Source organism: Nycticebus coucang, chromosome 4, assembly GCF_027406575.1.
Source record: "Nycticebus coucang isolate mNycCou1 chromosome 4, mNycCou1.pri, whole genome shotgun sequence".
In the NCBI taxonomy this organism is placed as follows: Eukaryota; Metazoa; Chordata; class Mammalia; order Primates; family Lorisidae; genus Nycticebus; species Nycticebus coucang.
Window position 1 is genome coordinate 72,335,167 of NC_069783.1, and position 144,179 is coordinate 72,479,345.

Here is a 144,179-nt window from a genome sequence, read left to right on the forward strand (position 1 = left end):
CAGTAGTCAGGAAATTATACACAGGCTGTTCAAGATGCAAGGAACTTAATATACATGTAAATAGTAAAAATTTAAGAAATGACCTTTACTGAGGACCTATATTATGGAATATGTCACTAAACATTTTACCTGTGTTATTTTCTTGAATCCTGAAAACTACCCTATGACATTGGTACTATTTGTATGTGATAAATGAAGAAGCCAATGCAAAGAATGTTTGAATTCAAATCCCAGCTCATTGCTTATCAACAGACATTTGCCATTTTGTTAGAGCCACATCACAACTTTCCTATTTCCTAGGCAGGGCCTAACACTTCTGCCCCTATTCATTGTTAAGTTATGGTTGGTCATGTCTGACTTGGACACATTTTTACCTGACGATGACAAGATTTTAGTCTGACCTATAACATCACAAAAACTTAACTTAACATATTCTAAGTAGCTCATTATTCTCACACTTTGTACCTACCTCTGGTGGATTTATCAATGAACTCTTGATGGTGGCTTCCATGTCCTTTTTCCTCTAGTCTCTTACATTGTTTCCCTTTTTAAATAATACAATAGAAGCATTCTGAAGCACCCAGCCTTCAGAAAACAGGTCCAGCTGATGTGGTAACTGCATTTTATAGATAAGCAGGATTCTATTACACAAAACCAAAAGGATGAATATATTTCTTTTGTTTAAAAGTTAACATAATTTATTTCTTAACATTCTTGCTAACAAATAAATGAAAATAACTGTAATAGGATGACACAACTGTTAAACTAGAGAAACACACCCCAAAGACCCATTTGGCATCCTCCTGAGATGCCGTCTTTCTAATCTTGCTGTTTCTAATCCCTTTATCACTCCTAGGGAAAGTCAAGGGAGCTACTGGTCCCCTGTTTGCTCATATGGATCAGGCTCAGATGCATGGCGGAGGGGCTGCTTCCCCTCCAAACATTAGGAGCAGAATGCCAGGAGTTGGGGAGACCACAAGTTACGTATGATATTAATAAAATCTCACTCCAGCCTAGCCTTTTTAACTTTCTGATCTCACCTTTTTATTTAAATATTAGGGAAGAAAATACAAAATTTGAAAGAATAAAGACTTGATCGAAAAATATTCATTTCACATATAGAAATTAAGCAGAATGTATAATTATTAAATAACCAATAATATTGGCCCTTCCTTAGAAATAAGCTTAACAAGGAAAAGGCAGGGATATGTAAAGATATAAAAGCAATATAGAAGACAACTTGCATAACTATGAGGGCAGGTATTGGTGGCTCTCACCTGTAATCCTAGCACTTTGGGAGAGACAGGCAGAATTGCTTGAGGACTGGAGGTCAAGACCAGACAGGGCAACATAGTAAGACCCTGACTCTACAAAAAAATTTAAGAAATTTTTTTCCTGTAGTCCTACCTACTCAGGAGGCTGAGGCAAGAAATACAGGGGGTTTTTTATACATAGAGACAAAGTCTCGCTCTGTCCCTCAGGCTATAGCACAGTAGCATCATCATAGCTCACTGTAACCTCTAATCCAGTGGTGCTCAACCTTCCAAATGCTGCAGCCCTTTAATATAGTTCCTGTGGGTCACTGCTTTAATCCCTGGACTCGAGCCATCCTCCTGCCTCAGCCTCCTAAGTAGCTGGGACTACAGGCAAATGCTACCACACATAGCTACTTACTTATTTCTATAAAGATGAATCCTTGCTTTGTTGTACAGAAGGAGTGTGTAACACACTGCCTATAGACCACATGTGGCCCACCACAAAGTCGTAAACTCACCTAAAATATTCTGAGATTTTTTTTTTTTTTTTTTGTAATTTTTGGTGAAACTCAAATTCCACAGTTCTTGAGTGTGAACTTTGTTGTGAAAGACAACATTGTCTGGCAATGTCATGTAAAATAAAAATACATGCACTCTTGCTATTTATATGCATGTGTGGCTTCAGTTTTACAGTGGTGTGTAGCTTCCAGTATGTTATTTTCCTAGCGCAGACGATCAAATTGGTATCGTCAGATGTTACATGTGCTCGTGGTGACTTGGCAAGGCAGCAATTATTAATAATATTTCAACCTACTATGGCAATGGTATTATTTAGAAGTCAGATGAGCATTCTTATTTGATGATAAGGGTACTTCCACACCTCACACACCACCCACTGCCATTTATAACTGCATCCTGCATTAGCAGCTGAGATGTGGGCAGGCCCCAACTTTGCTCTTCATTTTCCTGTCAATTAATTTTCATAACAAAAGTAAATATTGTCCTTTGTCTATTACTATTTGTTAATCCCAGCATGGCTATCACAACATCTCAAAAGAAAACAACCCCCAAAAAGAAAAATTATGGATGACAGAAGATTGTTCAAATGAAAAGTGGACAGATGACTACTTTTTGTTGAGGAAATTAGTAAAGCACCCTGCTTAATTTGTAAGGAGGTTGTGCAAGTTTTCCAAGACTTCAATTGAAAAAGGCTTTATATGCAAAGCATGCTGCCAAATTCAATGCATATGAAGGATTGTGTTATAAGGACAAAAATAGTGGAACTGAAAAAAGTCTGACTTCTCAAAAAATGTTTTTAAAAGTTACAACTCAAATGGATTTCATCATTGTAAAAGATACTTATGTGGTAGCATATTTGATAGCAAAATATCAAAACCATTTACCAATGGTGTGTTTCCATACATTGTGTTAAGCAATGTATGGAAAGCATGGCATATGTAATTTGCCCTGAAATAAAGGAAGATATTTCTAAAATCATTTTGTTTCATCAGACTATAGCCAGGCAAACTGAAGAAACTGGAAATCTGTCAAAAGAAGTTTGGAAAGTAAAGTTGCTAATTTTTAATTTTATGCTTTGGTGATGGATGATAGCACTGATGGTACACATACAGCTCAACTTGCCATTTTTATTAGAGGTATTAATGATAAATATAGTGTCACTGAAAAAATGGCTTCTTTAGTGCCATTGAAAGACACAACTGAATCAAGAGATTTATACTAAGCATTAAAAAATACTTTAAAGTGACTTTCTTTGTCCACTGTCAGCATGGCTGGTAGAGTTACTGATGGTGTCCTGGTGATGATAGGTAAAAGAGTGGGGCTTATAAAATTAATAGAAGTACTTGATGTACTATGCGATTGCCACCCAAAACTCAGATTTGATGAAGCATCATGGCATAGTACATCAAGAAAATTTATGTGCAAAAGCTTTTAAAATGGATAATGTCGTGCAAATCATCAAGTCTGTGAATTTCATAAGGGCCGAGGAATTGGATCACTGCCAATTCCAAGAATTCCTTTAAAATATTGATGTTGACTATGATGACATTATTTACTTTTTGGAAGCAAGATAACGGAGTCGAGGCCCAATGTTGAAATGATTTTCTGATTTTCCGTTATGTTACCAAGTCATTTATGGTATCAGTAACCAAATTTGTGCCAGAATTTGACAATGAAAAATGGCTTATAAATTTAGCATTTTTAGTGGATTTAACTGCTTATTTATATGAATTAACATGCATCTTCAAGGTGAAAACCAACTTACCAATACAATGTTTCAAACTATTAACAGTGTTCCAAATGAAACTGAAATTATAGCAAGCTCAAATTAAGGCCAACAATTCTATGCATTTGGACATGTTGGCTAAACACAGTCCTGTGAACAGCAAAAAATATGCTGCATTGCTTTTCAATCTGATACAAAAATTTGAAAACAGATTTCAAGATTTCTGGGAAAATAATATTTCAGTGTATTTGCAACTCCATTTTCAGTTAACATAAATACATTACCTGCCAATTTTCAGCTGGAATGCATAGAGCTGCACTCTGACATTGAACTTAAAGAAAAATTTGATCATGTCTCATTACTGGACTTTTCCATAGGTTATATCTTCTCAGAGATAAAGATGCCCCACTTCACAATCAGGCCTTATTCATGCCACTGCTTTTTGGCATCACGAACGTGACAGGCAACCATTTACAAGAATGAAGCACATTAAAAGTAAAATTAGAATCAAAATACTGGATCAGCACCTTGAGAACTCACTGAGAATTGCAGCTACTTCCATCAAACTGTATGTTGATGCATTAGTTTCTCAAATACAATGTCAAACATCCCACTAGTTTTATGTTGCCCATTTTTCTTTTACTTTTATAATAAAAAAGACTTTTTATTACTTATATATGTACATTTTCTATGTTAGTGATCGCAAACTTAGGTCCTGCTCAACAATTTTAAAACATTTTCCAAAAGGGCCACTGCATAGTTAAGATTATTATATGAGGGCTTTTTTGCTTATCTGTGCCTTTGGATATTATGAAAATTATGCACAGACTTTTTTTTGCTCTTCAGTGTTTGTATTTAATGTGTGGCCCAAGACAACTCTTCTTCTTCCAATGTGTCCCAGAGGAACCAAAAGTTTGGACACCCCTGTTGTACAGACAGGATGGTCTGTATCTCCTGGCTTCAAGTGATCCTCCTGCCTCTGTATAAGCCACCGTGCCCAACCATCTGGGAGGGATTTCCAATCTAGGTCTCTTGAGTTATCCACGCAGATTTCTTGGCAAAGCCAGTTTTGAAGGGCATAGAAAATCCATTGAAGACCATCAAGCAGACATCTTCAAAGAGAGATGCCTCTTTAGCATAAGAAGTTGACCTTCTATATGAGGCGATCCCATCTGCATAGCAACGAAAATACACTAAAATAAAAATAATATTCAAATTAAGAATAGGCCTGGCACAGTGGCTCACACCTATAATCCTAGCAGTCTGGGAGGTAGAGACAAGTGGATTGCTTGAGCTCAAGACTTTGAGATCAGCCTAAAGAAGAGCCAGACCTCCCTCTCTACTAAAATTAGAAAAACTAGCCAGGCAAGGTGGTGGTGCCAGCTACTCCAAAGGCTGAGGCAAGAGGATTGCTTCAACCCAGGACTTTGAGGTTGCTGTGAGCTATGATACCACAGCACTATAGCTTGGGGTAACAGAGTGAGACTCTGTCTCAAAAAAAAAAAGAAAAGAAAAATTAAGAATGTAAATAAAATACATAAAAAAAAACAATGAGAAAAGGTAATTTGAAAGACAGTAATAAGAAGGGGAGATAAGAATTCAAGCAACACAAAAGGATAAATATTGCATGATGCTTTTATATGAGGTGCCCACAATGGGCGCATTCATAGAGAAAGTAGGTTAGTGATTGTCAGGGTTAGATGTAGCCAAGGGACATTAAAAGCTGCCATAACTTTGCTCTTGATTGAAACTGTCTCAAGGTCTGCAGGAAGGGATATCCTTTGAAGACCCTCCGGAAAGATTAGAAAACTAATCTAGAGAGATTAAAGATGGCGGCCAAGTAACAGCTTCCCTGCAACTGGGAACAGCGAGTCTGGGGAGACAAGACTCCAGGAATCTCTGGCCGGTGGGATCTGCCTATAATCATCCCTTTGAGGATACAGGGAGCCAGCCAGGGACTTCTGGACCCCAAGAGGAGGACAAAAACAGTGGAAAACTGGCAAGTGGTTGCGTGTGTTCGATCGACCTAATCACACCGGCAACCATAAGTACAAGCAGCAGTGAGACTGCAAACCAGAAAGGCCTTACCTATGAACTGTTTCAGTGTTCTTGGACTTGGCACTCAGTTGAACTGCCTTGGGGAGAGCTTGAGCAAGAGTGTGAAGAACTTTGGGCATTGTCTGGGGCCCCAGACTGAGCCACTGAGCTGGGTGCAGGAAGCCATTGTGAAAGAACTGCCCCGGCAAGTTCCACCCTCAGGGTCTCAGAGCAAGGATTGGGCGGGTCAAAGTAACCTACTGACTGAGCGGCCTAAAGGCGGAGACTGAGCTGCCTTACAGCCTTAATCCTTAGGGGCAGAGTGAGATGGTTTTGGCACACTGGAGCCTTGGGCTGTTGTCCTGGGTAGAGTGCCATGACGTCACAGCTCATAGCAACCTCAAACTCCTGGGCTTGGCCCCACCCAGACCTCCATAAGAGCTGTGCAGCGACCCCCGACCAGTGACCCACATCCACCGGGCCTCCACATTCCCTAACAAGGAACTGCAGGAGCCGCACAACCCTGCATCCTCCCTCCTGTGTCCTCCCAGCTTCCACACTAGCCCGTTCATCTGGATAGGGACTCAGGTAGCTGCGTGCCCTTTGGAGCCCTCCCTGCCTCTGCGCAGATCTCTTTTCCTGGCCAGAGACTGTTGGAGCCTTGGGCTCTCTATGCCAAAGTCACTGGGTGCCTGGCACTCCCAGAACAGTGCGCACCACCCCCAGCACTGTTGCTGGATCTGGGTGTGTCACAAACCGGAGCTGCTTCCACAACCAGAACTCCCTAGCTGGAGCAGCCCCAGAGGAACTACACAGGGTCACTCCCTACAAAGATCCAGCAACAATAGAGTGATCCCGCTGGGGTCTAATCTTGGAGAGACACCTCCCCAACTCTGAGGACAGCCAGAGGCAATGGTGAAAAACAATCATGAAGCGAAATCAACAGAAAAACTCTGGCAATATAAATAATCAGAGTAGATCAACTCCCCCAAGCATCAATGGTACAGAAACAGCACAAGACCCCATGCACAAACAAATAGCTGAGATGTCAGAAATTGAATTCAGGATCTGGATAGCAAATAAGATCGAATTAGAATTCCAAAAGTTATCTCAAGAATTCAATGGATTCAAAGACCAAATGACCAAAGATTTCGACACATTGAGAGAAGAAGTTGCATCCCTCAAAGATCTGAGAAACACAGTAGAATCCCTCAGTAACAGAATGGAGCAAGCAGAAGAAAGGATTTCTGACATTGAAGACAAAGCTTTCGAACGCTCCCAAACCCTCAAAGAAGAAGAGAAATGGAGAGCAAAAACAGACCACTCTCGGATAATTTGAAGAATTAAATTATCAAATTTAATAATAATTAAATTAAATTATTCTCTCAGATAATTTGAAGAAAACCAATATTCGTCTTATAGGGATCCCCGAAAGTGACGAAGTGGCTTCACAAGGCACAGAGTCTCTTCTCCATGAGATTATGAAGGAGAACTTTCCAGACATGCCAAGAGATTCCAAAATTCAGATAGCAGACAGTTTCAGAACTCTAGCACGACTCAACCCAAATAAGACATCCCCCAGACACATCATAATCAATTTCACTAAAGTTAATATGAAGGAGAAAATTCTGAAAGCTGCCAGACGAAAGAAAACCATTACCTACAAGGGGAAGAATATCAGAATAATTGCAGATCTCTCTGTTGAAACCTTTCAAGCTAGAAGAGGATGGTCATCAACTTTTAATCTCCTAAAACAAAATAACTTTCAACCCAGGATCCTGTACCCAGCTAAACTGAGCTTCATTTATGACGGAGAAATTAAATACTTCAATGACATTCACATGTTGAAGAAATTTGCTCTCCAGGACATTCTTAGACCTATCCTCCATAAAGACCAGCATAATTCTCCACCACAAAAGTAAACCCACCCCAAAAATTTTTGATCAAATTCCAACTTCCACAGTCGCAAAAGGATTAAAAATGTCCACCAGTCTCTCGAAAGGCTTATCAATACTCTCAATTAATGTGAATGGTTTAAATTGTCCTCTAAAGAGGCATAGGTTGGCGGACTGGATACAAAAACTCAAGCCAGATATCTGCTGCATCCAAGAATCACATCTTACATTAAAAGACAGATATAGACTCAAGGTGAAGGGATGGTCATCTATATTCCAGGCAAATGAAAAGCAGAAAAAAGCAGGCATTGCAGTCCTGTTCGCAGATGCAATAGGCTTTAAACCAACCAAAATAATTAAGGATAAGGATGGACACTTCATATTTGTTAAAGGTAATACTCAATATGATGAGATCTCAATTATTAATATTTATGCACCCAACCACAACGCACATCAATTTATAAGAGAAACTATAACAGACATGAGCAACTCGATTTCCTCCACTTCCATAGTACTTGGAGATTTTAACACCCCTCTAGAAGTGCTGGATAGATCCTCCAAAAAGAAGCTAAGCAAAGAAATTTTAGATTTAAACTCAACCGTTCAACATCTGGACTTAACAGACATCTACAGAACATTTCATCCCAAAAAAACTGAATACACATTCTTCTCATCAGCCCACGGAAAATACTCCAAAATCGACCACATCTTAGGCCACAAATCTAACCTCAGCAAATTTTAAGAAATAGAAATTATTCCTTGCATCTTCTCAGACCATCATGGAATAAAAGTTGAACTAAATAACAACAGGAACCTGCATACCCATACAAAAACATGGAAGCTAAACAACCTTATGCTGAAGAATACATGGGTTATAGATGAGATTAAGAAGGAAATCACCATATTTTTGGAACAAAACAACAATCAAGACACGAATTACCAGAACCTCTGGGATACTGCAAAGGCAGTCCTAAGAGGGAAATTTATAGCACTGCAAGCCTTCCTCAAGAAAACGGAAAGAGAGGAAGTCAATAACTTAATGGAACATCTCAAGCAACTGGAGAAAGAAGAACACTTCAACCCCAAATGCAGCAGAAGAAAAGAAATAACCAAAATCAGAGCAGAATTAAATGAAATTGAAAACAAAAGAATTATACAACAGATCAATAAATCCAAAAGCTGGTTTTTTGAAAAGATCAATAAAATAGATAAACCCTTGGCCAACCTAACCAGGAAAAAAAGAGTAAAATCTCTAATTTCATCAATCAGAAATGGTAATGATGAAATAACAACAGACCCCTCAGAAATTCAAAAAATCCTTAACGAATGCAAGAAACTCTACTCTCACAAATATGAAAATCTGAAAGAAATCGACCAATACCTGGAAGCACACCACCTACCAAGACTTAGGCAGAACGAAGTGGAAATGTTGAACAGGCCTATATCAAGTTCTGAAATAGCATCAGCTATACAAACTCTCCCTAAAAAGAAAAGCCCAGGACCAGATGGCTTTACGTCAGAATTCTACCAAACATTTAAAGAAGAACTAGTGCCTATACTACTAAACCTCTTCCAAAATATAGAAAAAGAAGGAATATTACCCAGCACATTCTATGAAGCAAACATCACCTTGATCCCCAAACCAGGGAAGGACCCAATAAGAAAAGAAAATTATAGACCAATATCACTAATGAATATGATGCTAAAATACTCAATAAGATCCTAACAAACAGAATCCAACAACACATCAAAAAAATTATACACCATGACCAAGTCGGATTTATCCCAGGGTCTCAAGGCTGGTTCAATATATGTAAATCTATAAATGTAATTCAACACATAAACAAACTTAAAAATAAAGACCACATGATTCTTTCAATTGATGCAGAAAAAGCTTTTGATAATATCCAGCATCCCTTCATGATCAGAGCACTTAAGAAAATTGGTATAGAAGGGACATTTCTTAAACTAATAGAGGCCATCTACAGCAAACCCACAGCCAATATCATATTGAAGGGAGTTAAATTGAAATCATTTCCACTTAGATCAGTTACCAGGCAAGGTTGCCCATTGTCTCCATTGCTCTTTAACATTGTAATGGAAGTTTTAGCCATTGCAATTAGGGAATAAAAGGCGATCAAGGATATCCAAATAGGGTCAGAAGAGATCAAACTTTCACTCTTTGCAGATGATATGATCGTATATATGGAAAACACTAGGGATTCTACTACAAAACTTTTAGAAGTGATCAAGGAATATAGCAATATCTCAGGCTACAAAATCAACACCCATAAATCTGTAGCCTTTATATATACCAACAATAACCAAGCCAAACAAACAGTCAAGGACTCTATTCCTTTCACAGTAGTGCCAAAGAAGATGAAATATTTGGGAGTATATATACCTAACAAAGGACGTGAAAGATCTCTACAAAGAGAACTATGAAACTCTAAGAAAAGAAATAGCCGAAGATGTTAACAGATGGAAAAACATACCATGCTCATGGCTGGGAAGAATCAACATTGTTAAAATGTCCATACTGCCCAAAGCAATATATAATTTTAATGCAATTCCTATTAAAGCTCCATTGTCATATTTTAAAGATCTTGAAAAAATAATACTTCGTTTTATATGGAATCAGAAAAAACCTCGAATAGCCAAAACATTACTGAGCAATAAAAACAAAGCAGGAGGAATCATGCTACCAGACCTGAGACTGTACTATAAATCCATAGTGATCAAAACAGCATGGTACTGGCACAAAAGCAGAGAAGTAGATGTCTGGAACCGAATAGAGAACCAAGAGATGGATCCAGCTACTTACCGTTATTTGATCTTTGCCAAGCCAATTAAAAACATTCAGTCCCCACTAAAGATTCCCTATTTAACAAATGGTGCTGGGTGAACTGGCTGGCAACCTGTAGAAGATTGAAACTGGACCCACACCTTTCACCATTAACTAAGATAGACTCTCACTGGATAAAAGATTTAAATTTAAGACATGAAACTATAAAAATACTTGAAGAAAGTGCAGGGAAAACTCTTGAAGGAATCGGCCTGGGTGAATATTTTATGAGGAGGACTCCCCAGGCAATTGAAGCAGTATCAAAAATACCCTACTGGGACTTGATCAAACTAAAAAGCTTCTGCACAGCCAAGAACATAGTGAGTAAAGCAAGCAGACAGCCCTCAGAATGGGAGAAAATATTTGCAGGTTATACCTCCGATAAAGGTCTAATAACCAGAATCCACAGAGAACTCAAACGTATTAACAAGAAAAGAACATGTGGGCAGCACCTGTGGCTCAAGGAGTAGGGTGCTGGTCCCATATGCCGGAGGTGGCGACTTCAAACCCAGCCCTGGGAAAAAAAAAAAAAAAGAAAGGAAAGAACACGTGACCCCATCTCAGGGTGGGCAAAGGACTTGAAGAGAAACTTCTCTAAAGAAGACTGATGCACAATCTACAAACACATGAGAAAAAGCTCATCATCCTTAATTATCAGAGAAATGCAAATCAAAACTATTCTGAGATATCACCTAACCCCAGTAAGAGTAGCCCACATAACAAAATTCCAAAACCAGAAATGTTGGCATGGATGTGGAGGAAAGGACACACTTCTACACTGCTGGTGGGAATGCCCACTAATACGTTCCTTCTGGAAGGATGTTTGGAGAATACTTAGAGACCTAAAAATAGACCTGCCATTCGATCCTATAATTCCTTTACTAGGTTTATACCCAGAAGACCAAAAGTCACAATGTAACAAAGACATCTGTACCAGAATGTTTAGTGCAGCCCAATTCATAATTGCTAAGTCATGGAAGAAGCCCAAGTGCCCATCGACCCACAAATGGTCTAGCAAATTGTGGTACATGTATACCATGGAATACTATGCAGCCTTAAAGAAAGATGGAGACTTTACCTCTTTCATGTTTACATGGATGGAGCTGGAACATATTCTTCTTAGCAAAGTATCTCAGGAATGGAAGAAAAAGTATCCAATGTACTCAGCCCTACTATGAAGCTAAATTATAGCTTTCACATGAAGGCTATAACCCAACTATAGCACAAGACTATGGGGAAAGGGCCAAGGAAGGGGAAGGGAGGGGGGAGGTTTTGGTGGAGGGAGGGTAATGGGTGGGGCCACATCTATGGTGCATCTTAGAATGCGTACAGGCAATTGCACTAATGTACACAGCTATGATTTAACAATAAAAAAAAAAAAAGAAAGCAAACTAATCTAGTGGGAGGCAGGCACTGAAAACAGCATGCTGTAGTCAGGAATTTCCTGGAAGAGACCTGAGGAGTGGTAAACCAAGATAAGGTTAATATGCAGCTAAGTTAAAGATTACATCTGTTCTTTACAGATGAATGCTTTAATTTTTGAAGCAAAAAGAGATAAATAAGGCTCGTGACTTTTTTGTGACTTTATTGTATTGTAATTTTAAGGATTGTCTGGACCAATTGACGCCAGCTGATCTAAAGCTAGATTATGAATGTGTAGGTGATATGTGTGTACGTGCAGGATGCCTTATTGTTAGCGGATATAAGTGAGTAAGAAATAAACTGGGGTCACTGTTTGCCTGAGAGAGCTGCAGCCCTCTGCTCCTTTGTCCATTCTGACTGCTGGTCTTATCTCTGTGACTCCAGCCCGAGCTCATCCCGCAACAGTTAGAGGGCGTGGGGCATGGGGAATCAGTTTTCAATGGGTGCATGTTCCTGTCTGGAATGATGAAAATATTCTTGATGGAGGTGGTGACACTGTTTACACAACATTGTGGACATGCTCTAAATTGTATATTCACATGCCACTGAATTATATAATTTTTTTAATGGTCAAAATTGTAAATGTTATGTATATTTTCCACAACAAAAAGTAATATAATGAAAGGAATTATTATTGTAGGAAATTACAATAAAAAATTATTGTAAGAAATAACAATCAAAAATATAAAGAAATGTATAAAATTATAGCTTGGCATTAAAAGCTCTAAATTAAGACATCTAAATGCCAACAGAAGAGAGATTTTAAAGTTTGAAAGGTGTGATTTTTAAAAATTAGTAACAGAATTTTTTAAATCTATGATGTCACTAGGAGTTTATAAATTAAGTCAGTGTACATGTAACAAACTTGTTTAAAAGGAGAATAAAAATACAAGGTCAGGAAGCCTAAGGGAAGGTATGTTAAGCCAAAACAGTTCAAAAGGACAAATTACATGTTGTCCATGGTGAGGAAAAGCTAAACTTCAAATTGTCTAAAGGGAAAACAGTATAGTTGGAGGGTGTGCAAGGAGAGGAAGATGAAGAGCGCCCTGCGTGGGAGCCACAGGGGAGAGGGCCTGGCCGTGTGTCTTTCCCCACACGAGCCTGAGTGGGCAGTGCGGATTGCTTGCAGCCTGGAGCCCCGTGGCACCTTTGTCCTGCTCTTCCTCCTGCATGGCTCTCACAGGCCAGCAGGGGCCGCAGCTTCGGTTTCCCCTGCCCTCTCGGGAGTGCCCTCTACCCAAGTTCAAATTCCATGATGCCCAGATTACTCAAGGTCTTCCACCGCCTCTCAGTGCTTCCAAGGAGAAGCCACTCAGAGGTTAGGGGAAGGGGACCCCATGCTGCACCTAGCAGACCTTTCAGCCCCCACACCACCACCTTCTTATTAGAGAACCCCAAAACCGTCCAGCCTCAGTCCCTAGCTTCCCTCACAAAAAAACAATTATTAAGACAAGACTGTCAAGGGGAAAGGGAGTTTTATAATAGGAAAGATTTCTGTCCAGAGAACAGGGGAGTCAGCCTCAACTCAGTCTCCCTAACCAATGGAAGATAGGCTTGTTAATGAGGGCCTGTGAGCATCTGGGCGGATTGTGCTGAAATGAACAAGGGGCTACTGTGCACTGGGGCAGGTTGTGGGGCCTGAGGGGGTCTTAGTGTCAAGAAGTGTTTTGGGTGTTCAAATCTCAACTCCTTTGTCTTACTCCACCATTTCTGAGAAACAACTCTAAAAGCCAAGTAATTAGTTAAGGAGGAAGATTTCTAGATCTACAGCCGTGGGGTGCCTGCTTCTTCCTGTGGGGGTTTCTCTACCTCACTGGGCTGCTGCTTCAAGTAGCAACGGGTCCCCCTCTCCCATGGTTCAGGTGAGCCCTGGGCTGGAGGGAAGAGCACCGAGGTTGTGCTCTCTCTCCCCTAGGGCCCTTCTCTGCCCAGAGGTTTTAGGCCATTGCACCCCAAAGTCCCCACTGAATTTCCTCTAATGCACAAAGCCAGTGACTCCCCTCATCATTTGTCCAGTTACCTGTGCGTACTAAAACCCCAGACTGCCACCCGGTCACAAGTCTGTATTTCCTGCATTGTTGCTTCTAAAATAAACTTCTGATAACAAGCCCATGTTTGTAAAATTTAAATTAGGTTGTCCCCAATACACCAATCTAAGCACTTTGATATCGATGTTCTGAAGGTAATACATGCAAAAAGTATTCATGAACACTCCCCCATGGTGACTCCCCAATTTAAAATTCACTGTTTCCCCACTTTAGCTTAATTTTTTTTTCTAGATAGTTTTTTAAACAAATTAACTCTCATTAAAAGGTAGAAAGAACCCCACTGTCTGCCAACAAACGAATGGATAAATAAAAGGTGGCACATCCATACAATGGAATATTATTTAGTCTTCAAAGGAATGAGATTCTGATACACACTACAACATGAACCTTAAAAAAAGTCTTCTGAGTCTGATTCCTTGAGCAAAGAGTAATTTGATCATATTTGTCTTATTTTTAGTGCTCTAAATATCCCCAAAAAAATCTTGTTTGTGTTTGTCAGATGCTATCTTTGTTCTGCTGCAGGGCAAAGTGACAAATTCAAAGACCAAACAGAGGAGTCTTAGGTAGAATAGAAGTTTTGAGACTCAAGAAACCTTTGCCAATGACCTTGTCAGAGGAATGTGCCTCCATTTTTTCACCTGGAATAAAACTGTAAGGTTGGCTCCTTATCTGATTCAGGTTGAAGTTTGGAAGAAGAGTAAAATGTGCATGTCATGAAGTTTAAAATTCTTCCAAAATAAATAATAAATATTTAATAAATCTTATATGTAATCATCTGAAATAAAAATAGAGTTTTGAATGTCTTGAAAATAAATGAGAACAAAGATTATAAAAATTATGATACTGTCTTCAAAAAAAAAAAAAAAGTCTGCTGAATGAATAAGTCAGACACAATAGGACAGGTATTGTATGATTCCACTTATGTGAGGTAGTTAGAATAGGCAAGTTCCTGGAGACAGAAGGTACAATAGAGGTAACCAGGGCCAGTGAGGAGAGGAAGATGAGGGTTTTTTTGCCTAAATGAGGACAGAGTTTGTGTTTCCAGTGATGAAGAAGTTCTGGAAGTAGATTGTGGTGATACTTACACAACATTATACATATAGTTAATACCACTGAACTGTACTCTTCAAAAATGGTTAATTGTATACTATGTATACTTTGCCATAGTAAAAAAAAAAATTAAAAATTAAGAGGAGGTTGAGAGAGCTCAGCCTGGCAGACTTCTCCTGCAGGTACCTGCTTCTCCATGTGCACACACGTGTGATAGGCAGACGCATGTGGCATGGGAGCCAAAAACAAAAGTGAAAAATAAAGTAATTCTAGTTTAACCAGGCCAGCAGGGGCCAGCAGAACAGTATTACATAAAAGGAAATATTAATGTCACTAAAATTTTATCATATTTAGAATAAACTGTCCTTTAAATTGAACAGATTCTTTTTTTTTTTTTTTGTAGAGACAGAATCTCACTTTATCACCCTCAGTAGAGTGCCGTGGCATCACACAACTCACAGCACCCTCCAACTCCTGGGCTTAGGCGATTCTCTTGCCTCAGCCTCCCCAGCAGCTGGGACTACAGGCGCCTGCCACAATGCCCGGCTATTTTTTTGTTGCAGTTCAGCAGGGGCTGGGCTTGAACCTGCTCCCTTCGCTACATGAGGTCGGTGCCCTACCCACTGAGCAACAGGTGCAGCCCTGAACAGATTACTTCTTAGCTAAAGAAAGTGACAACAAGTTTGGGTCAGCAGTCTAGATGTTCTCACTGCTAGCTCCTGGTTACCGATTTTTAGAATTATCTTAGACAATGCCCTCCCTCCTTCCTACTTTCTGGAAAACCATTGTTCTGCTATGGTACACTGCCTGGCAATTCACAAATCTGCATTTTCCCATTCCCTGAAAGCCACTGCATCACCACTGCCAGAGGCCCACCTCTCCCTGTAACCTCCCTGTCCTTCCATTCTTTTCCCTCAGCCACTCCCCCATCCTCACCCCCATGGCTAGTAACATCCTACCTCTGCCAAAATCCCAGGTCATTAGGCACTGACTTCGACTTTTGGGATTCTCAGGCAAAAGTCACCATCAGTTAGTTGTCTTGACAAAGGAGGTAATAGAGTCACACTGACCAAGAAGTATCCTCATGGCCTCTCCTGCAGTGGGCTGGGGTTAAAGTTACTGTCTCTGTTCCCCTGGCTCTGTGAAGGCAGATAGCATAGCAGCAACTCTCCTGATAAAAATCCCTCAGCATCTTTAGCCTCTGAAATCTTTATATGCCTTGTGTGAGTTTTAAAACCATCAAAATCCTCCTTTTTTCTTAATTTACACAAATGGAATTTACATACCATAAAATTCACCATTAAAATGTACAATTCAGTGCCATTTGGTACAATTACAATGTGCCAACACTCCCTGTGTCAAATCCCAAAACATTTTCATCATCACCCCAGAAGGAAACCTCTATTTTCATCACTTGTCAACATCCCCAGCCCTCAAACCCTGGCAATCCCCAAAGCTGTTCTTAATAAGTTCCTTTGGAATTTTCTCATTTTGATCTCAGATCTCATGGCAGAATTTCTTACGTAGCTTATGGAATGCCGTGGTCTGAAATCCCAGCTTAACTTCCTGTTACCCCAGCCCACTGTCCTCAGCCTATAATACCCTCCCTACAAATTCACAGACAAATTCATTCATGCAGCTTTGAGCCTCTTGTCCAAATCCTCCAGGAAGACAGTGCTCACAACTCCATTGGCAGTGACTGTGGGTATGGGGAGGGCACCTGGCCTCCCTCTCCCTCTGGCTGTCAGCTCCTCTGCACCTCCCTCTGTGTGACCAGGCCTTGGGGAGATGTGACCAGCAGAGGGTGCACCCGGCATCCTCTACCTCATGGGATGTGGCCACCAGGCAGCATGCAGAAGGAAATGGTCCAGGATTAATACTACTGTGCTACTCTACCAATCTTGTGAGCTTATATAGGCTTTGCATCCACATTTATTTTTACCAAACTTCTGGGCAATGCTGCTGTGGCCAGTCTAGGGACCACACTTTGAGTAGCAAAAGACTAAATGACAATAACTGCCAGAATAAAAGCAGGTGAACTGTTTCCTCTCAACTCAGAAGTTATGAAACTGCTGAACAAACCAGGAGCAGGGCCAGGGAGAGAGGGGGAGGAGAACGTTCCGGGCAAAGGGAACAGCATGCCCCCAAGGCCTCAAGCAGAAAGAGCTCAGTTGTGACAAAAACTAGAAGCAGCTCTGTGTGGCTGGGGAGTGGAGCAGGGGATGGAGCTGGGAATAGCCAAGCTCCTGGCTATGAATTTCTGGGAACAGAAGCCCTGTCCCTCCAGGAAGTCATCCACCAATGAGGGTTGGGGCCCTTTTGATGTCCTTCCACACTGCCCAGTTCTCCCCTGATTACCTCATATGACATTGTATCCTTTTCATTTCTCCACTGGTCTCTCAGCCACCTCTGGTCTATAAGCCCCAGGAGAGCCTGGACCATGCTTGTCTGAGATTAGTGAAACCATTTCATGGTAAATGAGCAAAAAACCATAGGGACCACTGAGGACCTCCCTCGTCTCTGACCCGAGACTGGTCCTCCCTTGGCAACTCCTGCTGAGGGGTGCATGCCTTGTGGGGTGAGGAGAGCTGGGCAGACGCTGCACCATCTCTTCCTGCCAGGCCCCAGAGAAGCTAGGCCCCACGGTCCCACCACTCAGTAACAAGTGGGAACTACAGCTCTGGAGATAACAGAGGCTTGCTTTAAGACATCAGCAGTGGGGGGAGTTTTACAAGTGTGACAGCCTGCTGGAAAACAAGAGCTCTAACATCCTGTCATTTGAGCCAACCTCATGGATTTATAACTGGGGTTGGCTCAGCCTACTGACACCAGAGGAGCTGCCCAGCCTAGCCCAGCCAAAATTGCTGGCCCATAGGCTCATGAGTTAAAGCAATGTTTACTATTGTTTTCTGGTATTTTCCTATGCAACACTATCATGACACCAGAAAACAAAACAGAGGTGACCCAAAAAGACTGAATGAACCATTACCCCATATGGCACCTCACCCCCAGATACGTGGGACTCTGATGTGAATGACCAATGAGCTTTTATTGTGTCGGCACTGAAGGGTCAGTGTTTGCTTATTAGTACAGCACTGAGGATCATCTCTTGGCTAATAGATGAGGAAAGAGTTCACAGGACCCCGCCTGAGCAGAAGGGAGGTGGTAGATGAAATGAACTTCCTGAAGATCCAGTAGCCTAGCACTCAAGGTGGGGAATAACTGTCTTGTCTTCTGGAAGCCCACGTCCTGCAGAAAGGGTAGGGCAAACAGCATAGTGGTGGTTATAAAGGTAATTTCACTGTAGCCCTGGTCCTAGGCAAACTGGAAGAGAGTCCTGACCAGGGCTTTTGCTACCCCCTGACACCGGTGCTCAGAGTCCACATAGAGGCGAGCCATGTACAACTCCTGCTTCTCACAGGTGAAATCATGAACAGGCAGGGCTCCTATCATGCCAACCACCTTCTTTTCAGACTCAGCCACCCACAGACTGAATCCAGGTTTACTTAGGTACAATGTGGTGATGTCGACCATGTCTGTACCCAAAGCCAAGCGTTCATAATTTCTCCAGTGATGTCTGGCAAGGAACCACAGGACAAGGAGGAAGGCAAGGCAGAACATGAGAGCTGGGAGCCAGGACTCAGAGACCAGGAGTACGGCAAAGTGCCCCCCGAGTAAGAGCACCAGAGTTTGGGGAGACTTCAGCGCATGGCAGGATGTGGCGGTAATGTTCTCAGCCTTGCCCTGGGAGAGCAAGCCCACGACCCACTGGTGGTCACTCTCTTGGTATTTGCGGATGAAATAAGGAGCCATGATGAGACTTCTTCGTCTGAAATCTCAAGGTTCAGAGAAAAGAGCCAGCGGTTCCTGCACGCCTTCCCAGCAGCCCTGAGAAGACAGAGAAATCCATGTAAGTGCTCCAGGGCTTATGGCCTCATAGGAATAAGGAGACTCTGCTCAAGGGTGTGTCTTTCTGCTTTTGCTCATGAGGTAACAGTGGCGATTCATGCCACTCTGAGAGGCTGAGACAGTAGGACCACTTGAGCTCAGGAGTTCGAGATGAACCTAAGCAAGAGTGAGATCCCATTTCTATTAAATATAGAAAAATTAGCCAGTCATTGTAGCAGGTACCTGTAGTCCCAGCTACTTGAGAGCTTGAGGCAAGAGGATAACTTGAGCCCAAGAGTTTGAGGTTGCTGTGAGCTATGCGGCCATGGCACCTCTACCTGGGCAACAGAGTGAGACTCTGTCTAAAAACAGTAACTAAATTAAAAATAACAGAGGCTTCTGAAAAGAAGGACAAAGGGCCAATAAGCCTAAGAAAAAGTGCTTGATGTCACTAATCATCAGCAAAATGCAAATTAAAACCACAATGAGATTTCTCCTTACCCCAGTTTGAATAGCTTTTATTTAAAAGTTCAAAACAATAGATGTTGGCATTGATGCAGAAAGAAAGGAACACTTATACACTGTTGGTGAGACAGCAAATTAGTACAACCTCTATCAGAAACAGTGTAGGGATTCTTCAAAGAATTAAAAGTAGACCTACCATCAATCCACAATCCACCATGTGTATGTACCCACAGGACCTGCACATGAATGTATATTGAAACACATTCACACTTGCCAAGGTGTGGAATTATCCCAAGTGCCCATCAATTCATGAGTGGATTAATAAAATGGGTATATGTATGCCATTAGTATTACTCAACCACTAAAAAAGATGAGTTAATACCTTTTCCAACAGTCTGGTGGAACTGGAGACCATTGTCTAGTGAAATATCTCAATAATGGAAAAACAAACACCACATTCACTTGCCATTAAATTGGACTAACTGATGAGCATTTGTGCATAGAGAGAAGTAAAACTCAGTAGAAATCAACTAGGGGGAAAGAGGGAGGTGGGGCAAGGAATAAACGAATCTAATTAGTACTATGAACACTATTTCGGTGATGGACTCACCTACAATCAGGACTCAAGAATTACAAAAACGATTCATGTACTTTAACATTTGTAACCCCCTTAATATTTTGAAATTTAAAAACAATGAAAATGGCCTCTGTAATCCTAGCACTCTGGGAGGCTGAGAGGGGTGGATTGCTTGAGCTCAGGCATTCAAGACTGGCCCCAGCAAGAGCGAGACCTTGCCTCTACTAAAATAGAAAAAACTAGCTGGGCATCATGGCAGGCGCCTATAGTCCAAGCTACTTGGGAGGCTGAGACAAGAGGATCGCTTGAGCCCAAGAGTTGTGAGGTTGCTGGGAGCTATGACTATACCACAGCACTCTACCCAGGACAAAGAGTGAGACTATGTCTCTAAAAAAATTAAAAAGATGGGGTTGGCACCTGTAGTTCAGTGAGTAGGGCGCCAGCCACATACGCTGAGGCTGGAGAGTTCGAGCCCAGCCAGGGCCTGCTACACAACAATGACAACTGCAACCAAAAAATAGCCAGGCCTTGTGGCGGGCGCCTGTAGTTCCAGCTACTCCAGAGGCTGAGGCAAGAGAATTGCTTAAGCCCAAGAGTTTGAGGTTGCTGTGAGCTGTGACCAAGGGCAACATAGCAAGACTCTGTCTCAAAAATAAATAAATAAATATAAAAAGCATGAAGAGACTAAAAAAAGCTAAATCACTGGTTTTGGAGAGAAAGATCTGGTTGGTGGTCACATAACAAGTGATCTGAAAATGGAGACAAGAACATAGATTAGAATGAGAATAAATAAGCAGAAACATTTTCCCACACCGCATTGAATCAGCCTCCTATTCTTCATTAATCTGATGAAGAATATTTATCTTGTCTTTTAAGAGGTGTAGTTTAGTCTCTACTTGCCCTGGATGGCCTAGGCAGAAATGACATTTTTCATCAACAATTAGAGAAGCCCCTCCCTCTTTGGCTGTCAGGGCATCCAGGATGCAATGGTTTTGAGTACAACAGAGGCGGGGCTGCTGGCTTTTAACTGAAGTGCTCTAAACACCAGCACAGCAATATTGAACTCTTGTTCTGCCACCAAGGAGAGACTGCCTTTTCACACTCATTAAGTCCCAACTGATGGAAAAAAGAGTGCTGAGCACAAAAAGAACTTAGAATTGAGATATACAGAGGTTTTTTCTTATAATACCGCACTGAGTGTATTTGTGTAGCACCACTTTATGAATAAGAGTCCAAGTTCATAGTGTGGCTGACATTTAAGGTGAAGTACCTGGTAACAGAAGGTGTCTGATAAGTCCATAGCATCCTGACAATCTAGGTGGGAACCACTTGTACACTTTACTGCCACACAGAAAGCTATTTAAACACTATTTAAAAAAGACAAAACCAGCAGAGTTATTTACATATAGGATCAGATCGGAACCTGTGACCTCCCATCTCAGAGTTTGCTTTTTTCCTCATTTGCACTTTCATATCTCTGGTTTCCATGTGTTTCTATCAGCCTAGGGGAACAGAACAGGTTGAGAAATATTTGATATACAAGGTATTTTATCCACTTCAGGCAGTTATAGGGATTGGTTTTTGTCACTTCAACAAGTCCATCAAGACTTTTGGTTTATCTATATGTAATCTTTAATGTCTGGCAACTTAACAAGAAGAGAAAGTGAGCTACCCCAAGTTGCAGAGGCCTGGCTTGTTAGCTATCCATAATATCTGGTAATTTGACAAGTGTTGGTATCATAAGGGTTAATGTGAGCAGCATCTTTGATCTTTGTAAGAGGTGCAAGAATACCATCTGGAGAATAAAACCATAGAGTCCGACTACGATATCGCCCTGAGATCTGTTACCCAGATAAGACCCACAATCTTTTGGTCAGACAAGGAGGCAAGGCTTGCTGTTCGTGGAAGCCATGCTCCTTTAGCCTACAGATATGCTCCAAGCATTTTAGTGTGTTTATATAGCTTTCATAATCTATAATTGTTTATTTAAATTTCCAAAGTGTTCGGGTCGGCACCTGTGGCTCAGTGAGTAGGATGCTGGCCCCACGTACTGAGGGTGGTGGGTTTGAACACGGCCCCGGCCAAACTGCAACAAAAAAAAATAGCCAGGGATTCTGGTGGGCACCTGTAGTCTCAGCTACTCAGAGGCTGAGGCAAAAGAATCACCTAAGCCCAGGAGTTGGAGGTTGCTGTGAGCTGTGACGCCACCACACTATACTGAAGGTGATACAGTGAGACTCTGTCTCTAAAAAAATAAAAAAATAAAAAATAAATAAATAAATTTCCATAGTATTTGATCATCCCCAAAAGAGAAAATTTAGAGGTGCCAGTATGCATAGGGTGACAGAACACTATTTTAAAAAAGAAGTTAATCCGTGTCTCCTATTTGGAATATTCTAGATTGTATAAGGGCCAACAGTAATGCTTTTGGACATTTGAGTTCAGTATCTTGACACGCTTTTCCCAAAGTCCTTTTTTAGTTTTAGATTTTTATGTTCCCTTTGTCCTAGGGCTTGGGGATGCTACAGAGAATGAAATTTTAATGAGTACCACAGTGCCTTTGCAAGCAAGTGGTTTGTTTCTGCTGTAAACAGTTCCCTGATCAGACTCAATCCATAAGGATACCAAAATGAGAAATAATCTCAGTTACCAACTTTTTTAACCACTGTTGTAATGTTAGCATGGCTCGCTGAGTAGCATCCAGTCCATGCACTAAACATGTAAACAATAACCAAATTATTTCCTAGTGCACTATTTGTAAATCTTACTGATTCTCTTGAGGAAACTGACCTCCAAAGGCCCAGACTGTCCCTTTTCACCCTCCAAATTGATTTTATAGATTTACCTCTGGGTTTGGGCTTTTCTCACTGTTCGATTATTGTTTATATGATTCGCGGATAGACTGAATGCTATGGAAGACTCATACTTCTCAGATGATGCTTACACTAATGCTCAGGATGCCAGTTCTTGGCAACTCACCAGGTGTTATGGATGGCTCACAAGTCCAGCTTCTACAAAACGGGTTATCTCACTTTCTCCCCTCGCGATGTTGCCAGACATTAATGACATAAGAATAGACCAAAAGTCTTGACTTACATGGTTACTTGCCAAAAACTGAGCCTGATAACTGATAAAGCCCTACCAAAAGTGTTTTATGGCAAATATTTTATAACGTCTTCTGTTCCCACAGAATAATAAAGACACATAGAAACTGGAGATACGGAAGTGCCAGTGAGGAAGAAAAGGTGCGGCAAGCTGCAGCCAGGGAAGTCAAAGGCTCCGACCTGACAGCATCTGTAAACTACACCAGGCTTTTACTCTTGGGTGGTAATAAAGTATACAAGGAGTTCCCACTTAGATTCCTGAAGTGTTACCACAAACTAACTAAATTAATATCTTTTTTTTTTACTCTGTCGCCTTGGGTTTGAATGCCAGGGAGTCATCATAGCTCACAGCAACCTCAAACTCTTGGGCTCAAATGATCCTTCTGGTTTAGCCTCCCAGACAGCTGGGACTACATGTAGCTGCCACAGCGCCTGACTAGTTTTTCTATTTTCAGTAGAGATGGGGTCTCAGTCTTGCTTAGGCTGGTCTCAAACTCCTAAGCTGAAGCAATCTGCCTGCCTTGGCGTCCCAGAGTGCTAGGATTACAAATGCGAGCCACTCACCTGACTTTAAATGCAATATCACTTAAAAAACCCACTTGTATATCACAATTCTAAGTTCTTTATGGTTCTCAGGACTCTTTCACAGCATTTGGGACTCAAGAGATTGAAAAGGCAGTTTTGAATCTCTCCATGGTAATAGAGCAAGAGTTCTGTATCACCACTGTACAGGCATTTACAGCGCTTCAGTTAGGAGTCAACAGCCTAGCCTCTGTTGTATTTCAAACCTTCCCCTCCTGGGTGCCCTGAAGCCCAGCAGGGTGGATCTTGTTTCACCAAAGCAGTGGTTCTCAACCTTCCTAATGCCATGGCCCTTTAATACAGTTCCTGTGGATCGCAACCCACAGATTGAGAACCGCTGCGCCAAAATATGACTCCTTAATATAAAGATTATTTTGAATTAAAGACCCTAAGAGATCAACAAGTGCTTGGAAGAGGCTTTCACTCTAGCTAAAAAATCAGACATGCCCCATCAAAAGAACGATTGATTTCCCTTCCCTTTCCTCAACATGTTTCAAGAAAGACAATCAAGAAACTGGTTACAATCAGACCTGGCCCAAATCATTTTAAATATTATACCTGTCTCTCAGGTTAATCTGTTTATCCCCTACATTTATCCCCCCAGCAATCATTTATTGCCCCTACACAGAATTACTTATATTGCTCATCTTCCCTTTCCTTCTAAAAAGAAAGTATAAAATTTTCTGGACGCTGTTGGGATATTGGGTCTGTGATCTCCCCTTATGCAGAGTAAATAAGCCTCTTCCTTTTATTAATCTGCCACAATTGTGAGTTGATCTTTCAGCAAACTTTCAGGGTAAAGGGGATTTCTCCCTTCACCCCATTACACTGTATGCATTTTTTTTAATTGTCCCACATTTACATATATGTCACATCTGATGGGAGATAAGTACAAGTCAAAAAGTTAAAAGAAAAGAGGCCACAGGAAGTCTGGCCCAATATAAAGTCCAGCTCTAATTGTTTAGCACCATTTTGTACCACCAATTTTTCTTTTTCTTTTTTTTTTGGTTTGTGGAACACTGGCCTAATGATCAATGGCATTAGACAGGAATATACACAGGGCAATATACTGAGTGGGGGAAAAAAATAAAGACAGCCATTTGGGGGGCTGCATATTTAGCAGCCCTATTGTATCATTTTCTAGGGTGATCCATTTTCTTAGCATGAGGTCAGCAATGAACAATAGCAACCTCAGAAGGAAGGTGCATAGCTGTAATAGGGCAGTAATCGTAGCAACAGGAATGTCAACAAAAGTTAAGAAACCATGATATTTCCAAATTGTGCCAACTGCATGGTAAACACCAAAGGCTTATTTGGAAATCTGTGTAAATATTGGTAGTTTTACCTTTTGCCAATGTGTAAGCTTTAGTGAGGGCTGTGACACAATTGACTCAAGACATTCCAACAATGCATTCACCCAGTCTCTGATTCTTGGAAATTGGCCATTATCAATCTGAGTGAGTATATTTAACTTGTCTTTTTAGAAGTTCACATCTGTCTCCACTTGCCCTTTGTGGTTTACATAGAAACAACCATTTTTTCCCGAGAATCATAGAAGCTCTTCCCTGTTAGGCGGTCAGGGCATTCAGGATGTAACAGTGTTCAAACAAAACAGAAGCTAAGTGGTTGACTTCTACATGAACTGCTCCCAATGCTTGCATAATGATATGGAACCCTTATTCTACTACCATGGAGAGATTCAAATCTCTCTTTTCAATCTCATGAGTTCCAGGTGACTCTTGAGCACCAGAAAGAACTTAAAACTATGATATGCAAGTTGTTTTTTTATATTACATCCAGTAGTACATCTCCGTGGTACTACTTTATGAATTAAAGAGCTCAAGTTTGTATGTAGTTCCCTTGGTGTTTAAAGTAACAAACACCCAGAGAGTGTTAGACAACCAAGTCCACAGTGTTCTGACCATTTACTGGCAGGTGAGAACTACTGGTATCCTTTATAGCAACACAAGATTAAAAACAGATCGTGTGTTATTTGCAGATAGAGTCAGGTTGAAACTCTATGACCTTCCATCTCAGAGTTTGTTGTGCCTTTTCTTCCTCATCCCTTTCACATCTCCAGTTTCCATGTGTATCTGCCATCCTGGAGATATAGAGCAGGTTGTGAAATATTTAATAAAGAAAGCTGTATGTCCAGTTCTGGTAAGTATAGGGCTTGATTTTATCACCTAACCAAGTCAATACAAACTTTTAATCTATCTATAACCTTTCATGTCTGGCACCTAACAAGGGAAGCAAGTGACCTACCCCAAGCTGCAAAGGCCTGGATTGTGAGGTGTCAGTAACATCTGGTTGATTTGACAAGTTTTGACATCATGAGGGTTAGTGTCAGCATCATCTAAAAAATGTAAGCATGTTTCTGTGGAGTCAACCATAAGGTTTGATCATAGTATTACTCTATTATGTCACCCATAGAAGATAAAAATTCTTCCCAATGAGTTTCCCTGAGCAAAAGACAGTTCTTTAGCTTTCACATGGTTTTTCTGTATCCATTTTACTCACCTATAGGAGAAGCATCATGATATTTTCTTTCCTGGTTGTGGATCTTACATTTTGGCATATATGCATGATTATATATATAGTCCTTGATTTTTTTTCTGTTTATATGTGAATGTTTGTTGTGTTCTGTATGGAGAACCATCCTTGCATATCTTGGATGAAACCCACTTGATCATGGTGAATTCTTTGACATGCTGTTGATTTTGTTCTGCCAGTATTTGGTTAAGAATAGTTTTCTTCATACATTGTATCCTTTCCTGGTTTTGGTATCAAGATGATAATGGATTCGTATAGTTAGTGATTTAGGCAGGATTATCTACTTCTTAATGTTCTGAAATGATTCCTATAGGATAGGTACAAGTTCTTTTTTGTAGGTGTGAACACATCCATCTGGTCCAGGGCTTTTTTTTTTTTTATTTTTTGATTGGGTGATTTACTGCTTAAATCTTACTGCTCATTATTGGCCTATTCAGGATTTCTATTTCTTCTTGACTGAGTTTTAGGAGATTGTGTGTTTCCAGGAATTTATCCATTACCTCTGTGTATTCTAGTTTATATGTATAGAGATTTTCATAGGACTTACACATATTTTGTATTTCTGTGTGATTGGTTATAACATCTTTTTCATTTCCAATTGAGCTTATCTGTGTCCTTTCTTTTCTATTTCTGGTTTATCTAGCTAGAAGTCTATCCTTTTTTTTTTTTTTTTTTTTTCAGACAGAGTTTCACTGTGTTCACTCTGTAGAGTGCTGTTGCATCACAGCTCACAGCAATCTCAAACTCTTGGGCTTAAGCAATTCTCTTGCCTTAGCCTCCCAAGTAGCTGGGACTACAGGCACCCCCCCACAACGCCTGGCTATTTTTTTGTTGTCATTGTCATTGTTGTTTAGCAGGCCCAGGCCAGGTTCAAACCCACCACCAGCCCTGGTGCATGTAGGCGGTGCCCTAACCACTAAGCTACAGACGCTGAGTCAAAGTCTATCGATTTTATTTATCTTTTCGAAGAACTGATTTTTTGTTTTGTTGATCCACTGTATATTTTTTGTTTGTTTGTTTGTTTCCATTTTATTTAATTCTGCTCTGAGTTTTGTTATTTCTTTTCTTCTACTGGCTTTGGGTTTGGTTTGGTCTTCTTTTTCAAATTCCTTGAGATGTAGTATTAGATTGTTAATTTGTGATCTTTCTGTCTTTTTCATGTAGACATTTAATATTCCCTGTAGAACTGCATTTATTGTATCCCATAGATTTTAATAACTTATTTCCCATTTGTCATTTAGTTTGAATAATCTTTTGATTTCCATCTTAATTTCTTTTTTCTTTTTTTGCAGTTTTTGGCAGGGGCTGGGTTTGAACCTGCCACCTCTGGCACATGGGGCCTGCGCCCTACTCCTTTGAGCCACAGGCACCGCCCTTAATTTTTTTTTTCTTTCTTTCTTTTTTTTTTTTTTTTTGCAGTTTTTGGCAGGGGCTGAGTTTGAACCCGCCACCTCTGGCATATGGGGCCAGCGCCCTACTCCTTTGAGCCACAGGCGCCGCCCTTAATTTCTCCTTCCTTCCTTCCTTCCTTCCTTTCTTTCTTTTTTTGCAGTTTTTGGCCAGGGCTGGGCTTGAACCCACCACCTCCGGCATATGGGGCTGGTGCCCTACTCCATTGAGCCACGGTCACTGCCTCCATCTTAATTTCATCATTGACTCAAGGATCATTAAAAATCAGAATTCCATTTAGAATTTCCATGACTTTCTGTAGATTAGAGTGTTTCTCTTGGAATTGATTTCTCATTCTATTCCACTGTAGTCTCAGAAGACCCATAGTATGATTTCAATTTTTTTATGTGCTTCAACATTTTTTTGTAGCTTCACATATAATCAGTCCTGGAGAATGTCTCGTGCACTGATGAGAAGAAGGTATATTCAGTAGTTTGGGCATAGAATGGTCTATAAATATCTGTTAGTTCCATGTGTTCTAGAGTCTCATTTAAGTCCAGTGTCTGTTTATTGATTTTTCTCCTTTTATTATCTCTCCAGCTCAAAGGGTATTGAATTCCCTGGTAATTATAATGCTAGTGTTTATCTTTTTGCTTAGCTATAGAAGGATATTTGCTTTACGAATCTGGGAGATCTTCTGTTAGGTGCACAAATATTTAGCATTGCTATGTCTTCTTGTTGACCTGATCTTTTTACTATTATATAATGACTAACTTTGTCTTCTGGTAATGTTGTTGACTTAAAGTATATTTTATATGACTTAAAGTCTGTTTTATTGACTTAAAGTCTATGAGAAGGGCTATACCTGCTGTCTTTTGGTTTCCATTGTGTGGAATATTTTCTTTCATCTTTTCACCTTGAGTCTGTGTGGACCTGATGTATTTCCTGGAGACAGTAGATACTTTGTTTTTTTTTTTTTGTTGTTGTTGTTTTTTAATCCATTCAGCCATTCTAAGTCTTTTAAGTGGGATATTCAGTCAGTTTATATTGAGTGTTAGTATTAATATGTGAGATGCTGTATTGGTCATCATGTAAGGTGATACTTTATTGTTTTGATTTCTCTTTTGTGCTATCGTTTTATAAGAGATATGGGTTTTAATTTTAGGGTGATTTTACACTAGTAAAATGTATAGAATGTACATCTGTGTATAATGCCATTCTGAGTATTTCCTGTAAGTCAGATCCAGTAGTGACAAATTCCCTTAGCATTTGCATGTCTGGAAAATCTTTACTTCTCCATCACTTATGAAACTTGGTTTTGCAGGATATAATATTCTTGGCTGGCAGTCATTCTATTTAAGAAACTGAAATAGGGCCTTTCACTTGTGGCTTATAAGACCTCTATTGAGAAGTCTGCTGTTAACCTGATGGGCTTTCCTTTGTAGGTTAGTTGTTGCATTTGTCTTACGGTTTGTAGAATTTTCTCCTTCATTTTCACTTTGGCCAAATTGAGGTCTATAGTGATATCCTATTTGCTATGAGTTGTACTGGTGTTCAATGACCATCTTGTATCTGAATATCTGAATCTCTGGAAAGATCAGGAAAGTTTTCCTTAGTAATTTACTGAAAAAGATATTCAATGATTTTTACTTCTTTTTCTTCCTTAGAAATGCCAATAAATTGTACTTCAACTCACTTAACATAGTCCCACGGTTCTCTAAATGATTGTTCATTACACTCTATTCTCTTTTCTACATCTTTGACTGACTGGGTTAGTTCAATAGCCTAGTCGTCAATCTCTGAAATTCTTTCTTCTGTGTGGTTTATGCCATTGTCAAATCTTTCTGCTGTATTTTGCAATTTCCTAAATAACTTTTTCATTTACTTAAGTTCTACTATATCCTTTCTTTTATCATCTAGCTCTTCAGTGACTTTTTCATTTTTTCATTGATGTTCTGAAATTTTTTGCCTTCTTTTGTTGGTTTTCAATTTTCTCTTCAACTCCATAGATCATATTCACCATCCATATTCTGAATTCCATATGTGAAATTTTGATAATTTCCTTATGGCTGGGGTCCATTGCTTTAGAGCCATTGTGATCCTTGGGAGTGTCAAACTCTTTTTGTTTTGTTATGTTGTCAAACTTCTTTTTCTAGTTTCATCTAACCTGAGTCCTCATATCTCAACTCAAGGATGAAAAGTTTATAATGCACCTATTGTCCTTTGCTGGGAATTCTCCTACTTAGTGAGAAGGGAGATAAGTCCCTAGATGCTGTTTTTGTGTCCTACTCCGGAAAACTGACCTAGCAGGGGAGGAATTGGCACACTGAGAGCCTGTAATGGAGCTATAAAGTTTTTTCCATTCTCCTGTGGTTGAAACTGGTGCTGGCAACTGGCATCCAGAGCTGGCGAGTGGAGGCTGCTGAGGTTCCATATCTTTGGCATCTGATGGGACCTACTGGGTAAAGTCTCACTAGCATCAATTCTGGGTGGTAATTTCATGTGTTTTTAAAAAATTTTTCTCAGTACATTTCAAAATTTTATTGAAATAAATATTTCATGTTAAGCAAAAGTTTACCTAGAAAGCAAAAGAGAACAGAAGGCTCCCAAGTTGGGTATTCCTAATGTGAGTCCAACTAATACTAGCCAGTTTGACCACTGTTTGTTGAATGAATAAATAAATCTTTCAGATCTGACAAAGAAAACTCAGGCTTCTATCAAGTAGGCCACAAAAATGCAGAAGTAACAAGTCTCTAGTAAAGAGACTCAAGTCTCTAGAGACTTGAGTAAAGTGAAGGGGAAGGGATTTGTTGTCTGTCCCCATGCACTTTCTTCTTGTGTGCTCAGTGGTTGTTGTGGCTTCTCTAAAGCACAGCTGTCTCAGATTGTTTTACTACAGTTTACTTCAGTATTCTCATCTGTCCCAGCCTTAGTGTTACTTCTGCATTTTTGTGGCCTACTTGATAGAAGCCTGAGTTTTCTTTGTCAGATCTGAAAGATTTATTTATTCATTCAACAAACAGTGGTCAAGTGCCTGCCATGAGATGTTGAAGTCATGATCGCTACCCTCAGGAGGACAGTCCTGATGGGACTCTGGGAAGAGGGCAATAGCAAAGACTTTCTTAAGAAGCTGTACTTGATAATTAGGACTTTCATATTACAAGTACTGAAAAGCCACCTAAACTGGCTTAAGTAGTAGAAGTGCTATAATCGTTCATGAAGCAGTCAACTCCAGAAAGAGAGATAGGGGTGATCTGAAAGTGGGTTTGACTTTGTGGTTTTTCTGCTATCCTGTGTGCAGTGTCAGCTTCCTTCCATGAATGACTTACCTCTTAGGAGATAGGATGCTCTCCAGCCCTGATGGAACCTATAAGCTTCCTGGTAACCACTAGTGAAGGTATACGCTCCAGCATTTGAAATGTGAGAATGGAATAATAATTTTCACATGGGGACACACTCACATTTTCTGGGGAGTATGTTCACAACTGTACCAGCTTGGCTTTATATTAAATGATGTCTTGTCCCAAGCATACCATCACTTGGATAGAGATGGGGAACCACTTGGAGTCCTGGGGCTCAGGAGTGTGTCACAGTGAGCACTGATCATAGTGGAATAGCTCACAGACAGGAGGGGTTGGGGAATGGGTGCCGGTCAGCACCCACATAAGCACAGAGGATCTGCAAGGAAGATAAAGCCCCAGGGGGAAAATGAGACTGTTACAAAGTCTCTCTGGGAGCACTCTCCTCTCTTCTGATATGAGTTAATCTTTCCTGGTTCACAAGATTCCTCCAGAGGAACTGGCTTTAGGCACATAAGGGAACTTCAGTGAAAGCCCCTCCTGGCATTTGCTGTTCACCAGGTATCTCTACTTTAAAGTAATGAAACCACATGTGGGGGTATCAGTTTCTGAGCTCCAACCTTATCATATAGTTCAGAGCTTAAAATACTGCAAATATCCACAGTAAGATGATGTGGGGATTATTAACCTGAAAGAATTATAAGACAGAAACCACATGTAGGGGTATCATTTTCTGAGCTCCAACCTTATCTAGTTCAGAGCTTCAACTGCTGCAGATATCCACAGTAAAATGATATGGGGATTATTAACCTGTAAGAATGGTTCTCTCTGTTTATTGTTGTAGAATAGCCATAATGGAATTTACCATTATAACCACTTTTAAGTGTGCAATTCTGTGGCATTAAGTACATTCACAATGCTGTGCAGTGAGAATTTTTAAAAAATAATTTATCCTTTTTTTAACTCCTTTTAGTCTGGCCTTGACCTTCTGTGCCCCAGGGTGGGAAATTTCAGCCAAACTCCAAGAGAAACTATAGTTCATTCTAGTCTTTTGAGCATCCCAGGATCTAAATCTGGAGATAAAGAACATGTCTGGAAGAATCCTTGGCTAGCCAGCATTCTCTGCTTCCAGAGAGGAGATGAATTGTTTCTGAGCTGGAGCTGATGATGAGATGGAGGTGAAGAAAGCTGTTGGTTGCAAGGTAAGGAGGGAGCCCCATAGCACATTTGGGGATTCCCAAGCAAAGCAGGTGTGCAATGGTCCTGCAGTTGGGCCTTAGGGCAGCCTCACAACATGGTACAGGGCACTTGGCCAGATTTTCCTGAACCCTGAACTTCATGGTTGATGGTATAAGGAAGCTGTGGGCAGCCTAATTCTGGTGAGAATCCATTCCTGAGGATGAGGTTCTAGCTTGGCCTTTAGTCCTTCTCAGAATCCCACAGACCACAGTACAGGATGGTTTGGGCAGGGACAGAAGCTCCCCTCAGAGGAAGGCAAGAAACTTTCTTCTTCCAGGGAATAAACTATTCTAGAGTTTATCTACTCCTCTGCAGGGTTGATGTATAGAATTAGCAAAACAATTCAGAGCTACTCCTGGAAGCCAGATTTGAGATTAGAATTGATCTGCAGCATAGAAAACCTGAAACAAAATATCTAAAATCCATTCTTTTTTTTTTTTCTTTGAGACAGAATCTCACTTTATCGCATCACAGCTCACAGAAACCTCTAGCTCTTGGGCTTAGGCGATTCTCTTGCCTCAGCCTCCTGAATAGCTGGGACTACAGGCACCCACCACAACCCCCAGCTATTTTTTTGTTGCAGTTTGACTGGGGCCAGGTTCGAACCCGCCACCCTTGGTATACGGGGCCAGCACCCTACTCATTGAGTCACAGTTGCCACCCTAAAATCCATTCTTTTGAAAACCCTTACCAGAGTTTCCTCTATGAGAGGAGGACCTCTGGCTCCTGCCGTGGCGTGTTATTTTTCCCTCTGAAGGCACAGACCTCAGCCTGGGAACAGAGGGGCCAGCTGCAGCCTCTTCAACTAAAAAGTGAAAGGCTCATTCAGGGTTCTTAACTTGGACACCTACAGGGACTTCTTAAACTCCTTATTTGTGTGCAAAATTATGATTTAATTTTCTACATCAGATCTTCAAAGGTGTCTGTGATCCTAAAAGGTTAAAAACAATTAAACCAGATCATATCTTTTCTTTTCTTTTTTTTTTTTTTTGAGACAAGATCTCATTCTGTGCCCAGGCTAGAGTGGTATATCACTGCACCTCACACTCCTGAGCTCAAGCCATCCTTGTGCCTCAGTCTTTTGAGCAATCAGGCACACGCACCACACTAGTGTTTTTATTTATTTAAATTTATTTTTTGTAGATGCTGGATCTTACTATATCACTCTGGTTGGTTTTGCGCTCCTGGCCTCAAGCAATCCTCTGGCTTCAGCCTCCCTAAATTCTAGGTTACATATGAAAACCACCATGCCTGGCCAAACTAGGTCATTTCTGAACTATCTTCAAGAAGCTTTCCTGGAATTTGGCATTTGCTGCAGATAATGCCCCAAAAGAAAACTAAAGCTGCCGTGTCTGGCCTGTGTGTAAAAGTTTTATAATCAGGTCTTGCTTTGTGGTAATCAGTGGTTGCCAGTGAATCCTATCCAAGGGAAGAGGGCAAACAATCTAGTATCCTAAGCTATCTTAACTAAATATTATTTCAATTTCTTAGAGATAAGATTTTCTGGAAAGAAACATGCATATTAATTTTAAAAGACTCAGTTAGCTGTTTTTTGTTTGTTTGTTTTTTAATTTTAGACAGAGTCTTCCTCTGTCACCCCAGCTGTAGTGCAGGGGCATGATCATAGCTCACAGCAACCTCAGACTCCTGTGCTGAAGCAATCCTCCTTTGCAGGGGAACCAAGTAGCTGTTACTACAAGTAGGTGCAATCATGCCTGGGCAATTTTTCTTTTACTTGTAGAGGCTGGGTCTTGCTCTTGCTCAAGCTAGTATCAACTCTTGAGTTCAAGCTATCCTACCTCCAGAGCCTTCTGGAGTGCTAAGATTACAGGTGGGAGCCACCATGCCTGGCATTTTTGTTGAAGTAGTATAGGAAAAGAGACATTTCACACCACAGATTCTGTGTTAGGCTGGGAAGTACTGGTGGCATGCTGAGAAGTCATGGGGTACTGCTCTCAGAACTAGTAAAAAAAAAAAAGAAAAGAAAACTGACTGCGGTGTATCATGGCACATCACACTCCTGAGTTCAAGCCATCCTCGTGCCTCAGCCTTTTGAGCAACTAGGCATCGGCCACCACACTAGTGTATTTATTTATTTAAATTTATTTTTTGTAGATGCTGGTTCTTACTATATTACTCTGGTTGGGCTTGCGCTTGGAAATGAAGAAAGCTGCTGGTTGCAATGTAAGGATGGGGCCCCATAGCACATTTGGGAATTCCCAAGCAAGAATGGGAATGCTGAGAAGTCATGGGGCACTGCTCTCAGAACCAGTAAAAAAAAGAAAGAAAACTGGGTGCAGTGTATCGCTGTACCTCACACTCCTTACTTTTACTTTCTGTTAAAAGTAAGGGAAAGGAGGGTCCTCCTCATAAAATATTCTCCCAGGCCAATGTCTTCAAGCGTTTTCCCTGCACTCTCTTCTAGATTTTTATAGTTTCATGTCTTACGTTTAAATCGTTTATCCAGTGAGAATCAATTTTTGTTAGTGGTGAAAGGTGAGGGTCCAGTGTCAGTCTTCTACAGGTCACTAGCCAGTTCTCCCAGCACCATTAGTTAAATAGGGAATCTTTTCCCCGATGTATGTTTTTGTAGCCTTATCAAAGATCAAATGACGATACGTAGCTGGGTTGCTCTCTAGAGTCTCTATTCTGTTCCATAGATCCACATCTCTATCTTTATGCCAGTAGCATGCTGTTTTGATCACTATTGATTTATAATATAATCTAAAGTATGGTAAAGTGATGCCTCCTGGCAATTGAAGCAACACCAAAAATATATTACTGGGATCTGATCAAGCTAAAAAGCTCTGCACAGCTAAGGGCACTATAAGTAAAGCAAACAGACAGCCTTCAGAATGGGAAGAAGATGTTTGTAGGTTATGTTTCTGACAAAGGTCTGATGACTAGAATCCACGGAGAACTCAAACTAGTCAGCACAGTGGTTACGGTGCCATCCATATACACCGAGGCTGGCTGGTGTAGCCTAGGCTAGCTAAATAACAATGACAACTACATGATTGCAAGAGGGACTTTACCTAACAATTGCAATCAGTGTAACATGGCTTATTGTACCCTCAATGAATCCCCAACAATAAAAAAAATAATAATAACAATGACAACTGCAACAAAAAAATTAGTGGGGCGTTGTGGTCCCAACTACTTGGGAGTTGAGGCAAGAGAATCACTTAAGCCCAAGAGTTTGAGGTTGCTGTGAGCTGTGACACCACAGCACTCTACCAAGGGTGACACAGTAAGACTCTGCCTCAAAAAAAAAAGAAAGAAAGAAAGAAAAGAAAAGAACAAACAACCCCATTTCTTTGTGGGCAAAAGACTTGAATAGAAACTTCTCTGAAGATGACAGGCACATGGCCTACAAATATATGAAAAAATGCTCATCATCTTTAATCATCAGAGAAATGCAAATCAAAACCACTTTGTGCTATCACCTAACTCCAGTAAGATTATCCCACATCTCAAGACTGCAGATGATGTAAAGAGAACGGAACAGATGTAAAGAGAAAGTTACACTTATCACTGCTGTTGGGACTAATATACAAACTAATAAACCCTCTTTGGAAAGAAACATGGAGAATTCTCAAGGAACTAAAAGTTCACCTACCATTTGGTCCTGCAGTATCATTACTAGGTATCTCAGATGAACAAAAATCATTTTACAACAAATACATTTGCACCAGAATGTTTATTGCAGCCCAATTCATAATAGCCAAGTTGTAGAAGCAGCCTAAATGCCCATCAACCCATGAATGGATAGATAAATTGTGGTATATGTGTACCATGGAATACTATGGTAGTAAAATAGTAAAAAAGAGGGAGACTTTACATCTTTTATGTTCACCTGGATGGAGCTGGAACATAGTCTTCTTAGTAAAGTATCTCAAAAATAGAAAAAAAGTATCCAATGTACTCCATACTATATGAAACCAATATATAAACACTTACACATTTATATGAATGATAAAACACAAAGATAGTCTAGAAAGAGAGGAGATGAGGGAGAAGGGAGGGGAGGGGAGAGGGAGAGCAAGTAGAGGGAGTATATTTGGCAGAATCTCATCTTATGTATGCAACGTAAGGGTACATTTCAAAGCAACGAAGAGTATATTACGAATGTCTTACCACAAATATAAGTAAGAGAGGTGATGGTTATGTTAATTAGTTTGATTTAAACATTCCACATTATATATCAAATCATCACGTTGTACCCATAAATGTATACAGTTATTATTTAATAAAAATGAAATTAAAAAAACAAAAGTAAGGGGAAGGGCCAGCTGCAGTGGCTCCTGCCTGTAGTCCCAGCTACTAACTGATCTGATCCTTGGGTGGGAGGATCCCTCGAGCCCAGAAGTTCAAACCCAGCCTGGCAACACAGGGAGACCTAAAGAAAAGGTCTCTCCCCTTCTTTAGAACAGTGTAAATTTTTCCTCCGCCCCTATGAGATAGATAGATGTATGCCAACCCACAAAACTTTTTGACAGTTCACTAAACTTCTTGCCAGTTTTAAAACCTAGACTGACTCTTTTCCTCAAAGACATGGGGGCTCTCTCTTTGAAACATAATCATCAAGATGGATAGTGCCATGATCTCCCAGCACTTCTTTGAGTTTAAATTTACCTGCTGTTTTAAAGATATGGGTTTATTTCTTCTTTCTTCTTTCTTATTCAAGCCAGTTAGCAAACACAGATGGGCAGGTGGATCTAAAAGAGCTCTGGGATGAACAAGTGTAGCCAATGCTGCTGTGGAGCCCCCTTCCTTGAGGATAGTTCATGCCCATCTTGAGAGCAAGGAATGTATGGCATTCACTGGCTGTGTTGGTGGGTGAAATTTCTTCCTGTCCTCGTAATCCCTTTGTGAATTTCCTGTGATGTGCAGCAAACACTGATTTAATACTTCTTCAAAGACATAAGTGTTTTCTTTCTCTTCTACCTCTGTAGAGAGCATTTCTGGGATGGGAGGAAATTTTGTTTGTAATTCTATTTCTCCATCACCAGAAGTCTGGCACTGGGGGCTTGGGCAGCACAGAACACATTTAGAACCTGAGCGCAGGCCTCGTCTGCCTTCCAGGCACCTAGTTCAGCAACAACAGAACTTTTCAGATCTTCCTTAGTTTTGAAGGTGCTCAGGATATTTCACCCCAAAATATGACTCCTTGGTATAAAGATTATTTTGAATAAAGGTCCTTAGAGATCAGCAGGCCCTTGGTGGGGCTGGCCCTCTAGCTGCATAACCAGGCCCACCTATGAAAAGAACCATGAAATGGGCGGCACCTGTGGCTCAGTGAGCAGGGCGCCGGCCCCATATACCGAGGGTGGCAGGTTCAAAAGCAGCCCCGGCCAAACTGCAACAAAAAAATAGCCGGGCATTGTGGCAGGCGCCTGTAGTCCCAGCTACTCGGGAGGCTGAGGCAGGAGAATCGCCTAAGCCCGGGAGTTGGAGGTTGCTGTGAGCTGTGTGACGCCACAGCACTCTACTGAGGGCGATAAAGTGAAACTCTGTCTCTACAAAAAAAAAAAAAAAAAAGAACCATGAAGTGACTTCCCTTCCCCTCCTTGTCATCTCAAAATACTGTCTGAGAGATGAAGAACTCAACCAGACCTGACCCCCCATCTCTCAGGTTAAGTTAGAAGTCAATCTGTTTCTCCCATGCATTTTTAACCATCCTTTTTGTCACTAAACAGAATTATCTATGTTCCTCATCTCCCCTTTTCTTCTAAAAGAAGAGTATAAAAATGTCTGGACTCCACTGGGATATTGGTTAATTACTCTGTGATTCTCTGCTTGTGCAGGGTAAAGAAACTTCTTGCCCTTATTAATCTGCCTTAATTGTGAGTTTGTCTTTCAGCAACCTTTTGCGGGAAAGGGGAAAGTTCCCCTTACCTCCAGAGCTTGGTACGCCAAGCTACATTGGCAGGACCTTCATAGCCTTTCAGCTCTTCTGAAACCCACAGTGAGGAGAATGGAGAATGGCATTTCTGAGCAGCTGGCAGTGCCATGAGAGACCTGAACTTACCAGTCGGACTCCCACTTTTTCTCTCTCTGTGGTCTCCAGTTGAGCAGGTGGTGAAGGTAATCATCCTTTCCAAGTTTAAAATTAATGAGAGAAAAGGTTTTTGTAAGTGACTAGTCTTGATAAAGCAACTCTGGTATTGGTATATTTTTGGCATTTTCAATATGAATATTCATATTCTCTGATTCACTCTCAGAGAAAGCATTTTTGTTGCTGTTGTTGTTGTTACCCATTTTTGTCATGGTCTTTCTGTGACATTTTGTCAGAAGGAGGGCTGTGGTAGGGTGGAACATGAGCCTGGCACCCATACAAGCCTGCAGTTTGAGCCAGACCTGCAGGCTAGCCAGTTACGTGGTTCTGGCTAAACCAGAATCTATTAAGACAAACTGCTACAGGTCCCCACCCCAGCCCTCCACAAACAAAAGCCTAGGAGGGTCCCCTCTTGTCCTGTTATGTGTCTCTCAGCTTGTCTTGTAACTGAGTAGGAATTTTCTCCTCAGTCTCTGATATCTTGGGGGCTGTGTTTTGGGGGGAACTTCTTAAACAGCCGTTGTGAAAAAGATTCGGGGTCCAAGCCATGTATGATTCTAAGCAGCCCACTCTTTGAGCAAATACGTCAAGCTCTAGGGGAATCTTTGTCTTAAAAGGTCTCATCTTCTTTAGCTTGTCTATTTCTGAGAGTGAATTTTGGGGAATTTTGGGAACTTCCCTCTCTGTACCCTCTCCAGGCTAGACTTGAAAACTTACCACCTGGACTTTCTAGGAAGAGGAATTGGATACAGTCCCTTTTGGAATAAATATACCTTTGAGATCCTTTGAGATTTTTAATTATGGCCAAAAGATGGATCCTTTAGATTAAAAGACTTCTCAATTTTTTGAGAATAAATTTTAGAGATCTGTTATCCTAAACAATGGCCTTATTTGTATTAATATAGAAATTAGATGATTAGAAGTACAACACAATGTGGCTAGCCTTTGTTACAGTTGTCCCTTACATGGTCAACTTACAGAGGTTCTACCACAGTTAATTAAAAGATCAATAGTCTTGACCGGATGTGATGGCTCACACCTGTAATCCTAGCACTCTGGGAGGCTGAGGCAGGTGGACTGCCTGAGCTCCTGAGTTTGAGACCAGCCTGAGCCAGAGTGAGACCTCATCTTTAAAAGTAGCCAGGCGTTGTGGCGGGTGCCTGGAGTCCCAGCTACTTGGGAGGCTGAGGCAAGAGAATTGCTTGAGCCCAAGAGTTTGAGGTTGCTGTGAGCTATGACACTACAGCACTCTACTGAGGGTGACAAAGTGAGACTTTGTTTCAAAAGAAAAAAAAGACTGATAGTCTGAATAAAAGAAAATAAGAGCCAGCAAATGAAAATTCTTTATAAGAGCTATTAGATCTGCTTGTCTGTATGTCTATGTGTCTATGTGTTCATATATTTCATTACCAAAATATATAAAAGAACTCTCATTAACTAGCTTCAGAAAATAAGTACTTAAATTAAATATTTTTTCAAGAAAATAGAAACTAACACAATTTCCTGATAGAAAGTAACTCAAATGCCTTTTTGTTCTTGTGACTTTAACAATACAGTAATTAACCTCTGCTCAACTTTCTTTCCAATTCTATTATACCCTTATTCAGAATTTCTCTATACATTCACCCTCAGAGGGAGACAATTAACATGGCCTGCATCCCTCTGATACTGTGAGTCTCCTTCAATATTCTCTCAAAGTCTCAAAGTTAATTTATACTCTATAACCTTTACCTAAAATTAGGTAAAAGTTCAGTATGTGTTAATAATATTGATGACATTTTGCACTATTACAAGCTATTCACCTCTCTTAAAGTCATCTTTTAAAGACTCTAGCTGAGTGAGACCATAAAATTCTGGGTCTAGAAGGTACAGACAACTGTTACACAGGACATTAAATATCTTAGGGCACTGAAAAGCTCACACCAAAAGTTTGGCATGGCTCTCACTAGAGTTTGCACACCAGCAAAAGGAAAAGCTGCAACTATTTACACAGACCCCAAATATGCCTTCAGAGTCTCACATGGAATGGTACAATTTGGAAATCTTGTGGCTTCTTAGTTTCTGCCAGCACACCTTCTGCCAATGGGCCTATAATTGCTGCACTATTACAAGCTATTCACCTTGCTTCTGAGATTGCTATTGTTCGTTGCCCAGCTCACAATAATGAAATGGACCTTATATTTCTAGAAAAGAATAGAATAGACAGGACTGCTAAATTTATAGCCAAAATGGCCCTCCTTATCCTATCTCTGCTTGATTAATCAACCCTGTCCTTATCCCTGTCTTCTGTTATTGATAATCAGGCTAATGCCCACAAATCCAGAAAGGATAGATGGGAAAACGGTGCTAAACAATTATCATATGGATTGTATATTGTGCCAAATGGACTTCTTGTGGCCCCTTTATTTTAACTTTCTGGCTGACACTTATCTCTCGTCAGATGAGACTTGTGCAAATGGGAGATACTTAAAAATATATGAATATATATTTCCCAGTGCACTATTTGTAAATCTTACCAAATCTCTGGAGGAAACTCACACTCTAAACTTTCCATTCCTTGGCTGGTTGAACACTATAAGAAACTAAGTGAAAGGTTCAAGACTAACTGCCTACTGGCACTAACTAATATATCCTGTTTCCCCAAAAATAAGACATCCTCCGAAAATAAGACCTACTTACGGGAACGATAAGACGTCCCCTGAAAATAAGACCTAGGGCATCTTTGGGAGCACACCTTAAAATAAGACACTGTCTTATTTTCGGGGAAACAGGGTACTTGGAGTGTATCACCAACAGGGGAAAAAAACATGGTTTCCCTGAACTGACAAGGGTCGCCGTCCTTTTTAACCAGGAGATTGTGTGCACATCAAAGTTTTTAGAAAAAGACGTGTACTGCCACCTTGTCTGAAGGCCCTTATGAGGTACTGTTATCACCTACACTGCCACAAAAATAAAAGAAATATCTTCCTGGGATAATTAGAGGACCACTCCTACAGATGACCTAAAGGGAAGGATTTCCAGGGCCAGTTCCTAGGCCCCTAAGCAGACATCTTCATTTTTTCTTAAGATCATGGAGCAAGAAACCTAGTTTGTCATGTAAAAACTTTTTTATTCTATTAAACACTCACAAAGGGTTCATTAAAAACACTTCTTCTTTAAAACCTCCCCCTTTGAGGATTGCACATTGAAAGCTGATTGGAGATAGCCTAAACCTACCTCCTTTTCCCATTTAATCTTCCACTATGCCTCTTCTTTCAAACCAAGCCTGGCTCTTACTAACCCCTTACTGTTTTTCCAGCAGATCAGGCACAGACCTGGCATCTCTCTCTCTCCTTTTTTTTTTTGCAGTTTTTGGCCAGGCCTGGGTTTGAACTTGCCACCTCTGGCATATGGGGCTGGCGCCCTACTCCTTTGAGCCACAGGAACCACCCAAGACCTGGCATCTCTTTGCACCAGTCTTTCAAACCCTGGCCACACTAACAAATCAGTCTAGGTGCTGATTATGCTAATATCTAAGATCATGTAAAGAAACCTGAACTCACTTTTGTTCCTGCCAATGTGTCTGGTCACCCAGTCCAGGGACTGGGTGTGAGATGTGGCATCCACACCCAGATAAAAAAACATTATGCTACTTCGCCTATTGGTGAGAAAAACCTCTGTCGAAGCTCAAGAACTGTATTTAGCTCATGTAAAGTTATGAGAAAGAAGTTTTATCTTTTCTGGATGAAACGCTAGGATGATGTTACAACCAGCTACTATGGTTTGATTCCACAGAAGACATTCTTGCACCTCTTTATGTACATGATATTGACACTAACCCTGATGATGTCATGCTTGTTAAATCACCAGTGTTATGTATGGTTCACAAGCTGGACCCAAAAACTTGGGGTGGCAAACTTGCCTTGTTAAGTTGCCAAACACTAAAGATTACATATAGACAAACCAAAAGTCTTGACTGACTTTGTTGACTGATGAAACCTAGCTCTATAACTGCCAGAACCAGACCAAAGGCCTTTTATTACTTTTTATTTTTTTATAGCTTAATGTATTTGAATAGCAAACTTATAGGAAAAGCACAGAAGATTAAGATTAAATTAAGAACATGTGCTTGCACATAGGGCAACTCAGAAAAGCATAATGAATGGATGGAATAGACCATATGATAAAGATGTTACAAATGCCACTTAGTTGCTATCAGTAAGAAATTTACTTGTTTTTAAAAAAACCCAACTGCTTCCATTGTCCAGAGAAATTTAACACGTTTATTTATAATTGTTACAAAGTTGAACTACTGAAACTTGTTTACTGAAACATTTTGACTTGCATTAATCCTGCATATAATTAATATTATAATGTGAATTAAAAATAAATAATTCCTATACATATTAAAAATTCAAACCATTTCATTTTCCAAATGAAAATGGAAAAACTTCCAATACCTGATTTCTGTCTTCTATTTTCCACTTGCAATTCTATCCTTAGGTATGTCTTGACCCCATGGGAAATAAAAGTAGCTAACATTCAGAACTACTCATAACAGGAAGAAGGGAATTATTTTTTTGAAAATGAAATGCTTTTCCATCTCAGGGGATTTTTTTTTTTCTTTTTTTGAGACAGAGCCTCAAGCTGTTGCCTAGGGTAGAGTGCTGTGGCATCACAGCTCACAGCAACTGCCAACTCCTGGGCTTAAGCGATTCTCCTGCCTCAGCCTCCCAAGTAGCTGGGACCAAAGGCGCCCACCACAACGCCTGGCTATTTTTTGGTTGTAGTTGTCATTGTTGTTTCGGGCTGGATTCGAACCAGCCAGCTCTGTTGTGTGTGGCTGGTGCCTTAGCCCTTGAGCTACAGGCCCCCAGCCTGTCACAGAGGATTCTTAAGCACATTCTCCATACATGGGGCATGCTAGCTGGATGTCTTTTGGCATAATTTTTACGTTTGGCATTTTGGCACACAGGTTGGTGCCTTCAAAAAAGCCAACCAGATAGGCCTCGCTTGCCTCCTGCAAAGCACCAATAGCTGCACTATGGAAGCACAGATCTGTCTCCAAGTCCCAGCGATTTCTCCCACCAGAGGCTGGAAAGGAAGTTTGCAAATCAATTCAGGGGACTTCTGACAATGTCTAATTTCACCGAGTGCCAGGCTACGAGGCCTGTAGCAATGCGGTTTCTTCACCCCTCCAGTAGAGGGGGCACTCCTGAGAGAAGCTTTTGTAGCCAGTTGCTTTCTGGGTGGTTTATCACCGGTGGATTTGCAGGGAGGTGGCTTATTTACTACCCTCTTCTCCTTTGGCTGGAGCTCAGTGAGCTAGAGGTGGCACTGGCTTTAAAGAGCAACCTGAAGGCCTTTTATACCAAATATTTTACAATCTGTTCTGTTCTCCCAGGTTGACAGGAACACTTGGAAACTAGAGATAGATGCAAAAATGTCAGGGAAGAACAGACACAGCAAACTCGATGAGATGGGAGGTCACAAGTTCCAACCTGACACCACCTGTAAATAAAATTCATCTGTTTATAGTAAACAAGTTCCTAGATGGTCAGAACTTTTTGGACTTGGTTATTTGACATCCTCTGTTTCCACGTACGCCACTTTAAATGCCAGTCAATCTGAAAACTTTTCATTTGCAAAGTGGTACCACACAAATGTGCTAGACATGATATTATAAATATCAAAAGTGTAAGTCATTTGGTGCTCAGGACTCTTTTCCAGGCATTTGAAATTCATGAGAGTAAAAAGATAGTTTTGAATCTCTCCGTGTTAGCAGAACAAGAGTTCAACATCCCTTTGTAAGCATAGGGAACACTTCATTTAGAAGTCAACAGCCTACCCTCCCTTGTATTTTAAAACAGCTGCCTCCTTGACAGATACCTTGACAGCCCAAGAGGGAGGAGCTTGTGTGCTTATTGGTGAGAAATACCTGTTTCTATTGAAACCACTTGGGAAAAGTAGAGAATTGATATGTACCTCTAGAAAGACAAGGTAAATATTCGCCATCAGATTAAGGATGACCAGTTCCCAAGAGTGAGAGACTGGTTTAATTGGGTGTGAGGAAATGTATGTAGATCTGTTCTTTTCTGCTTATTTATTCTCATTCTGATCTATGTTTTTGTCTCTCTATTCATATCTTGTCTTACTTCACTACTAACCAGATCTTTCTCTCTACAGCCATTGACTCAGCTTTTAATGTGTGGAAACTCCTAGCGATGTTCAAAAGAAGGAACTCAGGAAATTTCACCCCAAAATATGACTCCTTGGTATAAAGCAGCGGTTCTCAGCATGTGTGTCACGACCTCTTTGGGGGTCAAACAACCCTTTCAGAGGGGTTGCCTAAATACACCCTGCATATCAGATATTTACATTACGATTCATAACAGTAGCAAAATTACAGTTATGAAGTAGCAACAAAATAATTTTGTGGTTGGGGGTCACCACAACATGAGGAACTGTATTCAAGGGTCGTGGCATTAGGAAGGTTGAGGACCACTGGAAAGGCTATTTTGAATTAAAGGTCCTTAGAGATAACAAACCCTTGGAAGGAACTTTCCCTCTGGGTTCTGCAAAACCAAAACAGACCCATCAAAGTAAGAGCTGACCTTCATTCCCTTCCCTGTCATCTCAAATATATTACAGGAAAGAAGATCAATAACACAACCAAATCTGGTCCAAGTCATTTTAAACATGATAACCTGCGTCTCAGGTTAATTTAATTTTCAAAGAGAATCATTTATAAGGCGATAATTTCCTACATCCATTTATCCTCCCTAGCAAACATTTATTGCCCCTAAACAGAATTACCTATATTCTTTATCCCTCCCTCTCCTCTAAAGGAGGACATAAAAATTTCTGGACTCCGTTGAGATAACAAGTAATCATTCTGATTCGCCCCAGGCTCATGGTAAACTTCTTCCTCTTATTAATCTGCCATAATTGTTGGAAGGTTCTGCTCACTCCCTCCTCCGACACACACACATACAAGGTGGACATAAAGTTTGTGTGCAATGTACTGTACATATTTCTTAATTATCCCACATTTGCACATACGTCCCATCTGATGGGAGATAAGTTTAGGTCAAAAAGTTGAAAGAAAATGGTGCACAGAAAGTCTGTTTGGCCCAATGTACAATCCACCTGATAAATGTTTAACACCATCCTGTACCCACCAATCCTTTTTGGATTTGGGGACATTAACTTGATCATCAATAATATTAGAGAGGGGCTCAGCTGCGGTAGAACAGTGTTTATGGCACCAGCCACATACACCAAGGCTGGCGGGTTCAAAACCGGTCCGGGCCAGCTAAACAACAATGACAACAACAACAAAAAACAGCATTTTGGCAGGTGCCTATAATCCCAGCTACTTTGGAGGCTGAGGCAAGATAATCGCTTAAGCCCAAGAGTTTGAGGTTGCTGTGAGCTGTGACACCACAGCACTCTACTGAGGGCAACATAGTGAGACTCTGCCTCAAAAAAAAAAAATAATATTAGAGAGCAATATAGACAAGGTAATAAATAGAGTGGGAAAAGGAGGTTCATTTGGAGACCCATACTTAGCAACTCTGTCTGTTCTATCATTTTCTAGGGGTATGTTATTCATTTCTTTAGTGTGAGCTATATATTGTCCATGAGCAATAGCAATCTTAGAAGCGAGGTGAATAGCTCGTAATAGAGTAACAATTATAGGGGGCAATAGGAATGTCAACAGAAGTTAAGAAACCATTAGAGTTGCAAATTGTGCCAACTGCATGGTAAACTCCAATGGGATATTTGTAGTTTACGTAGATAGTGGCAGTTTTTTCTTTTGCAGTTATGTAAGCTCTAGTAAGGGCTGTGACTAAGTTGACTCAAGGTGTTTTGGAGTGAGATTTTGAGTGCCTTAAGATACCTTAGGTCCTAAGTAAATAACAATTGTCTGTACCTACTGGAGTCCAGATGTAGAGGCTTTATGGCCCCACTCAGCTAGAGTCTTTAAAGGAGTGAGAGAGTCTAAGAGAGCCCCCTGTTTACAGAGCATAAGATCGTCAATATACTAAACAAGTACCGAACAAAGTAAGTCTGGGTAAAGGCTATAGAGTCTAAATCAGCTTTGAAAATTTCAGAGAATATTGAAGGAGACTCACAGCATCTGACGTATTTAGGTCCATGTCAATTGTTTCCCTCTGAAGGTGAACGTGAAGAGAAATTGTAAATCAGGGTGTAATAGAATTGAAAAGATATTTCAGCAGAAGTCAGTTGCTGTATTATTAAAGTCGTGCTAATTAAAAGGAAGGAATTAGTTTCTATCTTTGTGATAGAAAATTTTACTTAAGTTGTTATTTTTATTTTTAAGCTAATTTATGAGGGCTCTTTTGTATATTTTGGTAGTGAAATAACACATACACACAAAATCATGGGGCACCATACTCTGGTTTTATAGACCATTTGACATATTTTCATCACACTGGTTAACATAGCCTTCCTGGCATTTTCTTACTTATTGTGTTAAGACTTTTACATTCTACATTTACTAAGTTTCACATGTACCCTTGTAAGATGCACCGCAGGTGTAATCCCACCAATCACCCTCCCTCTGTTCATACTCCCTCCTCCCCTCCCTCTCCCTCTTCCCCATATTCTTAGGTTATAACTGGGTTATAGCTTTCATATGAAAGCCATAAATTAATTTCATAGTAGAGCTGAGCACATTGGATACTTTTTCTTCCATTCTTGAGATACTTTACTAAGAAGAATATGTTCCAGCTCCATCCATGTAAACATGAAAGAGGTAAAGTCTCCATCTTTCTTTAAGGCTGCATAATATTCCATGGTGTACATATACCACAATTTATTAATCCATTCGTGGATGGATGGGCACTTGGGCTTTTTCCAGATGTTATAATGTGATTTTTGGTCTTCTGGGTATATACCTAGTAGAGGAATTATAAGATTGAATGGCAGGTCCATTTTTAGATCTCTAAGTGTTCTCCAAACATCTTTCCAAAAGGAATGTATTAATTTGCATTCCCACCAGCAGTGCAGAAGTGCTCCCTTTTCTCCACATCCATGCCAACATCTCTGGTCTTGGGATTTTGTTATGTGGGCTACTCTTACTGGGTTTAGATGGTATCTCAAGGTAGTTTTGATTTGCATTTCTCTGATGATTAAAGATGAGCATTTCTTCATATGTCTGTAGGCCGTACGCCTGTCTTCTTCAGAGAAGTTTCTCTTCAAGTCCCTTGCCCAGCCTGCGATGGGATCACTTGTTCTTCTCTTGCTTATACGTTTGAGTTCTCTGTGGATTCTGGTTATTAAACCTTTGTCGGAGATATAACCTGCAAATATCTTCTCCCATTCTGATGGCTGTCTGCTTGCTATACTTATTATGTTCTTGGCTGTGCAGAAGCTTTTTAGTTTGATCAGGTCCCAGTGGTGTATTTTTGAAGCTGGTTCAATGCCTGGCAGGGGTCCACCTCATAAAATACTCACCCAGACCGATTTCTTCAAGGGTTTTCCCTGCACTCTCTTGTAGTATTTTTATAATATCATGTCTTAATTTTAAATCTTTAATCCAGTGAGAGTCTATCTTAGTTAATGGTGAAAGGTGTGGGTCCAGTTTCAGTCTTCTACAGGTCACCAGCCAGTTCACCCAGCACCATTTGTTAAATAGGGAATCTTTTCCCCACTGAATGTTTTTAATTGGCTTGTCAAAGATCAAAAAATGGTAAGTAGCTGGGTTCGTCTCTTGGTTCTCTGTTCTGTTCCATACATCTACCTCTCTGTTTTTGTGCCAATACCATGCTGTTTTGATCACTATCGATTTATAGTACAGTCTGAGGTCCGGTAGCGTGATTCCTCCTCCTTTGTTTTTATTTCTGAGTAATGTCTCGGCTATTCGAGGTTTTTTTCTGATTCCATATAAAACAAAGTATTGTTTTTTCCAGATCTTTAAAGTATGACAGTGGAGCTTTAATAGGGATCGCATTGAAATTATATATTGCTTTGGGTAGTATAGACATTTTAACTATGTTGATTCCTCCCAGCCATGAACATGGTATGTTTTTCCATTTGTTAACATTTTCAGCTATTTCCTTTCTTAGAGTTTCATAGTTCTCTTTATAGAGACTTTCACGTCCTTTGTTAGATAAACTCCAAAATATTCATCTTCTTTGGCACTACTGTGAATAGAATAGAGTCCTTAACTTTTTTTCAGCTTGACTATTTTTGGTATATATAAAAGCTACTGATTTGTGAATGTTGATTTCGTAACCTGAGATGCTGCTGTATGCCTTGATCACTTCTAAGAGTTTTATAGTAGAATCCCTGGTGTTTTCCAGATATACAATCATATCATCTGTGAAGAGCAAAAGTTTGATCTCTTCTGAACCTATATGGATACCCTTGATCGCCTTTTCTTCCCTAATTGTGATGGCTAAAACTTGCATTACAATGTTAAAGAGCAGTGGAGACAATGGGCAGCCTAGTCTGGTTCCTGATCTGAGTGGAAATGATTTCAATTTAACTCCATTCAATACGATATTGGCCATGGGTTTGCTGTAGATGGCCTCTATCAGTTTAAGAAATGTCCCTTCTATACCAATTTTCTTAAGTGTTCTGATCATGAAGGGATGCTGGATATTATCAAAAGCTTTTTCTAGAGAACGGAAAGAGAGGAAGTTAACAACTTAATGGGACATCTCAAGCAACTGGAAAAGGAAGAACATTCCAACCCCAAACCCAGTAGAAGAATTGCATTACAATGTTAATGCAATTGAGAGAATCATCAATTGAGAGAATCATATGGTCTTTGGTTTTTAATTTGTTTATATGCTGAATTATATTTACAGATTTACATATATTGAACCAGCCTCGAGACCCTGGGATAAAACTGACTTGGTCATGATGTATAATTTGTTTGATGTGTTGTTAGATTCTGTTTGTTAGGATCTTGTTGAATATTTTTACATCAATAATCATTAGTGATATTGGTCTATAATTTTCTTTTCTTGTTGGGTCTTTTCCTGGTTTGGGGATTAGGGTGATGTTTGCTTCAAAGAATGTGTTGGGTAGTCTTCCTTCTTTTTATATATTTTGGAACAGGTTGAGTAATATAGATACTAGTTCCTCTTTAAAGGTTTGGTAGAATTCTGATGTGAAGCCATCTGGTCCCAGGCTTTTCTTTTTAGGGAGATTTTGTATGGCTGATGCTATTTCAGAAGTTGATATAGGCCTGTTCAACATTTCCACTTGATTCTGGTTAAGTATTGGAAGGTAATGTGCTTCCAAGTATTGGTCAATTTCCTTCAGATTTTCATATTTCTGAGAATAAAGTTTCTTGTAATATTCATTAAGGATTTTTTTTTAAATTGGGGATTCAATGAGGGTACAATAAACCAGGTTACACTGATGATTTTTTGAATTTCTGAGGAATCTGTTGTTATTTTGTCTTTGTCATTTCCGATTGATGAGATTAGAGATTTTACTCCGTTTTTCCTGGTTAGGTTAGCTAGAGGTTTATCTATTTTATTGACCTTTCCAAAAAACCAACTTTTTGATTTATTGATCTGTTGTATAATTCTTTTGTTTTCAATTTCATTTAATTCTGCTCTAATTTTGGTTATTTCTCTTCTTCTACTGGGTTTGGGGTTGGAATGTTCTTCCTTTTCCAGTTGCTTGAGATGTCCCATTAAGTTGTTAACTTCCTCTCTTTCCGTTCTCTTGAAGAAGGCTTGCAGTGCTATGAATTCCCCTCTTAGGACTGCCTTTACGGTATCCCAGAGCTTCTGATAATTCATTTCTTCATTGTCATTTTGTTCCAAAATTTGGCAATTTCCTTCTTAATCTCATCTCTGACCCAGCTATCATATAGCAGAAGGTTATTTTACTTCCATGTTTTTGTATTATGAGTATGCAGATTCCTGTTGTTACTGAGTTCAACTTTTATTCCATGGTGGTTCGAGAAGATGCAAGGAATAATTTCTATTCCTTTAAATTTACTGAGGTTAGACTTGTAACCTAAGATGTGATCGATTTTGGAGTATGTTCCGTGGGCTGATGAGAAGTATGTGTATTTAGTTTTGTTGGGATGAAATGTTCTGTAGATGTCTGTTAAATCCAAATGTTGGATCGTTAGGTTTAAATCTAAAATTTCTTTGCTCATCTTCTTCTTGGAGGATCTATCCAACACTGCCAAAGGAGTGTTGCAATCTCCGATTATTATGGAGCTGGAGGAAATCATGTTGCTCATGTCTATCAGAGTTTCTTTTATAAATTGAGGTGCATTCTGGTTGGGTGCATAAATATTAATAATTGAAATCTCATCATATTGAGTATTACCCTTAACAAATATGAAGTGAACATTCTTATCCTTCCTTACTTTTGTTGGTTTAAAGCCTATTGTGTCTGTAAATAGAATTGCAACACCTGCCTTTTTCTGATTACCATTTGCCTGAAATATGGACAGCCATTCTTTCACCCTGAGTCTATATTTATCTTTTAAGGTAAGATGTGATTCTTGTATGCAGCAAATATCTGGCCTGAGTTTTTGCATCAAGTCAACCAACCTGTGCTGCTTTAGAGGACAGTTTAGGCTGTTCACATTAATGGAGAATATTGATAAGGCTGGTAAAATTTTGGGTATCGAGTTTTTTGAAAGTCCAGTGGACATTTTTAATCCTTTCACCACTGTGGAAGTTGGAGTTTGATCAAAAGTTTCTGAGTGAGTTTACTTTTGTGGTAGAGGATTGGGCTGGTCATTATGGAGGATAGGTCTGAGAATATCCTGAAGAGCTGGTTTGGTTATGGCAAATTTCTTCAACATGTGAATGTCATTAAAGTATTTAATTTCTCCATCATAAATGAAACTCAGTTTAGCTGGATACAGGATCCAGAGTTGAAAGTTATTTTGTTTTATTTTTTTATTTTTATTTTATTTTATTTTTTTGTAGAGACAGAGTCTCACTTTATGGCCCTGGGTAGAGTGCCATGGCCTCACACAGCTCACAGCAACCTCCAACTCTTGGGCTTAAGCGATTCTCTTGCCTCAGCCTCCCGAGTAGCTGGGACTACAGGCGCCCGCCACAACGCCCGGCTATTTTTTGGTTGCAGTTTGGCTGGGGCCGGGTTTGAACACGCCACCCTCGGTATATGGGGCCAGCGCCTTACGGACTGAGCCACAGGCGCCGCCCAAAAGTTATTTTGTTTTAGAAGATTAAAAGTTGATGACCACCCTCTTCTGGCTTGAAAAGTTTCAGCAGAGAGATCCGCAGTCATTCTAATATTCTTCCCTTTGTAGGTAATGGTTTTCTTATGTCTGGCTGCTTTCAGAATTTTCTCCTTCATATTAACTTTAGTGAAGTTAATTATGATGTGCCTGGGGGTGTCTTATTCAGGTTGAATCATGCTGGGTTTCTGAAACTGTCTGCTATCTGAGTTTTAGAATCTTTTGGTATGTCTGGAAAATTCTCTTTCAGAATTTCATGGAGAAGGGCCTCTGTGCCTTTTGAAGCCACTTCATCGCTTTCAGGGATTCCAATGAGATGGATATTAGCCTTCTTTGAATTATCCTGTCTGAGAGAATGATCCGTTTTTGCTCTCCATTTCTCTTCCTCTTTGAGAGTTTGGGAGCATTCAGAAGCTTTGTCTTCAATGTCAGAAATTCTTTCTTCTGCTTGCTCCACTCTGTTACTGAGGGATTCTACTGTATTTTTCAGATCTTTGAGGACTGCAAATCCTGCTTCAATGTGTCAAAATCTTTGCTGGTTTTGTCTTTAAATTCATTGAATTCTTGAGACAACTTTTGAATTTCTCCTCAAATTTCTAATTCTGACTTTTGAATTGCTCCTCGAATTTCTAATTCCAAATTTTCCTCCATTCTATTAATCTTGTTTGCAATCCAAATTCTGAATTTGATTTCTGACATCTCGACCATCTGTTTATGAATGGGATCTTCAGTTACGTCTGCCATATCTTTCCTTGGGGCCGGGGGTTTAATCTACTATGGTTATTCATGTTACCATAGTTTTTCCACTGATTATTTTGCACCATTTGACTTTTCCCCTGGAGCTTTGCCGAGGAACCGTACAGTGCTATGGCCTGAGAAACTGGGGCCCTGTTTGGTGTGGTGGGGCTAAGTGGCTGTCTTGTTTTCAGCTGATCTCTGTCCGACCCTAGTGCCACAGTTACTCTGGGTTGAAGTCTCAGCTGTGGAGAAATACCAGCAGTTAAGTCACCCTGGCCCCGTCACAGACAACAATTGGAAAAGGAAAATCAAACCTACCTACAACCACATACCCAGGGCACCACTTGGATAGTCCTTGGCTAAGTTCAAAAGGTCCAAATCAATTGTCTCAGTCAGCACCTGTCTCAGGTGGAAGAATTTAAAAGGTCTCTGGCAACAGATCACAGGGTTCTGCTGACAACTCAAATATGACTTGCTCTGGTGCTCCGTGAAGTCAGGAGGACCCACTCTGCAAATAGGTTAGTCTGGGAAGGTTGAGGTCTCCTTCCCCACCTTGTACCTCTGTCACACCCAGTCACTAATAACCCTGCAGGGCTGTGACCCAGTTGCCTCCAATGAACAGATACTCCAGGGGTTTGTACCTGCTGAATCACAAAGAAATCTATGTCTCCTCAGCCAGGCTGCTGCTCTCTGCCTCTATCTGGCAGGAGGAGGTGAAGCCTGACAAGCTCGGTCACTTGATGGAGGCTGGGGGTGATCACTCAATTCCAGTCTGGCCCATGATTGATGTTACTGACAGAACAGAACAACTTTGTGGAATTTGTTTCTGTCCCAGCTAAATTCCCCTGCAGAAGAGAAGCTGTGTTGAGTTCACAGAACCTGCACCTCAGGCCCTGTCTTTGCTGCTGCAGGTTTGTATTCACAGCATGGTTAGCTGTCAGTTCTAGCCTCCTGCCCTCCTTTGTCTAGACGATGATCCCCTGACCGCCAGGTGCATCTTAGGCTCAGTAAAGCGGTCCTCTGGGTCAGCCCCACCCTGGGAGTCAGCCAGCACTGCACATGCATTTTCTAGTCCCTGTGCTCCACCCAGGCCGGTACTGCCTCAAGCAAACCGTTTACTCATGGAGCCTGTGTTTCCATCCCAGATCTGTTCCATCACCTGAGAAGACGCCCGGCCTCCTCTGGTTGCCCAGAGGGCTGAGGGTGTGACTCCAGAATATCCAGGTATGAGCCCTATTGTTGCCAAAAATGGCTGCTGCTCTGTGCCTCGGGAGCACTGCCACTCCAGAGTGGTTCCCTCTCAGCCAACCATCCTCTCCTCACTCCCATGCCACAGAATCAGCAGTGACCAGCTGCAGTCCAGGCCCTGTCCACACCCCTTGGGAAAAACCCATGAATCTGGACTCCTGGGGGACAGCCTCCAGACCTCAGAGTAAGAGTGGAGGGGACTGCTGGAAGCTCAGAATTGCAGGTAGGGAATATATACAGTTGCCTGGCAGAAGAGCGCCATGGCACCCTAGTAGGGGAAGTCGGTCCAGTTTTTAGAGGGTCTCTCCTGTGGAGTATAACAGGAGGACTTTTGAACTCTGCTCATTTGTTTATGGGGTACTCCGAGCCATTCTCATGGGGGAGGGGTCTCCCATCCACTTGGTGATGGATTTTGTACCTTTTGTTTGTATCCTTGGGGTCGCAGCTCGCCTCAGCAGGGTTGATGTGCATTCTTCAACCTTCTCTCATGGCGCAGCTCTAATCCACCAGGTTACTTGCTAAATTTCTGTCCTTTAACTCTCCTTCTGGACGGGAGCCTCTGTGGAAAGCTGGCTTCATTCAGCCATCTTGTCTCTGCCCCCTCTAAATTTTTCTTTAATTTGGAAGTCTTTTAATCTAAAGAGTCCATCTTTTGACCATTAAAAATTAGAATTCTCCGTTGTATATTTATTCTAAAAGTGACAACGTTCAATGCCTCTTCATAAAAAGCCTAGATAGTAACTTTTCAGGTTTGGCCTGGAGGGAGCATAGAGAAGGCAGTTTCCAAGGTGCCCAAGAATTCACTCTCAGAAATAGACAAATTAGGAGAGGCAGAGCAAGATGGCAGCCGAGAAACAGCTTCCTTGCATCTGGGCACCGTGAGTCTGGGGAGATAGGACTCCAGGCATCTCTGGCTGGTGGGATCTGCCTATCATCACCCCTGAGAGGATACAGGGAGTCAGCGAGAGACTTCTGGACCCCAAGAGGAGGACTAAAACAGTGGAAAACAGGCAAGTGGTCGCGTGTGTTCAATCCGTCTAAACCCGCCCACAACAGTAAGTTCAGTAGCAGCGAGACTGCAAACCAGAAAGGCCTTACCTGTGAACTGTTTTGGTGTCTTTGGACTTGGCACTCAGCTGAACTGCCTTGGGGAGAGCCTAAGCGGGATTGCGGAGAACTTTGGCCATTGTCTACAGCCCCAGTCTGAGCCGCTGAGCCAGACGGAGCTAATAGTGTTTGGCTCTGGGTCACAGGCAGCCATTGTGAGCAATCTGCCCCGGCAAGCTCCGCCCTCAGGGTCGCAGAGCTGGAATTGGGTGGGAGCTGATAACCCAGCGACCAAGTAGCCTAAGGGCGGGATCTGAGCCGCCTTGCAGCCCTAACCCTCGGGGGCAGAGGGAGACCAGTTTTGGCACACAGGGTAAGTGGATAGCCACTTCAGCAGTGATTCCAGCGACAAGCACTTCCCTGAGAAAGCTTCTGCTCAGCAAGTGAACAAGCGCAAAGTGCCTTTTAAGTGGGCTGAAGAGAGATTTAGGGTGTCTACCTGCTGGGGTTTGAGAAACTAGCAGCCTCCAGTCCTATCAGAACTGTGATTAACATCTCATACCCCAGAAGACCACGTGTTGCCCAGACAATATTCAATAACATATACATACTGCTTTGTTTTTGGTTGTGGTTTCTTTTTTGTTTTTGTTTTTTTTTTTGGTTTGGTTGTTTTTTTTTATTTATTTTGGTGTTGTTGATTGTTGTTTTGTTTTTTAAGTTCAACCTTTTCCATACAGATCCTTTTTCTTTCTCAATTTTTCTAGTTTAATTATAATTTCCCATTGCTGCCTATTTCAATAATTAGAACTTCATTTTTGTTAGTGTTTCTACCGCTATGATTTGGTTTTTCCAGCCAATTTTATCCCGTAAAGTTTTCTGTTTGCTTCTTTTGGTTTGATTTATAGCATTTTTTTCTTTCCTCTCTACTTGGTGGAGGTGGGGTACTGTGTCTGATCAGGTTAGCAAAGAGCTGCTGACCTCAAGGGAACCACCCAACTGGGCACCCTCAGAAAGCGGTTTTTTTTTTTTTAAGGTTGTATCAAAGTACCCTACTGGACACCTATATTGCTCTGTCTCCCTCTTTCTGTGCCTCTCTTCTTTTTGTCAATATTCCTTTTACCCACCCCCTCTCCTTTCTCTATTTTTTTTTTTTCTTATCACTCGGTCCTCCTTTCTTACATCCCTTTTTTGCTCTTCAACCTTCTCACCCTTCTGGTCCTGTAACCCTTAGTCCACAGGCACGAGAACTTAAAGAGCAAGAGGAAGTGAAAGGAAAATTAGGGCAAGGAAACAGATAAAAGAAATCACTCATGAGGAACAATCAGCAGAAAACTCCAGGCAACATGAAGAACCAGTCCAGAACAACCCCGCCAAGGGACCATGAGGTAGCTACTGCAGAGGATTCCACCTATACAGAAATGTTAGGAATGACAGAAAGGGAATTTAGAATACACATGTTGAAAACAATGAAAGAAATGATGGAAACAATGAAGGAAACTGCTAATAAAGTGGAAATTAACCAAAACGAAATTCAAAAACAGAATCAAATAAGAGATGAACGATATGAAGAATATAAAAAGGATATAGCAGAGCTGAAGGAAATGAAACAGTCAATCAGGGAACTTAAAGATGCAATGGAAAGTATCAGCAACAGGTTAGACCATGCAGAAGAAAGAATTTCAGAGGTAGAAGACAAAGTTCTTGAGATAACTCAGATAGTAAAAGAAGCAGAAAAGAAGAGAGAGAAAGCAGAACGTTCACTGTCAGAATTATGGGACTTTATGAAGCGTTCCAACATACGAGTTATAGGAATCCCAGAAGGGGAAGAAGAATGCCCCAGAGGAATGGAAGCCATACTAGAGAATACTATGAAAGAAAATTTCCCAAATATCACCAAAGATTCTGACACACTGCTTTCAGAGGGATATCGGACCCCAGGTCACCTCAACTCTAACCGAGCTTCTCCAAGACACATTGTGATGAACCTGTCCAAAGTCAAGACAAAAGAAAAGATTCTGCAAGCTGCCAGGAGTAAGCACCAGTTCATCTACAGGGGCAAATCCATCAGAGTGACCGCAGACTTCTCTAATGAAACTTTCCAAGCAAGAAGACAATGGTCATCTACCTTTAATCTACTTAAACAGAACAATTTCCAGCCCAGAATTCTGTACCCTGCTAAGCTAAGCTTTAAAATTGACAGAGAAATCAAATCATTTACGGATATACAAACATTGATGAAATTCGCCACAACAAGACCAGCTCTACAGGAAATACTTCAACCTGTTCTGCACACTGACCACCACAATGGATCAGCAGCAAAGTAAGAACTCAGAAATTAAAGGACAGAACCTAACCTCCACACTGATGCAAAAGATAAAACTAAGCAATGGACTCTCACAAAATGAGACGAATAGAATACTACCACACTTATCAATTATCTCAATAAATGTTAATGGCTTGAATTCCCCACTGAAGAGACATAGATTGGTTGACTGGATTAAAAAACACAAGCCATCCATTTGCTGTCTGCAAGAAACACACCTGGCTTCAAAAGACAAATTAAAGCTCCGAGTCAAGGGTTGGAAGACAATTTTTCAGGCAAATGGAATTCAGAAGAAAAGAGGAGTTGCAATCTTATTTTCAGATACATGTGGATTTAAAGCAACTAAAGTCAAAAAAGACAAAGATGGTCACTTTATATTGGTCAAGGGAAAAAAACAACAAGAAGACATTTCAATTCTAAATATTTATGCACCCAATTTAAATGCTCCCAGATTCTTGAAACAGACCTTCCTCAGTCTGAGCAATATGATATCTGATAATACCATAATAACAGGGGACTTTAACACTCCTCTTACAGAGCTGGACAGATACTCTAAACAGAAATTAAACAAAGATATAAGAGATTTAAATAAGACCCTAGGAATACTGTGCTTGATAGACGCATATAGAACACTCCACCCCAAAGATAAAGAATATACATTCTTCTCATCACCCCATGGAACATTCTCCAAAATTGATCATATCCTGGGACACAAAACAAATATCAATAGAATCAAAAGAATTGAAATTTTACCTTGCATCTTCTCAGACCATAAGGCACTAAAGGTGGAACTCAACTCTAACAAAAATGCTCAACCCCACCCAAAGGCATGGAAATTAAACAATCTTCTGTTGAATAACAGATGGGTGCAGGAAGAAATAAAACAGGAAATCATTAACTTCCTTGAGCATAACAACAATGAAGACACAAGCTACCAAAACCTGTGGGATACTGCAAAAGCAGTTTTGAGAGGAAAATTCATTGCTTTAGATGCCTACATTCGAAAAACAGAAAGAGAGCACATCAACAATCTCACAAGAGATCTTATGGAATTGGAAAAAGAAGAACAATCTAAGCCTAAACTCAGTAGAAGAAAAGAAATATCCAAAATCAAATCAGAGATCAATGAAATTGAAAACAAAAGAATCATTCAGAAAATTAATGAAACAAGGAGTTGATTTTTTGAACAACTATAAATAAATAAATTTTATCTATAAATAAAATAGATAAACCATTGGCCAGACTAACGAGGAATAGAAAAGTAAAATCTCTAGTAACCTCAATCAGAAATGATAAAGGGGAAATAACAACTGATCCCACAGAGATACAAGAGATCATCTCTGAATACTACCAGAAACTCTATGACCAGAAATTTGACAATGTGAAAGAAATGGATCAATATTTGGAATCACACCCTCTCCCTAGACTCAGCCAGGAAGAAACAGAGCTCCTGAATGGACCAATTTCAAGCACTGAGATCAAAGAAACAATAAAAAATCTTCCAACCAAAAAATGCCCTGGTCCAGATGGCTTCACTCCAGAATTCTATCAAACCTTCAAGGAAGAGCTTATTCCTGTACTGCAGAAATTATTCCAAAAAATTGAGGAAGAAGGAATCTTCCCCAACACATTCTATGAAGCAAACATCACCCTGATACCAAAACCAGGAAAAGACCCAAACAAAAAGGAGAATTTCAGACCAATCTCACTCATGAATATAGACGCAAAAATTCTCAACAAAATCCTAGCCAATAGTTTACAGCTTATCATCAAAAAAGTCATTCATCATGATCAAGTAGGCTTCATCCCAGGGATGCAAGGCTGGTTTAACATACGCAAGTCTATAAACGTTATCCACCATATTAACAGAGGCAAAAAGAAAGATCACATGATCCTCTCAATAGATGCAGAAAAAGCATTTGATAAAATCCAGCATCCTTTTCTAATTAGAACACTGAAGAGTATAGGCATAGGTGGCACATTTCTAAAACTGATTGAAGCTATCTATGACAAACCCACAGCCAATATTTTACTGAATGGAGTAAAACTGAAAGCTTTTCCTCTTAGAACTGGAACCAGACAAGGTTGTCCTCTGTCACCTTTACTATTCAACGTAGTGCTGGAAGTTCTAGCCAATACAATTAGGCAAGACAAGGAAATAAAGGGAATCCAAATGGGAGCAGAGGAAGTCAAACTCTCCCTCTTTGCTGACGACATGATCTTATACTTAGAGAACCCCAAAGACTCAACCACAAGACTCCTAGAAGTCATCAAAAAATACAGTAATGTTTCAGGATATAAAATCAATGTCCACAAGTCAGTAGCCTTTGTGTACACCAATAACAGTCAAGATGAGAAACTAATTAAGGACACAACTCCCTTCACCATAGTTTCAAAGAAAATGAAATACCTAGGAGTATACCTAATGAAGGAGGTGAAGGACCTCTATAAAGAAAACTATGAAATCCTCAGAAAGGAAATAGCAGAGGATATTAACAAATGGAAGAACATACCATGCTTATGGATGGGAAGAATCAACATTGTTAAAATGTTTATACTTCCCAAAGCAATCTACCTATTCAATGCCATTCCTATCAAAATACCAACATTGTACTTTCAAGATTTGGAAAAAATGATTCTGCATTTTGTATGGAACCAGAAAAAACCCCATATAGCTAAGGCAGTTCTCTGTAACAAAAATAAAGCTGGGGGCATCAGCATGCCAGATTTTAGTCTGTACTACAAAGCCATAGTGCTCAAGACAGCATGGTACTGGCACAAAAACAGAGACACAGACACTTGGAATCGAATTGAAAACCAAGAAATGAAACTAACATCTTACAACCACCTAATCTTTGATAAACCGAACAAGAACATACCTTGGGGGAAAGACTCCCTATTCAATAAATGGTGTTGGGAGAACTGGATGTCTACATGTAAAAGACTGTAACTGGACCCACACCTTTCCCCACTCACAAAAATTGATTCAAGATGGATAAAGGACTTAAATTTAAGGCATGAAACAATAAAAATCCTCCAAGAAAGCATAGGACAAACACTGGAAGATATTGGCCTGGGGAAAGACTTCATGAAGAAGACTGCCATGGTAATTGCAACAACAACAAAAATAAACAAATGGGACTTAATTAAACTGAAAAGCTTCTGTACAGCTAAGGAGACAATAACCAAAGCAAAGAGACAACCTACACAATGGGAAAGGATATTTGCATATTTTCAATCAGACAAAAGCTTGATAACTAGGATCTATAGAGAACTCAAATTAATCCACATGAAAAAAGCCAACAATCCTATATATCAATGGGCAAGAGACATGAATAGAACTTTCTCTAAAGACGACAGACGAATGGCTAACAAACACATGAAAAAATGTTCATCATCTCTTTACATTAGAGAAATGCAAATCAAAACAACCCTGAGATATCATGTAACCCTAGTGAGAATGGCCCACATCACAAAATCTCAAAACTGCAGATGCTGGCGTGGATGTGGAGAGAAGGGAACACTTTTACACTGCTGGTGGGACTGCAAACTAGTACAACCTTTCTGGAAGGAAGTATGGAGAAACCTCAAAGCACTCAAGCTAGACCTCCCATTTGATCCTGCAATCCCATTACTGGGCATCTACCCAGAAGGAAAGAAATCCTTTTATCATAAGGACACTTGATATGAGGACAATTAATGAAAATTATGGTTATGGGGGGGAAACAGAATGAGGGAAGGAGGGAGGGGGTGGGGCCTTGGTGTGTGTTACACTTTATGGGGGCAAGACATGATTGCAAGAGGGACTTTACCTAACAATTGCAATCAGTGTAACCTGGCTTATTGTACCCTCAATGAATCCCCCAACAATAAAAAAAAAAGGAAGTTCCAGAAAAAAAAAATATGAAGTATTTTTTACATAGATTATCAAAGTGGTAGGGACTTGATTATCTGACACCCTTTGTTATCAGGTACTTTAAATGCCAGCCAAATTACAACTTGGACTATTTCATTCATGAGGTGGTACCACAGAAAGGTACTGTTTGTGATATTAAAAAACATCCACTTGTATATCACAATTCTAAATTCTTTTTCATGCTCGGGACTTTTTTCTTGGCATGTGAAACTCAAGAGATTTAAAAGACAGTTTTGAATCTCTCCATGCTAGTAAACAACATTATGCAAGCCTCGGGAGCACTTCAGTTAGACATCAACAGCCTAGTTGCTGGTGTATTTCAAAACCACCTGTCTTAGATGCCCTGACAGCCCATCAGGGTGGAGCTTGTATGATTATTGGCAAAAAAAAAAAAAAAGATGCTATTTCTACATAAATTGATGAGAACAACTAGAGACTGATCTATACCTCTAAGAAGACAGGAAAAATATTCTCCATCCGATTAATGAACACCAATTCCCAAGAATGGGAGCATTAATAGGGTGTTGTACAAGTGGTTCACTTCAGAAGTGCAGGAGAAAAACGTAGGCACAGAAGACAGGTATGATATGCTCTTTATTCAGCTCACGGTGGTGGTAGGGAGCCAGTGCTACAGGTCCCGCTAAGCAACAAATTCCCTTCTCCTTTATACCCAAGTGAACAAAAGTGGCAGCATGCCAAACAGCAGTTACACAAGCATCATTGTACATAGTTATGGTTATCTAAAAACACAAGGCACCTGCTAGTTTGTCCCACATGCCCACTGCGGGTATGGACAAAAGGCCCCAGACAGTTTTATTTCATCTCATGTCCAAGGCCATAGATAAGAAAGCCCAAAAACTTTTATCTGTCCCCACAGGAATGCAAAAAGGTGCTTATTTTTCAGAATAGCTGGGTGCCTTGCCCACTGCCCAGTGGAGACCTGTATACCGAGATAGCAGATGTCACAGTAGAGAAAGAGTTTTATTTCACAAGGGCCCCGGAGGAGATGGGAATAATTTCTCAAGTCCATCTCCCCAAGAATTTGGATAAAGGATTTTTAAAGATGGTTTGGTGGGTAAAAAGAGCCAGGGAATTAGGTCTACTGATTGGAGGGAGGTGAACTCATTGGGTTGGGATGCAGAAATTCTCACCTTGGTTGGAGGGTTTCCTGAGTAATGGCTTCCTGTGCTGTTGGATCTGTCCCCAGGCTGATCCAAGGATCTGATTGTCATCAGTAGGTCTCTGGGATGCAGAGTTTGAAAAACCCCTTAAATAATAGTCTTAAGATTTATACATAATAGCACTGTTAACTATGTAACAGTAAGTCCTTAGGATTTATTTATTTATTTATTTATTTTTTTATTGAGACAGAATCTCAGTTTGTCACCCTTGGTAGAGTGCTGTGCTGTCATAGCTCACAGCAACCTCAAACTCTTGGGCTCAAGCAATTCTCTTGCCTCAGCCTCCCTAGCAGCTGAGATTACAGATGCCCACCACAATGCCTGACTTTTTTTGTTTGTTTAGAAGGCCCAGGGCGGATTTGAACCCACCAGCCCTGAAGCATGTGACTGGTGCCCTAACCACTGAACCACGGGTGCCCAACCAGTCCTTGGAATTTATGACAGCAATGTTATCTCTAGGATCCCAGATCTTAGGATTTACAACAGCAATGTTATCTGTAGAAGTAGTCGGGAGGAGTCACTAAACTTGCCCCTTCTGGGGAGGATTGCATCATCAAGCAGTAATCACTTACAGCAACAAGGAAGTTAGGAAACAATGACTGGTTAACTTCTGGCTATACCCATGGTTTTATAAAAATGAGACTTTGATTACTACTTATATTTGTGTCTCGATACTATTTTAATATAGATGGTTTCATTGCCCCACTGCTTTCAATTATATCTCATCCCTGAGGTGTGGGCTAGAGGAGTAGAAAGGGAATGATTACCATTCTGGCTTCTTCCTGCTGACAAGGATTTGTTTGGAGTTGGACATGGGGTGAGGGGAATAATTCCACTTTGCAGCTATCTTTGGGTATTCACAGATGCCTGGCTGATGGCCCAAGTTGTGCATGACAAGACCTTTGTGCTCCATTTCTTTAGCACAATGCTTAAGGGAGCAGCAGATGTAAAGTAAATAAGGAACCCTAACAGAAGGGAAAAAAGGCCCAACATTGAAAGGCCTTGTAGAACTGATCTGAAATCTTGGTGGATCCAGGTGAATAGTCCTGAGAAACAGTCAATCATAGGGTCACTAGTATGAACAAATTGTAGTCTGGTAGCTTGTTAAGATCTTTTCTATTCAAGCTTCAATATCTTCTGAGGTACTTACATAGGTATAGCAGGTGGTATTTAACACTGCACAAACTCCCTCTTGTTTAGCCAACAGGAAATCCAGGGCTACCTGGTTGTTGAGAAGTACCTGTGACAAGTATTTAAGGGACTTTTGTTTGGCCCTAAAGCTTTTTGCTATCTCCTCTGCATTTAACCCCAGACTTGCAGACAAATTTCTAATTGTATCTCTATTGGTGCAAAATCTATAGTTAGGAGGCATTGTTCCAAAAGACTTTGCCACTGTGTGTCTTGATACCCTCCTGGAAACCCTCTTTTATGTCTATGGGAAGGGATTCGAGGCTCTCATCTTTTCTAACTCAATACAGAAAGATCTGATTGCATTAATGGAGATTTTCTACAGATGTAAATTTGCCCCCAACCACACACAAAAGTGAGCTTTGTAGCATTACTTCTGTGGAATCCATTGCAATAGGATCAAAAAATATGTTTGGGTTAATGTATTTCTAATTTCTTTCAGTCCCCACTTTGAAATTAAATTGTTTTATGTGTTAAGAGCCAACCTGTTATCTTTGGGCTAATGAGTGGAAAGAAACTAAATTACAGCAAATTTAAGTGTATCATCCTATATTTTTTTGAACAGATCAGTTAGTTAAACCAGCTGTATATCATTCCCTGAGTTGGCATTGCAGACAAATTTTAAAACAGAAGAAAAATAAGAGTTAATATTTAGAACAGTTCATAAGGTAGTCTTTTTAGAGTATGGATGGCATTCAGCTGAAGTGTCTTGATGTTAAACTCAAAGTATCTTTAGTTAAAGTGGAAGTAGGCAGGGGCAATGTGGCATAGTTTTACTTTTTACTTGGAGTTTGTATGTCCCAAACTATGCTTCCAGGGTCTCAGGAAAAGATAGTGGTCATTTAATTAAGTCAAAGTCAGAAAAAAATGTAAAATAATTGTAAACATTATCTGGTGACTTGTAGCCACTCAAGAATTTAGGATTCAAGGGTACATGTCTGATCTATTAAATATAGAGTATAAATGTCTCAACACAATTAAGTAAACGAGTTGAGGAATATATTAACCAGTGTGATGTAAACACACCTAATTCTATATGAAATCAGCACATTGTACCCCATAAATGCATCAGTGTATACATGACCTATGCGTTTATGATTTATATAAAAACAAGAATTTAGGATTCAGTCCAAATTATAGACAAATAACAAAACTCAAACACAATGGACAAGATTAGGATCTAATTAACAGGTGGACTATACTTTTTTCTTTCTAAACCATATTTTTTATGTCTCCTATTTTTCATTTTTATTAAAGACAATTATAGTAAAATCAATTTACTTGCAAAAAATAAACTTTAGTCTCCTTAAATTGGCCTGATTATTTCCATAAATGCAGTAAGAATAATTAATTGGCTACACAGGCTTTCTTTTCTTCTTAATTAGCTTTGCTGGAACTTTTTCATAAGGAATCTCAGGTTAGACTTGAGAGCCTGCAAGTCAAGCCAAGGATTTACCTGTGCCGTTACATACTTGTAGGCATTGGGTAAATTCTTCATTTCTTGAGGGTCTAAAGTAATATGGGGTTCTTGGCCCTGTCAGAAAGTGAGGTTCTTTACTTCCAACAGATCAGGACATAGTTTGGCCAGTTTCTCTAAAGGGCTTTTATCAGCCTTAAAGAAGTCAATGTTAGTTCCTTAAGCTAGTCTGGGCACCTCTGAAAATATGCCATTCCAGTCAAAGCCTTGGTAAAATAACCGGTGTCTTTCATTGTGTCCTGTTACAGAAAAGATTCTTATCAAACTTATGCAAATAAGTACATTGCTGTAAATTAAGGCTAATTACAAATAGTTTTCAAATTCTGGAGAAGTCAAATAGAGAAAAAAATATGTGCTTCTATTTTGGCTTACAAATATACTTTATTGTAATCTATAAACAGCTTAAAAGAGGAAAAGTGTTTTCTTGACTTCTGTAAAATAAAACACAAAAAGAATCAGCAAGCAATATTTCAAGCAAAACCTCACAAAAGATTAGTCCAGTCCCATGTAATTATTTTAATAATTTCCGTTCTGTTTAAGGTTAAGTTAGCAAGCAATAGTGTCAGTATCCACTATTTATTTATTTATTTATTTATTTAGAGAAAGAGTCTCACTATGTCACCCTAGGTAGAGTGCCGTGGCATCACACCTCACAGCAACCTCAAACTCTTGGGCTTAAGCAATTCTCTTGCCTCAACCTCTCAAGTAGCTGAGACTACAGGCACCCACCACAATGCCTGGCTATTTGTTGTTGGTGTTGTTGTTATTGCAGTTGTCATTGTTGTTTTAGCTGGCCCAGGCCTGGTTTGAACCTGCCAGCCTTGGTGTATGCTACCCACTGAGCTACGGGTGCCACCACACATCCACTTTTTAATCAAAATCCAAGAGGTTTGTTTTGTTTTTGTACAATGGTATATAATTTCCAAAATTATCAGAAACCTGTATTCAAGAGAATGTGTCAGTCTTTTCCATGACTTTCCTTGAAGAAACAAACTTTGGTCTATAGCCAGTTTAAAAATCACTTTTCATGGCTCAGTGCCTGTGGCTCAGGCAGTTAAGGAGCCAGCCACATACACCTGAGCTGGTGGGTTCGAATCCAGCCTGGGCCCACCAAACAACAATGACTGCTGGGCATTGTGGCGGGTGCCTGTAGTCCCAGCTACTTGGAAAGAGGAGGCAAGAGAATCATTTCTGTGAGGCTCTGTCTCAAAAAAAAAGGAAAAAAAATCACTTTTTGTTTCCTAGATGATACTGTGGAATAAAAAAATCAAAATAATAAAAATCACTTTTTGATAAAAACCTAAGTGAAATAATAATTGTCTGTGAATGACAGATGTCTTAGAATAGCCGTGAGAAATAATTGATAAAGAAAGTTGGTTATTTTTGTGGCATCCAACAATTAAACATAATAAATATAATTATTACTGATAACATATTCCAAGACACCAGAGTTTTAGTAATCTCATACAATATTTATTAGAACAAATATTTATACAAATATTACCCAAAGAAAGTTAAACACAATTTCATACTCGACAATGTTTTTTTTATAGTTTATCAAGTTTCTCTTGAACTTTTTTTTTTTTTTGTAGAGACAGAGTCTCACTTTACTGCCCTCGGTAGAGTGCCGTGGTGTCACACAGCTCACAGCAACCTCCAGCTCTTAGGTTTATGTGGTTCTCTTGCCTCAGCCTCCAAAGCAGCTGGGACTACAGGTGCCTGCCACAACGCCCGGCTATTTTTTTGTTGTTGCAGTTTGGCCGGGGCTGGGTTTGAACCCACCACCCTCAGCATATGGGGCCGGCACCCTACTCACTGAGCCACAGGCGCCGCCCCCTCTTGAACTTTTAGTAGTTCTATTATTAAATACTAGTTGCAGGTTAAAATAGCTGAATTTAGAATTTTTCATTGGAAAGTTTGTCAAATATGACAAGTTTAAAACTTTTGTTCAAACAGAATCACAAGCCTTTACACAATAATGGCTTTACACAATAATGGCTTTACACAATAACCAAGAGTGATAGTATCACTTTAAAGGTGATACAGGACGTTCTATGGGTATAAACCTTAATCCTTATGTAGTTTTTCTAGTTAGTCACAACCCTAATAAGGGATGATCTTGATATACCATAAAATCTTTGTTTCTTTTAGGCCAGTTACTCAAAAGATAAGGAATAGCCTTCTGCTCTGCAATTTTTTTTCTCCTCTTAAACGGTCTAAGACAAAACATTTTAACATCCGACCTTAACAACAGACTTAGAACCAGAAGGAAAAAAAAATTACAGGCGCGAATGAGAAGTTGATGGGAAAGTTACCATCACAGCCTTTTTAAAGGGAGAAAAAAAAAAAGCTGAAATCATTAAGACATAGAAGGAATTGACCTTTTAAGGATTTTTTTAGGCCAGAAGGTTCATGCCTATAATTCTAGTACTCCGGGAGGCCAAGGTGGGTGGATCACTTGAGCTCAAGAGTTTGAGACCAGCCTGAGCAAAAGGTGAGACACCCCCAGCCTCCCAGCCCCCCATCTATACTAAAAATAGAAAAGCTGGTTAGGTGCCTATAGCTCGGCAGCTAAGGCACCAGCCACATACACCAGGGCTGGTGGGTTTGAACCCGGCCCAGGCCTGCCAAACAACAATAACAACTATGAATGAGAGAGGATACCTGAGAAGGGTGAGGTCTCGGAGAACAGGTCTTCTCAAGGAGACCACAAGGCTACACCTGCGGGGTCCTCTCCATGGTGACTCAGCTCTTGGGAATTTGTAAACTTAACTTCCTGAAACTTGGAAATTTCCAAGTTCTGTGAAATCCTGTAGTTCTGTAGGGGCGGAAATAGTGTCTCCCGCTTGATTCAAACTGGCCAATGAGAAGGGTACCTGTGGGATGGAACTTTTTGACTGTCAATAAAAAGGGAAAGACCAAGGCAGTCAGGGAGCCCCGCCATTTGGAATTCTATGCCCTAAACTCCCAGCTGGTGAATAAAGCCCTTCCTCTTATAAATGTGGTCTTTGGGTGCTCTTTCTCTCCACTGGGCCTCATCTTCCTGCAACACAACAACTACAACAAAAATAGCCAGGGGTTGCGGCAGATGCCTGTAGTCCTGGCTACTTGGGAGGCTGAGGCCAGAGAATCACTTAAGCCCAAGAGTTTGAGGTTGCTGTGAGCTGTGACGCCACAGCACTGTACCAAGGGCAACATAGTGAGACTCTGTCTCAAAAAATAAATAAATAGGGTGGCTCCTGTGGCTCAAAGGGGTAGTGCGCCAGCCCCATATGCTGGAGGTGGCAGATTCAAACCCAGCCCTGGCCAAAAAAAAAAAAAAAAAACATAAAAATCAATCAATCAATCAATAAATACATACATACAATAAAAATAGAAAAACTGAGGCAGGAGGATCACGTGAGCCCAAGAGTTGGAGGTTGCTGTAAGCTATGACATCACGGCACTCTACCCAGGGTGATAGCTTGAGACTTTGCCTCAAAAAAAAATATATTTTTTAGGGCGGCGCCTGTGGCTCAGTGAGTAGGGCGCCAGCCCCATATGCTGAGGGTGGCGGGTTCAAACCCAGCCCCGGCCAAACTGCAACCAAAAAATAGCCGGGCGTTGTGGCGGGCGCCTGTAGTCCCAGCTGCTCGGGAGGCTGAGGCAAGAGAATCACGTAAGCCCAAGAGTTAAGAGGTTGCTGTGAGCCGTGTGACGCCACGGCACTCTACCTGAGGGCAGTACAGTGAGACTCTGTCTCTACAAAAAAAAAAAAAATTTTTTTAAAGGAAACAGGTTATAGCAAAGTAATAATTTAAAAAAACTTTGTTGTTACTATAACTAAAACATTTTTAAATTATAACTGGGTCACATATAAAATTCCTTCATAAATTCCCTTCTATGAACTTTACCTTGACTTGCACAGACCATCTACAAGATACTTAAGTTTTTTACTTTTTCATAAATTTCCCTTTTCCTAAATAACTAGTTATTGTATTTTAAGAAAAAAGTTTACAATGTAAGATCTTTTTAAATACAATATTATTCTCCTTTCTGTTTAACCTTTCTTACCAAAAATATGTTTCTATGTTCATAACCTTTTTTATATTTCTTCTCTTACTCACTAGTTATTTTCTATCTTGTTTTTATTTGATTTCTAAATTTTTGGATTTACCTTTAAATAACCTCTGAATTAGAGAAAATTACATATACATGTGTATATTTTTAAGATGATCACAATTCATGCCTCTTTTATAATTTTTCTTGTTAAAAACATATCTTATTCTTTGGTACCCTTTATATAAAGAATCACATGCATTGGTTTGAATTCTTATTTTTTAGTGACTTTAACATTAGTGAAAAGTTAAGAAGTAGGAAATCATGAATTTCATGAAACACTTTTTTTGCAAAACAGAATCACAGATTATCATAAAATTACAGTCATTCACTTAGCCAAACTGATAATTAAGAGTTAAAAAAGCTCTTATTCTTTGATAGAGAGGAGACTTAGTTTTTCAAATAATCATAAAACCCAATATAGATCAACTGAAAGACAAGCTGGTAAGGAAACAAACTGAATCTGTCTTAATAGTTTTAACTATATATATATTTTTTTGTTTGTTTGTTTGTTTGTTTTTGTTTTTTGTAGAGACAGAGTATCACTTTATTGCCCTGGGTAGAGTGCCGTGGCGTCACAGCTCACAGCAACCTCCAACTCCTGGGCTTCCGCGATTCTCTTGCCTCAGCCTCCCGAGTAGCTGGGACTACAGACGCCCGCCACAACACCCGGCTATTTTTTTGTTGCAGTTTGGCCGGGGCCGGGTTTGAACCCACCACCCTCATTATATGGGGCCGGCGCCCTACTCACTGAGCCACAGGTGGCGCCCCTTAACTATATATATAATCATAATGCCAACTCTCAGAAAAATCAAGAAAGTTAAAGTAACCTTGAACTGTGATAATCCCCACTTTTATTAGCACTCCTAAATAGATATTTAGTTTCTATATTATTTAGAAATAAGATGTAAAAGTATATAAACTTAAATTTATACTTAAAATTTTAGTATTTTATAAATGACTCAGATATTTTATGATTATCCTCTTTAACTTAATATAACATGACATTAAGATTTTAAATTACTATACAGAATTTAGAACCTACAACACAATCATCTCCAATGTCTTTCCCATACTCACATATAGCCAATATTGCTACAAAGAACAGGGGCTGTCCATGTCCGTAATTTACATACCAGGTGCAGAGCTGGGAGAGGACAGGATGCCCGGAGGATCTACTCCTTCACACAGTAACTACAGTCAAACCCAACAAGTATTAAAAATTTTACAGAGGCAAAGGGTTTGAACAATATAATTAAGAAAATGCCATGAAGGCTATATAAAAAAAAAAAAAAAATTTTACAGAGGCAGCATTTTTATGATCTTAAAACGTCTACACTTTAATAACAATTTTAAAAATTAGTTTTATTTGCCAAAGATTACTGAAGTCACATGATTAAAAGGTATTTGAGTTAGTTTTTAAAATTTTTCTGATAAAATATTTGTATTAGGTGATTATATATTTTCTTTTAAGCTAATAGAGCTCTTTTACATATTTTGGTAGTGAAATATCATATAAAATGTAGGTATCTAGACATACAACATACAGACAGAAGCAGATCTTATAGTTTTTATTTGCCAGCTTTTAAATTTTTTTTATTCAGACTATCAATCTTTTAATTACCTATTTTATTGCCCTAAGCAATTGTTAGCTAGATAACAATGTGCTTTAAGCAGTTTGAACAGTTGGCTGCCTTTGGCCAAAACTCAGTGATCAGCAAAGAGGATAAAAACAAAGAAAGTAAATTTTCACTAGCCATAAACCAGGTATGACCCCACCTTTCTGTCCAGCCATATTTTCTAAGGTCTCAGCTTCTCAGCTGGCTATTTATATATAAATGTCTAAAAGCCCTGCGTGTCCCCACAGAATCTAGGAAATCAAAAGCTGTACACCTAAGAAAAAAGAATCAGCAAATGGCACAAGTTACACAAAAATCAAACCAGAACAAGGTACACATCCAATGAAGTGCTACTATCCAAAATTCACTAAGAACTCACGCAAATCAGGAAGAAAAAACAAACAACCCTATGAAAAGTGGGCAAAAGACAAATAGAAGCTTCTCAAAAGAAAGACAAATGGCCAATAAACATATGAAAAAATGCTCAGTGTTACTAATCATGGGGAAATGCAAATTAAAGCCATAGTGATATATCTATCATCTTACCTCAGTTGGAATGGCTCTTATTAAAAAGTCCTAAAACAGTAGATGCTAGCATGGATGTAGAGGGAAAGGAATGCTTATGCACTGTTGGTGAGACTGCAAATTTGTACAACCTCTGTGCAAAATAGTTTGGAGATCCCTCAAAGAGCTAAAAGTAGACCAATCATTTGATTCAACAATCCCATTACTGGGTATCTACCCCAAGGAAAAGAAGAATTTTCACCAAGAAGACACCTGCACTCAAGTGTTTGTTGCAGCACAATTCACAATTGCAAAGTGCTCATCAATTTATGAATGGATTAATAAAATGTGGCGTATGTATACCATGGGGTACTACTCAGCCATAAAAAGATGAATTAATGCCTTTTGCAACAATCTGGATGGAATGGGAGACCATTCTCCTAAGTGAAGTATAATATCTCAAGAATGGAACAACAAACACCGCCTGTACTCACTATGAAACCGGAACTAACCAATGAGCACACATGGGCACGGAGGGAAGTAAAACTCGAAACTGACCAGGAGAAAAGGAGGAGGAGAGGGGCAAAAACCTACCGAATGAGTACAGTGAACACTATACATATATATATAAATCCAGGACATGAATTTTGCAAATATTGCAAAATCAACCCACGTAATCTATTTTATTTTTAAGATATTATATTTTTAAATTAATAAAAAATAGCAAAACAAGCTCATTCCTTGCTCAGGAACTGAACCTAGGGTGCTGAGGTTCAATTCATTAGGATACAAGGTAAATAGGCGTCTGCTCTTATTCCCACAGTGTTCAAAGAAAAACTAACAGTTTCTGAGTCATGGGGTAGAGGAGAAGTAACAACAACATAAAATGCCAGTTCTTCAGGAGGCACCCAGTGGGCTCTCCTGCCTTGGTCCTCTATGTCGTGGACTGGCTGTTGAACATTTGTCAACAGGTCCTGATACAAAGTCCCCAGGGCTTTGTAGGCATGCCCAATCTCAAGAATGTAACCAAATTAAATATTTAATCCTCTATGCCTGCGAAGAAGCCAAATGTGCTAGAACTGGCAGTTCTCCCAGAACAAACGAACAACCCAGAGAGGGGCCTTGCCAGGATGGGGAGCAAAAGGTTGCTCGGCTCTATGTTGCCCAGGGGAAGAATTTTAAAGAATGTGAACAAAAATCTTCACAGACCCACACTGGTCTTTCTAGCACTTTCCCTCTGCACCATTAAGGGTGTGACCAGGGCCCCAGCACCAGGAGCAAGAGCCAACCATTCCTGTGGATTAAAGTTGTCCTTTATTACAAAGATTCAGAATCCCAGGAAGACTGGGAGATTGAGTTCTCAAAGCCTGCCTTCTTTTGAGAGAACTCAGGATTCTTACATCCTCCCCCAAAGTTACTATTTTTAGCCATACATCATCCAGTCCTCTAATCTCCCGCTTCAGGACTCTTTTTTCTTTTGAGACAGAGCCTCAAGCTGTCACCCTGGGTAGAGTGCTCTGGCATCATAGCTCACAGCAACCTCTAACACCTGGGCTCAAGCGATTCTCCTGCCTCTGCCTCCCAAGTAGTTGGGATTGCAGGTGCTCTCCTCAATGCCTGGCCATTTTTTGGTTGCAGCCGTCATTGTTGTTTGGCAGGCTGGGGCTGCATTTGAACCTGGCAGCTCATGTGTATGTGGCTGGTGTCTTAGCTGCTTGAGCCACAGGCACTGAGCCGCTGCAGGACTCTTCACTACCCTGTTTCCCCGAAAATAAGACAGTGTCTTATTTTAAGGTGTGCTCCCAAAGATGCACTAGACCTTAGCTTAGACCTGAGCAGGGCAGGAAGACAGCTATTCTGGGCTACTACAAAAGATAAGACGTCAGGGGACGTCTTATCTTTCCTGTAAGTAGGTCTTATTTTCGGAGGATGTCTTATTTTCGGGGAATCAAGGTACCTTTCTAATGTGCATGTGTTCCATCTGTTGTTCTTCAGCCTAGGGTCATGATGGCCTGCACTATGCTAGAACCAGAGGAGGACTGGCTGGCGTGACTGTTCCGATAACTAGTTAGATCTTCAAGTAATTTTTACAGCTAAGGAGAGTTGAAGTGGGAGGATACCTGGAAAGCAAATGGTTACTGCACATACAATCAGGATCAGACACAGTCATAATAGATCAGACATAAACAAACGGGCTGAAAATTAGCCTTTCAAAAAAAAATTCTAAACCAAAAATTCTCAAGAGTATTCTTCCAGACAGGCCCCCTATTCTCCATACAAATGGGAGAGACCTCTACAGACACCAAGACCCTCAAAGGGCCACAGAGCCTCTAAGAGGCTAACAGATCAGCAGAGGAGTTGGTCAGACAGAGGGGCAGCCCCCACGTGCCTATTGATCTCTAAGGATGCTAGGTGCACATAGAACACTCACCAACAGAAGCTTGCTGTTTCTTGAGGTTCCCTCCCCTTTTCCCACTCCCAGGAACGATTTCTGCCCCACAGGCCAAGCACTAAGCACCGTGGGTCAACAATATCCCACCAGCAGAGATGGCCCACTATCCACAAGGACTGTGCAGCTGTGCTGGGAGGGCACAGGCCTAAGTCAGCCCTGCTGGTGAGGACAATCAAGTGCCTAAAGAGGACAAAATTAGACAAGTCCCTGGTAGAGACAAGTAGGGAACAGAATAAGAAGGAAAAGAAAAGTTGGCAATTGCCAAGACAAAGAAAAGTTGGCAATTGCTGAGACAGAGGAAATGAAGTTCCTTAGCTTAGACCTGAGCAGGGCAGAAGACAGCTATTCTGGGCTACTACAAAAGAGAACTAGCCAAGATGGTAGTCAGAAAGTTCTGACACTCAGGGACTGCTCAACTCCTAAGACTCCCTACAAAAGGCTTGATTAATAGGAACATTTTAAAGAAGAAGGTAATCCGCATTCCATCAATGCCCTATTAAAATCTTTGAGACTTTCCAAAGGGAAGTTAGTTGGGAATACTATGGAGTAGGCTTGATCATGACCCTATGTGAAAGAAATACATAAACATGAGCTAAGAAATACATAACATTAGAAGTAGGTGGAGCAAAGCTAGGAACTGGAGGATAAATTCAAGGGGAAAAGTTTATAAGGGGTCCTTCCTCATTCGTGAGGAACAGACCTACTTGCACATCTCTTAGGTGTGTTCTATTTGCTTATAAATTTAAGTTTGTTCTACAAAAGAAAGCTGCTAATTGCCTGCCACTGCTGTATAAGTTCCTCTTTTCATGCTGGCTCTGCTGCTGCTACTGGGTTTCCTTTTTTTTCAGCTGGCTGAGTCAAAGTGCTTTTGGATTCTGGGGGCTGCTTGCTAGTGGCACCCAGAAAAAGCCCAAACATAGTCCCCTGACAGCTCCCACTTTCTATTACAGCCCAGCTGTCTTCCTTGCCCACTACCCAGTGAAGGCCAACATACTGAGATAGCAGGTGTTGCAGCAGAGATAGAGTTTTATTTCACAAGGCACCAGGCAAGGAGATGGGAGTCATTTCTCAAATCCATCTCCCTGAAAATAGGGAATAAAGGATTTTAAAAGAGGTTTGGTGGACAAAAAGGACAAGGGAATTGGGGCTGCTGATTGGAGGGGAATGAACTCATAGGGATGAGATGCAGAAATTCTCCTCTCAGCTGGGAGGTTTCCTGTTTCCAGTGCTGTTGGACCTGTTCCCATGCCTATCCATGGGTCTCGTTGTCATCAGTAGGTCTCTGAGATGCAGAGTCTGAAAAATCCTTTAAAGACTAGGCTTAAGATTTACAATAGCAATGTTAACTACGTAACCACAAGTCCTTGGGATTTATGACAGCAATGTTATCTCAACATTACTTTACAACAGTAATGTTATCTGTACAAGTAGAGGGGAGGGGTCACTAAGCTTGCACGTTTGGGGCAAATTGTGCCATCAAGCAGTAATCAGTTACAGCAGCAAGGAAACTGGTTAACTTCTGGCTATACTTATGAGTTTATAAAAATCAGACTTTAATTTCTGTTTATACCTTATGGCTCTATGTTAATTTTAATACAGATTGTTTTACTTAGTTATGTTCTTTTATGCTTATTCATTCTCATTCTAATTTATGTTCTTGTCTCTCCTTTCAGATTTCTTACTGCCAGAGTACTAATCTGATCTCTTTCTGTGCAACCAACGACTCAGATTAAGATGTGAAACTTCTCAGCTACTCAGGAGGCTGAGGCAAGAGAATCGCTTAAGCCCAGGAGTTGGAGGTTGCTGTGAGCTGTGTGAGGCCACGGCACTCTACCGAGGGCCATAAAGTGAGACTCTGTCTCTACAAAAACAAAAAAGATGTGAAACTTCTAGGGAAGTTCCAGAAGGGGTAATGAAGGAACTCAGGAAATTTCACCCTAAAATTTGACTTTTTGGTATAAAGATTATTTTGAATAAAGGTGCTTAGAGATTGGGTGGTGCCTGTGGCTCAGTGGGTAGCCCAATATACCAAGGGTGGCAGGTTCGAACCCGGCCCCCGCCAGCTAAAACAGCAATTGCAACAAAAAATAGCTGGGCACTGTGGCAGGCACCTGTAGTCCCAGCTACTCAGGAGGCTGAGGCAAGAGAATTGCTTAAGCCCAAGAGTTGGAGGTTGCTGTGAGCTGTGACACAACAGCACTCTACTGAGGGTGACCAAGTGAGACTCTGTCTCAAAAAAAAAAAAAAAGGTGCTTAGAGATCAACAGACCCTTGGAAGGGGTTATCTTTGTATCTGCATAACCAGACAGACGAATCAAAAGAACAAACGACTTCCCTACCTCCCTGTTATCTCAACATATTGCAGGAAATATGGAAGCATAGGGGAAGTGGCAAGTCTCCTGCAGTGTACAGGGGACAGCAGGGACCCCTGGGGAACAGGGGCACAGGCACCACCTGCTTTCCCTGTGCCCTGGGGGGTCGCCATGGCATGTCTCTCTTACCTTCTACCAGGCAGGTGCCCCCTGCCCCACCTCTGTAAGGAAGAAGGAACAAGGTTCTGGTTCAAGTGACCACCCACAGGTGGAGACATAAGGCTGGCCCCTGAAGACCAGCTGCCCTGGGCCTGGGCTCCTAGCCTGGGAATAACTTCCTCTCCACTTCTTATAACCTGTCATTATTTGTCAAGATAGTGTAAGGACCCCTGCTTGGACGTAACTGGCCTCTAGTCAGCAACCCCAGGGCTCCATGGCTCTTGCTTTGGCTGAGGTCAGGGCCAACGCTTGTTATTTCAGTTAGTACAATGGTTTTAAGGTTCACATTTGTCTGTGCCCGCTGCAGACAGGAGACCAGATGTCTCCAGAAGACTGCTTTTTCATGAGCTCATTGCAGTCTATATTCCTGCATTGTTGTTCCTAAAAGAAACTTCTTAACATCAGCCATCTTTGCAAAATTTAAATTAGATTGTTCCCAGTCTGAGCCCTTTCACATTGAAGTTCTGAAGGTTATACATGCAAAAAGTAACTCATGAATATTTTCCCACAACAACTCTCCAATTTAAACTTCACTATCTCCCCACTTTGGCTTAAATGTTGCTTTTTCCTGGACAGTTTTAAAAACAAAATTAAGTTATATCAGAAGGTAGAAACAACCCCACTGTGTGCTAGTAGATGAATGAATAAATAAAAGGTGGTATATCCATACAATGGAATATTCTTCAGCCTTCAAAGGAATGAGATTCTGATACACACTACAACATGAACCTTAAAACCATTGTGCTAAATGAAATAAGACAGATACAATGGGACAAATACTCATGGTTCCTCTTACATGAGGTAGTTAGTTAGAATAGGCAAGTTCATGGAGACAAAAGGTACAATGGAGGTAACGCAGGCCAGGGATTAGAGGAAGATGATATTGCCTAAATGGGGACAGAGTTTATGTTTCCAATGATTAAGAAGTTCTGAAAGTAGATTATGGTGACAGTTATACAATATTGTGAGTATAATTAATACCACTGGACCATACACTTTAAAAATAGTTAATTGGCTCAGTGAGGCACTCCTCCATTATGGCAGCTGTGGGGATGCAGGTGTGAGAAACAGATGGTTGCAGCAGTGAGGCCAAACTCTGGGGTCCCACCTGCGTCAAGCTGGGCATCCAGGCCTCGTACTTATGCTCATAAGAATGTTTCACAGGAAGCTGGGCCACTCACAAGTTACTACATAAGAAAGCAAAAGATGAAAAGGCAAAGACGTAAGTGTCTTCCCGGACTGTAGAAGGTGATACTAACACTGACCCATGGATAGGTTATCTGTATACAGGTAAACTCAGACCACATTATCCCCTGATGCCAGCAAGGCCAGTGCCAACTTACATACAAAGACCAGATTATGTTGATCACCCTTAAGAATGTCTGAAAGAATTGCCCTTTGAGCATTTTTACTTAAACCTGCTTCTAATTGCTTTTATCACTGCTTACAAACCGGCTATCAAGAGTTAGCTGCTTTTCAGGTGAACGCTGAAGGTGAGAAAGAATCCTTGAAATTTTGGCAATATATGTTACACAAGATTTTTAAAATTATTTATAGGGAGATATATATGTATGCCTTTTAAGTTCCACATACATAATTGCCAAACACGATGCGACCTGGGTTTGTGCTTGGTTCCACTCTGGCAGGGTTATGTGCTGTCGTAAATGGATCCACAGTTTTCAGTGATTTATTCCTGGCTGGGAATCGGCTTCCCCTCCCCCATGCTGACTGTCTATGCTTGTAATTGTGTGAAGGGAAGCACTCACTCAACGAAAGTTTCTCCAGTGTGCATCCACGCGTGTCAATGAATGAATTGGATACAATTCACTTTGGGAAAAGGTTATTAGGCTCTTTAGAGTCTAGTTTTTGGCAAAAACAAAACAAAACAAAAACCATACTTTAAGTGGTGGCTGGCTATTGCCGTGCATGAGAACTTTGTACTACATTGCTGTTTCAGACCTCTACTTGGTCAGAAATGGGAGGGGAAAAGCCCCCCTCTTTCCTTCTCTATTTTATTTCAAGGATTTACCTTGGTGATACTCAGAGAAGGGTGGAGGTCGCACCGTGGAGGATGACAGGGAGCAAGTTCTACCGTGTCTCCAGCTGTGAGCGCAGCATGTCAAGTGGGCTGTCAGATTGTAACCGTAGTTGACCTGAGAGTGAAGAGAAAGGAACTTCCGGGTACTGTAACCTTGCAGCAAGGATGCAGCTGTCCCTTGGTGTGCGGAAAACACAGCTCATCTTTATGTAGTCGGAAAACACAGCTCATCTTTATGTAGTCGGGAACCTCATTACACAGAAATGACCTCAGCTGCCCAATACCTGTGTTCCTTTCAATGGTTGTCCAAATAGGAGTGTATTCTATGAAAACATATCAGCCATAAAGTCACTGTCATTAGTGAGTACTTGATCACTTAAATCTGATGACTTTCTTTTTTTTTTTTATTGTTGGGGATTCATTGAGGGTACAAGAAACCAGGTTACATTGATTACATTTGTTAGGTAAAGTCCCTCTTACAATTATGCCTTGCCCCCAAAAGGTGTATCACACACCCAGACTCCACCCCCTTCCCTCCTTCCCCACCCCCCCTCTCTTCCCTCTCCCTTCCTTTCCCTCATCCCCCTTCCTCCCTCTCTCTCTGTTCTCCCCTTCCCCCACCCTCTGTGTCAATAATTGTCATTAATTGTCCACATATCAAATTGAATACATAGGATTCATGCTTTTCCATTCTTGTGATGCTTTGCTAAGAATAATGTCTTCCACTTCCATCCAGGTTAATACAAAGGCTGTAAAGTCTCCATTTTTTTAATGGCTGAATAGTATTCCATGGTGTACATATACCACAACTTTTAATCCATTCCTGGGTGGGGGGCATTTAGGCTGTTTCCACAGTTTGGCAATTGTAAATTGAGCTGCGATAAACAGTCTAGTGCAAATGTCCCTATGATAAAAGGATTTTTTTCCTTCTGGGTAGATGCCCAGTAATGGGATTGCAGGATCAAATGGGAGGTCTAGCTTGAGTGCTTTGAGAGTCCTCCATACTTCCTTCCAAAAAGGTTGTATTAGTTCGCAGTCCCACCAGCAGTGTAAAAGTGTTCCCTTCTCTCCACATCCATGCCAGCATCTGCAGTTTTGAGATTTTGTGATGTGGGTCATTCTCGCTGGGGTTAGATGGTATCTCTAATTAGATTTGCATTTCTCTAATAACTAGGGATGATGAGCATTTTTTCATATGTTTGCTAGCCATTCATCTGTCTTCTTTTTTTTTAGACAAAGCCTCAAGCTATCACCCTGGGTAGAGTGCTGTGCTGTCACAGCTCACAGCAACCTCAAACTCCTGGGCTTACCCGATTCTCTTACCTCAGCCTCCCCAATAGCTGGGACTACAGGTGCCTGCTGCAACACCCGACTATTTTTTGGTTGTAGTTATTATCGTTTGACAGGCCCGGGCCAGACTCAAACCCGTCAGTTGTGGTGAATGTGGCTGGCAGCTTAGCTGCTTGAGCTACAGGTGCCACCTGTCTGTTTTTTTAGAGAAGTTTCTGTTCATCTCTCTTCCGCATTGATATATGGGATTGTTGGCTTTTTTTCATGTGGATTAATTTGAGTTCTCTATAGATCCTAGTTATCAAGCTTTCGTCTGATTCAAAATATGCAAATATCCTTTCCCATTGTGTAGGTTGTCTATTTGCTATGGTTATTGTCTCCTTAGCTGTACAGAAATTTTTCAGTTTATTTAAGTCCCATTTGTTTATTTTTGTTGTTGTTGCAATTGCCATGGCAAATCTGATGACGTTCTTGTAATATAATTTGATACCACTGACATTAAATTTATAAGAGACCATCTTTTGGGTGGCGCCTGTGGCTCAGTGGGTAGGAACCGACCTCATATGCCGAGGGTGGCGGGTTCAAACCCGGCCCCTGCCAAACTGCAACAGAAAAGTAGCCAGGCGCTGTGGCGGGTGCCTGTAGATTCTCTTGAGGCAAGAGAATCACCTAAGCTTAGGAGTTGGAGGTGGCTGTGAACTGTGATGCCATGGCACTCTACCGAGGGCGATAAAGTGAGACTCTGTCTCTATGAGAAAAAAAAAAGGGAGAGAGAGAGAGAAAGAGGCCATCTTTCCCAGAGTGCCTCAGACCATATTGCTCTAAAATAGTTATAATAATGTTTTTCTTACTTTTATTATTTTAATGATTTAGAAAGTGACTGAATCTCGTATAAGCTTTTGGGGGTATGTGTGCATAATTTCATTCAAACTGTATTATTTGTGAATGGAATGCCTTGCAATATGAATATTGATATGATGTACAAAGGGAGATTAAAAAGTTTGAATGATTATCCTAAGAAAAGGTTAATTGTATGTATGTATACTTTGCCATATTAAAAATACAAAAACAAAGCCACAGGAGGTCCAAGAGCTCAGGCTGGCAGACCTTCCCTGCACCTACCCAGGTGCTCACGTGTGTGCTGAGGCAGGATACATGGCCAGGAAGCAAAAACAAAAATGAAAAGCAATTAATTCTGTCTCAACCAGTGACCTATTATATAAAAGGAAACCTTAATGTTACTAATGTTTACCATGTTCAGAATAAAACATCCTTCAAACTAAGCAAATTACTCATTAGCTGAAGAAAGGTATAGGAGAGTTTGGAGTCAGCAGTCTAAATTTTCTCACATCTGGGTCCAAGTCACTTATCTCTAAAATTATCTGAGACTATGCCCTACCTCCTTCCTCTTTTTTGAAAAGCCATTAGTCTCCTACTGTACATTTGCCCAACAAGTCACAAATCTGCATTTTGCCATTGTATTCCCATGGGCCCACCCCACCATGGCCATAGCCCCAGTTCATGCAAACTGGGGCTATCTCACTCTGTCCCTCCAAGTCTGTCTTCCTTCCTTCCTTCCCTCTCTACCTCCCTCCGCTCCTTCCTTCCTTGTCTCTCTCTTTCTTTCCACTCTGTCCCTCCAAATCCTTTTCCTTCCTTCCCTCCTTCCTTCCTTCCTTCCTTTTCCCTTCACCAACACCTTTCTCTTCCTCTCTCTTTCTCTTTAACAAAGACACACACTGCTGGCAACATCCTACCTCTGCCAAAGTCTCAGACCATGAGGACTAGAGTAACACAGACCAAGAAGTGTCCTCATAGCCCCTCCTGCAGTGGGCCAGAATTAAAGTTGGTACCACCCTGTGCCCCAGGGTCTATAAGGACAGACTGAGCACAGCAACTCTCCCCGTTAGAATCCCTCAGCAACTTGGGTGGCGGAGTCAATACCGACCCAGCCAAACTGCAACAACAACAAAAAATAGCTGGGCATTGTGGCAGGCGCCTGTAGTCCCAGCTACTGGGGAGGCTGAGGCAGGAGAATTGTGTAAGCCCAGAAGTTGTTCCCAGATCAACAAAGGACTTGGCTTCAGGACTGGAAGGACCCAGTGAAAGGCCGCTGACCACCCCTGGTGCACCCAGTATTAGTGATGAACTAGCTGGGAAAGGGGCTCCATGCACCAACATCCTCACAGGCCCCAGTCCTAACTTGCCACTGGATTTGAGACTCAGAGGCTGACATAGTTGCACATAAGGCACCGATGAAAATCAGGAGTCCTTGAGTTTTGGGGGACAGAGGCTGAGTCCCAAGTGTGACAGATGTGTGAAATACACAATCCCATGCCCTATTCCTGAACACTGGGGAAGCCCCTGTAACAAGCCCCCCTTCAGTCCTGCCTGCAGCTTGTGGCTAGGTAGGGGTCAAGCCCATGTCGATTCAACACTTTATCCCTGGCCATTTTCTTGCCCTGCACACACTTGTGGGCTATAGTACGACAACTATGTCACTGGCCCCAATTCTCCTCCACGGCCACGCCCACCCCTTTGCTATGTGAACTTGTAGCTCTTCTCACTACAGACCCAGGTCAGTGTTTTCCTGAGGCTGGGGTGTCAGCAGATGCAACACCTGCAGGGGTTTTCAAAACTCAGGTGCTTGCTTCTGGTTTTGCTCCTCTGCCTAAGACGACCTTCAGGAAAACAAGAGTGCTGGCACCCTGTCACTTGAGCCAACCCCATGGGTTTACAATAGGGTTGGCTCAGACATCTGAGACCAGAGGAGCTGCTCAGCCAAGCCCAAGCAAAATTGCTGGCCCATTGGCTCATGAGTTAAAGTAATGTTTACTATTGTTTTCTGGTATTTTCCTATGCAACACTATCATGACACTAGAAAACAAAACAGAGGTGACCCAAAAAGACTGAATGAACCATTACCCCACATGGCACCTCACCACCAGACACGTGGGACTGTGATGTGAATGACCAATGAGGTTTTATTGTGTCAGCACTGAAGGGTCAGTGTTTGCTTATTACTATAGCACTGAGGATCGTGTCCTGCCTAACGCGCAGGGAAAGAGATCACAAGGCCCGTGCCTGAGCAGAAGGGAGGTGGTGGATGTAATGAATTTGATGAAGATTGACTAGCCTTGCACTCCCACAGAGGAAGGACTCGTGGAACTTCTTGAAGCCCATGCGCTGGTAGAGGGCCATGGCCGACAGCTGCATGGCGCCAGTTTCCAGGACAACTGCACTGTAGCCCTGGTCCCGGGCAAACTGGAGGACAGTCCTGATCAGGGCTTTTGCTATGCCCTGTTTACGGTGCTCAGAGGCCACAACCAGGTGAAACAGCTGCAACCGCCTCTCTTGCAAGGTGGGATCATCAACGGGCAAAGCTCCCACTGTGCCCACCACCTTCGTTGCAGACTCAGCCACCCAGAAGCAGGAGCCAGGCTCCCTCAGGTAGGATTTGGTGATGTCAGCCATGTCTGTTTGCAAACTCATGTGCACAAACTGCCTGTAGGGAAGGCCGGCAAAAAACCACAGGACAGGGAGGAGGGCAAAGCTAAACATGAGAGCCAGGAGCCAGGAGCCAGAGACCTGGAGTAGGAGGAGAGGTCCCCCAACGAAGAGCGCGAGAGTCCGGGGCAGCTTCAGCACGTGGCGGAAAGTGGCAGGGATGTGCTCAGTGATCCCCTGGGAAAGCAAGTCCACCACCGTCTTGCGGTCACTCTCCTGGTATATGCGGATGAAATAAGGAGCCATGGGGAGACGTCTGTGTCTGAAATCTCAGGGTCTAGCGGAGAGTGAGGCGTCCCTGCTCACCTTCTCAGCAGCCCTGGAGAAGAGAGAGAAAGCCCTGTGAGGGCCCCACGGCTCGCAGCCCCTCAGAAACAGAACACCCTGCTCAAGGGTGTGACTTTCTGCTCTTGCTCGGGTGGAAGCAGGGCCCCTGCACTGGGAGAAAGTAGGATCCCAGAGACCAGCAGTGCCATCCTTGCCCTATGGCCTTCTAGCTGTGTGACCTTGGACATCTCACTTAACCTCTCTCAGCCTGTTTCCTCATCTGTAGAACAAGGTTAAATAAAACCTGCCGTCTGTGGTGGATCTGAGAATTTAGTCACTCCTGTAAAGCAGTGATATACAAAGTACCTTCACCTATCCCCCGTCTCCCTCCTTCTGGCTCTCTCGGCCATTGGTGCATTGATTGTGGCGGCCAGACCACGTGTCCCCTATTCCCCGGATGCTCTCTAGGGACCGTACATTGCAGAAATCCTGTGTTCCCAAGCACAAGATTTGGAAAAGGCTCTTGCCCCATTGCTTGCAAACCTTTATGCTGCTGAGGTAGCAAAAAAGGCAAGCACCAAGCATGGCCCAGCATCCAGATCCTGAGGGAGGTCCAACTCAGAGCAGGGCTTTTCCACCCGCACCCCCTCACCTGCCACACAAGAGCCTTGAGTGTCCAGCGCAGCCTCAGCCCTCAGCCTCTGCTGGCATCCAGGAGAGGTCTTATGCAAGCAATGTTGTCACCTCTGGAGACAAGCCTGGATGTTCAGTCCCCTCATTGGCCGCCTCCGGGATACTTGATAATCATAAACCACAAGGTCAAAGAGCTGGGCTATGACTCAGCAGGGAGCCCCATGGCCAGGTCCCTTTTGTGGTAACTGAGAAATGAGCCAGGAGTGGGGGACCCAGGGAACAGCACGAGGTGCTCACCCTCCTGGAAGGCCTTTGCCCTCTGTTGCTGTAGCAATTCGGGCCTGGCACATCTCCCACCTGGCACACATGGTGCTCTCTGAGATTCATCTTGGTCCCCCGCACATGGGGACCAGGAATGCTAGCACCATACACCCTGTGTTCGGTCTTCACAGACCAGAGGCTGAGTCCCCTGACTCAGCAACAGGGTCCCTCAAACAGAGACGTCTCCCTAAGGAGGTTTTACATACATAGTCCACAAAAAATTGATGGTTGGCTCCCACCTCCACTTGTTCACTTGTTTATCCACTTACAATTGTGTGTGATGCACCTCCAGTGTTCTGGATGTCAAGTTCAGCTGCACCAAGCAATGCTGTCACACAGCCAACAGGCACAGCAGTGTGCGGCTAATCAGTAATCAGTGTGTTCTGGTTGCTTGGTCAGAACCTCCTCCACAAAGGTTGTTAAATATTTCACACTGATGATGTCACCATAAAACAGGCAAAAAGCAAAAGAAACCCCCAAATGCTTTCTCCATAGACCTCCCATGCAGAGAAAGGGATGCTTCCCTTCCCAAAATTCCCTTCCCCACATGACCAGCCCTACCATCAGACCAGCTAAGGCCCTGGCTGTCTAGTCTCGGGGCTTCCTGAACCCAGGGTTGCAAGTATGGGTTTGAGGAGGCAGGGATGGAAGCAGGTACCCCATGTAGCCCCCAAGCCAGAGAAAAGCCACCTGGCTGGTGTGTACCCGGGCTCCACACATGTGTCCCCCACCCAGACAACCTTTCTCAGTTAGGTCCCCTTGCCAGCCCCTCACCTCTTCTTCCTAGAGAACAACTTACTGTCTCACTTCTCATAACACTGCCACTGGCAGTGAAGAGAGTGGCTGAAAGAACCCCAGCCTCTAGTCAGCCACCCCTGGGCTCCACAGCTCTTGCTGTGGCTGGAGGTCACGGCCAAGGTTTATTGGCACACACAGGTGTGTGCCCACTGTGGAGGGGAGACCAGACATCTCCAGCAGGCTGCTTATCCCTGGGATCGTCTTTGGCCCTGGTCCACCCAGCCATAGGTACTTTAGGCCAAACTACCATTCAGGTCCATCAGGTACCCGGTAAACACTCAGTAGGACACTCTCCCTCCAGCCAGCTCCAGAAAGGCTGGAATTTCTACCATGGCCCTTAGAGCAGGCCTTCCTTTTAGCTAGTGACAACTCGACTTTGAAAAGCAATTCTCCCCATGCCCACATGCCTGTTCCCTATCCCCTCACCTGGCTCTAAGATTTCTTGTCACCTTCTAGCCTACTCTGAATGCTATAGATAATGTATTTGTTTATTTCTGTTTAGTAATCCCCATAAAGGGGAATCTTTGCCTTTTTAGTACCTTAAGTGCCCAGAACAGGCCGGGCACACAGCAGGTGCTCAGTAGATACGTGTTGAAGAAGCAGACAAGCAGTGTGGGTGCCCCCGGTTGTGCAGGGGCAGGGTAGAGGCACATGTACTGTGATGCTCACAGAGCTCGGGCTTCAGAGTCTCTCCTTCCCCTACACTGGCCCTTCCAAAAACTCTTCTTTTGGTTTTACAATTTTACATTCGGAAAAAGGACCCTCAAAATGTACATGCCTCAGGCTTCACCCAACCTGGATCTTCCCTAAGGACAGTGATGCCTATTGAACAAAATATGGATTATATGCTAAGAGACCAGTATTGAATCCTAGCTCTGCCTCCTCTATGTATCTTCACCTCCCCAAACACCTTCCTATGAACTATGGGAATAAAACACCCATGTGTGTAAGCCTCAGCAGGGTGGGCAGGATGGGTCTGCAATAGTGGATGAACAGGGAAGGGTTTATGAAATGACAGATTGCACCTAACCTGAATATTAATATCTGTATCTCACAGATTCTTTCATATATATGCATAACAGCTTAATTTAAAAAACTGATTAAAAGATTGGTTTTGAACTTTTTAAATTATTCTTTGCGGAATAAATTTTGTGGTGCAAATATCAATAGAGTTAAAGGCTGCACGGTAAGGAAGGTGGGAGCAAGGAAGGCGGGAGCTAGTCACCTGAAGGTGACTAGGTGACCTTGACAGGAGCAGTTTGGCGAAGTGGTCCCCAAAGAGGACCTGACGGGGGTGAAGGGTTGCAAAGAGACAGGCAGTTGAGGAACTGGGGTGATGTACAAGGCACGAGTGAGCAGTTTTGCGACATTAGAACAGGGAAGTGGATGGCAGCTGCAGAGGGCAGCAGGGTCAAGAACAAGGGTTTGTTTCCTGTGAAGTGGGAAAAGCAACAGTGCGTTGGAGTCATCCACCAGGAATCCAAGAGGCGATTGTATAAGAGCTGGGGGTAACTTTGAGGGTGCTCTTGATCAGGTGGGAGGGGCAATCAGCGATGCAGATAGGGGCTGACAATGTCCGGTGAGATGGGTTTTTCAGTGGGTCTCTGCATTGTTCCCTTTGTGGCCTTTTGGCTTTTTGCAATGAACTTGCAATATCTCAGACAGTGAGGGTTGAGGAAGAGAAACTGTCATTTGCAGGGAGAGAAGGGATGAAAAGTTGTCCAGCAGTGACAGACTCTGAGAATGTGGTGGCGAGAGGGAAGAAGAAAGCTAATTAGGAGCCAGGTCTGTTCTGAAATGTGCAGACTTCCCAGACCAGGTATCACCCTGCAGCCACCGAGCTCGCTCCTTACTTATAAAATAGTGTTCCTCTATACTCCAGATAAAGTTCCCCTTGCACTCACATGCTTACAGAGGGAAGCAGCTGACAACTGCAAGGAAAGCTCACACTGGCCCTGGGCTCCACCCCAAGTGGCCTCCCAGGGGTGTGCTGTCACAGAGAGCCCACAAGAGCAGGCTGACCACCGCACTACACTGCCTCCCCTCATTTCCACTCCACACCACTGGCTCCTGGCTCCATGGATTCTCTGCACCAGTGATCTCCTAACTGTCAAATACCACCACCACTTTCAGTCCTCAAACTGACTTCACACAGGAGGAGTTCCTTTGCTGTTAAAATGGCGTACTGCACCTAGGTGCTATGGTCTTAATGTGTCCCCCCCCCCAATTTTATGTTGACATCTACCACCCATGGTGATGGTATGAAGGGATAGAGCCTTAGGGTGGTGAGATTATGAGGATGAATCCTCTACCTGGGATTGAGAGGCTGGAGGGAGCCACATGAGGATACACGGAAGTCACCATTCCTAAAGGAAGCAGCCCTGGCCAGGCCTGGAATCAGCTGAGGCCTTGATCTTGGACTTCTAAGCCTCCAGAACTTTGAGAAACAGACTTCTGAGGGCCGGGCACAGTGGCTCACACCTGTAATCCCAGCACTCTGGGAGACCGAGGCAGGAGGATTGCTTGAACTCAGGAGTTTTAGACCAGCCTGAGCAAGATCGAGACCCCATCTCTAAAAATAGCCGGGCATTGTGGCAGGCACCTGTAGTCCCAGCTACTGGGGAGGCTGAGGCAAGAGAATCACTTGAGCCTAAGAGTTTGAGGTTGCTGTTGTTGCACCCGAGAATCAGAATCCCCAATGACCATACGAGAGAGCCAGACACCGATGCAAATCACACAAGGGTGTTTATTCAGGCTCAAGCCAGGGCTGTCGGCCTTTCCCCAGACGCAGCTGGGACCGAGACCCCTGGCTCAAGCCTGAATAAAAGCCCTTGTGTGATTTGCATCGGTGTCTGGCTCTCTCGTATGGTCATTGGGGATTCCGATTCTTAGGTGCAACATTTGGTGCGTTGGCCAGGAATCCCCAAGACCCCAAGAGACCCCACCCGGAGAGCCGGTAAGTGTACGTGTCTTTGTGCCTTTGTTCTGCGCAGGTTTTGAGTTGTGGGTGGAAGACAGCCTAGGTGGACGCACTGGAGGGCCACCAACCGGAGGTAGTGGAAGATGTTCCCACCTCCCTGGGGGAAGGCTGGGACATGGAATCCCCAGCCTCCTACAGTGGGGATCACGTAGAATCGATCCCCCTAGGACTTTTGAGTAAGAGCAGGCTATGCCCATGGACGAGCGCCAGGCCATCCATTCACTTTCAGTTTTGCTTCAATTCAGCCTGCAGCCGTGTCCACCTTTGTCTCTATGTAGTCTGTGTTGTGTTGTGTGTTGGTTGGGCGACTCTGATGATGGGACAGACTCAGACGACTCCCCTTTCACTTATCCTTGACCACTTCCAGGACTTCTGGGCCCAAGCCCAGAACCTGGGTCTAGTGGTAAAGAAAACTAAACTTGAAACTTTTTGCAGGAGCGAATGGCCGACTTTCCATGCAGGATGGCCACCTGAAGGAACTTTTCACCTCCCCTTTATCCTCCAGGTTAAGGATATTGTCTACAGACCTAAGATAGGCCATCCCAATCAGGTCCCGTACATCACCACCTGGCAGGACCTGGTTGAGAACCCCACTCCCTGGCTGAAAAGTATCTTACCACCCCGGTTGGAAAAAACTGAGGCCAGTACAGCAGAGGCCAGCACAGTGTTTGCCCTGTGGGAAAAGCCTAAATCCAAAGAGACTAGACACTCTGCCTCCGCCCCCCTGTATCCTGTGTTATGGAGCGAGGCAAGCCCCGAAGAACTTTTTCCCCACCTTAACTTCCTTTGATCCAGGCACACCATAATGCTCACAGGTCCCAGGAGAGGCTGAAGCAGCAGCAGCAGCACCTGCCAGCAGTCCACTGCATACCCATAGGAGGGCCTTACTGGACGCATCTGGACGGCGTGGGCAGGCTGTAGCTGATTCTACAGCCTTACCGCTCCAGGCGGTGGGCCATCCTGAGGAGGGAACTATTGGCCCTTCGCCACAAGTGACCTATACAACTGGAAAATGCAGAACCCTAAGTTCTCAGAAAAACTCACCACCCTTATTGACTTATTAGATTCTGTCCTTTTCACTCACAGCCCACTTGGGACGACTGCCAGCAGCTGCTACAGGTCCTCTTCACTACCGAGGAGAGGGACCGAATCTTGGCAGAGGTACGGAAGTCTGTCCTAGACAACAATAGGCAGCCTACTACAAATCCAGTACTAATTGAAGCTGCATTCCCACTGACCTGGCCAGATTGGAATTTCAATATGGCAGAAGGTAAGGAGAGACTCCAGGTTTACTGTCAGACTCTAATGGGGGATCTCCATAAAGCGGCAAGGAAGCCAGCTAACTTGGCCAAGGTAGGAAATGTACAGCAAGAGAAAGATAAATCCCCTTCCGCCTTCCTAGAGCAGATGATGGAAGCGTTCGGCACTTACACGCCCATGGATCCAGAGGCGAGAGTAGTAAAGCTGTGGTTATGATGGCTTTTGTTAATCAATCAGCTCCAGACATTAAAAGAAAACTTCAGAGAATAGACAGGTTGGCAGAGAAGTCCCTGCAGGACTTGCTGGGGGCAGCTGAACGAATATACAACAACTGAGAGAGCCCAGAGGAAAGACAGATGTGCGCCAGCAACAAGCAGACCAAGGACCTCGCTGAGATCCTGCTTGCTGCCACGGTGAGCAGCTCGGAAGAGAAGGAGCGGAGGCTGTGGAAACTGGCCACGGAAAAGGTAGGGAGTCGCCCCAGGGGGATCGAGCTTGGCTACGGAGAGATAATTGTGCATACTGCAAGGAGGCTGGCCACTGGGCCAGAGAATGTCCAAAAAAATGGGATAAGGAGGATCTCCCTCGCAACCGAGCCCATTTCCTAGAACTTGAGGAACTCAGTGACTAGGGGGGACGGGGTTTGGATCCCCTCCCCGAGCCCTGGGTAACCCTCAAAGTGGAGGGGGCGCCAATAGACTTCTTAGTTGATATAGGTGCACAACACTCAGTCCTAGTCAAAAGCAGAGGCAAGCTAGCCTCCAAGAAATCCTGGGTGCAGGGTGCTACTGGGATGAAACAATACTCATGGACCACCCAGAGAACAGTGGACATAGGGGCAGGCCAAGTGTCACATGCATTCATGGTTATCCCAGACTGCTCTTACCCCTTGGTAGAGACCTCCTTAGTAAAATCGGAGCACAAATTTCTTTCAAACAAGAAACACCACAGGTTACAGAGAACAGGATGTCCCTGTTCTCACTCTACGCCTAGAGGATGAATATCGGCTCCATCAACAACCTCTGCCACCGGCCCAAGCAGATATCTCTGGGTGGCTGGACTCCTACCTGTCAGCCTGGGCTGAAACAGGGGGAGTGGGGCTGGCAAAACACCGGCCCCGGTTGTAGTTGAGCTCAAGCCTGGAGCTGAACCAGTGGGAGTAAGGCAGTACCCCATGACCCCTGAGGCCAGAAACGGAGTTCTGCCACACATTTGGCAGTTATTAGATGCCAGGATTCTAACCCCTTGCCAGTTCCCATGGAACAGCCCCTTGTTACTGGTTAAAAAAAACCCTCACTAATGATTACCAGCCAGTTCAAGACCTCCAGGAGGTTAATAAGCGGGTAATGGACATACATCCAACTGTACCAAACCCCTACAACCTCTTAAGCTCACTGACCCCATCCCGGACCTGGTATATGGTATTAGATTTAAAAGCCACTTTCTTCAGCTTTTCACTGGCACCCCAGAGCTAGGCCCTGTTCGCCTTCGAGTGGAGTGATCCAGAGAGAGGCATCAGTGGACAGCTAAGGTGGACCTGCTTGCCACAGGGGTTTAAAAACTCACCAACTATCTTTGATGAGGCCTTGCACGAAGACCTGGGTGGGTTCTGCAGGCAGCACCCCAATCTAACTCTCCTCCAGTAAGTAGATGACATCCTAGTGGTGGCCACCAAAGAACAGGACTGCCTGCAAGGCACACGAGACCTAATCGTCACATTGGGGGACCGGGGGTATTGAGCATCGGCAAAGAAGGCCCAGATCTGTCAGCAAACTGAGTTACCTGGGATACACCCTTAAAGATGGACAGAGGTGGCTCACTGAGGCCAGGAAGCAGACTGTACTTAGGATCCCGACCCCAACAAACCCCAGCCAACTGCGAGAGTTTTGGGGGTCTGCAGGGTTCTGTTGACTTTGGGTACCAGGCTTTGCTGAAATTGCAAAACCCCTCTATGAAGCCCGAGGGAGGGGCACTCCTTTGAATGGACAACAAAAAGAGAACTAGCCTTTCAGAAACTTAAGACTGCTCTGCTTTATTCCCCTTCTTTGGGACTCCCTGATATTACAAAACCATTTTATCTCTATGTAGATGAACATAAAGGGATAGCCAAGGGGGTGCTGACCCAGACTTTGTGTTCCTGGAACCGCCCAGTAGCCTACTTATCCAAAAATCTAGACCTGGTAGCGTCACGATGGTCCCCCTGCCTCCGCATTGTGGCAGCCACTGCGCTGCTAGTAAAAGATGCAGACAAACTCACCCTGAGGCAGGAACTGTTGCTGACCACGCCCCACATCATCGAGGGGGTCTTGAAACAACCCCCGGACAGTGCATGAGCAATGTGCGTCTCACACACCATCAGAGCTTGTTACTAAACCCACCACGAATCTGGTTCTTGCCTGGCATTGCCTTAAATCCTGCCACTTTCCTGCCCAACCCGGATGTGGAGACACCACTCCACAATTGGCAGGATATCCTAGCCCAAGTCCACAGCACATGCCAAGACCTGACTGACCAACCACTGCGGGACACAGAGGAAACCTGGTGCACAGATGGAAGCAGCTTCATTAAGGATGGTCAACGGTACTCGGGGGCGGCGGTGGTCTCTGAGGCAGGTACACTTTGGGTTGAGCCTCTTCCCAATGGGCCAAATTAATTGCCCTCACCAAGGCTTTAGTTCTAGGCCAAGGAAAAAAACTTAATATCTATACTGACAGTCGGTACGCGTTCACCACTGCTCACATACATGGGGCCATCTACCAGGAGAGGGGGTTGTTGACAGCAGAAGGGAGGACCGTTAAAAACAAAGAAGAAATATTAGACTTATTAGCTGCCATCTGGCTACCAAAAAAGTTAGCCATCATCCATTGTCCAGGACACCAAAAGCCCACTACTCCCGTGGCAAAGGGCAATCATCAGGCGGACAAAGCCACCAGAAGTGCAGCCCTCAGAGCCACACAGGCCTTGATGGTTAACTTACCTGACACTGGGCCTCCAGTCCTGCCAGAAGAGCCTGAATATACCCCTCAGGACTTGGCATGGATCCGCTCCATCCCTCAGGCACATAACCTCTCCCAGTATAACAGCTGGTGGCACACAGCTGACGGGAAAACTATCCTCCCTAAGCAGCTGGGACTAGACATCTTGCAGCGCATGCACCAGGCAACCCATATGGGCAGCAGGAAGTTAAGAGATCTAGTCCGACATGCACGGATTAAGATCGAGTGAATGGATACAAAAGTGGACCAGATAGTAAACGCTCGCAAAGCTTGCCAGCTCACTAATGCCTGAGCCGGGCTTAAGACTCAAGGCACCGGTATAAGAGGGACCAAGCCTGGTGCGTATTGGGAAGTGGACTTCACAGAGATTAAGCCTGGTCAGTGTGGGTACAAATATCTCTTAGTCTTTGTAGATACCTTCTTAGGGTGGGTGGAGGCCTTCCCCACCAAAGACAAAACTGCGCAAATCATGGCAAAAAAGCTGCTTGAGGACATTCTTCCCAGGTATGGACTGCCAGCTTTAATCAGCTCAGACAACTCAGGGGTAGCCTTTATTTCTCAGATAACTCTGGGGGTAGCCACTGCACTGGGAACAACCTGGAAATTACATTGTGCGTACAGGCCCCAGAGCTCAGGACAAATAGAAAGAATGAATAGAACCTTAAAAGAGACCTTAACTAAATTAATCCTGGAGTCTGGCAGAGACTGGGTGACTCTCCTTCCCTTTGCCTTATATAGGGTCAGAAATTCCCCCTATAACCTAGGTCTCTCTCCCTATGAAATTCTGTATGGGAGGCCCTTCCCCTATTATTCCAAACAACTGCATAGATCTTTTAACAGAGGCAAATGATGAAGATTTTCTCCTTTCCCTCCGCTGTTCCCAGCAGGTTCAAAAAGAGAACTGGAACCACCTGAGTGCCCCCTACACAGCAGGTCCAATTCCAGAGCCTCATGGGACTGGTTCTATGTCAAGAGACACTGGCAAGAAACTCTTGAACCCCAGTGGAAAGGGCCTTACACTGTGATTCTGACCACCCCCACCGCACTCAAGGTGGACGGCATCCCTGTGTGGGGAATCCGCCTGTATGACAGAGTTCGGACACCCTACACAGACAAAGGGAGTACGTTCACCTTAAAAGTTGTTTACTCTGCCCCCAACTCAGGCCCCTCATCAGCTGTTGGTCCTAACACGGTATTGCAACTGCGCCCACCGTCCCGGCTACTCCCCACCTCTACACCCTCTGCTCCCCTCTCTCCTAGCCCCTTTCTCAGCCCCTCACCAATCAACCTCACCATGCCCCCGATCCTATTTGGGACCTTCTCATCAGCACCTATCGGGTACTCAATCAATCGGGCCGGAGTTGACTAATGCATGCTGGCTTTGCCTTGATGTGGGACCCCCCCCCAATATGAGGGTGTAGCCCTCCAAGATAGCTTTACTCCTGGTGAGGCCGCAGCTTGCTGCTGGCATCAGCATAGTCGCCCTCTCCTTCCCCTCCAATCTGTCTCAGGGAAGGGAACTTGTGTAGGACGGGTGCCCACCTCCCACAGGCACCTATGTAATAAAATCTACCAGTGGAACAGAATTGGGTATCTACTGCCCCCCAAAGATGCCTGGTGGGCTTGCTCCATAGGCCTGGCTCCATGCATACATTCAGGAGTTTTAAATGCAACCAAAGATTACTGTGTCTTTGTGCAACTGATACGTAGATTAATTTACCATGAGCAAGAAACTGTTTTTCAGAGATTTGAAAGCACAGGCTTTCATTTCAGAAGGGAACCGGTGATGGCATTCACCATCTCTGCCCTGTTAGGACTGGGGTTGGCAGGGGCGGGCACTGGGATCTCAGCTCTAGTCCTCCAAGATAAAAACTGTGGGGCACTAAGGGCAGCCATCCATCTAGATATAGAAAGGATTGAAAAATCCATTAGTCTACTTCAGGACTTCCCTCTCCGAAGTAGTGCTCCAGAACCAGAGGGGGCGCCATTTGTTGTTTCTGCAACAAGGGGGATTATGTGCTGCTCTGGGCGAGGAATGTGTTTTTATGCTGACCATTCTGGAGTAGTCAAAGAATCCATGACCCTGGTACGGGAAGGATTACAGAAACGCAGACATGAAAGAGAGCAAGCTCAGAGTTGGTATGAGGCTATATTTAATTGGTCCCTGTGGCTCACCACCCTTATTTCTGCCATAGCTGGACCCCTAATTCTGCTCTTACTAGCCTTAACAATAGGACCATGTATAATTAACAAACTTATAAGGTTTATAAAAGAATGAGTGGGAATAGTGCAACTAATGGTTCTCAGGGCCCAGTACCAGCCATCGAGCCCCCCACCAGCCCCTGCCAGCATCTCAGACTCACCACTGAGGCCACTGAGGTCCCATGATTGGGTCCTCCTAGTAACAATGAGAAGGGGGGAATGAAGGACCCAGTGACGCCATTTTGGACGTTTCATCATTTCAGGCTTTTGTCCTCCATTTTAAAGACAACCTGAAAATCCTTTGTTTCATTTCTTAATAAACCACACCTCTCCTACTTCCCGAAGTGCACCCACCTCCCGAACGTTGAAATTGGCGGGACCCTATCAGCTTTGAATTCTAGTATAGACATAAGAGATAACCAATCCAAAGGCCAGGCTTTGTTTCCCACGCCCCTGACCCCATATCCACTGCATAAAAACCCCTTGCATGATGAGCACAGCACTCTCAGTCCCAGCTGCGTCTGGGGAAAGGCCAACAGCCTGGCTTGAGCCTGAATAAATGCCCTCATGTGATTTGCATTTGTGTCTGGCTCTCTTGTATAGTCATTGGGGATTCCGATTGTCGGGTGCAACAACTGTGAGTTATGATGCCATAGCACTCTATCCTAGGGCAACTGAGTGAGACTCTGTCTCAAAAAAAAAAAAAAAAAAAAAAAAAAATATATATATATATATATACACATAGAGAGAGAGAGAGAGAGAGAGATCTGTTTACAAACTACCCAGTTCATGGCAATTTTGTTATAGGAGCCCAAATGGACTCAGATGCTGGGTCAGTCAGGGTTAATAAGGAAAGTTAAAATCAGAGCAGAGATACACAAGAGATCCTGGCTCTAGCAGAGTCAAATCTGATAGTAACCAGGAGTCCACAAAACAATGTCAATGGCAGAAGTTTCTGGGCGTAGACACCACCCAGCTTGCTTCAATAAATGATGCTTCACATCAGACCACCCTTCTTTCCTGGTCTCCCTTTACTGCCTTGGTATTCCCTTTTCAAGTTTTCTATGGAGTTTTCCTCACATGCTTGAACCTTAACAGTTTATGTTCCCGTCCTAAAAGTTAATAAGAAAAACAGAAACCAAATGTATGGAATGAAGTCAAGATATGAATAGGAAATTCACTAAAGAAGAATTAAATACGACTTGTGATCATACCCAGGAAAGAGTATCCAAAAAAGACTCTAAAAAGGAAGCTCACTAGAAAGCAAATAAGCAAAAAGAAAAACGGCATACAGGTTTTGCTTATCATTCTGGCAAGGAATTCAGAGAATGGTAACACTCACCATAGAACAAATAGAAAGAAATGTGCAGACTCATCATCTTTGATGGAACAGTGAAATGGGAGATCCTTGCTGGAGAATAATTAGACAAAATATATCAAAGTCCCTAAAAGAGGCTCAATCCAAAGGGGTAGATCTCAAGAGAATAACTGGTCAAATGTGCAGAGATGTTTGTAGAGGGAGATTCAACTCTGTAACATTTTTGACATGAAAAACTAGTACCAAGCTGAAGTACAGCAGGCGGGAACTGGGGAAATAAATGGTTTTATTTCTGTAACATAATAACTTCCAGCCATGACCAGTGATGATTAGGGGTTATTGACATGAAAAAAAAATTGTCCAAATATAGCACCAAGCAAAGAAAAACGATGAAAAGTATGTTTTAATTTATTTTAGGAAAAATATAAATTAAAAATAGCATACACAAACATGCAGAGAAAAGTCGGAATGCTTATACCAAATGTTTGCCACAGTTATCTTTAGATATAGGAATTAAGGATGATGCTCTGTGTAAAAGATGAAATTTGAAAATCCCAGCACACTCTAGGCTTGTGGCCCTGTTTCAGACGATGCAACTGAGGTTTGGGAGTCTCATGGTTCTGCCTCAGCAGACTCTGAGAGTCTAAAGCGGGGGTGCCCAACCCACAGCCCGTGGGCTACATGTGGCCCAGCATGGCTATGAAGGAGGCCCAACACAAAATCATAAACTTACTTAAAACAGTATGAGATTTTTTTTGGTGGAACTCCTGTGCACGGCTTTGTAGTGTGAACTCTGTGTATGAAAACATTGTGTCAAATGTCACATAAAATAAACGCATGTTATCCTCTCACTATTTGTACACGTGTGGCTTCAGTTTTACAAAAACGTGCAGCTTCCAGAGTGTTATCTTCTGAGCACAAATTCACACTCAAACATTACAAGTTCTCGGGGTGACTTAGCAAGCAGCGATTATCACTATTTCAACCTACCATTGCAACATTAGATGTTTAATGTTATTTAGACGTCAGGTAAGCATTCTCATTTGATTATTCAGGGCACTTCCATACTAGCAGGGTGCTTCATACATCGTCTGCCACACTTTACCACCTCCGCCTAGCCCTGCGTTGGCAACCAAATGTTGGTTTTGGAAGGGCCCAAAGCTTGCTTTTTATTTTCCTGTCAATTAATTTTCATAATTAAAGTATATATAGTCCCTTCTCTCTTATTATTTTTTAATCCCAGCATGGTTTCTACAATGTCTCAAAAGAAACTGAACCCCCCAAAAGAAAAATTACGATGACAGAAGATTATTCACTGAAAAGTGGACAGATGACTATTTTTTTGTTGAGACAAATAGTAAGGCATCCTGCTTAATTTGTAGGGAATTTGTGCAAATTTTCAAAGACTATAATTTGAAAAGGCAATATACAGCTGGGCATGGTGGCTCATGCCTGTAATCCTAGCACTCTGGGAGGCCAAGGCTGGTGGATTGTTTGAGCTCGGGAGTTCCAGCTTGAGCAAGAGCAAGACCCCATCTCTAGTAAAAATAAAAAAATAAAAAAAGCCAGGCATTGTGGCAGGGGCTTGAGTCTTAGCTACCTGGGAGGTTGAGGCAACAGGATTGCTTGAGCCCCAGAGTTTGAGGTTGCTGTGAGCTGCGACACCATGGCACTCTACCAGGAGAACAAAGGAAGATTCTGTCTCAAAAAACAAACAAACAAAAAAAGGCATCATAATCAAAAACATGTTGCTAAACTCATTGCATATGAAGGATTGTGTCTTAAGGACAAAATAGCAGAACTGAAAAAAAGGCATTTCCTGATGGTGAGTTTAGTAAGCAATGCCTGGAAAGCCTGACAGATACAATCTGCCCTGAAAACAGTGGAGATATTTTATTTTATTCAGTGGAAATATTTTTAAAAATCATTTTCTCTCACCAGACTATAGCCAGGCAAACTGAGGAAACTGGAAAATCTATTGACAGCAGTTTGGAAAGCAAAGCTGCTAATTTTAAATTTTATGCTTTGGCTGACGCTGACGCTCCTCACACAGCCCAAATCACCATTTTCATTCATGGTATCAAGGACGAATACAATGTCTCTAAAGAAATGGCTTCTTTAGTGCCATTAAAAGAGAGAGTTATTTATATGAAACAATAAAAATATGTTAAAGTGATTTTCCTTGTCCATTGTCAACATAGCTGGTATAATTACTGATGGTTCCCTGGTGACAGGAGGTAAAAAAGATGGACTAGTAGGGCCGTGCCTGTGACTCAAAGGAGTAGGGCACCGGCCCCATAAGCTGGAGGTGGTGGGTTCAAACCCAGCCCCAGCCAAAAAAAAAAAAAAAAAATGCAAAATAAATAAATAAATAAATAAAAGATGGACTAGTAAAATTAATCGAGCATGATAAAATTGCTGCCCAAAATTCATGTTCGGTGAAGTATCATTGCAGAATACATTAGGAACATTTATACACAAAAGCTTGAACATTGGATAAAGTGATGCTATTTGTCATCAAGACTGACTTTCACTCTACCCAGGGTGACAAAGCAAGACTATGTCTCAGGAAAAAAAGGAAAGGGGACCTGGGTAAAATCAGGAACTCCTTAAGAAAAGCAGGGGTCATTTTATTTTAATTAATCATTCTAGTATGTAAAATTTAGTGGCATTTCCTACATTCACTATGCTGAGCAACCAACACTTCTATCTAGTTACAAAATATTTTCATCACCACAAAGGAGACTCCTTCCTCATTAAGTGGTCACTCCCTTTCTCCAGCTCTTGGCAACCACTAATCTGCTTCTGCCTTTATACATTGACATGCTCTGGATATTCCCTGTAAATGGAATCAGACAATATGTGACCTTTTTACGTCTGGCTTCTTTCACTTAATGTTTTCAAAATCATTCACGTTGCAGCACGCGTCTGTACCCCATTCCTCTTTACGGCTGAGTCATACTCCAGTGTGTATATACCACAGATTGTTAGTCCATCAGCCACTAATGGACATTTAGAGTATTTGCTATGAACATTCTTGTACAAATAGTTGTTTGAATAACTCATTTCGGTTCTTTTGCTATATACCGAGGACTGAAATTGGTGGTTCATCTCCTTTTTGTCAAATTATGTGTCTGAGCTTTATTAACTCTTTAATGCTAATTGCATGTTTACCATTGGGGGGAAATGCCAAGCTGTTCCTTTTCCAAAGTGGCTTCCCTATCTACTTTCCCACCAGCAGTGAGTCTTATTTTATTTTACTCCTTGCCTCAGCACCACCTGACAGAAGCATAAAGGGAAGAACGAATAGCTGTTTGGTATCAAGAAGTTATTAGATACCTGTACTATTAGAAAGACATTTTCCTATGCTGGGCAATTTGATATCACAGCAGCCCAAGAGCTAAGGTTAGTATTACTGTCTCCATTTGCCAAATGGGAAACCGAGGCCTGAAAAGCTGAGTTGTCCTACCCAAGGCCCCATTTGAGAGGAGGAACTCAAACCCAGGCAGCTGCGACCCCAGAGCCTGTGCGGTTTTGCGTTTTCAGTGCAGCATGCAGGTGTTTGACAAGTGTCTGAGATTGGTGGGTTAGCGAAAAGCCTCACATCTGGGCAGAACCAGCTCTGTCTGGCAGCATGTAAGACTCACCACCTACTGCCAGTAGACAGCACATGCTTGACCATAGTCCAGTGTGTGACTGAGGTGCTGTTCTTTCTTCAAGATCCACATTTGTGCCACCCGCTCCATCAGGACCTCTGACCACTCCCAAGCAGATGAACTTTGCCCCTGCTCTCTCCCTCCTTTCAAGGCCTTACCTATCTCATTAAGCGCTTGTATTACTGCTGTTTGTTAATTATTAACAACTAACTTAACTTGTTACAGGCAATTAACTAGACATTAACAGTCACAAGTGCTCTGATAAACTATTTTATTCATCTTTCCATTGTCCTTCGGAACCAGATTATATAAGTTTTTGGAATCACTGTTATTCCAAATAGGCTGGGCACGGTGGCTCACGCCTGTGTAATTCTAGCACTCTGTGAGACTGAAGCGGGAAGTTTGCTTGAGCTCAGGACTTTGAAACCAGCCTGAATAAGAGTGAGATCCTGTCTCTACTAAAAATAGAAAAATTAGCTGGGAGCTATGGCAGGAACCTGTAAGATTTCAGAGGAGCATGTTAATGATATCTCATGCTTACATCTATGAAGAACACTTCCCTGCTGGACCCAGCCCAGCCTGCAAAGGGCCAGTGAGATGGAAAGTAGACAAACAAGTGGCATTCTGGGAATTGATAGCAAGAAGAAAAAAATCAATTCAGATTCATTTAACTGAGACTGCTAGGAGACATCATTCCCCTGACCTCTCATCAAGGCTCTCAATAGCTTAATCTTAGATCAGTGTCCTGGACTTCCAATGAAGACTCACAATTTAAAAGAGACGAAATAGGCCAGGCAGGGTGGCTCACGCCTGTAATCCTAGCACTCTGGGAGGCTGAGGCAGGACATCGCTTGAGCTGAGGTGTTCAAGACCAGCCTGAGCAAGAGTGAGACTCTGTATCTACTAAAAATAGGAAAACTAGCTGGGGGTTGGGGCAGGAGCCTGTAGTCCCAGCCACTCAGAAGGCTGAGGCAAAAAGATGCCCTGATCTCAGGAGTTTGAGGTCACTGTGAGCTAGGCTGATGCCACAGCACTCTAGCCTGGAACAACAGAGTAAGAGCTGTCTCAAATAATAATAATAATAACAATAAAATAAAATAGAGTAGATGAAACAAAATAGCAGCAAATCATTTCAATGGGAAAGAAAGTAGACAGATGGGTCCTCCTTGGTGAGATGTTCAGAAATCCTACAATGGATGGTTCCAGTTCTATAGAGAAGAAATGTCCTCTAATCTAACTTTAAACAAATCCTCTAAAGGAGAGGGTATCAAGATCTAACACTCAAATTAGGAAAATTCCAGCGTATTGTATAGATGTGGATAACAGGAAGACTAATCATGAACATGGAGAGCAACAAGGATGGTCCGGGAACCCATAGGCCTAATAGGGTGGGAGAGGTGGGAGAGGTTCCATAGGCCTATAGGAACCTGACCAAGAAGCTGAGCAGAACAGGCTGTCTTGAGAGGAGGTCTGGGGACAAAGCAGAAGAAATACTCTGGTCTGCTTCACTCTCTTCCTTCTTGGAATCCTCCAATCTGTAGGACCCACTCCAACTCCCCCTGCCCAAACCCAGGCCAGTGGGGAAGTCTTCTCTTAAATGTTGCTGATAATTATTTTGATTTTTTTTTATTTTTTAGCTGCTTATTGCCATACACAAAATTTTGGTATAATATATACTATGTATTTTACGTATATATATTAGAAAACTACACTATGTGCCTGTGAGGACTGAACTTTGACCTTTTTCTTCTGCTCCAAATTCCTTTCTAAGGGGGCTGGCGAGTCATGCCTATACCTACAAATAATAAAACCTCACTATACAGAGTAGATTAACCCAATATAATGTGGTTTACTCCCCCTCCCCCCGATTCTGCTATAGCATCAAATGAAAGATAGAAGACACTTACCTTAACTCAGGCAATCCTCTCCACTGACTCCTGATCTTTTAGACAAGGCCTAACTCTCCAGCGAATTGTCAACCAAAGAATCCCTGAACCCACCTATGACGTGTAAGCCCCTGCTTCAAGATGATCTGTCTTCTCAGTCATGCATTCCATGACTTTACCTGTAATTCCTCTCCCCCTGAAATGTATAAAACCAAACTGTAACCCCCATAACAGCAAGTCCACTTGCTGAAGTCTTGAGTATGCCTTGTCCTTAATCATCAGGAAAATGCAAATCAAAACCACTCTAAGGGTGGCACCCGTAGCTCAGTGGGTAGGGCACTGGCCACATACACCGAGGCTGGTGGGTTTGAACCTGGCCTAGGCCAGCTAAAACAACAATGACAACTGCAACAAAAACAGTAATAGCCAGGCGTTGTGGCAGGCGCCTGTAATCCCAGCTACTTGATAGGCTGAGGCAAGAGAATAGCTTAAGCCCAAGAGTTTAAGGTTGCTGTGAGCTGTGATGCCACAGAACTCTATCCAAGGCAACAGTTTGAGATTGTCTCAAAAAACAAAACAAAACAAACAAAAAAACACCACTCTAAGATATTGCCTAACCCCAGCAAGATTATCCCAAATCACAAAGTCCCAAAACACCAGATGCAGATGTGGTTGTAGAGAGAAGGGAACACTTATACCCTGCTGGTGGAATTGCAATCTAATACAGCCTTTTTGGAAAGAAGTATGGAGAATCCTCAAAGATCTAAAAGTAACCTTCCATTTGATCCTGCAATCCCATTAATAGGTATCTACCCAGAAGAACAAAAATCATTTTACCACAAAGACATTTGCATTAGAATGTTTATTGTAGCTTAATTCATAATTGCCAAGTTGTGGAAGCAACCTAAGTGCCCATCAACCTATGAATGGATCAACAAACTGTGGTATATGTATATGATGGAATATTATGCAGCCATTAAAAAAGATGGAGAATAACCTGGCTTATTGTACCCTCAAAGAATCCCCAACAATAAAAAAAAAGAAGAGAGAGTTTACATTTACCTGGATGGAGCTGAAATACATTCTTCTTAGTAAAGTATCATAAGAATGAAAAAATAAATATCCGATATACTCCATACTAATATGAAATCAATACATACACAATTACATGTTCATAGAAAAGACTCTTAAGGTCCAGTTTGGGGGTAGAGGGAAGTGGGGGGGTTGGGGTGAGGACATACAGCAGAAAGAGGGAGGGCATGAGGCGGGCTCTCACCTAATGTGCACATTGTGAGGGTGTATAACATGCCTCCTGGGTGAGGGCTCTTCTACAAATGGAACTTTACCCTGGAAGTGAGAACAATGTAACCTAAATATCCTACCCTGATATTAATTTGGATAAAGTTTTTAAAAATAGAAAAAAAAAAAAAAAAGACTCTTGAGCATGGCTCCAGGACATGGTCTTCACATTTGGCTCAGAATAAACTTCTTCTAATTATTTCAGAGTTCAGAATTTTTTGTCCACATCTGTGGTTGTGAATGTCTAAGTGTGTGTGTGGTGGGGGAAGACACTTCCTTTCCATTAATTCACACCCTTGGTTGTCCCCAATACTAGGAAGATGGAGAGCAATAATTATAACCTGGGTTGCACAACCCCCTCCCACAACTGTATCCCAGAATACAGGAGACGCTAGCTTTTTGCTTTAATATGTAACCCTTGACTAAGAAACCAAATACACATGACCTACCAAGCTACTTCTCTTTTTCTTCCAGCACCAAATTTCCTCTAATAACATGTTGCTTTTGCTGAGAAATCATTTAGACTATGGACTTACCTAGTGGTAAGGAATGTGGTTCCCAAATTGGCTCAAAACTACTAGACTTGTGGATTCATGTTAACTCTTTCTAGAAAGAATATGGCTTTTTTCCTTGACCCAGATTCACAATGAGTTGAAAACATTACCTATAGCAAAAGAAATAAAACCTTTAGAAATGAACCCACTTCATAACACACAAATTAAGGAGTATTTGAGTTCAACTCCTCCAGTAATCCAACATCCCAAGATGGCAGAAATGTCTAGGAGTCAAAAGGAAAAATTGCTATGTTGGGCAGCACCTGTGGCTCAAGGAGTAGGGCGCTGGTCCCATATGCCGGAGGTGGCGGGTTCAAACCTAGCCCCGGCCAAAAACCAAAAAAAAAAAAAAAATTGCTGTATTGTACGTGAAGGAGCTTGGGAAATTTCACTCCAAAATATGACAACTTAGTATAGAGAATATTTTAAATAAAAGTTTCTTAGAGATTAACAGGACCTTGGAAGAGGCTTCCCTGTATCTACATAAATTGGTCTGATCCATCTAAAGATCAAAGGAAAAATTTGACTCCCCTTCCTCTCCTTGTTATCTTAATATATTGCAGGAAAGAAGATCAAGAATGCAAGCAGACCTGGCCCAGACTATTTAAAACACAATGGCCCTCAGTTTAATTTATAACTCAGTCTGCTCCCCCCCCACCTAGTCATTCTCCCTGGTAACAATTTATTGCACCTACACATACCCCTCATTTTGTCCCCCTCCTTCTAAAGGGTGTATATAAAAACATCTGAAATTCATATCACTCTTGTGGTTCTCCCCATGCACATGACATTATTGGTAAATAAACATTTTGCTTATTAATGAACCTTAATTGTGAGTTAATTTTTCAGCAAACTTTTTGCAGAAAAGAGCAAGTTTCCCCTCACCCCTGCATAGGCAACCTATGTGACACCTCTACACTGCTATGGGGAGTACAAAATAGCACCTTCTGGTATCAAAAGCCATTAAGGGGTTCGTACCTTCCTCCACATTGGGGAAGCTATTCTAAGGAAATAGAAACATGTATAAATATTTGTTTGCAAAATTAAAGTAAAAAATTGAGGAGTAACAGCTTCCCTGCAACTGGGCACGGTGACTCTGAGGAGATAAGACTCCAGGCATCTCTGGCTGGTGGGATCTGCCTATAATCATCCCTTTGAGGATACAGGGAGTCAGCAAGGGACTTCTGAACCCCAAGAGGAGGACAAAAACAGTGGAAAACTGGAAAGTGGTTGCATGTGTTCGATTGACCTAATCCCGCCGACAGCCATTAAGTACATGCAGCGGTGAGACAAGCAAAGGTCTTACCTGTGAACTGTTTCGGTGTTTTTGGACTTGGCACTCAGGTGAACTGCCTTGGGGAGAGCTTGAGCAGGAGTGTGGAGAACTTTAGGCATTGTCTAGGGCCCCAGACTGAGCCACTGAGCCGAAAGGGGCTAATAGTGTTCGGCTGTGGGTTGCAGAAAGACATTGTGAGAGAACTGCCCTTGCAAGCTCCACCCTCAGGGTCGCAGAGCAAGGATTGGGCAGTAACCTAGTGACTTAGCAGCCTAAAGGCGGGACTGAGCTGTCTTACAGCCTTAACCCTCAGGGGTAGAGTGAGACTGGTTTTGGCACACTGGAGCCTCAGGCTGTTGCCCTGAGTAGAGTGCCATGGCATCACAGCTCATAGCAACCTCAAACTCCTGGGCTTGGCGCTGCCCGGAACTCCATAAGAGCTGCACCGCGACCCCCGACTTGCGACCTGCACATGCAGGGCCTCCACATGCCCTGACCAAAAATGGCAGGAGCCGCACAACCCTGTGTCCTCCCTCCTGTACCCTCCCTGCCTCCACATTGGCCCGCTCGTCTGGCCAGGGACTTTGGTAGCCGCGTACCCTCTGGAGCCCTCCCTGCCTTTGTGCAGAGCCCTTCTCCTGACCATAGACTGCTGGAGCCTTGGACTCTCTGTGCCAAAGTCACTGGGAGCCAGGCACTCCCAGAAACATGCACACCACCTCCCGCCCTGTTGCTGGATCCAGGTGTGTCACAGTCCGGAGCTGCTTCCACAACCAGAACTCCCTGGCTGGGGCAGCCCCAGAGGAACTACACAGGGTCACTCCCTACAAAGATCCAGCAACAATAGAGTGATCCCGCTGGGGTCTAATCTTGGAGAGACACCTCCCCAACTCTGAGGACAGCCAGAGGCAACGGTGAAAAACAATCATGAGGCGAAATCAACAGAAAAACTCTGGCAATATGAATAATCAGAGTAGATCAACTCCCCCAAGGATCAATGGGGCAGACACAACACAAGATCCCACACACAAACCAATAGTTGAGATGTCAGAAATTGAATTCAGAATCTGGATAGCAAATAAGATCAAATTAGAATTCCAAGCAGTAACTCAAAAGATATCTCAAGAATTCAATGAATTCAAAGACCAAATGACCACAGATTTTGACACATTGAGACAAGAAGTCACAGCCCTCAAAGAACTGAGAAACACAGTAGAATCCCTCAGTAACAGAATGGACCAAGCAGAAGAAAGAATTTCTGACATTGAAGACAAAGCTTTCAAATGCTCCCAAACTCTCAAAGAGGAAGAGAAATGGAGGGCAAAAACAGATCACTCTTTCAGAGAGCTCTGGGATAATTCGAAGAAAACCAACAATATTCGTCTTATAGAGATCCCCGAAAGCAACGAAGTGGCTTCACAAGGCACAGAGTCTCTTCTCCATGAGATTATGAAGGAGAACTTTTCAGACATGCCAAGAGATTCTGAAACTCAGATAGCAGACAGTTTCAGAACTCCAGCATGACTCAACCCAAATAAGACATCCCCCAGACACATCATAATCAATTTCACTAAAGTTAATATGAAGGAGAAAATTCTGAAAGCAGCCAGACTAAAGAAAACCATCAACTACAAAGGCAAGAATATTAGAATAACTGCAGATGTCTCTGCTGAAACCTTTCAAGCTAGAAGAGATGGTCATCGACTTTTAATCTCCTAAAACAAAATAACTTTCAACCCAGGATTCTGTACCCAGCTAAACTGAGTTTCATTTATGATGGAGAAATTAAATACTTCAATGACATTCACATGTTGAAGAAATTTGCCATAACTAAACCAGCTCTCCAGGATATTCTCAGACCTATCCTCCATAAAGACCAGCGTAATCCTCCACCACAAAAGTAAACCCACCCAGAAAATTTTGATCAAATTCCAATTTCCACAGTCGCAAAAGGATTAAAAATGTCCACTGGACTCTTGAAAGACTTATCAATATTCTCAATGAATGTGAACGGTTTAAATTGTCCTCTAAAGAGGCATAGGTTGGCTGACTGGATACAAAAACATGGAAGCTAAACAACCTTATGCTGAAGGATAGATGGGTTATAGTTGAGATTAAGAAGAAAATCACCAAATTTTTGGAACAAAACAACAATCAAGACACGAATTACCAGAACCTCTGGTAAAACTGCAAAGGCAGTCCTAAGAGGGAAATTTATAGCACTGCAAGCCTTCCTCAAGAAAATGGAAAGAGAGGAAGTTAAGAACTTAATGGGACATCTCAAGCAACTGGAGAAGGAAGAACACTCCAACCCCAAACCCAGCAGAAGAAAAGAAATAACCAAAATCAGAGCAGAATTAAATGAAATTGAAAACAAAAGAATTATACAAAAGATCAATAAATCCAAAAGTTGGTTTTTTGAAAAGATCAATAAAATAGATAAACCTTTGGCCAACCTAACCAGGAAAAAAAGAGTAAAATCTCTAATTTCCTCAATCAGAAATGGTAACAATGAAATAACAACCAACCCCTCAGAAATTCAAAAAATCTTTAACGAATACTACAAGAAACTCTACTCTCAGAAATATGAAAATCTGAAAGAAATCAACCAATACCTGGAAGTACACCACCTATCAAGACTTAGCCAGAATGAAGTGGAAATGTTGAACAGGCTTATATCAAGTTCTGAAATAGCATCAACTATACAAAATCTCCCTAAAAAGAAAAGCCCAGGGCCAGATGGCTTTATGTCAGAATTCTACCAAACATTTAAAGAACTAGTACCTATATTACTAAACCTCTTCCAAAATATAGAAAAAGAAGGAATATTATCCAACATGTTCTACGAAGCAAACATCACCTTGATCCCCAAACCAGGGAAAGACCCAACAAGAAAAGAAAATTATAGACCAATATCACTAATGAATATTGATGCTAAAATACTCAATAAGATCCTAACAAACAGAATCCAACAACACATCAAAAAAATTATACACCACGACCAAGTGGGATTTATCCCAGGGTCTCAAGGCTGGTTCAATATATGTAAATCTATAAATGTAATTCAGCACATAAACAAACTAAAAAATAAGGACCATATGATTCTTTCAATTGATGTGGAAAAAGCTTTTGATAATATCCAACATCCCTTCATGATCAGAACACTTAAGAAAATTGGTATAGAAGAGACATTTCTTAAACTAATAGAGGCCATCTACAGCAAACCCACAGCCAATATCATATTGAATGGAGTTAAATTGAAATCATTTCCACTTAGATCAGAAACCAGGCCCATTATCTCCATTGCTCTTTAACATTGTAATGGAAGTTTTAGCCATTGCAATTAGGGAATAAAAGGCAATCAAGGGTATCCACATAGGGTCAGAAGAGATCAAACTTTCACTCTTCACAGATGATATGATCGTATATCTGGAAAACACTAGGAACTCTACTACAAAACTTTTAGAAGTGATCAAGGAATACAGCAATGTCTCAGGCTACAAAATCAACACCCATAAATCTATAGTGTTTATATAACAATAGCCAAGCTGAAAAAACAGTCAAGGACTCTATTCCTTTCACAGTAGTGCCTAAGAAGATGAAATATTTGGGAGTATACCTAACAAAGGACATGAAAGATCTCCACAAAGAGAACTATGAAACTTTAAGAGAAGAAATAGCTGAAGATGTTAACAAATGGAAAAACATACCATGTTCATGGCTGGGAAGAATCAACATTGTTAAAATGTCTATATTACCCAAAGCAATATATAATTTTAATGCAATTCCTATTAAAGCTCCATTGTCATATTTTAAAGATCTTGAAAAAATAATACTTCATTTTATATGGAATCAGAAAAAACCTCAAATAGCCAAAACATTACTCAGCAATAAAAACACAGCAGGAGGAATCACGCTACCAGACCTCAGACTGTACTATAAAACAGCATGATATTGGCACAAAAACAGAGAAGTAGATGTCTGGAACAGAATAGAGAACCAAGAGATGAATCCAGCTACTTAACCATTATTTGATCTTTGACAAGCCAATTAAAAACATTCAATGGGGGAAAGATTCCCAATTTAACAAATGGTGCTGGGTGAACTGGCTGGCAACCTGTAGAAGATTGAAACTGGACCCACACCTTTCACCATTAACTAAGATAGACTCTCACTGGATAAAAGAGTTAAACTTAAGACATGAAACTATTAAAATACTTGAAGAAAATGCAGGGAAAACTCTTGAAGGAATCGGCCTGGATGAATATTTTATGAAGAGGACTCCCCAGGCAATTGAAGCAGTATCAAAAATACACTACTGGGACCTGATCAAACTAAAAAGCTTCTGCACAGCCAAGAACACAGTAAGTAAAGCAAGCAGCAAGCAGACAGCCCTCAGAATGGGAGAAAATATTTGCAGGTTATACCTCCGATAAAGGTCTAATAACAAGAATCCACAGAGATTCTTGCTCAAACGTATTAGCAAGAAAAGAACAAGTGATCCCATCTCAGGGTGGGCAAGGGACTTGAAGAGAAACTTCTCTAAAGACAGATGCACGATCTACAAACACATGAAAAAAAGCTCATCATCCTTAATCATCAGAGAAATGCAAATCAAAACTATTTTGAGATATCACCTAACCCCAGTAAGAGTAGCCCACATAACAAAATTCCAAAACCAGCAATGTTGGCATGGATGTGGAGAAAAGGGCACACTTCTACACTGCTGGTGGGAATGCATACTAATATGTTCCTTCTGGAAGGATGTTTGGAGACTACTTAGAGACCTAAAAATAGACCTGCCATTCGATCCTATAATTCCTTTACTAGGTTTATATCCAGAAGACCAAAAATCACAATATAACAAAGACATCTGTACCAGAATGTTTATTGCAGCTCAATTCACAATTGCTAAGTCATGGAAGAAGCCCAAGTGCCCATAGACCCATGAATGGACTAGCAAATTGTGGTACATGTATACCATGGAATATTATGCAGCCTTAAAGAAAGATGGAGAGTTTGGAGACTTTACCTCTTTCATGTTTACATGGATGGAGCTGGAACATTTTCTTCTTAGCAAAGTATCACAGGAATGGAAAAGTATCCGATGTACTCAGCCCTACTATGAAGCTAAATTATACCTTTCACATGAAGGTTATAACCCAACTATAGCACAAGACTATGAGGGAAGGGCCAAGGAAGGGAAAGGGAGCAGGGAGGTTAGGGTGGAGGGAGGGTAATGGGTGGGGCCATACCTATGGTGCATCTTAGAATGGGTATAGGCGAAACTTACTAAAGGCAGAATACAAATGTCTACATACAATAACTAAGAAAATGCCATGAAGGCTACGTTGAACAGTTTGATGAGAATATTTCAGATTGTATATGAAACCAGCACATTGTACTCCTTGATTGCACTAATGTACACAGTTATGATGTAACAATTTAAAAAAAAGGATATAATTTATGTACTTGTGTTTAACATTAAAGAGAGGCAATGGTACCTCAAAAATTAAAAAAAATAAAGTAAAAAATTGAAAGCAACATAAATGTATATGAATAGGAGAATAATATATGTGATATATATTAATTAAAAAGAATGTTGATGGTGATGACCTGGGAAGGTGCAGTGTGATGGAGCCGTTGAGAGCACAGGGTCACCCTTTTCTAATCTCTTTTCTAATCCTAAAGATGGTACTTTGAGCTTTAGAGCAGCTTCAACTCCATAAACCTCGGGGAAAAGAGTCCTTTAGAATGGAGAGATCTGGCAGAACACCACCTTAACCACATGATCAAATTTAGCATGAACTATAATGGGACCAACTGACATTATGTCCCTCCTGGTGAATGCAACAGGGAGGTGGCAAGCACCATCTATTTACTGTTCTTCCTAAAATATGTAAACTGACACTAATCAGGAGCACATCCAGACTGCATGGAATTCTGGAGCACATCTAATGAGCTCTTCAAAAAAAAAAAGATAGCATAATTTTTCATTCTTCTTCCTTAAGTATGGTTATAATTAACAATAGACACGACGTAGGAACCTTGAGATCAACAGTTTCTTTCTTTTTTTTTTAAACTCTAAACTCAGAGAAAGGAAAAAGGAGGTTGTATATAAAGTCGCGGGTAAACTTTTCTAAAAGCCTTTGATGTCAAAGAAGTTAGATGTTTAACTTAATCTTAAGATCCAGTCCAAATAGTGGAGTGGGGCAATTAAACTTATCTCCCAATGGCAGAGAAGTTGTGGAATATATATAGTGGGTGGTAGTTTATTTTTTATTTCAGAGACAGAGCTAGGAGAGGAAAACAGAGGTCTTAAAATTTAGGAAGAATAGAGGAAGTGGCTTTGGTGTTATTAAAATCAGTTTGTTTAGCGATAACAGAGAATGTTACCTAAGGCTCAGTCCTTCTGGTGTGATGAAGTTGAGCTTACTCTGAGGCTGGGGTCTGTACATCTGAAGTAGTCTTAGAGGGTGTTCCTGGGTGTGGAGGATGTCGGCTCAGGGGGGACTCTATCAGTTCTAGGCATGAGCTTTACTCCCTGGGGTTTTTCTCTCTAGAGATCTAGTTGGTTGCAGAGGAAGTAGGATGTATTTTTGATGTCTTCTTGCCTGAGCCTCTAGGATATCTCTGTCCCTGAAAAGTTTTTTTTTTACAGTATTAGTCACTATTTGAAAAGTTTCTTTTTGCTCCCGGGCCCACTACCTGCCTGTCTCCTCTCCTCTCTGTCTCCGTCCAGTTATCAAAACCTTGAAGGTCAGGTTTGAGATTTTGCCCGTGGAATTTATGTCAAATATCAGGGACAGACTGGGAGATGAAGTGCACGGCCAGGATGGATTCTCTCCCTGAAGTCAAGGTCTCCTCTTGGCTGTTTTGTTTCCTTCTGAGATACACACACACACACACACACACACACACACACACACACACACACACACACACACACACACACACGTATATACATACAGTTTGAAAGGCTTGTCTAGGTCAGGGAGGCCTAGTGCTGGGGCCTCTTGCAGTTTTTTTTTTTTTTCTCTTAATGGTGGAGCGGGGAGGGGCTACGTTTTATTTCTTTTTTTTATCTGCAGCTAGTGGACGTTTATTTTTCCAGTGGCTTAGTTTCCTGCAGATGGCACACTGGTCTTTTTGGAGCGTGTGTGTGTGTGTGTGTGTGTGTGTGTGTGTGTGTGCGTGCTGGGGTCCCTGCTATCTCTCATCTTCGCCTTCTGCCTCTATAGCTGCGTCTTCGGGACCTCTCGTCTGTGGCTGCTCCATCCCCTTTCTACCGCCGCCGCGTCCAGCGGGAGCCGGGGACTGCGGTCGGTCGCAGGCCGGTCAACCTGCCCGAGAATTCCTCCCAGCGCTGGCCCCAGGGGAGAGCCCTGCCGGTGATTACCCTCCGCCTTCTCAGCTCTGGACGGGGCTGCAGGATCAGTGTCAACCGAGTTTGCACGTCTGAGAACCGGTCAGGGCGTCCAGGCGACCAGCCCCTCTTCTCTAGCCTCTCTTCTACCAGACCCACATCAAGAACGTCCTCTGCTGGCCAGCCCACTCCAGAGGATGGCCATTTTAACTTATAGAGGGTTTTTACCTCTTAGGGGTCATAGTAACTCCAGAGTCCCCGACTAGACCTTTTTTAAAATTTAGAATCATTAATCTTTTAGACTGCGGCGCGGACAAACCAGGGGGCGGGGGTTGCAGAGCTCTCCGGGTCCCTGTTGTAGAGGCTCCTGCCTCCAGGAGGCCGATCCCTCCTGTTCCTTTTTGCCCCTCGTACTGAGGCTTCCTCCTCTTTTACTCTTAGAAGTGGGCTTTACTAGTATTTTACCCTTTCAAATCCAGTTCTCCTTACCGAAGCCCAGACGCGCCTCCCTGGTGCACTCGCCTGGCTCGTTCCCCTTTCGGTGAGTTACCGTCTCGGAGGACACCAGGACACTTCTCCGCTGCCCTCTGTGTCACCGACGCTGGAGCGCTCTCAGGAAAGGGCCTTAGTCCGGGCACTGGAAATCCACACGGGGTGCTGCCCTGGGCGTGAGGAAGTCCCCAGAATCTCTTGGTCCGAATACACCTGCTCGCTTCCTGGTCAGGGAACCAGAAATGTTGCAAGACTGGATAGATTTTTACCAAAGATTATAGGGGAAGGAATTTTATTTGTTGGTGGGGAAACTCAGCAGGCCATCAGCCTTAAAGTAACGAGCCCCCCTTCCCCCAAACGGCGTTCCCACAAAGCTCTTTTATACTTTTCTGGCAAGATATACACAGAGTTACAGTTCTAAATGTAAGGTCATGGGAACATTTTTAGCTAGCAGGCAAAAATCATTAAAAGCTAATGACTATATTTTTAAAGAAACCAGAGTGGGGCGGCGCCTGTGGCTCAGTGAGTAGAGCGCCAGCCCCAAACCCAGCCCCGGCCAAACTGCAACAAAAAAATAGCAGGGCGTTGTGGCGGATGCCTGTGGTCCCAGCTGCTCTGGAGGCCTAGGCAACAGTTAGACTCTGTCTCAACAAAAAAAGAAAAGAAAAGAAAAGAAACCAGAGTGGTATTATTTGTTATATAGTCTATTCAAGGTTATTTCTGTTTAGTATATTTTTTAAAGTGTTTTGTTGTTTGTTTATCTGTGAGGCTGAGTTCTTCCACAGCTGTATTTTTAAGACCATCAGGAAGTATAAGATTTATTTTTCCTTCTTCAGGCAGAAGCCATAGCACTCTAGCCTGGGAAACAGAGTGAGATTCTGTCTCAAAAAAGAAAAAAAGTATGTGTGTGTGTGTGTGTCTGTAGGTAGGTAGATTAGGAGAGAAAGCAAGAAAATGCAGCAAGGGTTAACAAATGGTGAATTTATGTGGAAGGTACACAAATGTTCCCTGTACTATTTTCAGTTGTCCTGTGAGTTTGAAAGTTTTGAAACAAAGGTTTGAGAGAGAGTCTAATTCTGTTTCCTCACTTGAAAAATCTTAGGATTGTAGAGAGAGCTAAATGAGACAGTGCATATAAAGTGCCTGACAGAGCACAGTAACTGTGCAGGAAATGTTAACCACGTGCATCATTCTTAAGTATTTCTACCTCTCCATTTTGTAGCACATGGTAGGATTACAATTCCCTACCCTTTCTGTACTTGGTGCAGCCATGTGCCCGTCTTTGGCCAATGAAACAGATATTAGTCCTGGGTGGTGCCTGTGGCTCAGAGGAATAGGGTGCCGGCCCCATATGCCAGAGGCGGCGGGTTCAAACCGAGCCCTAGCCAAAAACTGCAAAAAAAAAAAAAACAAAAAAAAAAACAGATATCTGTCGCTTCTATGGGGAGGCTCCCTTCCATCTGGGTTTCCTTCTATGGATAGCATGTTGAGATGCTCTTCAGCAGCCTGGGTTCCTGAGCCCCATGACTCTTCCTATTAACTCCAGCTGGCCATGATGAATGAGCAAGACAAACTTTGGTTGCATCCAGCCAGTTGGCTTTAGGGACAGTAACTACAGCCCAACTGAGCCGAATTAACCCAGAATCCACAAAATATGACCCGCAGGTCCAATCCTGCCCCCAACTCTTTCTTGGAAATGAAGCTTCACTGGGACACAGCCATGCTCAACATTTCTGTATTGCCTGTGGCTGCTTTCACACCACAACAGTAGAGCTGAGTAGTCGCAGCAGAGACCATACAGTCTACAGAGCAGAAAATATTGGTAGTTACCATCTGAACTTCCCAGAAGTTGGCTCACTCCTGACCTAGTAAATCTTGACTGATACAATTAAAATATAAGAAAGAAAGAAATCAAACCATTCCTACAAGATAATTTTACACTATCTGTGTAACGTTGGGCACATTAATATTTCTTTAATCTTTCAATCACCTCATGCATAAAATAGGTATGATAACAGAATCTACCTCACAAAGTTGCTATAAGAATTAAAGGCATTTGGGGGTATGAAGTATTTAGAACCAGGATTCAGAGGCCTGGAAGAGGTGTGGTGGGCTAGCCAGAGTAAGGATCCTCCCATCGCATCCCCCCACGGTGCTAAGACTACAGGCATAAGCCACCAGGCCTGGCCAACTTCTGTAATAGTTGTTACCTCAGGAAGATTTTTCAGAAAAACCTGATGACCTTCTACTTGAAACATTATGTAATCTTGTTTTATCTGTTTTCCTCTCTCTTCAATGTAATCAATTAGAATTGAGGTCTTGTTGGCTGAGAATCTCTTAAGCCCAAGAGTTTGAGGTTGCTGTGAGCTGTGATGCCATAGCACTCTATCAAGGGTGACAAAGTAAAACTCTGTCTCAAAAAAAAAAAAAATTCAAATTTAGCCTTGAAACATGAAACCTTAAAAACATTATGCTCAATGAGATAAGCCAAACACAATAGGACAAATACTATATGATTTCTCTTATATGGGGTAATTAGGGTAGCCAAGTTCATGGAGACAAAGTAGAATAGAGATTACCAAGGTGAGAGGAGAGGAGAAAATGAGGGGTTATTGCCTAAATGGGGACTGAGTTTCTGTTTCTGAGGATGAGAAAGTTATGAAAGTAGATTGTGGTGACAGGTACACAACATTGTGAGCTTTAAAAGTGGTTAAGGGTGTATTATGTATACTTTGCCATAATAATAAATATGAAAAAAATCAGAGGAGATTAAGAGAGCTCATTCCTGCACAGCCCAGGTCCTCACCTGTGCACAAATGTGTGTGCCCAAACAAATTAATGTGCATTGGAAGGAAAATAAAAATGAAAAACCAATCAATTCTAGCTTAACCACTATGCTATTCATTTTCAGGAAACCTTGAGGCCTCTCCAATGGTACCATGTTCAGAATGAAATATCCTTTAAATTGAACAAATCTATTAGCTGAAGAAAAGTGACATGTTTGGAATTGGCAGTGTAGCTTTTCTCACTGCTGGTCCACGTCTCTTAGACCAATTATCTTAGACTGTGCCCTGCCTCCTTCCCTCTTTCTGGAAAGCCATTGTCTCCCACCCCACACTTGCCTAAAAAGTCACAAAGCTGCATCTTTCCATCTCCTGGAAGCACTTAATTGCCAGGGGCCTACCTCCCAATTACCAGAGCCCCAGTTTAAGCAAAGCCATTGCACCCCATCCCTCACTGTCCTTCTAGCTTTCCTTTCTCTCCCGCCCCCCCAACACACATACATACACACATCCAGCCAACAATATCCTCCCTCTGCCAAAGTTCCAGGCCAGTAGGTGCAGACTTTGGCCTTTAGGTTTCTCAGACAAGTGTTGTTAGAGTAGGTAGTCACTGACTTTGCACAAGTACAGAGTGACCTTCCCTCATTGTACTACAATGATACCAAATGAACATTGGAAGTTTTAGGCCCCCTTGTGGGAAATACAAGAGAACTGTAAGAACTGAAGTAGGGCTGAAAGAGCATTGACCACCCAGCCTTCATTGACATCAACAAATAAAAACAACCACCACTCCAGGATCGGTCCAGTTGCTCTTTCCAAACATGCCCACTCCTTTTCTTTCTTTATTAAATCATAGCTGTGTACATTAATGCAATCATAGGGCACCATGCACTGGTTCTATATACAATTTGAAATATTTTCATCACACTGGTTAGCATAGCCTTCCTGGCATTTTCTTAGTTATTGTGTTAAGACATTTATATTCTACATTTACTAAGTTTCACGTGTACCCTTATAAGATGCCTTGTAGGTGCGGTCCCACCAATTACCTTCCCTCCACCCATCCTCCCCCCTTCCTCTCCCTTTCCCCTTTCCCCATATTCTTAAGTTATACTTAAGTTATTCTTAAGTCATATGAAAGCTATAAATTAGTTTCATAGTAGGGCTGAGTACATTGGATACTTTTTCTTCCATTCTTCAGATACTTTGCTAAGAAGAATATGTTCCAGCTCCATCCATGTAAACATGAAAGAGGCAAAGTCTCCATCCTTCTTTAAGGCTGCATAATATTCCATGGTGTACATATACCACAATTTATTAATCCATTCGTGGGTCGATGGGCACTTGGGCTTTTTCCATGATTTAGCAATTATGAATTGGGCTGCAATAAGCATTCTGGTACAGATATCTTTGTTATAATGTGATTTTTGGTCTTCTGGGTATATACCTAGTAAAAGGAATTGTAGGATCAAATGGCAGGTCTATTTTTAGATCTCTACGTGTTCTCCAAACATCTTTTCAAAAGGAACGTATTAGTTTGCATTCCCACCAGCAGTGTAGAAGTGTTCCTTTTCTCCACATCCACGCCAACATCTCTGGTCCTGGCATTTTGTGATATGGGCTAATCTTACTGGAGTTAGATGATATCACAAAGTAGTTTTGATTTGCATTTCTCTGATGATTAAGGATGATGAGCATTTTTTCATATGTCTGTAGGCTGTGCACCTGTCTGCTTCAGAGAAGTTTCTCTTCAAGTCCCTTGCCTACCCTGAGATGGGATCACTTGTTCTTTTCTTGCTAGTATGTTTGAGTTCTCTGTGGATTCTAGTTAGTAAACCTTTACCAGAGGTATAACCTGCAAATATTTTCTCCCAGTCTGGGGGCTGTCTGCTTGCTTTACTTACTATACTCTTGGCTGTGCAGAAGCTTTTTAGTTTTATCATGTCCCAGTAGTGTATTTTTGATGCTGCTTCAATTGCCTGGGGAGTCCTCCTCATAAAATATTCACCCAGGCCGATTTCTTCAAGAGTTTTCCCTGCACTTTCTTCTGGTATTTTTATAGTCTCATGTCTTAAGTTTAACTCTTTTATCCAGTGAGAGTCTATCTTGGTTAATGATGAAAGGTATGAGTCCAGTTTCAGTCTTCTACAGGTTACCAGCCAGTTCACCCAGCACCATTTGTTAAATAAGGGATCTTTTCCCCACTGAGTGTTTTTAATTGGCTTGTCAAAGATCAAATAACGGTTAAGTAGCTGGATTCATCTCTTGGTTCTCTATTCTGTTCCGTACATCTACCTCTCTGTTTTTGTGCCAATACCATGCTGTTTTGATCACTATCGATTTATATAGTATAGTCTGAGGTCTGGTAGCGTGATACCTCCTGCTTTGTTTTTATTTCTGAGTAATGTCTTGGCTATTTGAGGTTTTTTTCTGATTCCATATAAAACAAAGTGTTATTTTTTCAAGATCTTTAAATTATGATAGTGGGGTTTTAATAGGAATTGCATTAAAATTGTATATTGCTTTGGGTAGTATGGACATTTTAACCCTGTTGATTCTTCCTAGCCATGAGCATGGTATGTTTTTCCATCTGTTAACATCTTCAGCTATTTCTTTTCTTAGAGTTTCATAGTTCTCTTTATAGAGATCTTTCACATCCTTTGTTAGATAAACTCCCAAATATTTCATCTTCTTAGGCACTACTGTGAACAGAATAGAGTCCTTGACTGTTTTTTCGGCTTGATTATTGTTGGTATATATAAAGGCTACTGATTTATGAGTGTTTATTTTGTAACCTGAGACGCTGCTGTATTCCTTGATCACTTCTAAGAGTTTTGTGGTAGAAGCCCTGTGAGATACACAATCATATCATCTGCGAAGAGTGAAAGTTTGATCGCTTCTGACCCTATATGGATACCCTTGATTGCCTTTTCGTCCCTAATTGCGATGGCTAAAACTTCCATTACAATCTTAAAAAGCAGCAGAGACAATGGGCAGCCTTGTCTGGTTCCTGATCTAAGTGGAAATGATTTCAATTTAACTCCATTCAGTATGATATTGGCTGTGGGTTTGCTGTAGATGGGCTCTATCAGTTTAAGAAATGTCCTTTCTACTGCTCAAAAGTTCAAAAAAAGGAAAAAGACTCAGATTGTGTTTATCCTGGGCTAAGGGAGTTCTGATTTGCTTTGCACAGCTTTTCTCATAGAAATAACATCCTTCTAATGTACTGGTTAATATTGTAAACCAAAATTTACAATGAATCCAGGTGAGTCATTGGGATTCAAATAAATTCATCTCTTTTATTAAATAAAGCATTCTGAATATTTAAAAAAAAAAAAAAGAAAAGAAATGTCCCTTCTACACCAATTTTCTTAAGTGTTCTGATCATGAAGGGATGCTGGATATTATTAAAAGCTTTTCCTGCATCAATTGAGAGAATCATATGGTCTTTGTTTTTTAATTTGTTTATGTGCTGAATTATATTTATAGATTTACGTATATTGAACCAGCCTTGAGACCCTGGGATAAAACTGACTTGATCATAATGAATAATTTGTTTGATGTGTTGCTGGATTCTGTTTGTTAGGATCTTGTTGAATATTTTTGCATCAATATTCATTAGTGATATTGGTCTATAATTTTCTTTTCTTGTTGGGTCTTTTCCTTATTTGGGGATCAAGGTGATGTTTGCTTCATAGAACATGTTGGGTAGTATTCCTTCATTTTCTATATTTTTGAAAAGGTTGAGTAATATAGGCACTAGTTCTTTAAAGGTTTGGTAGAATTCTGACATGAAGCCATCTGGTCCTGGGCTTTCTTTTTAGGGAGATTTTGTGCAGTTGTTGCTATTTCAGAACTTGATATAGGCCTATTCAGCATTTCCACTTGATTCTGGCTCAGTCTTGGAAGGTGACATGCTTCCAAGTATTGGTCAATTTCCTTCAGATTTTCATATTTCTGAGAATAAAGTTTCTTGTAATATTCATTGAGGATTTTTTGAATTGCTGAGGAGTCTGTTGTTATTTCGTTTTTGTCATTTCTGACCGATGAAATTAGAGATTTTACTCTTTTTTTCCTGGTTAGGTTAGCCAAAGGTTTATCTATTTTATTGACCTTTTCAAAAAAACAACTTTTTGATTTATTGATCTGTTGTATAATCCTTTTGTTTTCAATTTCATTTAATTCTGCTCTGATGTTGGTTATTTCTTTTCTTCTACTGGGTTTGGGGTTGGAATATTATTCCTTTTCCAGTTGCTTGAGATGTCCCAGTAAGTTGTTAACTTCCTCTCTTTCTGTTCTCTTGAGGAAGGCTTGCAGTGCTATAAATTTTCCTCTTAGGACTGCCTTTGCAGTATCCCAGAGGTTCTAATAATTTGTGTCTTCATTGTCGTTTTGTTCCAAAATTTGGCAATTTCCTTCTTAATCTCACCTATGACCCAGCTATCATTCAGCATAAGGTTATTTTACTTCCATGTTTTCGTATTATGAGTATGCAGATTCCTTTGTTACTGAGTTCAACTTTTACTTCATGGTGGTCTGAGAAGATGCAAGGAATATTTTCTATTCCTTTAAATTTACTGAGGTTAGACTTGTGATGTGATCGATTTTGTGATCGATTTTGGAGTACGTTGTGTGGGCTGGATGAGAAGAATGTGTATTCATTTTGGTTGGGATGAAATGTTCTGTAGATGTCTGTTAAATCCAAATGTTGAATGGTTAGGTTTAAATCTAAAATTTCTTTGCTCAGCTTCTTATTGGAGGATCTACCCAACATTGCCAAAGGAGTGTTAAAATCTCTGACTATTATGGAGCTGGAGGAAATCAAGTTGCTCATGTCTGTTAGAGTTACTCTTATAAATTGAGGTGCATTCTGGTGGGGTGCATAAATATTAATAATTGAAATATCATCATATTGAGTATTACCCTTAACAAATATGAAGTTACCATTCTTATCCTTCCTTATTTTTATTAGTTTAAAGCCTATTGTATCTGCAAATAGAATTGCAACACCTGCTTTTTTCTGATTTCCATTTGCCTGAAATATAGATGACCATCCCTTCACCCTGAGTCTTTATTTATCTTTTAAGGTAAGATGAGATTCTTGTATGCAGCAAATATCTGGCCTGAATTTTTGCATCCAGTCAGCCAACCTGTGCCTCTTTAGAGGACAATTTAAGCCATTCACATTAATGAAGAATATTTATAAGCCTGGTAGAATTTTGGGTATTGAGTTATTCAAAAGTCCAGTGGACATTTTTAATTCTTTCACCACTGTGGAAGTAGGAGTTTGATCTAAAGTTTCTGAGTGAGTTTACTTTTGTGGTGGAGGATTGTGCTGCTTGTTATGGAGGATAAGTCTGAGAATATCCTGGAGAGCTGGTTTAGTTACAACAAATTTCTTCAACATGTGGATGTCATTAAAGTATTTAATTTCTCCATCATAAATGAAACTCAGTTTAGCTGGATACAGGATCCTGGGTTGAAAGTTATTTTGTTTTCATAGATTAAAAGTCAATGACCACCCTCTTCTGGCTTGAAAAGTTTCAGCAGAGAGATCTGCAGTCATTCTAATATTCTTCCCCTTGTAGGTTATAGTTTTCTTACATTTGGCTGCTTTCAGAATCTTCTCCTTTATATTAACTTTAGTGAAGTTAATTATGATGTGCCTGGGGGATGTCTTATTCAGGCTGAGTCATGCTGGGGTTCTGAAACTGTCTCCTATTGGAATTTCAGAATCTCTTGGCATATCTGGAAAGTTCTCTTTCATAATTTCATGAAGAAGACCCTCTGTGCCTTGCGAAGCCACTTTTTCACCTTCAGGGATTCCTATGAGAGGAATATTAGTCTTCTTTGAATTATCCCAGAGTTCTTTGAGAGAATGATCCATTTTTGCTCTCCATTTCTCTTCCTCTTTGATAGTTTGGGAGTGTTCAAAAGCTTTGTCTTCAATGTCAGAAATCCTTTCTTCTGCTTGGTCCATTCTGTTACTGAGGGATTCTACTGTACTTTTCATATCTTTGAGGGCTGCAAATTCTTGTCTCACTGTGTCAAAATCTTTGGTGATTTTATCTTTGAACTCGTTAAATTCTTGAGACCACTTTTGTAATGCTCCTGGAATTTCTAATTCTAACTTTTCCTCTATTCTATTAATCTTGTTTGCAATCCAAATACTGAATTCAATTTCTGACATCTCAGCCATCTGTTTATGAATGGGATCTTCAGTTGTGTCCACCACATCTTTCCTTGGTGGGGTTGATCTATTCTGGTTATTCATGCTACTGGAATTTTTCTTCTGATTCTGCCCCATGATTATTTTACATGGTTTGACTAGATGAGAAGATAAAGAGAATTTGGTTGGGAGCTAGTGATTAACCAGCCCTTTGCCCAAAAGCTGGGACTGGTGTCTGTACCTTTTCCCCTAGAGCTTTGCCCCACTCCCTTTCTTTTCGACAGTGTACTTTTTGCTTTTGCACAAGCCTTTCTAAGACTGTCCCCATTAGTTCAAAACAATTGTCACTATAACTCCATTGTGTGGGCTTCTGGAAATTGCTGATGTTTGCAAGAACTATTATACTAGTGACAATGCCAATATCTGTCAAATTGGAAGATGACTTGGAGTCACACTCCCCAAGAAGTGTCCTCACAGCCACAGCCTCTCTTGCAGTGGGCTGGGGTTAAAGTCAGTACCACCCTGTACTCCTGAGGTCTGTAAGGGCAGACTGAGCACAGCAGCAACTATTCCCCATTAGAATCCCTCAGCAACTTGGGTGGCAGAGTCAATCCCGACCGGGCCAAACTACAACAACAACAAAAAATAGCCGGGCATTGTGGCAGGTGCCTATAGTCCCAGCTACTGGGGAGGCTGAGGCAGAACAATTGTGTAATCCCAGAAGTTGGAAGTTGCTGTGAACTGTGTGATGCCATTGCACTCTAGTGGGGGTAATAAAGTAAGATTGTCTCTACAAAAAAAAAAAAAGAATCCCTTAGCATTTATGCTCTCTGACCCTTCTGCTCCTTAGCAGTTTTAGAGTCTTCAAAATCCTCTTTTTTTTCTTAATTTACACAGATGAAATTTACATACCATACAATTCACCATTAAAATGTATAATTCAGTTCCATTTGCTGCAGTCACAATGTGCCAGCACTGCCTATATCAAGTCCCAACACATTTTCATCACACAAGAAGGAAACCTCTTCTCACTGAGCCATCACTTGTCATGTCCCCAGCCCCAAACCCTGGTAATCCCCAAAGCTGTTTTTAATAAGTTCCTTTGGAATTTCCTCATGGCAGAATTTCTTTCGTATCCTATGGAACACCTAGGCCTGACATTCTAGCTCAATCTCCTATTAACCCAGGCCACTGTCCACACCCTATAATACCCTCCCTTAGAATTCACAAACGGACACATTCATTCATGGAGCTTTGGCTCTCTTGTCCAGGCCTTCAGGAAGGCAGTGCTCATAACCCCATTGGCAGTGAGTGTGGGTGTGGGGAGGGCACCTGGCCTCCCTTCTGCTCCGAGCTGTCAACTACTCTGCAGGCCCCTCTGCATAACCAGGCCTTGGGGAGCCCCCAACTTCCTCTGCCTCACAGGATGTAGGCACTAAGTTGCATACAGAAGGAAGTCCAGGATTAATGCTATTGTTCTGATATTAATACCTTTTTTTTGAGGCACAGTCTCACTCTGCCACCCTTTGTAGAGTGCCTTGGCATCATATCTCACAGCAACCTCAAACCCTTGGGCCAAAGTGATCCACTTGCCTCAGTCTCCCAAGTAGCTTGGACTACAAGTGCCTGCCACAAGGCCTGGATAGTTTTAGAGACAGGGGTCTTGCTCTTACTCAGGCTGGTCTTGAACTCCTGACCTCGGGCAGTCCACCTGCCTCAGCCTCTTAGACTGCTAGGATTACAGGAGTCAGCCACTAGGCCTGGCTCTGCTAATATGAATCTTGTAGGTGTAATAGGCTTTGCATCCACACTTATTTTACCATGTTTCCAGGCAATGCTGCTGTAGCCAGTCTGGGTACCACACTTTGAGTGGCAAAGAACTAAATAGCAATAACTGCCAGAATAAAAACAGGTGAACTGCTTCCTCCCAGCTCAGAAGTTTTACAACTTCTGAACCAACAATAGAGTGATGAAGGGAGGGAGGAGGAGAATGTTCCAGGGGAACATTTCTGTTCCAGCAGAAAGAGCTCAGTTGTAACAAGAACTAGAAGTAGGTCTGTGTGGCTACGGAGTAGAGCAGGGGATGGAGCTGGGAATAGTCAAGCTCTACTCCCGGCTGTGAATTTCTGGGAACAGAAGACCTGTCCCTCCAGGAAGTTGTCCACCCATGACCACTGGGGCCCTTTTGATGTCCCTCCACAGTGCCCAGTTCTCCCCTGATTACCTCATATGACATTGGATCCTTTTCATCCTTCAACTGATCTCTCAGCAACCTCTGGTCTATAAGCCCCAAGACAGCCTGGACCATGCTTGTCTGAGATTAGTGAAACCATTTTATTGTAAATGACCAAAAAACCATAGAGACCACTTAGGACCTCCCTCATCTCTGACCCGAGACCGGTCCTCCCTTGGCAATTCCTGCTGAGGGGCACAGGGTTTGTGGGTGAGGAAAGCTGAGCAGACCAGCATCAGGGGAGGCTGGCACTATCTCTTCCTTCCTGGTCTCAGTGAGTCTGGGCCCCACAGTCCCACCACTCAATAACCAGTGGGAACCACAGCTCCAGAGGCAACAGAGGCTTCTTTTAACACATCAGCAGTGGGGAGAGTTTTACAAGTAAATTGATAGTTGGAATTTCAGAGAAGCACCAGGGGACAGCCCTGAGGAAGCAGACATTCTTACACAGAGGAGTGTGGTGGCCCACATGGCCAGGGAGAAAAGTGACCAGCACAGAGGGGTAGGAGGTCAGACTGGAGGCCCATGGTCCTGGGCAACAAGACACTGTTCTTTGAAACTGCCCTGTGCTCTTGGCAAAGGGTCTCCATTTAGTAGAAACTTACTTGCAAAACTAGCTGGTGGGATTGAGCATGGCATGGCCTGGCCAAACCCCTCAGAGGTCAGCTGCCAGAAGGGGACACTGCCAGGGCTGGAGAGGGCACCAATTATGTCCCGTGTACAAAAACCTAACTGAAAAGGCACCTGGACTTCCCGGATGAACAAAGGACTTGGTTTTGAGGTTGAAAGGACCCAGTGAGAGGCTCCTGACCACCCCTGGGTGCACCCAGTGTTGGTGATGAATTAGCTGGGAAAGGGGCTCCATGCACCAACATCCTCACAGGCCCCAGTCCTATCTTGGTACTGGACCTAAGACTCAGAGGTTGACGTGGTTGGGCACAAGGCACTTATGCAAATCTGGAGTCCCTCAGTTTTCGGGGACAAAGGCTGAGTCCCAAGTGTGACAGATGTATGAAATACACAATCCCATGCCCTATTCCTGAACTCTGGGGAAGCCTCTGTAACAAACCCCCCTTCAGTCCTGTCCGGGACCGGGGACTAGGTAGGGGTCAAGCCCATATCGATACAACACTTTATCCCTGGCAAACACCTGAGGGCTACAGCACGTTGACTATGTCACTGGCCCCAATTGTCCTCCATGGCCACGCCCACCCCTTTGCTGTGTGACCTTGCAGCTCCTCTCACTACACAGCCAGGTCAGTGTTTTCCTGAGGCTGGGGTGTCAGCAGATGCAACACCTGCAGGGGTTTTCAAAATGCAGGTGCTTGCTTCTGGTTTTGCTCCTCTGCCTAAGACGACCTTCGGAAAAACAAGAGTGCTGGCACCCTGTCACTTGAGCCAACCCCATGGGTTTACAATAGGGTTGGCTCAGACATCTGAGACCAGAGGAGCTGCTCAGCCAAGCCCAAGCAAAATTGCTGGCCCATAGGCTCATGAGTTAAAGTAATGTTTACTATTGTTTTCTGGTATTTTCCTATGCAACACTATCATGACACTAGAAAACAAAACAGAGGTGACCCAAAAAGACTGAATGAACCATTACCCCATATGCCACCTCACCACCAGACACATGGGACTCTGATGTGAATGACCAATGAGCTTTTATTGTGTTGGCACTGAAGGGTCAGTGTTTGCTTATTACTACAGCACGGAGTATCATGTCCTGCCTAACACAGAGAGACAGAGATCTGCCTAAGCAGAAGGCAGGTGGCAGATGAAATGAATTTCATGAAAATCCACCAGCCTGGCACTCATTCTGGGGAAAGACTGGCCCACCTTCTTGAAGCCCATGCACTGGTAGAGGGCCATGGCAGACTGCTGGAACTTGCTGGTGTCCAGGACAACTGCACTGTAGCCCTGGTCCCGGGCAAACTGGAGGACAGTCCTGATCAGGGCTTTTGCTATGCCCTGTTTACGGTGCTCAGAGGCCACAACCAGGTGAAACAGCTGCAACCGCCTCTCTTGCAAGGTGGGATCATCAACGGGCAAAGCTCCCACTGTGCCCACCACCTTCTTTGCAGACTCAGCCACCCAGAAGCAGGAGCCAGGCTCCCTCAGGTAGGATTTGGTGATGTCAGCCATGTCTGTTTGCAAACTCATGTGCACAAACTGCCTGTAGGGAAGGCCGGCAAAAAACCACAGGACAGGGAGGAGGGCAAAGCTAAACATGAGAGCCAGGAGCCAGGAGCCAGAGACCTGGAGTAGGAGGAGAGGTCCCCCAACGAAGAGCACGAGAGTCCGGGGCAGCTTCAGCACGTGGCGGAAAGTGGCAGGGATGTGCTCAGTGATCCCCTGGGAAAGCAAGTCCACCACCGTCTTGCGGTCACTCTCCTGGTATATGCGGATGAAATAAGGAGCCATGGGGAGACGTCTGTGTCTGAAATCTCAAGGTCTAGCGGAGAGTGAGGCGTCCCTGCTCACCTTCTCAGCAGCCCTGGAGAAGAGAGAGAAAGCCCTGTGAGGGCCCCACGGCTCACAGCCCCTCAGAAACAGAACACCCTGCTCAAGGGTGTGACTTTCTGCTCTTGCTCGGGTGGAAGCAGGGCCCCTGCACTGGGAGAAAGTAGGATCCCAGAGACCAGCAGTGCCATCCTTGCCCTATGGCCTTCTAGCTGTGTGACCTTGGACATCTCACTTAACCTCTCTCAGCCTGTTTCCTCATCTGTAGAACAAGGTTAAATAAAACCGGCCGTCTGTGGTGGATCTGAGAATTTAGTCACTCCTGTAAAGCAGTGATATACAAAGTACCTTCACCTATCCCCCGTCTCCCTCCTTCTGGCTCTCTTGGCTATTGGTGCATTGATTGTGGCGGCCAGACCACGTGTCCCCTATTCCCCGGATGCTCTCTAGGGACCGTACATTACAGAAATCCTGTGTTCCCAAGCACAAGATTTGGAAAAGGCTCTTGCCCCATTGCTTGCAAACCTTTATGTTGCTGAGGTAGCAAAAGAAGCAAGCACCAAGCATGGCCCAGCATCCAGATCCTGAGGGAGGTCCAACTCAGAGCAGGGATTTTCCACCCGCACCCCCTCACCTGCCACACAAGAGCCTTGAGTGTCCAGCGCAGCCTCAGCCCTCAGCCTCTGCTGGCATCCAGGAGAGGTCTTATGCAAGCAATGTTGTCACCTCTGGAGACAAGCCTGGATGTTCAGTCCCCTCATTGGCTGCCTCCAGGATACTTGATAATCATAAACCACAAGGTCAAAGAGCTGGGCTATGACTCAGCAGGGAGCCCCATGTTCAGGTCCCTTTTGTGGCCACTGAGAAATGAGCCAGGATTGGGGGACCCAGAGAACAGCACGAGGTGCTCACGTTCCTGGAAGGCCTTTGCCCTCTGTTGCTGTGGCAATTCGGACCTGGCACATCTCCCACCTGGCACACATGGTGCTCGCTGAGATTCATCTTGGTCCCCTGCACATGGGGACCAGGAATGCTAGCACCATTCACCCTGTGTTCGGTCTTCACAGACCAGAGGCCGAGTCCCCTGGCTCAGCAAGAAGGTCCCTCACACTGAGGCTTCTCCCTGCACAGGCTTTACATGGTCCACAAAAAATTGATGGGTGGCAGTTCTTGGACTTGCTTCACCAGTTTCCACCTCCACTCTTTCACTCACTCAGTCACTGAAACAATTGTGTGTGATGCACCTCTGATGTTTGTCAGTTCAGTTAGAAGCAATGCTGACATGCAGCTGACAGGCACAGCAGTGTGAACCTGGTGCTCTTTCTGCTCCATTTGATGGTGGCACAGTCACCTAGTGGGTAGTGCGGGAGCTCCTCACCAAGGGGCTGGTGCTTGAGGTAGGGTCTTGCCCGAGCTGGAGTGCAGTGCTACAATCATAGCTCATTGTAATCTTGAATTCCTGCACTCAAGTGATCCTCCTGCCTTAGCCTCCTGAGTGACTCAGTCTGCAGGTGCAGGTCCCAGGCCCAGACACAGTGAGAAGGTGGCTTGAGGACCTTACCAGAAACCAACCCTGCAGGACATTGACCTGGGACTTCCAGCCTTCAGAGCTAGAGACCTATTTTTTTGAAACTTTCCCTGAGAAAACTAATCAGCCTCAGGATTGAGGAGAGGAAGCTTCTGGACACTACTCCAGGAGCAGTGGTTGCAGTGACAGGAAAAGAACTTGCCAGAACTAACCTACCAGAGATTTGATGGGAAGAAGTTACTCAGCAGAACATGAAGGTGCAGGATATTGGCAGAGAGCAACCCCCAAGAGCTTTGGAGTCCAGTGAGAAGGGTAGGTAAAAAGGTTTATTTCTCCCTCTCCTGTATCTCTGGCAGTCGGTGGGCTCACAAGCTGCTGGAAAGCTCTTCTACCTGTACAAGGCCCAAAGCTCTTGCCACCAGTGAACTGGGAGTTTCTTGAGGAAGCAGCACAGGCTGCCAGTGCTTCCTAACACTGCAGATCCCAGCCAAGAAGGAAGGCACCCTATTATTTCTCCACCCACTGCACACCTTTATCCTCCCGAGAGGCTTCAGTCCCTCAGTTTATGTCTTGCTTGTTTCTGAACAACCATTTCCCAAAATTGAGCCCAGACTATACTAGTCACAGGGGCCCTGTGGGAGCTACATGATCTCAGAGCCTAGACATTCTGGGTGGGCTGCCCTCTGGACAGTGGGTCAGAGCAACCAGAGTGTTAGCCTTCCTCCATTCAGACTCTGTTGCTCCCCTTCCCCTCTGCCGCCATGGCTGCTGAGAGATGGATTGAGCCAGGGCTCCCAGGAACTGCTTTCCCCTCTACCAGTGCAGCCAGGGCACCAGGCTTCCACAGAGGGGGCTCAGACCTTTTCTCTAGGGGTCTTGCAGCCAACTGAGGGGACTCAAACTGAGAGCTCCTTGTTCGCCTGCCCTCCCTGGTGCCTGCCAAGCTATGCCACCAGAGTGGGGCACACCCCAAGGCCTGAGGGACGTCAAATCTGCTTGAGCACCCTGTGAGCAACTCAGGATCGGTGTGCTTCTCCATGGCATGGTCAGAAATTGATCTTTGGGGACCTAGGGACAGGCCCATAGGCCAGATCCCATACCCCCAGGTCATAAGCATATTCCTCAGAGTCAAGGAGAGATTTGTGTGAATTGGCCTCAGGAGGTGAGGCTGCCCATGTGGGCAGATGTGGGAGAGTTCAGCGTGGGTACTACCCCTGCTCCCAGGACCAGACCTGCTTCAGGCTTCCAGACTGTGAAATGCAGATGGCCACCTCCACAATCAGGCTTTCTGGTTGGGTGAGGCCACTGCAGCCCCTCCCTGGCAGCTTTGCATAGAAGGGGCCAGACCTTTGACTTGTACCAGCTTTTGTGGAGCCTGAGGGTGAGCTCACCCAACCCAGCCCACCCAGATGCACTCTCCTACCCCACTCAATGTTAGAAGATAATTAGAATTTGCTTTAAGTGCTGGGGTCCCACCCATCACCTGGGGCAATCAAGAGATTGTTCTGAGGAAGTAGAGCCAGTCATAGGACCCCAAAATACTCTAGCTATGACTTCTCACAAGGACTACTTACTGACAAATTGGCCAATTAACATCCCTGTGCAGAATTTACTACCTCAATCAGGTAGGATATGGTTGAGACTCACCCGCAAACACCACCGTCTCAGAGATTAAACTGAGCATGCTAAGCCTGCCACAGTGGCTCACGCCTATAATCCTAATGCTCTGGGAGGTGAAGGCAGGTGGATCCCTTGAGCTCAGGAGTTTGAGACCAGCCCACCTCTACTAAAAATAGAAAAACTAGCTGTGTGTTGTAGAAAGTGCCTGTAGTCCCAGCAACTCTTGCTGAGGTAAGAAGGATCGCTTGAGCCCAGGAATTTAAGATTGCTATGAGCTATGATGTCAAGGCACTCCACCCAGGGCAACAGAGTTAAGACTCTGTCTTAAATAAAATAAAATAAAATAACTGAGCATGCCATTATCTAAACAAAAGAAAACCCAAAAGTAAGAAGTAAAAGCTACTTCAGATGAGAAGGAATTAGCAAAAGACCTCCAGATACATGAAAAGTCAGAATGAAAAGAGGCCCCCAGAAGAAGACAATAACTCTATACCAATGAAAAGCAATCAAAACAAGAATATTTGATGCATTTTACAAGGGTACATGTTAAATTTATTAAGTGTAGCATATAAAATCTTAACACAATACTAAGAAAATGTGGTGAAGTCTATGTTAACCAGTTTGATAAAAAAATTTCAAATTGTATATAAAACCAGCACATTGTACCCCATGATTGCATTAATGTACACAGCTATGATTTAATTTAAAAAAACAAGAATATTGAAATGACTGAAAAAGAATTTTAGATATGGATTGAATAAAAACCCAACAAAATACAAGAGAAAATAGAAACCCAACACAGGTTCGGTGTCCATAGCTCAGTGATTAGGGTACCAGCCACGTACACCAGGGCTGGTGGGTTTGAACTTGGCTTGGGCCTGCTAAACAAACAACAAAAAATAGCTGGGCATTTTGGCCGGCGCCTGTAGTCCCAGCTTCTGGGGAGGCTAAGGCAACAGAATCACTTGAGCCTAAGAGTTTCACGTTGCTATGAGCTATGATGCCACAACACCCTATAGAGAGTGACAAAGTGAGACTCTGTCTCAAAAAAAAAAAAAAACAAAACTCATTCAAAAGACAGTGGAAAGCCTTGTGAAAAGGCCAGATCACACAGAAGAAAATCTCAGAGCTAGAAGACAACACCTTCGAATTTTCAGACAAAGAAGAGGAACTAACAAAGCCTACAAAAAATTTGGGATTACGTAAAGAGGCCTAACATAAGAATTATAAGCATCCCTGAAGGTAGAGAAGTAAATACACAAGGGCTGAAAAACCTATTTGAAGGAATATTTCAGGAAAATTTCCCAGGTCTTGCTAGAAATTTGGACATCCATATAGGAGGCACATGTGAGAAATATATTGGCGATAAGGTTTTGGGGAAGGGATTTAACACATTGGCTCTCATCAGTGAGACTTTTTTTTTTTTTGCCAGGGCTAGGTTTCAACCAGCCACCTTCAAAATATGGGGACAGTGCCCTACTCCTTTGAGCCACAGGCACCGCCCTTCAGTGAGACATTTAACATCATTGGTCTCTTGTTAAAGAGCACGAGATGAGAATATCAACACTATTGCATAGCAGTCTCCACACCTGTGGTATATCACTGGTATAAATAGACACGTGAGAGGGTGTCGCCTGTGGCTCAAAGGAGTAGGGCGCCAGCCCCAAATGCAGGAGGTGGTGGGTTCAAATCCAGCCCTGACCAAAAAGTGCAAAAAAAAAAAAAAAAAATAGACACGGGAGGGCGGTGCCTGTGGCTTATTGAGTAGGGCACGGCCCCATATACTAAGCGTGGTGGGTTCAAATCCAGCCCTAGCCAAACTGCAACAAAAAATTAGCCAGTCCCAGCTACTTGGGAGAATGAGGCAAGAGAATCGCCTAAGCCAAAGAGCTGGGAGTTGCTGTGAGCTGTGACGTCATAACACTCTACGGAAGGCAACAAAGTGAGACTATCTCTAAAAACAAACAAACAATGGCCACAGGAGAAGCTAGTTGAGGCTCCTGCAGGGCTCCTCCTCCTTTGGCTCTGCTTCTGGCTTTCAGGACATCTGATTGGCGCTCCTACTAAGACTGCTCCTGTGACTGCTGCTGAGATGCTCGCTCCTACTACTATTGACTGTGACTTCTAAGGTGCTTCGGCACCTGAGACCCTGAAGGAGACCTGGCTTCGCAGGCCCTGGCACATCCAGGTACTAGAAATGCAATAGACTCACAGGAAATTGATCACCAAGAAGCAATCACCATGACATATAGTCATTAGACTGGCAAAAGTTAACACAGAAGAACTCTTACAAACCACAAGGTGAAAGCATCAGGTAACTCACAGAAGAAAACCCCTTAGACTTCACTGCAGATTTCTTACCTGAGATCCCAGGAGGGGCTGGGACCCACTGTCAGTCATTATCCAAACCAAATAATGGCCAGTCTAGAATTTTTTTATCAAACAAAACTAAGTTTCTTATATGAGGGAGAAATAAAGACTTTCCGAGACAAACAAACATTAAGGAAGTTTGTCAAGACCAACCTGAGGCCCAAGAAGCACTCAGAAGTGCATTATAAATGGGCCAGTATAATAGACATCACCAGTGCAAAAAACCACCAAAAGCTAAAGGTCAGAGCCCAATCACCACACTGGCTCAAGACATAAGACAAAGCAATGAAGTTCTACTCAACAGGAGGAACAAATATCCACCCCACTTGTCAATTCTTTCAGTAAATGTGAGTGGGTTGAATTTCTCACTTAAGAGATATGGGCTAGAACAGGGTTGATACGGCCTGCTTGATTATGAGACGAGCTCCTAGAGATTCTGATTGAAAAGGTCCAGGCATCCATGGTTCTGATAAGCCAATGAGTTGATTCTCATAATTAAGAAGTTTGGGATAAAGTATGTGATATCATGGATAAGTTTATTCCATGGTCCATGGTATAAAGTGGGACAGGTCTCTGTGGTGCCTTGGGGTGGTGAGACATGGGTTAAGGAAGATCTGATAAGAAAAAAGAGCAAGACCAGAGCGTTGATAGGAAAGTTGCTGTGTCCCTGCCAGCCCATCTCTGGGATACCTAGCCGCCCTCACTGTGATCAATGAACAAGGTCCCTGCCACCTGCTCCTTCTAGTTTAGACTCTTCCTGGGATTCAAATTGTTCTCAGTCTTCTAAAAGTATCACAGGGGCGGAGCAAGATGGCGGCTGAGTAACAGCTTCCTTGCATCTGGGCACTGTGAGTCTGGGGAGATAGCACTCCAGGCATCTCTGGCTGGTGGGATCTGCCTATCATCACCCCTGTGAGGATACAGGGAGTCGGCGAGAGACTTCTGGACCCCAAGAGGAGGACTAAAACAGTGGAAAAACAGCAAGTGGTCGCATGTGTTCAATCCATCTAAACCTGCCCGCAACTTCCACAGGCACGAGAACTTAAAGAGCAAGAGGAAGTGAAAGGAAAATTAGGGCAAGGAAACAGATAAAAGAAATCACTCATGAGGAAGAATCAGCAGAAAACTCCAGGCAACATGAAGAACCAGTCCAGAACAACCCCGCCAAGGGACCATGAGGTAGCTACTGTGGAGGATTCCACCTATAAAGAAATGTTAGGAATGACAGAAAGGGAATTTAGAATACACATGTTGAAAACAATGAAAGAAATGATGGAAACAATGAAGGAAACTGCTAATAAAGTGAAAAATAACCAAAAGGAAATCCAAAAACAGAATCAGATAAGAGATGAACAATATGAAGAATATAAAAAGGATATAGCAGAGCTGAAGGAAATGAAACAGTCAATTAGGGAACTTAAAGATGCAATGGAAAGATCAGCAACAGGTTAGACCATACAGAAGAAAGAATTTCAGAGGTAGAAGACAAAGTTCTTGAGATAACTCAGATAGTAAAAGAGGCAGAAAAGAAGAGAGAGAAAGCAGAACGTTCACTGTCAGAATTATGGGACTTTATGAAGCGTTCCAACATACGAGTTATAGGAATTCCAGAAGGGGAAGAAGAATGCCCCAGAGGAATGGAAGCCATACTAGAGAATATTATAAAAGAAAATTTCCCAAATATCACCAAAGATTCTGACACACTGCTTTCAGAGGGATATCAGACCCCAGGTCGCCTCAACTCTAACCGAGCTTCTCCAAGACACATTGTGATGAACCTGTCCAAAGTCAAGACAAAAGAAAAGATTCTGCAAGCTGCCAGGAGTAAGCACCAGTTGACCTACAGGGGCAAATCCATCAGAGTGACCGCAGACTTCTCTAATGAAACTTTCCAAGCAAGAAGACAATGGTCATCTAACTTTAATCTACTTAAACAGAACAATTTCCAGCCCAGAATTCTGTACCCTGCTAAGCTAAGCTTAAAAATTGACAGAGAAATCAAATCATTTACGGATATACAAACATTGATGAAATTCGCCACAACAAGACCAGCTCTACAGGAAATACTTCAACCTGTTCTGCACACTGACCACCACAATGGATCAGCAGCAAAGTAAGAACTCAGAAATTAAAGGACAGAACCTAACCTCCACACTGATGCAAAAGATAAAACTAAGCAATGGACTCTCACAAAATAAGACAAATAGAATACTACCACACTTATCAATTATCTCAATAAATGTTAATGGCTTGAATTCCCCACTGAAGAGACATAGATTGGCTGACTGGATTAAAAAACACAAGCCATCCATTTGCTGTCTGCAAGAAACACACCTGGCTTCAAAAGACAAATTAAAGCTCCGAGTCAAGGGTTGGAAGACAATTTTTCAGGCAAATGGAATTCAGAAGAAAAGAGGAGTTGCAATCTTATTTTCAGATACATGTGGATTTAAAGCAACTAAAGTCAAAAAAGACAAAGATGGTCACTTTATATTGGTCAAGGGAAAAAAAACAACAAGAAGACATTTCAATTCTAAATATTTATGCACCCAATTTAAATGCTCCCAGATTCTTGAAACAGACCTTACTCAGTCTGAGCAATATGATATCTGATAATACCATAATAACAGGGGACTTTAACACTCCTCTTACAGAGCTGGACAGATCCTCTAAACAGAAATTAAACAAGGATATAAGAGATTTAAATGAGACCCTAGAAAAACTGTGCTTGATAGACGCATATAGAACACTCCACCCCAAAGGTAAAGAATATACATTCTTCTCATCACCCCATGGAACATTCTCCAAAACTGATCATATCCTGGGACACAAAACAAATATCAACAGAATCAAAAGAATTGAAATTTTACCTTGTATCTTCTCAGACCATAAGGCACTAAAGGTGGAACTCAACTCTAACAAAAATGCTCAACCCCACCCAAAGGCATGGAAATTAAACAATCTTCTGTTGAATAACAGACGGGTGCAGGAAGAAATAAAACAGGAAATCATTAACTTCCTTGAACATAACAACAATGAAGACACAAGCTACCAAAACCTGTGGGATACTGCAAAAGCAGTTTTGAGAGGAAAATTCATCGCTTTAGATGCCTACATTCGAAAAACAGAAAGAGAGCACATCAACAATCTCACAAGAGATCTTATGGAATTGGAAAAAGAAGAACAATCTAAGCCTAAACTCAGTAGAAGAAAAGAAATATCCAAAATCAAATCAGAGATCAATGAAATTGAAATCAAAAGAATCATTCAGAAAATTAATGAAACAAGGAGTTGGTTTTTTGAAAAAATAAATAAAATAGATAAACCATTGGCCAGACTAACGAGGAATAGAAAAGTAAAATCTCTAGTAACCTCCATCAGAAATGATAAAGGGGAAATAACAACTGATCCCGCAGAGATACAAGAGATCATCTCTGAATACTACCAGAAACTCTATGCCCAGAAATTTGACAATGTGAAAGAAATGGATCAATATTTGGAATCACACCCTATCCCTAGACTCAGCCAGGAAGAAATAGAGCTCCTGAATGGACCAATTTCAAGCACTGAGATCAAAGAAACAATAAAAAATCTTCCAACCAAAAAATGCCCTGGTCCAGATGGCTTCACTCCAGAATTCTATCAAACCTTCAAGGAAGAGCTTATTCCTGTACTGCAGAAATTATTCCAAAAAATTGAGGAAGAAAGGATCTTCCCCAACACATTCTATGAAGCAAACATCAACCTGATACCAAAACCAGGAAAAGACCCAAACAAAAAGGAGAATTTCACACCAATCTCACTCATGAATATAGATGCAAAAATTCTCAACAAAATCCTGGCCAATAGATTACAGCTTATCATCAAAAAAGTCATTCATCATGATCAAGTAGGCTTCATCCCAGGGATGCAAGGCTGGTTTAACATACGCAAGTCCATAAACGTTATCCACCATATTAACAGAGGCAAAAAGAAAGATCACATGATCCTCTCAATAGATGCAGAAAAAGCAGTTGATAAAATCCAGCATCCTTTTCTAATTAGAACACTGAAGAGTATAGGCATAGGTGGCACATTTCTAAAACTGATTGAAGCTATCTATGACAAACCCACAGCCAACATTTTACTGAATGGAGTAAAACTGAAAGCTTTTCCTCTTAGAACTGGAACCAGACAAGGTTGTCCTCTGTCACCTTTACTATTCAACATAGTGCTGGAAGTTCTAGCCAATACAATTAGGCAAGACAAGGAAATAAAGGGAATCCAAATGGGAGCAGAGGAGGTCAAACTCTCCCTCTTTGCTGATGACATGATCTTATACTTAGAGAACCCCAAAGACTCAACCACAAGACTCCTAGAAGTCATCAAAAAATACAGTAATGTTTCAGGATATAAAATCAATGTCCACAAGTCAGTAGCCTTTGTATACACCAACAATAGTCAAGATGAGAAGCTAATTAAGGACACAACTCCCTTAACCCATAGTTTCAAAGAAAATGAAATACCTAGGAATATACCTAACGAAGGAGGTGAAGGACCTCTATAAAGAAAACTATGAAATCCTCAGAAAAGAAATAGCAGAGGATATTAACAAATGGAAGAACATACCATGCTCATGGACAGGAAGAATCAACATTGTTAAAATGTCTGTACTTCCCAAAGCAATCTACCTATTCAATGCCATTCCTATCAAAACACCAACATCGTACTTTCAAGATTTGGAAAAAACGATTCTGCGTTTCGTATGCAACCAGAAAAAAACCCGTATAGCTAAGGCAGTTCTTAGTAATAAAAATAAAGCTGGGGGCATCAGCATACCAGATTTTAGTCTGCACTACAAAGGCATAGTGGTCAAGACAGCATGGTACTGGCACAAAAACAGAGACATAGACACTTAGAATCGAATTGAAAACCAAGAAATGAAACTAACATCTTACAACCACCTAATCTTCGATAAACCAAACAAGAACATACCTTGGGGGAAAGACTCCCTATTCAATAAATGGTGTTGAGAGAACTGGATGTCTACATGTAAAAGACTGAAACTGGACCCACACCTTTCCCCACTCACAAAAATTGATTCAAAATGGATAAAGGACTTAAATTTAAGGCATGAAACAATAAAAATCCTCAAAGGAAGCATAGGAAAAACACTGGAAGATATTGGCCTGGGGAAAGACTTCATGAAGAAGACTGCCATGGCAATTGCAACAACAACAAAAATAAACAAATGGGACTTCATTAAACTGAAAAGCTTCTGTACAGCTAAGGAGACAATAACCAAAGCAAAGAGACAACCTACACAATGGGAAAGGATATTTGCATATTTTCAATCAGACAAAAGCTTGATAACTAGGATCTATAGAGAACTCAATCCACATGAAAAAAGCCAACAATCCCATAAATCAATGGGCAAGAGACATGAATAGAACTTTCTCTAAAGATGACAGACGAATGGCTAACAAACACATGAAATAATGTTCATCATCTCTATATATTAGAGAAATGCAAATCAAAACAACCCTGAGATATCATCTAACCCCAGTGAGAATGGCCCACATCACAAAATCTCAAAACTGCAGATGCTGGCATGGATGTGAAAAGAAGGGAACACTTTTACACTGCTGGTGGGACTGCAAACTAGTACAACCTTTCTGGAAGGAAGTATGGAGAAACCTCAGAGCACTCAAGCTAGACCTCCCATTTGATCCTGCAATCCCATTACTGGGCATGTACCCAGAAGGAAAAAAATCCTTTTATCATAAGGACACTTGTACTAGACTGTTTATTGCAGCTCAATTTACAATCGCCAAAATGTGGAAACAGCCTAAATGCCCACCAACCCAGGAATGGATTAACAAGCTGTGGTATATGTATACCATGGAATACTATTCAGCCATTAAAAAAAATGGAGACTTTACATCCTTCGTATTAACCTGGATGGAAGTGGAAGACATTATTCTTAGTAAAGCATCACAAGAATGGAGAAGCATGAATTGAGGACAATTGAGGACAATTAATGACAATTAAGGTTATGGGGGGAAGCAGAAAGAGGGACAGAGGGAGGGGGTTGGGGCCTTGGTGTGTGTCACACTTTATGGGGGCAAGACATGATTGCAAGAGGGACTTTACCTAACAATTGCAATCAGTGTAACCTGGCTTATTGTACCCTCAATGAATCCCCAACAATAAAAAGAAAAAAAAAATATATATATATATATAAAGAAATATGGGCTAGGTGAATGGACAAGGAGAAATACGGTAGAACCTCTGTAAGTTGACCACCCAGGGGAGTATTACAAACTGGTCCACATAAGGAACTAGGCTAACTGTACTGATACATACATGTGGTGCATGTCTGGTCTATGAAAATTAGGTCAACTTAAGGAAGTGGTCAATTTGGGGAGGTGGTCAACTATGGAGGTTCCACTTTTCAAAACTGATGCTAATAACGAACACATCCAGGTTGCAAGGAAACTCGAATTCTCAAAAAAAAAATGTCAACATCATTTTTAAAAAGGACTTTTTCTAGATCAACCAATATCAAGAGACAGGAGAACCAAATAAAATGTAGGATAAAGTAGCATATTAGCAACTTACTTTGAAGTAGTTCAGCAATAAAAAATGGTGAATTTGTGTGAATGTTCCTTGTACTATTTTCAATTGTTTTCTAGGTTTTAAAGTTTTGAAATATAGGTTGAGAGACAGTCTAATTGTGTTTCCTCACTTGAAAAATCTTAGGATTATAGAGAGAGCTAAATGAGACAGTGCATATAAATTGCCTGACAGAGCACAGTAACTGTGCAGGAAATGTTAACCACGCACATCATTCTTAAGTATTTCTACCTCTCCATTTTGTAGCACATGGTAGGATTATAATTCCCTACCCTTTCTGTACTTGGTACAGTCATGTGGCCAACTTTGGCCAATAAAACATAGATAATTGTCACTTTTATGTGGATGCTCCCTTCCATCTGGGTTTCCTTCTGTGGACAGCATGTTGAGATGCTCTTCAGCAGCCTGGGTTCCTGAGCCCCATGACTCTTCCTATTAACTCCAGCTGGCCATGCTGAATGAGCAAGACAAACTTTGGTTGCATCCAGCCAGTTGGCTTTAGGAACTGTAACTGCAGCCCAGCTGAGTCTAACTAACCCAGAATCCACAGACTATGGCCCTCAGGTCCAATCCTGCCCCCAACTTGTTCTTGGAAATGAAGCTTCACCGGGACACAGCCATGCTCAACATTTCTGTATTGCCTGTGGCTGCTTTCACACCACAACAGTAGAGCTGAGTAGTCACATCAGAGACCATACAGTCCACAGAGCAGAAAATATTGGTAGTTACCATCTGACCTTCCCAGAAGGTGGTTCACTCCTGACCTAGTAAATCTTCACTGATACAATTAAAATACAAGATAAAGTGAGAAAAGAAATCAAACCATTCCTACAAATAATTTTACACTATCTGTGTAACGTTGGGCAACGTTAATATTTCTTTAATCTTTCAATCGCCTCATGCATAAAATAGGTATGATAACATATCTACCTCACTAAGTTGCTATGAGAATTAAAGGCATTTAGGGTATGAAGTATTTAGAACCAGAGTCAGAGGCCTGGAAGAGGTGTGGTGGGCTAGCCAGAGGAACTGATGGGTGTAAACCACTAAGGCAAACTCCTACTATACTAAACATTCACGCAGTGTTTGCAATTTTTATTCTGACTATAAACAAATAAAATTAATGGTTTAATGTTGTTAATATCTGTTGTTATTTCCAACATTTCACAAAACGTCTTTTGTTGACATTCTACAAATGATACTATCCAATAGTGTTCCGATATATTCTTCTTGTGATGAAAGTTTATATATCTGTAAAAATGAAAGACACATTATGACTTGATATATATTTATGAACTGTCATATAGAAATGTGTGTAAGTGAAATAATTTGATTATTGGATTAATGGTCTAAAATCACAAATTACAAATATGATTAAAATATTCAAATTAGAAGGCAATTCATTACTTATGTCAAATATTCCCTTTAATCTACAGTTATGGTGAAACTCTGAGCATGAAAACCAAATGAGCATCAATTTTAAAAGCACACATCTACGCTCCCACCTGTAATCTTAGCATTGTGGGAGGCCAAGGCAGGTGGATGGATTAAGCTCAGGAGTTTGGCACCAGCCTAAGCAACAGCAAGAACCTAGCTCTACTAAATATAGAAAAACTAGCCAGGCACAGTGGCACATGCCTATAGTCCCAGTTACTCAGGAGGCTGAGGCAAGAGGATTGCTGAAGCTCAAGAGTTTGAGGTTGCTGTGAACTGTGATGTCAGGGCACTCTACCCAGGACAACAAAGTAAGACTCACTCTCTCTCTTTTTTTTTTAAGTACATGTCTAGATATTAACTTCAAACTACATTTATTTTCATCTTAAATGTACAACACCAAAGGTTGTCATTTAAAAGGTGCCCACTTTCTTGTTGTCTTTTTCTTTTTTTTTTTAGAGACAGGGTCTTGCTCCATTGCACAGGGTGGAATGCACTGGCAACTTCACAGCTCACTGCAACCTTGAACTCCTATGTTTAAGCAATACTCCTGCCTAAGCCTTTTAAGTGCTGGGATAAGCATGAGCCACTGCACCTGGCCCCAGAATCTTACAGTGCAGAATGCTTACTCGACTAAATTTGTAGTTTTATTTTACATAGACCTGTACCTTGCTTTTTTTTTTTTTTTTTTTTGCCAGGGCCGAGTTTGAACCCTACACCTCCAGTATAAGGGGCTGGTGCCCTATTCCTTGAGCCACAGGTGCCACCCCTTGCAGTTTTTTTCACCATTATTTTTCAAGTAATTTTAAAAACTTACAAATGAACTGAATGCAGTGGCTCATGCCTGTAATCCTAGTACTCTGGGAGGTTGAGGTCAGCAGATTGCTTGAGCTCAGGAGTTTGAGACAAGCCTGAGCAAGAGTGAGACCCCTATCTACTAAAAATAGAAAAACTAGCTGAATGTGGTGGCAGGCACCTGTCGTCCCAGTTACTCAGGAGGCTGAGGCAGGAGGATCACTTGAGCCTAGGAGTTAGAGGTTGCTGTGAGCTATGACTCCACAGCACTCTAGCCAGGGTGACAGACTGAGACTCTGTCTCAAAACAAACAAACAAGCAACAATAACAAAAAACCTTACAAACCTTTTTAACTTCTGTAATATTTGTTATTTCAGGAAGATCTCTCAGAGAAATCTGATGACCTTCTACTTGAGATACTAGGTATTCTTGATTTATTTGTTTTTCTCCCTCTTCAACATAAACAATTAGAATTGAGGTATTATTGTCTGAGATACCAAATTTTTTCAAAGCCTCTGAAATCTAAGAAAAAGAACAAAACAACAAAATACAATTAACCAGTGTGTCCTGTGTCTGAAACATCCCCTGATCTACCCTCTTTCTGAGATACAATTTTTTTCAAAGCCTCTGAAACCTAAGAAAAAGAACAAAACAACAAAATACAATTAACCAGTGTGTCCTGTGTCTGAAACATCCCCTGATCTACCTCTTTCTGAGATACAAATTTTTTCAAAGCCACTGAAATCTAAGAAAAAGAATAAAACAACAAAATACAATTAACCAGTGTGTCCGGTGTCTGAAATATCCCCTGATCTACCCTCTTTCTGGGTCAGGTTCTTACTTTTCATATCTTTTTTGGGTTTTTTTGCAGTTTTGGCCAGGGCTGAGCTCGAACCCACCACTCCCGGTATATGGGGCCCGCGCCCTACTCCTTGAGCCACAGGCGCCACCATTACTTTTCATATATTAATAGTTTTTTTCTGCCTAGTTCTCCTTTCAACAATCCCTTTCCATCATCTATCAGCATTGTCTCTAAAGTACTCCATAGTTAAAGCTGAACCTTGTTCCTATGGAATCAAGGACAGAATTTTTGGCATTGCACAAAAACATCCCTCTGTCTGGCCCTAACTGACCCTCCAGCCAGATACCCCTGTCCTCTGGCTAGTCTGGACTGCTTGGGATCCTGACACATTCATGGCATTCTGCCTGTGCTCATGCTGTCTGCCCTGATGGTCTGTATCCCAGGGTTCAGGTGCTGAACACATGCTTCATGGTCCACAGTTCAAATACCACTCCCCACTGAACACTCTTCCCTTTAGAGTGAATGGCTTCTTTGTTTTCCTCAAAATTTAAATCAGATTCCTATATATCATTTGTCCTGGGGCATTTTAACTTTTGTCTTATTTTTCTGCCTTTCCATAGGAATACATTTATTTCTTCTTCTACACCTAGGAACAAGGACAAGTTCAATAGATGTTTATTGAATTCAATAGTTCTTTTAATTATTTCAAATGATCTCAAAGAAAAAATAATTAAGGGTAACTTTTACTCCAGGTAAAGGGGAATTCTGCCATCATGCTGAAATAAATACAACCCAAAAACTTTTCCACCATCTATAATTTAAACTATGCCGTAGGCTTCCTAATTTTTCTCTTGACATTCAACCTAGTTGAATGATTAATAGTATAATATTAATACTAAAACTTCATCTATAAAATTTCAGTCATTTTTCATTGCTATATGTGGTCTACCTTTAGCTCAGTTAGGTTTTACTGAGGAAGCACTACCGTGAGTATTTCAAACCATGAGCACTTGTTTGCACTAGGTATGTGAGTGAGCATGTGTTAAGGGCTTGCGCTGACACCAGAAAGTTCCTGGTATGTGGAAAGACACAGACCCTACTCTCAAGGAGTTCACAGGAAGAGTGGAAGCTGTGCATGCCAACACACAAAATATCGACGCCTAATATTTTATCAGTTAGGTTTCTGTCAGCTTAAGCAAAAAAATTTGAGGAATCTTCCTGACCTAAATGGTAGGAAGGACAGATAAAGCTAGCCTTAATTAAGCTAAACTACTATTTAATCATATGTAAACTGACTGCCTAGTAAGACGGTGCTAAACCCCAACCATCTGTCCAAAGCCCTCCTCACTATTATCCTGGTTTATTACACTAACCAGGTTGCAGGAATTTAGCTTCCAACCCAATACTGGGGAAGATACATACAAGTTATTATGACAAGGTCAGCAGAAACAGTCACTTCCGCCTTACATTGTTATTTGGGGAAAGGTTGAAAATAATTTCAGTAGACAGAGTTCTTGTCTTCATTTTTCCCAGTTTGTAGAGGTGAACTGCTTTGTTTGCTGCCACAAGTATCTGAAATGGATCAACAATCTACCAAAGGAAATAATAAAAATTACACATGTACAATCTAAAGACACATGTCCTATCCCATGGAAACTCTAGTATCAAGCTGTTTTATTCTATCACAGTTCTTATGGACTATATTTTCAAAACTATTATCTCAAGGGCCTGGATAGTCAGAAAATCTTATACAGGATTTTAAAGATGCAAGGAACTTATATAAGTAAAATTTTTTTAAATGACATTTATTGAGGGCTAATGGGAAAGTCACTAAACACTTTGTATTATTTTCTTTAATCCTCAAAATTACCCTATGACATTGATATTATTATTACTATTTGTATATAATAGATGAGGAACCAAGGCAAAGAATGTCTAGGTTCGAATCTCAGCTCTGTCACTTACCACCAGGCATCTGCCATTTTGTCAGAGCCACATCAAGACCTTTTCTATTTCCTAGGCAGAGCCTGGCATTCATAACCCTGTTCACTGTTAAATTTACGTTTGGTCATGTCTGACTTGGACACTCATTTTTACCTGACGATGACAGAATTTTAGGCTAACCTATAACATCATAAAAACTGAACATATTTTTAAGTGCCCAGTATGGGTCATTCATTCTTTGTACTCACCACTGTCGGATTTATCAGTGCACCACCAATGGTGCCTTCCATGGCCTTTTTCCTCAAATCTCCTGCATTTTTCACATCTTTAAATAATAAAAATGTCACCCTGCATTCGGGAAACAGGTCCAGCTGATATGTTAACTGCATTTCATGGATAAGCAGGATTCTACTGCATAAAACCAAAAAGTTGAATATATTTCTTTTATTCAAAAGTTAACATTAGGATTCATTTCTTAACAAACATTCTTGCTAATAAATAAATGAAAATAACTTTAATAAGATGACACAACTGTTAACCTAGAGAAACCCCTTCCCAAAACCCATTTGGCATCCTCCTGAGATGCTATCTTTCTAACCCAAGCTGTTTCTACTTCCTTTACCACTCCTGGGGAAAACCCAGCGGAGATATTGGTCCCCTGTTTGCTCACATGGGGCAGGCTCAGATGCATGGTAGAGAGGCTGCTGCTTCTCCTGCAGACAATGAGAAGCAGATTACCAGTGGGGGAATCACAGGTTACTTATGGTATTAATGACACCTTATCCCAGCTCAGCCTTTTAAACTTTCTGACCTCATCATTTCATTTTTGCAGGACCTGAACACAAGAACGGAGTCTCAAAGGTTGCCATACGTACTTACATACATACATACATAGGGAAAATGGAAAATTATAGCTAAGTGTACCCTTTTCTTTTTTTTTCTTTTTTGAGATAAAGTCTCCTTTGTCACCCTCAGTAGAGTGCTGTGGCATCATAGCTCACAGCAACCTCAAATTCTTGAGCTCAAGTGATTCAATTGCCTCCTGAGTAGCTGGGACTACAAGTGCCTGCCACAATACCTGTCTATTTTTAGAGACAGGGGGACTTGCTATGGCTCGGGCTGGTCTCGATTTCCTGAGCTCAAGCAATCTGCCCACCTTGGCCTCCCAGAGAGCTAGGATTACAGGTGTGAGCCACCGCGCCCAGCCTAAGTGTACCTTTATTTAGAAAATGTTCATTACAAAATTTTATAAAATACAAAATATTTCTCTATGTATTGATATATAATTATAAAATATAAAATACATAAAATACAATAAGAGTTTTGTTAATTTTCCTATTTATGATGACCTTTGGGACACTCTGTATTAAGGAAGAAAATAATTTTAAGGCAGGGAGCAGTGGCTCATCCCTGTAATCCTAGCACTCTGGAAGGCTGAGGCAGATGGATTGCCTGAGCTCACAGGTGCAAGATCCCATCTCTAAAAATAGCCTATCTAAAAATAGCTACTTGGGAGGCTGAGGCAAGGGGATCATTTGAGCCTAAGAGTTTGAGGTTGCTGTGAGCTAAGATGTCACAGCACTCTACCAAGGGCAACAAAGTAAAACTCTGTCTCTAAATAAATAAATAAATAAATAAATTTAAAGAATAAAGTATCACACTTGATGCAAAGATTTCATTCTATACGTGGAAATTAAGCAGAGAGGGTATTTATTAATCGATAACACTGTCCCTTCCTTAGATGAGCTTAACCAGGAAAGAACAGGGGTACAGAGACATAAAAGCAGCATAAGAGACAATTTGAATAGCTAGTGGTCA

General features: G+C 42.0%; 4 protein-coding genes across 15 annotated transcripts in view; all 4 read right to left on the bottom strand.

Moving 5' to 3' along the window:
- Nucleotides 1–17,834: 17,834 nt before the first annotated feature.
- On the bottom strand, nucleotides 17,835–96,698 carry LOC128583773 (N-acetyltransferase 8-like). Of its 2 annotated transcripts, none has more exons than XM_053588325.1 (2): nucleotides 96,680–96,698; nucleotides 17,835–18,686 (listed from the first exon to the last, which is right to left on the bottom strand). In XM_053588325.1, the coding sequence occupies exon 2, from the start codon at nucleotides 18,609–18,611 to the stop codon at nucleotides 18,114–18,116; it is 498 nt and encodes a 165-aa protein (XP_053444300.1). In that variant the 5' UTR covers nucleotides 18,612–18,686; nucleotides 96,680–96,698; the 3' UTR covers nucleotides 17,835–18,113. The 2 variants fall into 2 exon arrangements, with proteins under 2 accessions (XP_053444300.1, XP_053444299.1); XM_053588324.1 differs by lacking the exon at nucleotides 96,680–96,698 and adding an exon at nucleotides 22,708–22,888.
- On the bottom strand, nucleotides 81,760–103,903 carry LOC128583770 (N-acetyltransferase 8-like). Its single transcript, XM_053588310.1, has 3 exons — nucleotides 103,781–103,903; nucleotides 83,224–83,367; nucleotides 81,760–82,623 (listed from the first exon to the last, which is right to left on the bottom strand). Exon 3 carries the CDS (start codon nucleotides 82,548–82,550, stop codon nucleotides 81,867–81,869), a length of 684 nt encoding a protein of 227 aa, XP_053444285.1. The 5' UTR covers nucleotides 82,551–82,623; nucleotides 83,224–83,367; nucleotides 103,781–103,903; the 3' UTR covers nucleotides 81,760–81,866.
- Nucleotides 103,904–124,422: 20,519 nt separating this feature from the next.
- LOC128583771 (putative N-acetyltransferase 8B) lies at nucleotides 124,423–126,105 on the bottom strand. 2 transcript variants are annotated; one of them, XM_053588312.1, is made up of 2 exons: nucleotides 125,779–126,105; nucleotides 124,423–125,287 (listed from the first exon to the last, which is right to left on the bottom strand). In XM_053588312.1, exon 2 carries the CDS (start codon nucleotides 125,212–125,214, stop codon nucleotides 124,546–124,548), a length of 669 nt encoding a protein of 222 aa, XP_053444287.1. In that variant the 5' UTR covers nucleotides 125,215–125,287; nucleotides 125,779–126,105; the 3' UTR covers nucleotides 124,423–124,545. The 2 variants fall into 2 exon arrangements, with proteins under 2 accessions (XP_053444287.1, XP_053444286.1); XM_053588311.1 differs by having other exon boundaries at nucleotides 125,888–126,104.
- Nucleotides 126,106–138,466: 12,361 nt separating this feature from the next.
- Nucleotides 138,467–144,179, bottom strand: part of TPRKB (TP53RK binding protein) — an 8,977-nt gene continuing 3,264 nt past the window's right edge. For 4 of the 10 annotated variants that reach the window (XM_053588315.1, XM_053588319.1, XM_053588313.1 and 1 more), the window contains exons 2-5: nucleotides 142,610–142,772; nucleotides 141,885–142,007; nucleotides 139,961–140,137; nucleotides 138,467–138,637 (exon numbers count right to left, since the gene is read on the bottom strand). In XM_053588315.1, coding sequence (XP_053444290.1) covers nucleotides 138,551–138,637; nucleotides 139,961–140,137; nucleotides 141,885–142,007; nucleotides 142,610–142,750 — 528 coding nt within the window. In that variant the 5' untranslated portion in view covers nucleotides 142,751–142,772 and the 3' untranslated portion in view covers nucleotides 138,467–138,550. The remainder of the gene's footprint in view (nucleotides 138,638–139,960; nucleotides 140,138–141,884; nucleotides 142,008–142,609; nucleotides 142,773–144,179) is intronic. The other 6 variants (XM_053588323.1, XM_053588322.1, XM_053588321.1 and 3 more) reach the window with 3 other exon arrangements.

Bases quoted from the DNA above. Each gene is read 5' to 3' on its own strand.
- LOC128583771 (XM_053588312.1), bottom strand. From the start codon at position 125,214: ATGGCTCCTTATTTCATCCGCATATACCAGGAGAGTGACCGCAAGACG.
- LOC128583773 (XM_053588325.1), bottom strand. From the start codon at position 18,611: ATGGCTCCTTATTTCATCCGCAAATACCAAGAGAGTGACCACCAGTGG.
- LOC128583770 (XM_053588310.1), bottom strand. From the start codon at position 82,550: ATGGCTCCTTATTTCATCCGCATATACCAGGAGAGTGACCGCAAGACG.